Raw genomic sequence first — 121,896 nt, 5'->3', positions numbered from 1 at the left:
TTTTCATTTATTCTGGAATTACTTTTCATTATTTCTAGAATTGATAATTTTTCAATGTACTCAACCATTTTCTGAAAATGATCGGCAGGTTATGAAAAGCTTTGAGGGCCAAATGGCACAGGCTTGTAGCCAGAAATTTCATTTGGAGGGGGACCACTTGCATTTCAGGAAAAGGGAAACCAAAGTAATAAAATAAATTTGGAAAGGGGGGGGGGGTGGGACCAGACCTCCCAAGTCCCCACTCTCACAGGGTCAGGCCAATAGCAAATAAAATGCATACATATAGGCACAAAACTTAAAAAGATTAAATAACTTTATTCTAGTTCAAATGTCACAATTTCCAGAACATTCTTTGACATTTCTGAAAACTCATTTTGACAGCGAGTGAAAATATTACTGCATTTCCTCAGTGAGCACCACACAAATGTTGTGTCGTTACAGTCACTACACAGTTTGAAAACAAACAGTAACAATACAATGTGAAGGGGCAAGAGTTTTTTTTTTGAGAAATAGAGGGAGGATTGGCAAGTATACAAGGAATCCAAAAAAGTCCGGGCTATACAATTTTCAAAAGTCACAGAGCCGGTGTGGGTAGGCCGAGAGCATTGCAGAGAGCTTCTTTCTGTTGTGGATTGAGTTGCATGAGACACGCCGAGAAAACTTCATTGTTACCCTAGATATTCGGAGAAAAAGAAACAAATGCATAAAAAAGATTTAGCAGATAAAACTTACAGAAAAAAGTGTGCTAACGATTATCTGGCACATTATTGGCATTTTTTAAATACACAAGCATTAAATTATTTATGCATTAATTTCCTTATTAAATGTGGGCTTGTTAAAAGCGGGTCCAACTAAATGATATGTAATGTACTCTAACAAGCACCCAACTAGAATATTTTTTCTCTTAAATTTTTATATTTTCGTGTGTAATATTTCAATTATGTTAGTTTAGTTTTTCAAAGTCAAACCTTTGTTACATAAAGTAACAGGGCATATGACATTTTACTGTGGGCTACTTTTTACTGTACTCTTCAAATTAGTTGATCCTAGAGGCATACTTCTATTAGAAAAAGTATCCAAGTCACATGTAGTACTCAGATGTGTCATTCATGTTCCAAGGGGTTGTATAGTTATTAAGAGCCCAGAAGTTTAGGCACTAAAATGGCCAAAATAGATAAGCAAAAAGGCACTTTTAGTGCATTTATAATCAATGTAAGAAAAAATAACTAAAAATCTAGATAATAAGTGTCTAAAAACTGGCTAAAAATTAGTTGCATTTATATTCCGTCTACTGTTTTTCAATAGCTCATAACAACTCCATTTTTTAAAAAAATTAATTTCATGCAAAAATAGTGTTCGTGGTCCCTCAGGATTATGTCGATTTCATGGCCAGCATTACCAGATGCAGAGCCCATAAGAGAAAGTGATTGTGAGGCTCCTTTAATTTACGAATTATTCTCATTTATTTGTTACATTATTTGGAAAATGCATTAGCATTTTTATAGTTGAAACACAACTATCATGTTTTATTGTTATATTTTAAAACCTTTTCTTTTAATGATTAAAAAAAAAAAAAATTTTTTTTAATCATATTAATATTACAATGCACATACACTTCAAGGGCAAGGCACCATTCCTGTCACACACCCCCTGAGGACGACTTTGGTCAATTCAATAGAATACTAAATCCATAAAATAACTTATCATGGATGCTTGCAGTGCATTTGTCGTTTAAAATGGGCATCAATACAATACGGGTCCCAGGACCAGAGCCCTCTAAACTCTTGTACAGTCTGGGTAAGCCCAGACGTCGACTGATCGCCTCTGAGTACAGTGATTGGTCAGCTATACACGTAAACAATGCTATCCAATGCAGGAAGATGGATAGCATATCCATTATGTTATAAGGAGAAACTAATGTCTAATTTTTCTCAGCTTCTCTCATACATAGTTACATTCCTCTGAAAATAAACATTCATATCTAACACCATCCGAACAAAGCAAAGTTACTGCATGGCAACACACCAAGTTTTTTTTATCTTTCAGGCACTTGCACCTACTCGCATTTAATAATTAGGGAGGAAGGCTATCTGATGATTAATACTAAGAGTTAGAGATTTAAAAAGAGCAAGTCTTTTTTTGGAGTTCTTCATGCTAAAATATCAGAGTTCCACTCCAAAATTCATGAACACTTAAATCAATGTTAAAATAAAACATTTATGGTAGGAAAAATCCAAAAAAGGTGTATTTATAAAAAAAAGCTCCAAAATAGGCAAAAATGGGCATTTATGGCATTTTACCTGAACTTCCAGGCTCTAGTTATTAAAAAAAAAATTAACTTTTTATACTGTCTCTGTGCCAAAAAAGATATTTTTCTAATTGGAAGTATGCCTCTAGAATCAATGGTTCCACAGTAAAATTCCATACGTCCTGTTACTTAACAAGAGTTTGACTTTGAAAAACTAAACTAACGTAATTGAAATATTACAAATGAAAATATAAAAATTTCAGGGAAAATATACTCTAGCTGAGTCCTTGTTAGAGTACATTACATGTCATATAGTTGGACCCGCTTTTAACAAGCCCACATTTAATAAGGAAAATTAATGCACTTTGTTTGGGGTACAATATTAATTGCACTTGAATTCTGTTGCTTTTAGCAAGTACATTTTTTTATTTTTCTCAGATTTAATGAGGAAATTAGAAAGGTGGACTTTTACGAGAAAAAAATATGCAGAACATCAATTATGTTTGAATTTATTTTACTATTTTTACAATAAGGTAAAGGTTTGTAACTTTTGTATTCCAAGGATCTTTTGTGCCAATAAGATGCAGGCCATAGACCCCTTAAGAAAATATTCAGTACATTATAATGAAAAAAAAGTTGATTTTCTAATCTCATCAAATGCTCAAAGGACCACCCCCCCCCCCTCTAATGATCCCTGGTAGGGAAAAAACTGCAATAAGGCAATAAACATTTGACTAATGGTGAATATCAATTGAATGGTCTTCTACGGAAAAGCTTCTTACATCAGTTAAACACAGGATCTGGGTGAAGTTCCAGAAAAGAAGGGAGATAAGCATCAAAAAGTGAGGGAAATAAATATGCCTATCAGAACTTTATAGTCAATAAGTTTTGCAATCATTGCCAACAGGGTAGGGTCTCCAGAGCCTTTTATGGGGGTCCCTAATTCAGGATTTCTTACAGATTCCTGTTTAATAAATTTATACTAAAAACAAACAATTAAGATTTATTTATGGCTACAGCATTGCTTTTCTCCACTATGTGGGAGATGGTGGATCAGAATTCGCCATCAGAACTTCAGCAGAGAAACTCTTCATGTGAGAGGAAGTTATTTGGTACCTATACATAATTAATGACTAATTTTTTTTATTTAACTCCTTAACGTACAAGGACATGCCAGTCCTGTGTAAATTGAAGAAATAAATTTGAGCACTCTTTCCCCTTCTTTGGAGATGTTGGTAACTGTGCAAACAAAAACTTTTTCCTCTCCCCTATAATACGATTGAATAATCAACGTTTGTGTGTACCCAAAATTCCAAAAGACACAGCTTTTGGAATTTTGGGTACACGCAAACGTAGATTATTCAATCGTATTATCAAACCCAAAAGGTAATTCATTTCTCTCCCCTATAGTTTGATGAGTTAAAATATATAATATTACCTACATTGGGGAAGGGTGGCTGGGAGAGGGAGAAAGAAGGAAAACCCTACTCTTCACAAACCTTTTTTCCTTCCCTGAAATCTTTATTTCTTTTCATTTGCTATATTAACAATACCAATTTTTTAGATTTAACTCTGCTACGCAAACTGCACATCATATAATTTGTGGCCAACACACATGAATGTAAAGGGTTTAAATATAAGGGTATTATGTGATTAACAAAAAGAAAAAAAAATTCAAATAACCCCATGTCATACTATCCAACAATCATAAGCATACCAGATTATGTTATATATACATTAGAGCCTATACATACATAAATATCAAATGGAAAAATTTTGATGCAGGGCATGTCTTAGACATTATCAATGGCTTAAAACCCTGGCCAGTTAAAATTACTAAAACCACAAACTTAGTTTTTTATTAATGATACTTGTTTTTTAAACTTGAAAACACAGATTTAACTCTTTCAGACCCTGGTGCCACAAATATGTAGGTCACTTTTTCTCACTAGAATTTTTTCTTTCGACCTAAGGGTGTTAAGCCGACTTAATAATTGTGTAAGTTTTGAGTTAGAAATACGGTGGATATGAACTTTGGAGGCTTTAATCAGAGGGCAGCACTTAAAGTTGAACTTCCAGGGTTTTCTACGGTACTTCTAGGAGAAAGTGCTTCCGGGAAAAGCGTGGTTTATTACATAAAATTCAGCAATAAAATTCTGGAAAAAATCTATGTGAAGATAAATATACCCTGAATCCATCATCTACCATCATCTTGGCTGAAAAAATCTGAACAAAATAAATTATTTCTTCACAATATATATACATTGAAAAAAAAAAAAAAAGATTTGATAAAACTTTAATGCATCTGCTGACTATCAAAAATGCAAAAAAATTATGAAAGTTCCAAAAAATAAATACTCTGGTCTGAAAGGGTTAATGAGCGTTTTTGTGGAAAACAAGTTTCCTGCTGAATGCAGGTGAATTAAGCATGTGCAAATTATCTAGGAAATTACCTTTTATAAATGTGCAGTGTGTACTTAAGGAGCATGTTAGACAATCGAAAGCCTGCTTGTACTCATAAAATTGTATTTTTACTCAACAAATGTAAAATAGTACAAAAATATATCTATTTTAAATTTAGGGAGTATCAAAACAGAATACTTGAGCTAAAATCTGATATAAATCCTATTAAAGATATTATTTAGAGAGAAACACAATAAAATGTAAAGCAATTCTTCTCGTGGAAGCGATGGTGAAATGAGGCACTTGGAATGTTTGTATCAAATTTGAAGCAAAAATTCTACAAATTCAATAGGTTGGCAATGAATGAACGCCAGAACTTTGCCACTGGACTTATCCCGTTGCCGAGATCTCTTCCAGCCCAGCTTCGTGGCAGAGTCTGGAACACTTTGATCTGAAAGCAATCTAATCTAAAACAAACTAATCGCTTCTCTGCCTTTTGGCTAAGATCAAAGTGGCAGGATCAAGTGATCAGGTTGGCAGATCATCACTTTTTTTCAGTTCAAGATCATGAAATCGAAGAGGGGGGGGGGGGGGGAAACAACCAACCTAAATAATAATAATAATTGAAAAAATGTTACTTTGAGTTTTGTATGTAAATACAAAGAGCCTCAACAGATCATTAACTTACCCTGAGAGCTGATAACAAATTGATGATACGTTTACCAACTTCTTCTTCTAAGTCTATGGCTTCTTTAACAAGAGCTTCAGCAATCACCATGACGATCCTGGACAGATTGCAGTTATTTTTTCCTAACAAAGCCGAGTGATTCCTAAAATAATAAATAAAAAATATTAAATGCTTTCACACCAAAGCTAACTTAATTGTTTCTATCAAATGAATAAAACACATAAGGATTTTGATTTGAGCTCCTTTATTCAAAAACTAGTGTCTTCTGGGAAAATAAAAATTCAATGCATATATTATCAGGGGTCTGTCCAGACTTTTTGCACAGGGTCCTGTTTTTGTGAAAATGTACCTTATTTTTGTGAAAATGTACCTTATTTTTGTGAAAACGTTCAAAATAGCAGTGAAAGTAATACTAATTAAACAGCAACCTCATTTTCCTATTTCATTTCATTTTTATTATCATTTTCCTAGTTTTTGATGCACTCACAGCTTGTTTGTGTTTCTGGCTATATATATGCTTGTTGACACATCGTGTTGGTGTTGAGTGATCACCAAATCACACCCCTTGGTCAATCCAGGGTCCCTTATCAAAAAATGTAGAACATATTTTGCAAAGAAAGCCAGATGCAGAAATGCTGTAACATAGCCAACTGTGAAGCTTCTCAAAACGTGCGATGTTCAACAAATTCGGTACTTTTGGACCCATTTTTCTAGCTTCTGTAGATGAAATTTTCTTTAAATCCGGCTCTACCGATGAATTCGTAGCATCTTTCAGCGCTTCCGATAAATCAGCAATGTCTTCCACCGCTTTCGACGAATCGGTAATGTCTTTCGAAGAAACGGAATTGTCTTCCGCCACTTCCGATAAATTGGTCATCTCTTCCGCCGCTTCCGACGAATTGGCAATGTCTTCCGCCACTTCCGATAAATCGGTCATCTCTTCTGCCGCTTCCGACGAATCCGAAATGTCTTTCAGCGCTTCTGATAAATCGGTAATGTCTTTAGGCGCCTCCGATAAATCGGTAATGTATCGCGCCGTTTCCAAGGTTTCGACAGCGTGGTTCGAAACCGATGAAGGAAGCAATGTTTCAGTAATTTTTTCCGGGTTAGCACAATTGGAATTATCTGTATCTGACGTCTTTTTGGTGACGTTTTCAGATCCTCGTTTAAAAAACGATGTTATGGAGCTGAAATCCCCGAACGTCAGTTGGCCGTATTTTTTTAATGTAGTAATCACTATTCCTTGAATTTCCACCTGTTGGTGGTCGACCACGCTTCATATTTAAATTTTCAAAAATGAAAGCGCATAATCCAATTCTACAATAAGCATCAACTACACCGATTTTACGACTAACAAGAGGTTGTGATTCAAAGACCATTTGAGGAGAAGTGCAGGGCTAAAGCGTTTGTATAATGGCATAGGTTGTGCGATAAAATATCGGACGCGGTCAATCCGTGGTCAACCAGCGGGATGTCCTAACAAGAAGACTAGAAACAAGGAAAGCCCTCTCAAGGTCACGCTCTTTCTCCGATCGCCTTTTCAAGGTCATGTTTTCCGGTATCCAACCAACAACTTCTATAGATAAGATTACTCATCTATGGGAGAGTGGGTGGTGGTGTTGGGCCAACAATGCATGCTTAAAAAAAAAGATCAATGGCTTTCTATTACGACTAGGGTCATAACTGATAAGAATTTTGTCGCACAGCAGTCGCAAAAGTTCGTTTTTTACGACGTAATTTTCATGAAGGGTTCGTTTTCTGGAATTTTGTGATGGATCCGTTTATTATCCTCCAAATTTTGTGACACATCCTTTTTTTACCCCCGGAATTTTGTGAAGGGTCCGTTTTTTAGCCCCGGAATTTTGTGAAGGGTCCGTTTCTTAGCCCCGGAATTTTGTGAAGGGTCGTTTTCCGGACCCAAATTCCGGTTGGACAGACCCCTGATTATAATGCTCTGATGTTTTTTGACTGCTTCTTAAGGGCTTGATTTAGCACGCAGATCAAGCAATGTAGGCATTCCCAATTGGTTGTTCAGTAATATGTATGGTGTTGTGAAAAATTCTTGAGCTGTTGGAAGAGGAATCAGTTTTTAAATGAATACAAAGGAAAGAAAAGGAACACAAAGGAAGTTTGTGAGCCCATGAGCGGATTAGAACAGCTGCAGGGGGTTGTACATTACAAGTTTGGTGCCCTAATGTATATGCATGCGCGTTTAAGAAATTTTCTAAATGTTGTTAGTGATGTTGTGCTCTCTAGAATATGACCTTAACTTTGCTCCTATATTTATTTTATTAACTTCAAATTCCTGTGGCATTACTCAGCAGTTAAGTCACAAAGGCTCAAATGCAGGAAGATCTCCATGTTTAAAAGTCTCGCCACAGAGAGCAATAGGCCTACAATGATACAAGTTTTACACTTCACTCATAGTTAGAAAAACTAATGGTATATGGCAGAACCATAACAAGCATTACATAGATATAAACTTCATGGCAGGTTCACTACACCTCCTGTACATTCCAACATGTACCAATAGGTTAGACATTCTGCAGAGGAATGTGGACGGGGTGCACGTATGGTTTAGTCATAGTAAAGTCATTGACATTATTACAGCACACATCATAATAGTAATTTTTATGAATAATATTTTTGCTATTTTGAGAAAATATAACGATACTCTGCAAACTAAGAAAAAATATTATTGTAGAAGGCTTATAGTTATATTGAGAGGTAGTAATATTATAGTAGTAGCTACATCCATAAATTTTATACAGTGGCATGCATTGGCTGCTGTGCGGTCGTGTGGGCATCATGCTGGACTTTCGTCCTGAGGATCCAGGTTTGAACCCTGTTGATGGTACAGTGGTGGTTGGCTGAAGTTGGTTTTCTGCAGTTTTCCAGCTTCGAGATACAAATGTGTGTGAGCCGGTCTCCCATTTGAAAAAGTCTCTTCGCAGACAACACGCAGGCCTACAACACAATACTGACAAAACATGAAAATTCGAGCATTTCCATCTTTACTTCAGAAAATGTAAGCCAGATGGTAACATGAAACAAGCGCAACTTGACAACATGAATACGTTGAAGCCAAGCCAAGCATACACTCACAAAACACATTTCTGCATGTGCCTATTCGTTAGAAATTCCGTAGAATAATGTGTATGAGGTGCATGTTCAGTTAAGTAGTGGTAGTGGCATGTATTAATAATTGCACTGTTCATTGAATGGAATACTGTTGATTATGGAATTCAGAATGAATTTCATTAATCATCTCTGCTCCTGCATCAACTCATGTACATGTCAGCCTCTTGATCAAATTTCTACTATAAAATATCTTGGTGTATATATTGATCAAAATTTAAAATTTCATTCTCACTTAGAATATCTTCAAAGCTCAGTGTAGTTTCAGTTTACAAATTTTACCACATAAAACCATTTCTAAATCAGTTCTTCCTAATAACATATTACTACTCTATGGTTCACTCACACTTACTCTAAGGTTTATCACTTTAGGGAAGTGGCTACAGTATTAACACTTTGCTCTAATTTCCTTATAGAAAAAAATTGCCAGACTTATAACAAATGATTATAACACTCCTTCAAGTCCTACCACTTCGTTATCTTTACTTTTACAAATCTATCTTTTAATTATTTAAAAAATCAGTTCTCACTAATTCTTCACTTACTTCTGATTGATATAATTTCACTTACTCATTACCCACAATCCATAAAACAATACTTAAAAACATTTCATTTATCTTACCCCGAAATTTTACAATACTTTGCCAAAACAAATTTTAGATACATCCCAACATACTTATCCTTCAAGAAAAAACTCAAAACTCACTCATTTCAAATCACAGACATTGAAAAATATTTTTAATTTCAACCTCATAACCTGCATCTCTGTATGACTTAGCTAACATATATACCATATTTTTACTTTTTTTTTCTTCTTCAAATTTGTATATTTTCATCCATGCACCAAAACAACAGAAAGAAAAAAATAAAATAGGGAAAAGAGATAAAAAGATTTTTTTTTTCCAAACTGCTCCCATACCTATTCAATATACATGATAGGTTTTTCCTTCCCTGCCATTGATTATTTCTAAATTGCTTTACTTCTCTCAGCACCCTTCCCTCTCTACAGTTGCACTATAAACTTTTTTTTTTAAATTATGTATTTTTTTTTTTTGTTTCATTATTTTTTAACTTTTTGTTTTGTTTGTGTTTTTACAATGTTAGCCAACTGAAAAATAAATAGCGAACGGAAAATTCTTTTGTGATTAAATAATAGGGGAATATGTTTGTGTTTTTACAAATTTTTGTTCCTATTCACCCCACTGTTCCTACTCACTCCATTTTATGGTATATCTTTAATTAGTACTATGTGCATATAAACTTTATAAATCACTTACTGTTCTAACAATGTGCACAGGAAACTGTATACACATGGAGCTTCATCTAAATCTTCCCATACAGGCAACCACGTCAGCCAAACAGGAATAATTTCATTTACAGATAGGTAACTATTATTGTGAGCAAGAATTTTTGTGACTGCTGCAATAGCGTTTTCCGTCGCTGGGAGATTTTCTGGTGATCTAGACTCTGGATCATTGATAACTTGCACTAAAACTGGAACAGCATCTGTATGTATAAAATAAAAAAAAACTTAAATAAAGAAAAACTCTCTTCAATTTAACAGAATAAAATTCAATAACTTATTGATGACAATCATGTACAAAATAACAAACTCCCCCTTTCAAATATGAAAACAAGATATTTGTGTTGAGAGTTTCAACCATTTCGCTTGAGGAACTTTTTTCAGCATTATAGTTTGATGTTATAATACTGCATTCGATCTATCACAATCCAAAGGATGCAATTACAAATTTCTGATGATGGTATAAAGCAATGGTAGATAAATGTTTTAGGAGCAGGCAAAAAAACAAAAATAAAGGATTTTGGCAGGCCGAACATGTTTGGGCACTAACTCATAATTGGAATTTTAATGCTTAGAGGTGAAGCGCCAGAAATTCTGCCATGGGTTGGATAGAACCTCTAATCCGGCTGCAGTTGGCTATTTTTCCATCACTAGTATAAGGAATCAATATACCAAAATCAGATACATTTCTTTTTTATACCAAGTCTGACTAAAAAGTTTATCAAGATCGATTTAACAGAAACTTTGTAAATGATGCCACCTGTTTGTGATAAATGGAAATATGTACTATATTCTTCTCATTGCAGATTCCAAATGGCATCAGTTTCTGTTGAGTCCTTATAGAGGTAATGACATCTGTTGTTTACTTTTGTAATAAAGCCATATTCGTGCGATAAACTTTCACTGAAAAAAAAAAACTAGCGAAAAATGCATAACATTGATGAATGCCTGTCTAGGTTGCATGTGTTTCTGTGAGTTTGGAAATTTCAAGATAGGGATAAGAAGTTGCAGATGATGATAGAGCTAGGCATCCTAGAACTATATCAAACATCAAAGCTTCTGAGCTATATTGATGAATTCACATGGAATTCATTCTTGAAGGTCAAAAAGGAAATGCTTATTTCGACATGGGTGTAATGGGTCAGCTAATAGAACACATCAGATATGTGCAACCAGACTTGCACGTAAACGAACATTGGTTCTTGCTACATGATAATGAGCCATCTCTATTTGCAGCAGTTATTCATCAGTTTTTAGCAAAAAAAGTAAATAAGATGCACCTCCCCATGCATTTGGCGCTAGCAGATTACTTTTTTGTTTCTAAAGCTAAAATTTAAGCTGAATGCAAAGTGATCAGACGATATTAAGACGGCCAAAAATGTTAAGGGAGTTATGAGGCATTCCAGCACTCTATAGAGTAGCTCTCTAATGTATAGCTTCAAAAAGGCAACACGTAGAATGATCATTATTAAAAATTTATTTGAATGTATTTTGCTTCTTTCAAGAGCTCAGTCCTGAAACTTTTTAAGCCAGATTGTGTAGAAACAACAAACTGAACTGAATACAAGTTTTTTGTCACCCTGAGGATTAAAATGGTGCCCCATTACCAGTGAATTACTAGTCAACAATGACTGGCAATCATGAACAACAGCATTGATGCATTGAATAACTGTTATTGGAAAAAGCTACAAGAGAGCCAGTACCTTTGAAAACTGAAACCTCCCCACTGGCATTTATTCACTGTTTGCTAGTTTTAAAAATAGATGCAAGAACTTCCAGAACCAATTCCAAATTCTTTAAATACACATACACAGCTGAGCTTGTTCACTTGAAAAAACGGATCCAAAACTATTTATTAAAGACAATATGGGATAGATATCACTTTTGTTGGCACTTTGCTATGCCCCAGAGAAGTTGCAGAGGCCCCCTTCCCATAATAGCTGCAATGAACAGTTTAAGTACTGCCACCTAAATTCTTGGAGTGACACTGTCACAACTCTGATTCCTTGTGAGACAAGACCATTGTTACTCTCAGATGGAGATCAACAAAATATTATCAATCGACAGTACATCTGCACAACTGTAACTGTAAAGTATTGAAGACTGCTCCCAGAGCAATCAAACAATTGTTGTGGATTGAGATCATTCCCTACTACTCTGCAATACTTCAACAGGACTGTTGTAAAATGACACTGGGAAGCACGATATATTTTTTTCCCTCCTATATTTTTCAAACTTCTTTTGCATTTGTTTTTAAAATTCCATCCTATTTTTATTTTGGGAGCAATTTACTATTATTAATTATCAAATTACTTCATTTAATTCAATATAGGCACATCCACATTGATTGTAGCTGGTACCTGTCTAAGTTTCAACTATAGTTAATGCCTGTTTTTACAAACCTGTACGGATGTGAAAAAAATGGTTAGTAAAATCAAAAGTTTGTAAAGGAAAGATATTTAAAGAAATAGTATATTGTTTAGGACCAGAAGACTACTTTGTAAAAACATGCAGTTCGTATAAATTATAGGTTTGTAAACTCTTAACTCAGCTGTATCTGCAATTCTTTATACAGCAAAACCTGTTTAAAACAGACACTGCTCTCGAACAGAATCAAAAGATAGTCCAATCGATGATTAGTGCTTTGATGCAAACCTTTATATAAAATGGAAACCTGTCTAATGTAAAACAACTCCAGTTTCTTGATGTTCTGTTTCATATAGGTCCCACTGTACAGTTTTATAACAATGTTGCCATCACTTTATTACATCGCATACACATTTACATGAGAATATTTCCACTTGGGGAGGGGAAGAACAAACTAATAGAAAGCAAACTACCAACCTGCACAGACTTTGGCGAATGCAGGTCCACTGAACTGTCCTAAGATACCAATTCCATATGCAGCTGCTTGTCTGACCTCTGGTGCCCTGTCATTCAATGAGGTTAGCATGGGTTGCAAGAAATGTTGCTGGTAATTTGCGCAACTCTGGCAAAATATGATACAATAATTTGAGTCATTTAGCCATAAAAGTTATTAAAAATGCTGCTTGAAAAATTTGTGATAAATTGAATTTTGCTTTAAACAGACATTTTTAACCTGTTGCTCATTGGAACATGAGCGACCACTTATTGCTTGCAACAAATTTTATCCTTCCATTGATACTCTTAATTAATTGAGGTGGTTTAAAATTAACACTTAAATGACTGCATATTATTTCCCATAGGCTTACTCTTAGTTCGCTGATGTTCTCGTTTGGAAATGAAAAACAAATACATACAGGAAATTAAAAATTGAGAAATCTTGTTGCCAGTCTTTCACGTTCTTCCCAGCACGACCCAACCCACATGGGTAAAAGGCTTATATCCCGGGAGGGACAGAGCCTGGGTCGTGTCTGGTCTGACGGTCTTTTACGTCTCAGCATTGAAAAACGAGAAATCTTGTGAGCAGTCGTTTAAGCGTTAATGTTATGTAAGCCTTAGTTTAAGGATATGTCAGTGTTGCCGTATGGGTGCTCTTTTCCTGATGCCGGCATAAACACTGCTCAAACTTTGAAAAATATGGAAGACCTTTTCTTTATAAGCAAAAATTCATTCAAAAGATTCCTAAACCCACCATAGCCAATATGCAATAACACTAATTTATTTGTAAAATAATAATTTAACATAACTTTTTGAACTTTGAATTTCATAAATTACAAAACTAGATGAGTTTCAACTGAATATGTCAATATAAAAAAAAAAAAAAAAAAAAAAAAAAAAACAGTACAGTTTATATGCTGAAGATAGAATAAAACAAATTCAAAATTACCACCCAACTTTCAACAGTCGATCTTTGTTGGCAAGTGCAAACTCATTGTTCATTCTGTCATCAAAGCAGAATTTTTTTTTCAAAAAATTTGATTATGTATAAAAATGATGAAAAAAAAAAATCTATACCTGACTGGTATGCTCTATAAGATCATCAAAAATGCAAAGACCCCATTGTCTATCAGCCCATGGCCTATTTGGTTGCTAGAAAATAACAAAATACCAAGAATGAGAATGTTTGAAGTAGGTTGTAACAAATCGGTAAAATTTTTTATTTTTGACACATGACAATAATAATAAATCAACCATGATCCCTGCTATGTTCAACCATGATGGACGCTATGTTCCCACAAGATATATATATAAACCGGTTATTAAAAAGAATATGGGTCATTAAAAAAAATCTGAGGATATCCCCAGGCCCCTGCTTTCTACTCCAAAATGTGTTATTATCGGTGACTTTTGAATGTAATATATTCTGTAACAGTGTGTATGAGAGTTGGAATCGACTGGACCGCTCGTTCAGTCTCATTTAAGCTTCGTCCAGAAGATGCAAACAGTTTGCCAGGTGGACGTGAACTACAGTAGAGGAGGCCGATCAATGCTCAGACCAAGCCCCCCCCCCCCCAATCCCTTAACCTTAGCAGGCAATGCCCTCTCAAATGGCCCACAAAGATGCTGCCCTGCATTCTAGACCGGTAATCACATCAAAATTTTGAACACTGACATGGCAAGGATGGAATTTCTGGAGCATCTTTTGTATGTCCTGTTGTCCACATCAAGAACTTGTAAATCTTATACAAGAACAGATGAAGTACAGTAAGTCAACACACGACAGCATAAAGACATCATATAGAAAAACTACACTAACAGTAATGAATGGATAACAATTTCATGGAATAATTTCCTTTAAAACAAAGAAAAACTACACACACACAAATTAAAAAGCTGATACTTACCAGAAGTCTGACAAAATATTGAAGGATCATGTCAAAGTATGGTAAAAAGTCCATTTTGTGAGTAGCAAACAAAGAGTGAATGACATCTGCGATTTTGCTTAACAGGTAAACATCGTCATCATTCTGAAAATAAAAATATAAAAATTTTGAAACACAGAACATCTACAGATATTTCGAGAACCCAGTATTTGTCAAAGTTTTTGCTACGGCTCCTAGCCAATCTTTGTCAAGGGTAAGCTGGTGCCATTGACATGAGGCTCTTCAGTGCTTAGAAAAGGTTCTGCTTTGGACTATTCTAAGAAACCATGGATAAACATTACTATGGCAAGGGAGTTGTGGGTGGTAAAAGTTTGAGGAAACACTTTGCTCTAGCTCTTTCACTGCAGGATTAATAAGAACTTCAGTTTACTACAAATTTACAAAATCTTTTACACATGAAAGTTGAGATTCTTTACCTTTCATGGCCATTGTTCTCTCATTGTTCCCACAATAAGCGAATACAAAGGAGGGAGGTTCAGTAAAAAGTGTATTGTTGGCGTAGGAAGGATGGTGGTGAAAATTCTCCTCCCCTTGTTCATAAAACAAACCCCTCTGTGATTCCCCTCCCTCCTATTCAAGAAGTCTGTATCTGCTTGTGTGTAAAACAATTCCCTCCGGGGTTTGGAAAGGTTATATTTAAAAACTATTACAAATACAGCAAAAAATTTCATACCAACATATACAGAATCCCTTCAAGTTATGTATAAGGTTTACAAGTTTTCAATATGAGCATCCTTGGTGATGCAGCATACTTCAATTCGTTTAATGAGACTGCATAACACAGACACCCAGTTCATAAAACTTTTTACACAACGTATGAATTGCCTTCTTTGTTGGTGCTTGAATTTGGTATTTTGTATGAAATTCACAATGTACTGTTACAAAAGACTCTCATTTAACAAATTCTAAGAAAATTCTAACAAAATTCTGAAAAAACCAAGCAAAAATGTGTTTCACTAGTTAATGTAGCCATTTACTATCAGATTATATAGTTAATACCTTGAAGTGACTCTTTATATGGTGACATGAAAATTTGTTATATTCATAAGTTTTTTTTAGATATCTTTCCAAACCCAATGTCACACCTTGTGATTTTTAATTAATTATTTTCATTATATAATCAAGTTTAAAATTAAATTTTCTAAATCTAACATTTTCATTATGCTGATTAATCATCATTCAATCGCCACCTTTTGTGAAGATGTGGGATGCCAAACTTGATTTAGAAAATTAAAAATTGCAATCATTTAAAAGCACTTATGCCATAATTTTTTATTTTTAATATAGTTTCTATGGACATAGATAAGTCTAGGTAACACACAGAAAATTTTTTTATCTTGGGAATATATAGTAGAGCTGTACCTGTTCAAGTAGAGCTTCTTCAAGAACTTCATCGTAGTCTTCGTCTTTCCTCTTCTCCTCACGTTGATCAGCTCTCTCAAAATGCTCTTTTAGTTTAGTGTCCAGCACTTTTATTAAAGCATTCATATGTTCTTGCATTAGACAGTTTCCTCCAAGAACTTCAACACACTAGGATAAACCAAATAACAAATTTTCACGAAACTGTTGTTATAAAAATATTCTAATGCAACTAGGTTCTGTGTCACACTATTGTACTGAGTACACTATTGTTTCCTTTTCGTCACAAAGATACTATATTTTGTTACTTGTACTATACTAGACAACAATGAAATTGTGTCAAGACACCAAATATACAATTTTGCATGGATTTGACCCACTGAACACAAACACTACCATGAAAAAGTTTCATTGGCTCTTGTTTTTGAGATATTTCTCTGTTAATAGTTATAAAGTGTTTTACAAGTGTGAAGTTACATGGGAAAATTTTTTCCATGGAAAACGGGTCAACTTCAAAATGCTGGCTGATTACTGTTAGATAATTGTAAGAGATGCTAAACAGAAAGGTTTTACTATATTACAGTATAACAGTGTAAAACCTCTCTGTTGCAGACATCAGCAGGACAAAACAAGAAAAAAAATCGTCCGTAAAAAAGAGGTAACAGTTACAGTTAATCAGGGGATTTTCATTATATGAGAAATTATTTGGCCGTAAAAGAGGAAAGGCCACATATGGGGGGGGGGGGTGTCTGTTCATAGGGGTTTGTCTGTAAATTTGTACTTCTATGTATTTTTGGTATATGTATTTGTGTCTACATGTATATTAATGTTGTGCCTCTATTATATCGGTGAACAGCTTTTATACATATTTTTTTTTTCCTGTATATTTGATTTTGTTTTCGATATACTTATTTTGTGTTTCAATGTATTGTATTGTGCTATTGTATGTGTATCAAATGTACAATATCAGAGGAAACCGTAGCTAATCAAGCTTTTTTTACAGATAAATTTGTGTTCAGCACACTGAATTAATTACATAAGAAATTACTAGGGTGAACTAGGGTAAGTGTGGCACAGAAAATTGAAGTTTGACTGAGGCAATGCTGTAGGCAAACTAATAAAGATGCAAAACAATATTTTTAATTATTTTGTTCATAAAATAATTGTCCAATAATTTCAATCCGATTCGGGAAAAATGTATAATAATTTTAAGAAAAAAAGTTTTTTGAAAAGCCAGTTGGTATGCCACACTCACTCCTTGAATTAGGGCAAGTGTGGCACCAATTTTTTTCTACTTTTACTAATTCCAGAAAAGCTATATATAGAAGAGTGAGGTTATATAAGTAGATATACCTTTCTTTTCTCACCACAATAATTTTTTTGCATACCTCAAGTGATAAAGTCTTCTAAACACTGAATATAAAATATGTTAAATACAAAAATCCTGAAAAAAACTTTAAAAAATATACTACCACAAACAAACACTTTCTGAAAGCGATAAAGTTAAAAGATAAACACATTCTGAAGATGAATTAGGTGCAACAAAAAACTGCAACATCTAATGGCTGAAGCAGTCGAAAGATAGAGAAATATGAAAAAAAAGAAAGATGAAAAAATATTTGATGTCTACATACTTTTGCAAAGGAATAAAAAAACTCGCACACCACTTCATTTTCTGGCTCTGATTCTATTGCTTGTAATAATTCTGGTAAAATATAACGCCACATGTCAGTTATGTAAGGATCTCCTTTTATTTTTGCACACTCCAATAAGTATGGCAAACATTCACCTGCAGCTGATCTAACACTTAATGTAAGTTAAAGGTTGTAACATAAATTGCATTTTTAACTATGACATTACAATAATGCTTTTGCAATCGGAGAAAATTTTTCAAAACTACAAACGGCAAAGGTGAAAACAAGGTCAGCAAAGGTAAGAATTTTTGATTGAAGTGGGTTCTTGTAAGAAGTTTGTATTTAGATACAACCTTGTAGGTTATGAAAATGTAAGATGAAGGTAGGCTAATACACTGACTATGCCTTTTCATAAAATAGTCTCTCACATTAAAGGGTGAGAATAAATATTTACAGATCGCCATTCATATGCCCCATTTAAAGACATCCTGCTTACCAGATCATGGTAGTCTCAAGGAAGAGATAAGCAGGTACACACTAAAAATGACTGGACACACATCCATATGTTATAGCAAAACCAATCATATAAATGTTCTGTAAATGTCAAAACTTTCTTTAAACATATTTTTCATTCACCCCTTGCCTATTATATACAGTGAAAATCCAAGCGTGTTTCAGCTTTCATGAATAGTTGGATATAGAAACATCTTTGTTTAGAAAACATACTGCTGGCCATTCAAAATGCAACACCTTGAGCTCCTTGTGGTACAAGTTTGAACTTTTTATTAAAGAAAGTAAACATGTAGGTGGATAAATGATCACAAAATTGAAAGGAACTATATTTCATATGCAATGAATATTTGAGTTCAAAAATCAATTAAAATGATGGAAAGAACATATATTAAGGAACAAATTAGAGAAAAAATTTTTAAACATTCTTTTGCAGTTGCAGTTCATTAAAGCTCCTCTAAATTCTGAGATGCCCCTTTAAGATCAGCAGTATCTCAGTGAATATTGCACTTATGAAATATGGAATTTATTTTGTTAGACTCAGGAAAAACAAGGCAAAAATTTATCAAAGTTAAAGAACAGAGAGACTGCATAAAAATTAAATTTTTTATGTACATACATATACAGCACCTACTAAAATAAATGAAACACCTAAAATGGGCACATTATTTGAATACTTTTTCTAATTGAAAGTATGTTTCTAAAACCAATGGTTCACAAGTTGAGTTTAAACAGACTTGAGTTTCCTCCTGTATATAATATCATTTAAATGTAAGTTCTGGTATTAAAACTAAATAATTGTTATATCACTTTTCCCCCTGTACTTGCGTTATTTCATTAAACTTTCACAAAAAATTATGAAAGAAAAATCCTACAAAGTTAAGGATTTAAAGTGTGAAATACATAATATACAATTTATGAAGATTTTTATCAATGTGTAATATAAAAAGGATATCATCATGAAAGTAGAATTTTAGCATAGACACCATTAATTTGACAACTTCCTCTACATATGGCAAAAATGCTTCCTTCAGTTCCTTGGCATAGCAAACTAACATCTGACAAGCTGTAGCTTTCTCTTCAAGGCCTGAAGTTTTGATTCCAAAGTTTTGCTATTTCGAGTAACAAATTTAAAACATATTACTTCAGAAAATCATATCTTGTACAATAATTTTTTTTTTTTAAATTTCAGAAACCAAACTGAAACTAAATGAGACAGTAATTAAAATTAAAAAAAAAAAATCAGCATTTACATGTAACAATTTATGGATTTTTTTATACTTCAGAATCAGTGCAAGACATGTTATAACTCATTTTTTATATAATTTACAAGCTGACAGTTTTGTTTTTCCTATGGCAGAATGGATGGTTAGTTGCACTGCTCCTAAAACCTGTCAATCAAATCTGAGGATCAATTGCACTGGACTCCCCTTTTATCAGATGAGTTAGTTGTACGGGAAGGGGGGGGGGACTAGATAGAATTCACTGAACCTTATTTCCTTATCTATATTAGATAGTATTGGAAGAAGTATATTCTACATCCACTACTCTGTTCACAGTTGGCTTTACTTAACCAGGGGCGCTCCTGGAAAAGCATTTTGGGGAGGGGGGGGGGGGGGGGTGGAAGATGTAAAATAAAAATATAACACGATGGCTGATCATATTCCTGAAAATTGAAATGATATAAAATATTGAATTTTTTATTTCAAAAATACAAATCATACCTATCATTTTCACACTTCATTTTTTTACCTTTCGCTTGCAGTAATGTGTTGTGCGAAATTTCAATGTCCCCAATATTTACATAAACTATTTAATTTGAAGGATTTAGAAAACACACACATATGCAGAGGAGGATTGAAATTGATTGAGGCTCCGGGCGCAGAAGAAAATACTGTATTGGACCCTTAAATTAGGAAAAAGTGCAAAGTTTAAGTTTGGCATTGCCCTTTAGAAGTCATGGTCTGGCGCACACACACGGAGCATCACTGTTACATATGCCTCTATTTATATGCAGTTTTTTAATGCTTTTTAAACGTTTATTTTTTCTGCAAATTCAGAGACATTTTTTTCGAACTTACAATTATGGCTCAGATTTTTATGCCCTAAAGATGAAACGTCATTGCTGATAGGTTAAAAAACCTGAATTTACCGATCAGCAACGACGTTTCATCTTTAGCAGCATAAAAATCTGAGCCCTACTTATAATAAATGATAATTTAATAAAAAATTATTTTATTGAAACATGAGCCAGTGCACGTGTATATATATAAATGTAATTTCAAAACTCTTTTTACTTAGAACTATTTCCGTGTGACAGTTGGAATCATTTCCAAAACTAGGGAGGACAGCTTTGAAAACACTTCTACTATTAGCTACCAGTCGTTACTCATTTGCAAAATGGAGTTTTCATCACTTTTGTAAAAACAGTAATCCAAAATCGCTTGAATGTAAATGATATATAGGTAACATTTTCAAAAAAAGAATCAATTTCTCAAAATTTCATTTTTTATGAAAAAGAAACAAGTTAATCACAGAAGTCGACATGTCCAATAATTTTAATTCTGTTGCATTAATACCTACGTGCATTTATTTTTTCAATAAGTCAATTTTGCAATTTAAAGGGTAAATATTTTAAGTTTGAAATTTTAATAACAAATTATTGAATAATTAATTTAGTTAATTAAAAAATATGAATTTTCGCGCCAATGACTACATACTACTGCCTATCCTAAGCATAGATGAAATGTGAAGGAAAAATAATGTGGGGGGGGGGGGAAAGTTATCTATTAACAATCGGCATCAGCAGGAAAATGGGGTCCAGTGCAATTTGGACATAGACAACAAGAGTGAAGCAGCAAAATTCTATAGCCATGCCTACCTTCCAGTGTGAATTGACCCATCTTCAGCAGAATAAAGCACTGCATCCCCCCCCCCCACATCAACCAGCATGCCCAGAAATTTGAATCACAGATTCTGGGAAATTCTTAAATACCTTTATTATAAAAATTCATTGAATTGGCTGAATACATAGTGATTCTTATTAACACTAGAACAGCTGGATTTTAAACTAACTTAGAACCGTCGTTAGAGGTCAACTTGTAATGGTACAAACCCGCAGCGAGTGGAGAGGGACCACCTCATTTAAAATAAGTGTTTTAAAATAATTTTGTTAATTCTTTCTCACTAAAATATTACAAGTCAGGTCATTGGTGACAGTCCGCGGTTGTTGTCGATCCGGAGCAATCAGTAAACATCGCTCCAGAGGCTCTCAACAGACTGGTGAAATGACGTCATTCCTACTGTCGCTGCATCACGATTCCGCTGATCTGGGAAATCCGGAATGTATGCAAATTGGTGATGTAGTAGATGGTGATTGGTTGCCACATCAGTATAAAAGGCAGTGATAGTGTCGTCTCTACTCACTTGTATTCTCACTCCACTCACATCCAGCTGTACTTTGCCGCTTGTTGGTTAACACCACCTGGTGAGTTAGGGTGCTTCTGAACTCTTACTAAGCCGCTTCTCATCATGCAAGGCCTGCTGAGGTAAAAGAACGGACGAGTCTACTTCAACATCCAGCTACGAGATGGACTTACTCCTGGTGAATGGAGATGTGGACTGACGACTTGGTGATATTAACTTTGTCAAAATTTGTAAATATTCTGAATCAAATCCTTAAACATTCTATGTGAATTAAATCTAAATTAAAGTCTAAATTCTCGATTTTAGTTGTGTTTGCTCGTAATGTTCATTATTTTTGATCCCGGTTGTGACAACTTAAACGTCACAAACTTCACAAGCCTCCCTCAAATAAGAAATTCAAGCCATATTAAAAGTAACTTGCTTTATTGATAAATGATGTTGAAATGACAATATACAGTAAGACCGCATTATAACATCAACCACTTTTATTGTCACCCTGTCTACAATGCCAGCTTTTTGAAAGATCTGCTAGCATTATTGGCAAAAAGTTTCAGTTGTTCAGGGCTCCCACTCAAAAAAATAAGAAAAAGTAAGAAAACGCAGGACTAAAAAGTAGGATGGGGGAGGGTAACCCCCTTAGACAACATAATCATAGCATAATGGAAAAAATCCCTAAAAAAATTGTTTTTGAAAAAAAAAATTCAAATTTAAAAAAAAATTAATTTTCAATTAATATTTTTTTTCATAGCACTATTTCAGTTTCCTATAAGATTGCCTCAAGCTAAAGCAAAATGATAAATGATGGTTACATAAACCAATTTTTGGCCAAAACAGTGTACTAGCAACCACAGATAATTCTTTGCTGTCTCTCCTCATATAATTATATTACATTCTTTTTTGGAGTCTTCCGAAGTGCAGAGCTTGTCAACTCTCTTCGACAATGCACAGCAAATTTTGAAGACGTGAGTTTTTTAAGAATGACGCTCCTTCGAGACCATTTTCAAAAGCACAGTGTGCAAAATGTGCAGATTACAAGATCCGATATAAATAAGGCAAGGTCCATAATTTTTTAAATATAATATATAATTTACTATCCATAATTTTTTAAAGGGATTTGTTCGCATTTTACTGTTCAATGCCAGTGTTGACAAATGAAACACTTCCATTTCTAGCTTTTTGCTGAGCATTGTAAATATTGTTTATGCCTCTTCATGCCTTAAAAATACAGAAGACCACTGAATGCTATTGGGTAGCATCAGAATCATCAAACCTAGAATAGGCCTATGTATCCAACTTCTTTGAAATGCAAACTGTTGTTTCACCTATTTGCACCGTAATTTTGAATGATGAATGTTACTGTCCAAGACCATGAAGTAATAAATACAAAATTATTTTCCCATCCAGACAGAAGTTTTTAATGACTACTATACTCGTTGAACCCTCAAACTAAGCAAATGAAAAATTAATCAACCAAATGGTCCACATACACCTCCCCTCCCCAAATAACCTTAAAAATGATAAAATTTCTGCTTTGGCAGAATCATTAATTGCATTCTTCAACATTTGTAATATTTGGCAATATATCAATGATTTCCTGCTCAATTAAAATCAATTACACAAATTTTGTTGATAGGATTTGGTGGAAAAGTACAACAAAAACCAGAAAGTAGGACAAAAAAATGACATTTTACCAAAAATAGGAAAAGTAGGACGAGTGGGAGCCCCGGTTGTTATTAAATCGCCCCGCTTATGAAGTTATTTTTATTTGGTGTCTAGAGGTAACATTATATCAAGGTCTTACTGTATAAGATTTAACCTGTTTCACTATGTACTTTTGCATGAGTACAAATTATAAGGAGATGATACCTGAATATCTTTAAAATTTTTAGCGGAAAAAGAAATCCAGGAAAATACGCACACCATTTTTTTTTATGGAGATGGAATGGTCCATGGGGAAGGGGGGGGGGGGGTTAGAAGCTATGGTTATAACATAGGATTCTATAGGTTGCTAGAGTGGGGGAGTGGGGAATGAGAAGAAAAATATTTCTGAAGAGGGCGACAGAACAAAAAGTTAGGAGAACTGGGTTTAAAAAAATCTATCATCAAAATAATTGTAAAATAATGACAATACGTTCTGATAATTACCTGCTCTCCTAAGCTGACAAACTGCCAATCATCATCTTCCTCTACTACTTTCATATCATCGCCTTATTTACCATAAAAAAAAAAATCAAAAGTCAAGAAAACAAAAAGAGGAAAAAAAATCACATACAAATATTTTATGTTGGTATAATATTACCAAAAACAAGATACACAAGTGCAACTCTTACTTACATACGTTTTGGGGGACACATGCGTACATTCTAGCATGTATCAATTCGTTAGAATTTTTCAGAGGTATGGCATGTACTGTTTAGTAGTAGTTATAATGCTGAAGGTATTCCTGCTCTCTACGAATAACACAAAAACTGCAAGCACTAAAAAAGTTCACGCATTTGCTGACAATTTCACACTTCCGATTTGAAAGATTGGCAGAAGCAACATGTATAGTAGACAGCCATGCATATGAGACGGAATGCAACAGTTTCCAGAAAGTCCCACTATTGGTCAGAATTTTCTAAGAAGCATGCTTATCAGAGCTGCATTTGTGATTATAGTAGTAGTATTATCAAACATAATATTCAATCTGATTCAATACTTAATTCTAATACTTTGCATTATTATATTGCATTCAATTCTATAAATTTACAAATACAGTGCATATAACAAGAATTTATTATGTAATAAAATAAAGTGAAAAAGGATTTATTTTCTCAATAAGTCCAATAATTTGTAGTAAAAATTAAAAGAGTGTCTAACTTACTGTCCAACATAGCGATTTCTGGTTTCAAAGAAGCAGTTTTCATAACGGGACCCATCACAAACGGTAGGTATGGTTCAAAATCCTTGCCCAGAATTTTACAAATTCTTGCCCAAGCTGATATCATGTATGATCTCTGAAATTTATACAAAATTAGACTTCTTTCATTTTCTTTTTAATCAACCATTAAAAGATTCACTACAGACAATTGGAATATGAAAAAATCAGGTTTTTCGATTAAAATTGACTGAAATTTGAGACTGCTCATTGATTAAAACAAATCGTGTTAATCATTAAGAATGCATATTTTTGTATCACCCAACTGCTTTTTTCTCTCAATTGCTCAAATTTAATTCAGCATTAATGAATGAACTATAAACAAACTAGAAACGAAAAATATGAACACCAAAAATCTATGTTTATGTAACATGAAAAGTCGTTGGGCCCTAACTAACTTCATGGATTAATTTTTTTTTGTAGAGAAAAGTGATTTTATTCATGAAAGCCCCCCCCCCCCCCAAAGTGAAATGAGTGGTGGTAAACTCAGTATCACACATGTTGGTGCGGGTATCTCAATTCACTTGATGTACAACAAAAAGGCCATACAACATCAACTAAATAAAACAAATTCTATTGACAAGATTGTTTCTTGTGCAATTGATGGATGTGTTTCCAACTTGCATGATGTTGCTTAACAGTTTAGACATTTTTATTCTTTCACAGATTTAATGAGTTTTGGTAAAAAAAAAAACAAATAAAAAACAAGCAAACTCAAAATTTTAATACGAAAAGTAAAGTCGAAAGCCAAATGATATTTATGTTGGTACAACATCTACAATTAATTTGAATCAGCAATTAGGGCATAGAATTCAAGGAGAATTCATAGAATTCATTCAATTTTTTATACAAAAAATTATTTCTCTGGTTTTTAATCAAGAAAGCCTAACGATACATTGAAATGCATTGGAAAACAGAGCAGTTTAGCTAAGTACCAAGTTCAATTCCCTATATTTTTCTGCAATTTTTTTCCATGCACAAAATTTAAAAATAAGAGTAATTTTCTTTCTGCACCGTATCAAAGGATTAAGTTCAAGCCTATATTCACCCCAAAGATCTTCTATACTTCTTTTTAATCACAAACTTTACCATATACAGAGTTCCTACCAAAATCTGCTCGATCTTTTCCCTGATTCTCCCAAAAACGCATACACAGGGTTCCCACTCAAAAAATTAGAAAAGGTAGGATGGGGAGCGGGGGGTCCCCCCTAGACAACATATAACATTACAAAAATCCCTCGAAAATCCTCTTTTCCAAAATTTAAAATAATTTATTTTTTCACAGCACTATTTTAGTATCCTATCAGATTGGCACAAGCTAAAGCAAAATGACAGGAATGACTTGGCAACAAAAACAGTTTTTGGTCAAAACAGTGTACTAACAACCACAGATAATTCTTTTGTGTCATCATTGAAGTTATGTTTTTCAACATCATTGAAGTTATGTAAAGAAAAAACAAAATGTAAATTTTGTGATTTAAATCAATGATATTAAAAAAACTCAAGTGATTTAAATCGCCATACCCTGCAGACAATTCTTCTTAACCTTAGACAACAATAATTATTAGAGCCCGGATTATATGCACTTAAAATGTCAAAATATGCACTTAAAAATGTCAATATAAATTTAAAAATGCCAAAATATATACTATCTTTACACACATCCATATCTTTTATAAGTATCTTTTTTCTGCCACCTCATTAGGCAATTTGCCTGTTGTGGCCTTTGTGTTTGTATTTGAAAAATCTTGAAAAAAGTTAATAATTCTAAAATATGTACCAAAAATGAAAAAAAAAAAAAATGTTAAAAAAATCACTGCAAAATAAAGCCAGATATGTTTCTAAAATTCATATTTTCCATTTGTTAGTGCATATTTATTTACAAAAAAATATCCTCGCATATGCATATACTGCCAATGCAAATAACTTCTAAATATTTTTTATTTAAGAATTTTCAATTTCTAGTTAGTTGGGGCTGTTCAGTAACCAAATAACAGTGAAAAAGAATTTCAAGACTATTTTCTAAAATAATTGAATATTTTTGACTCTAACACTGAAACAGTTGATAGTTGATATTTGGGGGTGGGGGGGGGAGAGAGAGAGAGAGAGAGAGAGAGAGAAAGGAAAAAAAATCCTAACTGCAGGAAAAAACCAGATGTCATTTGAAAAACTACGAAAAAGTGATTGAGCTTCACTAAACCTTCATAAATATGCACTTATTCTGAAAATTCTTTGATTTTATGCATTTATATGCATTAATGCTGGAAAAGGCCAAAATATGGGCTCTATAATTATATTTACATTTTTTTAATGCTGCATATTATGTGACCATATTCAGAAGCATGTGGGTCATTTACAGATTATTAAATATTAATACTATGAAATCTATAACTGTGCTAGATTTTCACATGCACCCAAAAGGTCAAGATATCTAACAATGGAAAATACAATGGTTGTTTTAATTTTTTGTTGTGTATGAAAAATAGAGATAATTACAAACCTGCGGATCATCATCACTCATGAGTGAACCATCAGATTGGTTTTCCAACAGCAAATTCATAACCTCACTTGCATCACTAAGAAACTGAACAATATAAAAGTGTGTAAATGTATAACATGTTTTCTTACATTAAAATCTTATTTACATAACAATATTCAAAATATAGAAAAGCCTGTGGGTCTCTAAAATAAATTTATTTCAGTAAGTTGAACATAAATTTAATGATACTGGTAGGGGTTTTTTCATTCTAAGCTTGAATGTTAGCATTTATAAAGAATTAATTTTATTTTCTTCAAATATCAATTTCAATATCACACATATTATGAAAAAAAAGGAAAACTTTGTCAAATCAAAAGTTTTTGTCAGAATGCATTATATGAGCATATGAATTATCGGATTAAAGTGATGCCACACATACTATAAGAAATATCACAGCTTGTATGGTATCTGAATTATAGCTTGCAAGTCTAAAGAAATAATTACTTGGAACTGTGCACATTAGTGTTCATTTTTATTCATAACCAATTTTTGATTTATCTGTGTTTTGAATGTAAGAGCGTAAACATGTATATGTGTAGAAACGAATGGGATAAAAATTTTATAAAAACACACAAACCTTTTCTCTCCCCACTGCAAGACCTATGAGACTCACACACTCAATAGTTTTCCCTCGCAATAGTTTCATCTCAGGAGTGTTTCCATTTTTTATGATATATTTCAAGCAAGGCATAAACCTATTTAAAAGGAAGATAAAAAGAAAAAACACACTTTTACATTTAAAACTGTTTTGAAATATAAAGAAAATATATAAAAAATAGACTTTTAACTTCAATACAAGTAATACTCTTCAACAGTGTATAAAACATTTCCTCACACAAATTTCACGATTAAAGATAAAAATATTTATAAGATAGACCCTAATGAAATTTACATGTCATAGTAGTTGATAAATTTCTCTTCTGCAGCATCTGCAACAGCGGCAAGTGTTACCACCATCTGCTCCAGAACCAATTTTGTACCCTTTTCTATGAGCTGCAAATTAAAATGTATATCAGCTAATATAGAAGGGAAAAAATGAACATCGTGTGAATGAGCAATTAAATAGAACAGTTTTCAGAGTAGTAATAACAAAATTGTTAACACCAATGCATCAAATTTTCTAAATTGATGTATTGGTTCTCAGGGTGTACAAAGTATGCCAAATTTTGACACAGTAGCTACCTAAATTTTGATAAACTTAAAATCTTATGAGCAAAATGATTCAATTATCATTGAATCAAACCCATGCATATTCTTTCTATTAAAATCAAAAGGTCTAGAAATTCCCCCAATTGTTTCAAATACAACAGCTGGAGTATGCCAGGAAACAGTATGTACTTATAGTTATGAATAGAAGAGGTGCAGTGTAATTAACTTTGATTTATAACTACAAATTTTTTTTCCAATTTTATTAATTACCTTGAAAGTGACAAAGAAAGAGAGAAAAAAATTTACATTTCACTAATTCACTTAGAACACAGTGAATACTATCAATTTAAGTGTAAAAATAATTACAGTAGACTTGATAATCTGGCCCCATCCAGTCATCCAGCGTTTTTAGGTGGGTTTTCTTCAAACATAGAAAAGGAAAACATGTTACTGCACAGAAGTTTATATTATTTAAATGGGCTTTATCAATTAACTCACAGTACTCCTGTGATTTCTGTAATCAAGCGCACACTGGTCCAATTTCTGCTGGATTAGTGGCAGTCTACTGCACTTTAACCCAGTACATGAAAGCAAGTTCAGCTATTAAGCCAATATCTGACCTATTTGTAGATTTTATCTGAACCACAAAGAAATTTATGAAATTTTTCACTGTTTCAAAATATGATATACATCATTAAATTAAACATAGTGCTATGTGCATACAAAATTAGGTAAACCACGAACATGGATTGGCATTCATTAGGCCTGGAATCCAGCTTGGTCTAATTTTGCCCAACCCGGAAAAACCCACCAAAAACTACACTTACTCGCGAACAGTATGCTTTCTAATGGTGTTATTGCAATGTCATACTCTATCTTGAGAGAAATACATTAATTACACACAGCGTTTTTCAACCTTTTCTGACTCGCTGAGCCCATTTCAGTGTATAATTTCTATGGCAGAGCCCTTTTTAGTATATTATTTATATGGCGGTACCCTTCAGGCCTTTTTTATCAAATTGATTTATTTTATTAATCTTGAGTGGCCACGGAGCCCCTGGGAAGTGCACACGGAGCACCGGTTAAGAATCACTGCATTAACAAATCCATATATTCAACGCATGCATGATTACAGGGGTTAGAGAAAAACCCTTGTAAAAAACTCGTCATAAACCCTTTATCATAATAAGATGCGAAATAATTTGTTCCAAAATTTTCTGTAATTTTCTCTCCCCAAAATTTTTTGTAATGACCCACCACTGATATAATAATTCAATAAATAATTGCCATGCATTGCCAGGTCTGTTGTATTTATGTATGCTATAGCATATACAACTTGCTTTTCTCATGCTGCAGTATCATAAATCCAAAACCCTAAAAAAACCTGGGTTTTTGCCAACCCTGCCCGAAATACACACACTACTGAGACTGAGTAGGTATGCCACTTTCAAGCATACGCAGCCATTGAGCTTATCATTAACAACCGATGTGCTTATAATTTCACCCATTTACTCAAATGTTACCAATTTGATTATTGGTTGCATATGCTTGAAAGTGGCATACTTTTAGGTTACTTAGTAGCATGTGTATTACAGGCCTTAAGACACCTCTTGGAATAACAAGCATGTTTGTATATATTGATTCTATAAGCGTTGTTCTTTTAGATTTGTTCCACACAATAGTTTTCTCCTACTACTGCAGTATATATATATTGATATATTCAGACTCAAAAGATGAATAAACTGTTTATTCAACGCAGTGATATATATATTGCATGATTTCAAATAATGGGGGAAAAATATATGTGCATCTTTATGTGTGCTCAAACTTTTTGGCTTGTAGGCCATATTTTCCGCAGAGAGAGAGAGAGAGAGAGAGAGGAGTACTTTTTCCTATAACCTCAGAAAAGATAAAAATCCTACTCTATCCATAAAAAAAGTAATGCAGCCTGTTTTCCAATTCATGGAAAAGAAGGAGTTTGAGGGAGGGGGTACCCAATACTAAAAATTTATTAGAAAATTACACAATTATAACCAGAAAAGTAATTGCTGCATGAGAAAAGAGGAGATATAGTTGACTTTGAAAAAAGAAAACATTTTCAATAACAGTTTCTTTTGTATTTTCTGACATTTTTGCGCCACCGCAATGTTTCATCTAAAATTAAACATGCCGGCCCACAACTAGACTTCGTCCCGAGCCAAAGCCCCTCCCCCCCAGAAAATTTTCGTTTACTCACTTGGCATAATAACTCTTTCAAGCCTGCCTTGGGGAAACGAAAAAGCCCATTATAGCCCTGGAAATATGATTTCACTCACTGGGACACAGAATCCCCCAATCACATGAAAACATCAAAAATATTTATTAGAATTCAAAAAATTCATTAGAAGAATGTCAAAGTGTTGACAATCTACCGATATTCATAACTCTAAATTTGATATTCTAGTCACCTGGATATAGAATAATATTGCACTAGAATCAAGTACAATATTATTTTTTGTTGAAAATCCTTAAAATTCCAGACTCTGAATAATACAACAATAGAAAGTAATATTATAATTCAAACATTGTAAACCTTCGAAGACACTCAACCATTGGAAAAATTATAGTCTATTATTATAACTATCGTAACATTGTGAATTTCAATTTTTGGCACAAGTTCATTTAGAAAAAATTTGGTCTTAATTCAAAAAATAATAAAATGCTATGTAATTCATAAAAACATAAAAGGTTAAAAGATGGCATGTAAATTTTGGAAAAATAATTGTCTATCAAATGGATGCTAAAGGATTGAGGTACTGCTCAGTATACTGCATAATAGTTACAGGTGGCTTCAGATGTCATTTTGACATATAAGCCACTTCAGTAAAACTGCCACAGAAGCTCTCAGTGGTGTTCTACTCGTTCTCATCGCAGGAATTTTTGGCCACTGGTTCTGTGGAGTGATGCCGAACAATGAACTATCTATGATTTCTAATGTGGACCAGTTTGTGACACAGGCAGGAAAACGTCCATATTAGTGATGCAATAAAAAAAAAACACATTTTTAGAAGCAAAAGCATATAATCCTATTAATTTGCTAAAATCATACTAAATTCGATAAAATCAACAGTTGGTAGGTATGGAGTATGATTGGATAAGATATTAAGGAGGCGCCTACTCATTACATCAGCGGTTCTCAACCGGTGCTTCGCGGAACCCTTGGGGCTCCTTTTGAAAGATTTAAAAAAACTGTAAAATTTGAGAAAATATAAATATTTTTAAATAGTAAAAATGAACAGTAACTTTGATGGATAAATAAAATTGGGCCTACGGGGCTTTACACAGACTTTTTTACTAAAGAGGGCTCTGCTAGTCAAAAAAGGTTGAGAACCGCTGCATTACATACTGGAAGACAGTAAGCATGCATCATTTTTGGAACTGTGGATACAGCCCAGCTTTTGTTCATTTTAGAAGAATTAATTGCAATAAAAAATTTTAATCTTATTAATTTTATGATAGAATTAATGTATTATCGTGGATCAATTAATTAATCAAATTTCACGAATTCGTGGTTTGCAAATAGAAAATAAAGAGTGATGATAAAGTTCTTACTTCTTTGAATTTCACCGTTAGCACAGATTCAAGCCTCTTGACAATACTGTCAAGGTATGCTGATAAAATATTCTTAGGACATTCTTCAAAGAAATTCACTAATGCTGCACCTGAATGTGCTTGGACTCTTGGGCTTGATTCATCACCGAGGATATTAAGCAATCCAGGAATAACCTATACGTAAGAATTGTTAATTTTGTGCATGCATTTTTGTTTTTAATGCATGTAATTATCATTAATAAGTATGCTTGTGTACATATGTAAAATAATAACTTGGTGAATGTCACAGAACTTTCAGCACATACATTATACAATTATGCAAACAATTAGGCTCATCTGAGAAATAAAAGCAATGAAACCAAAAAGACAAAAGAATTGAGGAAAAATACAGTCATCAAAACTGAGCATATTTAGAATCTTTGAAAAAAACTATTCTGCAAATTTGTCAAGCTCAGATATCTTATGCTTGTTTCATGAATTCCAATTTTTTTTTTTTTTTAAGTAGCAATAAGTTGTTCTGTGATTAACAATTGATTACAATACCTGTTATTATTAATTATTGGTAATAATTAAAAGTGAAATTTTTGAAACAAAATTTTAGTGTGCCGTGAGATAAGAAAAGTTGAAAAGGACTGCAATAGATAAACAAGATAGATTGAGACAAATTTCCTTACTTTTTCGTGAAATTTTTTCTGAAATACAGGGCCAAAATCTGTTGCCATCTGACCAAGAGCATTGCAAGCTGCATATCTGACTCTAGGATGCTGAAAATTGAGAATGAGTGAAGACACATAAGTAAGCAGATCAAAAAATGTAAATAACTACACTAGTTACATAAAATCTAAAACAAAGCTACTGGTCATTACAGGGTCATTTAGATATGTCAAGACTCCATCTACAATCTGGGGAAGAATTGGCTCCATCTGTCTGATACAACCCTCACCAATTGCTGATATTGCCATGAGAGCAGCATGCCTCTGTTTCCAGTCAGCTGAAATACAGGGAAATCAAATCACTCTTTAAAACACAAAACATTGATGGGTGACTTTTACTGCCAATAAGAGCATTGACTGTTAAGGTAAAGAAACACCAATACAGTGAACATCGATCCATATAACGATGCTATCAATAACCATAATCATAATAATATCAATATTTTATTCAGGAGGCTGCTCCATGATGATAATACACATTAAATAAGACTATGTTTAAGGATAAATCCCTTCTTCTGCCATTTGAAAATCATAAAGTAGGGATTTCACAGTATATGGGAAAATATTAGTAAACTTTAATTAAGTGTTAACTCTTTTACAGAAGGTTTTTTCCCTCAAAATAGACTCATCCAAGTCTCCACTAAACTTTTATCTTCTTTTTACTCTTTTTCTCCTCACCCTTCTACGAGACCTAGACTTGTTTTTCAGGTTTTTGCCACTGATGAGATATTTTTCATTTTCTTCCTCATGATCTAGAAAAGGTCTTTCATAGAACCAAGTCCATAATTTCAATTTTAAGAGTAAAATGTTTTCAATCATTTCAAAGAGTTTGAAAAAAAATTCAAAACTTTTTTCCCCTTTATGTTAATGTTAATATATGAATAATTCTCATTCCCTTTTGGTGCAAAGTATAGATTAGACAAAATTATCATTATTTTTTATAAAATTTCAAAACAGAAAGGTTAAAACAATACTACTTACTACTGCTTAACATGTGTGAAACATTAGTCATCACTAATGGCAGAACTGTCTTCCCACCGAGTCCACAAGCAAGTCTATCAATTGATGATTCACCAATAACTGGATTGCTACAAAGGGAGAAAAACAAGAAAACAAATAATGTCATAAACAACCGTTTCAACATAATTAATCAAGGAAACATAACTATTTAACTATTGATGCTGATACAAACTTTGGAAAGAAAAGGTGGTCATTTTGACTGAGAATCAAACCCCAGTCTTCTTGCAACCGGGCCAGCACACAAACCAATACATACTAGAGACCAGTGTTATCCAAAAAAAAACTATTTTGAAGAGTAATTTCATTCCTCTTCAAAATTTTGAGGGGTAATTTTATGGAAAGGTTTTTTTTCTTGTTTTCATGAGTTATTTCTTTATTTTTCTTTTAAAAAAATCTAAAATTTGAAATAATACATTTTTTGAAACAAAATTTGGAGGAGTAAAACCGAATCTTGATGCGTATTGGTTTATACTGCCAGAGACATAACTTTTCTTTCCTTGTAACATGTACAGTATTGTGTTGCTTGATCTTTTCCCATTCCCGAGAGAGAGAAGAGGATGCTACCAACTTTTTTTTTCCAAAGTTCGTCTCAGCATTAATATGAAGAAAGCCTCTATCCTTGATATGTTGTGAGCTGAGAAAAAGCATCTATCTCAATTGTCACCTGGCAGTTGAGTGGTTAGAGAGCTAGCTCTGACTGTGCAGGTCTGGGTTCAAATCCTGGTTCGGGCATGGATATTTACTAACACTGACAAATTCTCTGGACAGATCGTATGGATCTCTTGGGAATATGTGAGGATCACGTTCTTATTTAAAATAAAAAAAATTATAATTCCATTGATACTTATCTAATAATTAAATATAATAATGAAAAAAAAGTTATCGCACCTGTCATTATCTTCATCTTCGTCATCATCAGCTAGGTTCCAGTTCTCATCATCATCTAAATCAACCATCATTTTCAAGACATATGGAACTAGGAAAAAAAAATTTTTAATGAGAAAAATGTATATAATATAGCAGGCCACTGTACCACAATATTTCTGGAGTAAAATTATAATACAAACAATAACTCATACATCAAATTACCAATTGAATGGGTGTCTGGAAAAACAGCATGTTAAATTTTTTTCCTGAAACTTTTTTTTTTTATAGAAAGTAAAATGTGATGTGGAAAAATCTCCTAATGGTTTCAGTGGTAACTTTTTAAAAGTTGAAAAGTGGAAGAAGTGCATATACATGATTTCCACAGCAACTGCAACCTTGAAATGAGATGCCTTTAGTTTCTGGAATTTTCTGTAAAACTTTAAGATTGTAACATATGCCATTCTTCCAGACTATAGAATTACTATACTTGAGTAAAAGAAGTTCATTCAAATGAACTCCCCAAATCAGATCATGAAGAATTTTCATAGCTCAGGGGTGCAAGTGCCCCTCATCCATTTTGGAGCAGCAAATTTCATTTTCGGAGCAGCAATTTTGAAAATGGAGCAGAACTAAACATGAACTATATCTGCGATATAAGGAGTAATTTTTCTGTGAAATGCCCATAGTTTTGCTAAAAATGGTTGAAACAAATAACTCTAAATAAATTTCCTTCACAAATTAAAATTCATTAAAATTTTTTCTGAATTATCTTATCTGTCACTAATAAAACATACATTAGTGAAATGATGAATAAAAATTATTAGACTCTTTTCAAATTAAGCAACATGCATACTGAAAACCTAGACAGCAAGAATTTCTGTAGCTTGAACACCAAAATCTTATTCATCCTGATATAGCAAAAAAAGTGCGTGCAGAATATAATAAGAGTTTCCGTGAAAAATTGGCTTCTCACAGAATTTAAAGGAATTATTAAATTTAAAAGCAAAATGCAGAAAACGAGAAAAATATAAATACCTTATTTACTTAAACAATTTCTCAACCTAAAATAGCATGTTAATAGATTACGAATCACGAGTCGTTTTGAGAAGTACAGTATCTCAATGACAATTTTTTTCCAATTTTTTATGCCCTTGAACATAAGATTTTGTATGTCTTATTCCATTAAAGCATTGGATGGACAGATTTTTCAATGTTCAAACAGACTTTCTTTATTTGTTAACAATGAACTCTCTTTCACTGTCACCATATGCTGAAGATAAAAAAGCCTTCACCAAAACTGGCAAAATTTTGAACTTTGGGCTGCTTTCAAAGTTACGAAGTTTGAATATGTCTGCCCAATATCTATCTCTCTATTCTCTGAACTGATTTCACTTCTTGTAATTATTTGCATTGTAGTGCAACCCATTCATCACACATAATCAATAGTTCTGTTGGTGATACAATATTAAGCAACATTCCAGCAATACGTGAGGGAGTAATGTACCATCCCAGCAATGCACGAGAGGGAGTGCAAATAACAAGAAAGGGTGCAAACATTTCATTCTCTCCAACAACATGTTTTGGAAAGGTAGGACATTAATATAAAAAAGGTATCTCACAGAAGTTATGTAAAATGAACACATGCTCCTAGTACAAACTCCTTTCTCTGACTATTGTTAAGAGCATGCCCCTCCCCCACCAATGAAGTGGCGGACCGTGCGGCCATATTGGGCGCCGCTCAAGCAGGGGTGCCCAATGGAGTTGAAAGGGTGGAAAAAGGTTTGTCCACCAAAAAAACGTGGTCCAAACGTGGTCCGTAACGCCAAAAAAAAGGTTCTGCATGGGTAGAAAATTTTTTCCCTCGAGCCGGCCCTGATCACCAAATCCGGTTTTTCGCGATGTGAAATTGTTACGATCGGCAACCGCCGACGATAACCACACGACCTCATAGTGGCTAGATGACAAAACTATGAATATATTAGCTGGATCCTATTTTTTCCCAAAGATCTCCGAAAAATTTCGGTAATTTAAACGAGTAAACCAATCCTCTTTTCGATGTATGCCGTCTTTGAACGCCGGTTGGCAGCAGCGAAATTACTGTTATTTTCAGTATATAACCTATAACCAGCAGGAGAAAAAACCGTCTCCGAAATCGGAAAATTTGGCATATTCATTCAAGGACTTTGATAGCCCGCCGGTTATACCAATAACAGTACAGGACTTAATACTTCAAGGTAGTATAACTACTTTCCAAGGTCACGAGATAACGTGATTGTGGTAGATGGTGGGAAGTGAAAAAAAATGAAGTTTCTCCCGCCCCCCGCATCTTTTTCCGTGTCTCGGAAAGAACGCGTCCCGTGATCAAAATGTTCATATTTCTTTTTCCTAAATTAAGGGTATTTGACGTACAACAGTGCATTAGCGGTACCTCCGCGAACCACAAACAAGAATTGGCGCAAATGCGCAGGGATTCGGCGCCATGGCGCACCGTGTAGCAAGAGAACCATTTCGGCGCAGTTTGGCGCAGCTCTTGCACCCCTGATAGCTCTTTCTCATTTACCAAAAATCAAGTACCTAATATATTGATGGTTTTCATGCCAAGTTTCCGCACCATTCCTGGGGCACTTTCTGATAGAGTGACTACAACCTCTAGTGCTAAATGACTGCATTCCTCGGGACAACTTTCATCAGATAAAACCTGTAAAGGAAATAGATATGCATTTCAATATAGAATTTTTGTGTTTAAAAGTTGCTGTAAATCACATTTTACAGACCATCATCTTACAACAGCCGACTCCTGTTTTTACAAACTGCAGTTTTTATGAACTAATCTTCCAATCCCAAAAAATAAGTTCCTTTAAATGACTTTCCCATTTACGAATTATTTTTTTCACATCTGTACGATTTGTAAACACGAGTGTTGACTGTATCAATAAATTGCTATATGATCACAATTTGTACGATTATTTATTCCAGATTATTTATTGTATATATGTATATCATTGTTATTTTCACATAAATTAATAAATTTCCGGATACACCCATCCCCCGGGAAAGCTTCGATGTCTCTCTGAGATGGGAAGCGGGGTGTGTCCGGTCCTTCAATGTTCAATGTATCAATAAATTACCAACAGTGAGCACTGATTAATGGATCCTTCTTTAATGCCTGTTCATATAGCAATAGTGCAGATTATTCCCCCCTTCCCCCCCCCCCCCATCTTTCTTTATGGACTTTCTCTCTAGAACGATATATCAATTTATATTCGAGGATAAAAAAATCCAAAAACATTTTGAAAATTCCAAAAGAAATAAATTATTGAGTCTGAAAGGGTTATTCCAGAGGTCCACGAACCTGTTGAGAGTCCTCGGCAAGATTTCAGGAAAAGTGGTTTGGGGCCTGTGAGCCTCATGATAAAATAAAATTATTTTCATATAGTTATATACCTAATATTCTGTGAAGAGATCAGCGGACTCTGGACAAAGGGTCAGGTAAACACAAAAGGTTAAAGGAACACCCTTGGCTTAATCGATTCCAAGAATTATATGGTGTTGTTTTCTGTGCAATCAGTGGGGAAATTATTACTACCACTAAGTGAAAGTAATAAGTTTCTACTTTTAAGGATATCAAAACTGTGTGTGTGGGTGGGGAACAACCAAAACTACATCCTGTCTTATTGATAAATTTTATAATTTCATTTACAAATGGCAGGTACAATGTGACAACTTAATGCAAAGTATACGCCAAAGATTTCTTACAAACTTTTGTTTTTACATTCTTATAACTTTTTTATCTTATTAACATATACACTTTGTTTAGTGACTCCAGATTATGCAGATTAAGCACAGCATCTATTTGAAGACTTCAGCATATCTGGTTATTACCCCGGAAATGACCTATCAGTTAGAAATTCTTTGGAATATGGACTGGGTCGCTGTTTCGGTTAGTAAGTAAGTAAACCTCCTTTTGAATGCCAGTTTGGGTGCTTACATTTTTAGCTAGCTGCTCAAAATCAGCTTCAAATTCAATTCCCAATTTAATTAATTTGAATGAATAAAAAACTATCACACACTGAAAGAAGATGCGGAATCTTCTAATGTTGATTGAACTTATCAAATGCATTTTCTTCAAATGAGTTTGATTATATTTTTCGATAAAAAGTCATAGTTTGTTTGTAGGAAAGATTTGATATCAAATGGAAAGGTAAAATTACAAATATTGTACCTTGAAACACAATTGGAAGAAACTGTCAAGTTGCGCTCTGAAAAAATTTGGACAAACTTCTGCCATTTCAACAATGCTTTTCATAAGATTTTCTAACTCTTCATCTTGTTTGTCAATGACCATACTTAGAATCTGAAAATTAAAAAAAAAAAATACCCCATTAAATGATGACTGTACCATTAAAAAAAAAAAAAAACCCAGTAAATACTAATTTTCAGCAAGTGTAAACTAAGAGATACAGGGGAAAAGTTTCCAATGGGAAATTCACTTTACAAAATATCAGGGATCTGCAATGCTAAAATTAAGTTTTTGGGTGTTTATATATGCCATTGGAGTTTGAACTTATTTTTGAATATTTTTAAACTAACTTGAAAAAACTAAAAAAAACACAAATAGACATTGAAATTATGATTTTCAATGAGAATCAAACTTACTATTTAAATTTAATTACAAATGATTAACATACATTTGAAAGAACCATCTTAATTTTCTCATGAATGTACACGATGTCAACAAAATAAATAACCAGTTTCAAAGAAACCATAATTTTTTTTAATACTCAGATGCCAAGCAATTTAACTGATACGTCTGAGAAAAAAACTAATGAAAGTAAACAATTTCTATTTGAAAAAAAGAACCTTAAGAAAAACGGAACTCATACAGCCTGGCTGCAAATAATCAGAATGCTAAACTTGATTTCTGAATTATGAAGGTGATTCTTGATTGATACTTACAAAACACATGTGCATAATGAAATGAAATAGTATTGAGATGTGGATCCACAATGAGCAGTTTTGAATCCCCATTAACGAAAGTTGATAAAGATTAAAATGATAAATTCATTCCGAAAAATCAATAAAATTCAATATATGAGAATTAGGTATACCTGTAAAATTGGAGGAAGGCAGTCTATAAAGTGTTTATAGACATGAAGTTCTTTTTCATTTGATACAATGAAAGATGCTAAGGCCTTGACAGCAACAAATCTGACCTGCAGAGAGAAAGGGGAAAAAAGCAAACACATACATATATCATAGCTGCCAACTTCAGAGAATGAGAATTCGGGAGGTTTCTGATCAGATCCAAATTCCATACAGAAATAAATGTAAAAGGGATCTTTTAAACAGTTTAGGGATTTTTCATTAGTAAAGGCAAATTTTAAGGATATTTTCCTGTTGCAAAAACTGTGACACCATGCAAGCCATCGCTAATCATGGCCAACCAGTAGGTTGGGTTCTCTCAAAAATAAAATCTTGCAAACCAAAACAATCTCTGTCGGGCCTGAGACGGGACATATGAATAAAGCAGATAAGTGAAATTGTGCCAATTTTAGATTTCGAAAGGCAGGATTAACACTTGCTGATCGCCGATTTTTGTGTTTTCTCCCCCAAAACAATTTTTTTTTTGATAAAATGGCAACAATTCACACAATGCTTATGAAGCAGCATTTTTTTTTATCAGGTAAATTATTGGGGAATAATTTTACCCTAAATGTAGGGATTTTTTTACAATCACAGGCAAAATTTGGGAGATAAAAGAATTTTTCGGAAGTCCAGAATAGAGTAGAAACTTGGAAGCCTCCCGAAAAATCCAGGAGACTTGGCAGCTACGATATATTATCAATAATACATATAATGTATACTATTAATGAATATTAAATATATCATATCATAAATATTAAATCATTTACTGATTGGGGGTTCTCTTCTCCAAGACACTGGAATAGCATCTGCTGGATAACGCCCATGTAACGAGGCTGCAAGTTACCAAATATTCCTGGAACTGCCCTGTATAAGTGATAGAAAATTTGTTTGAACACATATGCAAACACACATTCTGCAATGTTTCAGTACATTTACTAATGCTAATATAATTGAACACAGAATTATTGAAAATTTAATCTCAATGACATACATTAATATATAACACTGATGTTACTACCAAAAATTTGGGAAAGAATGAGTAAAAGTTCATTTTCATTTTATGAATGCACAGTATACTTTTATTCATTAAGGACCTGGCTATGACAAATTGGGTTCCAGAAACTAGGAAAGAAAATTTCACTCTATTCTGTCACAACTATGTCTTGTTTTGTGTATATATTCAAATGCAGGGCTTGATAAATCCACATCAATGCAAGCCGGAGAAAGAACATGACAAGTTCTTTCCCAACGAACCATAATAGATGGTGCCTTAATTTCAGACCCAACTATATCGGTATTAAGTTACTGAGTATGACCAGAGTTGGTGTGCAGTGAAGTAATAGTAGTAGGTTGCCACTGCTACTGGAAAATCGGTATTGTTGCCTGAAATGTTTTGTATGTGATTGCTAAATTGTAGTCTATGAATGGCACAAAATTTTGATTTCATGACTACTTCTCTTTAAATGTTAAAAGATAGAAAAAGTAAAAAATAAATTTTATTTAGGACAGTACTTCTTGAGAACAAAATTATGCTTAGCTCCTACATAACTGGTGCCTAAATCCCCTCTCCCCAAATCCATCAAACCCTGTTCACAAGGAATAAATGCACTGAAACAATCAATAATCCTATTATGATATCTTGTTTGCAGATTATACATTCCCAACCATGCTAGGCAATATTGGGAAGAGCACACTACCCACTGTGCCAGTGAGACTACTGATTATAGGAAGGAATTTTATCATTTTTTTCATGTCATTTTTCTGCACAAGCGGGATAATTAGACCGGGACCTACAATTTCTTGCAGATTCCGAATGGTGGCCTTTTTTTCTACTCACCGAGAGGTCTGTGCACTAACCCCCTTGCGGTAACAATATTTTTCTGTGGTCATGTCACCATTTCTGATGCACCCAGTGTTATGAAGGCTTCTGATGGAAATGAACCAGGTATAACATTTGCAACACCTCTAAAGAGGTTTTGATGCTTTAGGCACGTATCTTATCGACCTGGGCTACCGCGCCAATTATAGGAAGGAAATTATAGTAATTTAAGTGGGGTTCATACTGGACTTGTTCAATGGATAACAAAAGACTTTTTTCCCTGAATACTTACGCAAACATTAAAAGAGCAGCTTCTTTTAATAACACGTTTTGTGAAGTAGCGCTATCGAACAGAAATTTAAGGAACTCTGGCCAATGATTGTTGCCATCATCATCTGCAAAAGAAAAAAAAAAATTTGAGCACTTGCATCCACTTGGTAGATCATCACTTATTTATTGACTAAGGTGAAGAATTAAAAGATACAATTTTTGATTGATAGAATATTATCGTATATAGTCAAATTTATAAATCAATTTATTAACAAAAATACATGCAAGAAACTTTCAATCTGCTTATTTCTAATGTTATGCCAAGGCACTAAAAAAAGCTGTGATTACACTATAAAAGTTCTTTCATAACACTTGAAAAAATGCAACCAATAAGAGTATTGGTTATGTTTGGGCAAACGTAAACAAATACGCCTATTGGTTGTTTCAAGTTTTACAAAAGATCTTTATCAAACTTTACAGTTTAGTCTGGTTAAAAATGTTAAAATTTCTAAACCTAATTTAACCTTTTTACCAAACCCTTGTCAGGCTTACTAAAGCATTTGTTTCGTTATTTTCCCCAGAACTTTATTCCCCATATTCATTAGTTACAGACAGGAACTGCTGTCATATTTAATTGATATAAAGAGTTGACACATGGAATGGTGTTCTAAAATTATGTGAGCAAATAAAAGGGTTAACTTTTATGACTAAATTTCAAATTTAGAAATTCTGTTAAATCTTACAACAAATTTTAGCCAAAATAATAATAATAAAAGAAGAAAAAAAAAAATCACCAATGAAATTTCTGGCCAATTCAGCAATGGCATCACAAATTTTTCTTCTCAGATTTGGACTGATATCTTGCTGAACAGCAAGGATCAACTGATTACGAATCTGTTCTTTCATTTCACTGGAGAGCTTTCCAAAAGAGTTATCAAATTCACTGTAGAAAACTCGTCTGAGTAACACAGCTGCAAATGACGCAACCTTGGAAATAGGAAAAAAATTCATTATTTTTCACAAAAACTTAATGTTGCATTGGGAAACAGAAATTGAATCATGAGAGGATTAGTACAAGATGAAATCTCTCCTTTTGTTTTCGTGAATGGGTTTGATAATACATAGATCTATACATTGAGTGAAAGAGCAATACTATACCAGCCTTCCTTCATTGGTTCCAGGCATTGTTTTAAATTTGAATTAATAAAAGAAAAGTACCTATTTTTAAAAACTTAAAAATTGATTACCTTGAATTGAGAATTTTCGACTAGTACTCTTCCATTCCTCACCAATTTACTCATAGGCGTTGTTATTATAAACCTGTGGTAATTTATTTCCCTCAAAACTGTGATGAACACAAATTTTAACAGACTTTACTCACATTACGATAGAAAAAAAATTCACATTATGAGCAATGCAATGCCTATATTAGCAGGGCACGACAAATCACAAAAAAATCTAGGCACCAGAAAATTTTTTTAGGAGAGCCAAACTTCTTTTTTTCTAAATGAAAAATAGTTCCAAAAATATTTCTTTTAATTTCTCCAGGACATAGCAACCTTGTTCCATGTTAATAGACACGCTGATAGGAATTCCAAAAGTTGTGTTGAATCTCTTAAATTTAGTAACAACATAGAGAAAATTTTAGGCAAAAAAAATTTATCCAAATTTTTTAATCGCCATGGGACTTGTCAAATCCTTTATATTGGTCACAATTTTTAACAATTGATTGAGCTTGGAGTTATAGAATTTCGATTCATAGAAAATACATAGGAGTTAAATAATTCAAAAGCTACAAGAGTTTGACTGTCTTATAATAATTATGATTATAGGCTTGTTTTGCAACCCGAGAGCCACAAGATATTTAACAAACTTTAATTAAATGTCAAAACTTTCTGCCATTTTAAATTCAAAGAAAAAGATGAAAAATTACCTCATCAGTAGCTGGAGTTCCACCAAAATAATTGACAAGAAATAAAATCTTCTTCTCAGAAGGTATTTCATCATAAGCATTCTAAGGAAAAAATAATTACAAAAATTTTCTTCACATACAATGATAGTTAATGTAGATCATATCATACTTGTCTCTGAAAATTAGGAAACTTCAAATAAGAAAATCTCATGTTTATAAATTAAGACAAGCAGATTAAAACTTCAAATATGAACGGCTCCTGAAGGAGGCGTGAAGGCACATGTCCCCACTCCCCCGTAAATTTCAAGTCTATAATTTCATTTTTCCAATGGATTTGATACTAACTTAATACCATTGAATTTCTTTCTTTCCTTTGATAAATTAGAGAAGAAAAATTTTCTAAAGCAAATTAAAATAAAAAGTGTCCTGTAAAATATGAGCCATATGGTCAATGTTCAGTGACGCTTTCCATGCAGAGCTACGTATTCTTTCCTCTTTGAATGATACCCTTATATTATGAGCAGGGTTGGCAGGTTTTTGACAGTTTAAACCACGGTTTCCACTGTCACGTCAAAAACCGCAAATACTGCTTTTCAATATAAAAATTCCCGTTAAAAATACACACATCGATTGCATGTAATGTTTAAAGTTACTATATTTTACAAAGAATAAATACTTAATATGATTGTAAAAATATTTTCTGCTCTCTACAGAATTATTTTGGACAATATATGTGTATTTTTTCATGTAAAATATACAACTTGAATAGAGCATAACATAAAAGCTGAAGGAAAAACTATGGAACTATTTGATGTTTTTCAATTCAAGATCTTGACCTTCCAAAATTTCTTCAACTGCTTATACAGTATACATGTATTGATATAAATATAAATCATCTGCTGTACTCTTTTCATAACAGAGATAGATGTTTAAAAATTTTTGTTACACCATTTATGTATTGTTGATTTCTGTTATTAAATTTTCTAGATAATCTCACTGATACTTAAAACAATACCTTCATTGTGCATAACATTAGAATATAACTAGCAATAAAAATACTAAATTGGACTAAAATGTCCTTTAATTCAGCATCTCCTAGAGATAGAAGGCCTCTGTAGTCTGCTTGTGACGTCAGTAAGTAGTCCATTTTCCCTCAGAATATTCAGGGGAAATAAAATACCCTGCTCGTGCCAGTATCATCATTGTGAGGAAAAGAAATAATCGGGCTCAGGATTGGCGATTTCTATGCCCCACATCCAATCACTATGCGGTATTTGTGAGCCAATCAGGAAGATTCTACGCCAAAATAAGAAAAGAAATAGGATGCTGTCTTTCAAAATGTGGTGAACTTGCTAGGTAGTCTGAATGACGTTTATGGCAAACAGTGCTATCTTCTATCTATAGGAGGTGCTGGCTGATGGCGTATGATGCTTAAGAAAAGCTCCTAGAACTTATTCTAAGTGTAAAAGTAAGCATGACAACACTGACAACATGTTTTTGTCTGTTTTAATACTAAGTTTTTGAGGTCAAAATCCTAATCGTGTGATCTTCCACCACACATATTTTGAATAAAAAGCTCTATTTCACTTAGGAAATTGAACACAGGTGATCAACAGTTTAGATAAAATGGACCATAAACTTATATAACTGGTCTACATTCTCGCTGTCAAAAAATTAAAATTGCAAATTATAATTATCAGTTTTAATTATTGTAATAAATTAGTGTTTAAAAAATAAAACGTAATATACAAAAAAGTAAGTTCTTTATTACGTCATAAACCTATTTTGTTAAAAATAATATCAAAAAGCATTCATTTAAGTTTTTGATGGGTTTCGACAGTTTTTGATGGTGGGAGTGCCCACATGGTGCAGTGGTGTGATGCTCGTCTTCTACTATGAAGGTTGCCATCAAGGTCAATGGGTTCGAATACAGTCAAAAGAACATCAGAAAAGTCATTTTCCGCTTGAGCCTGGGGTGACCACCGATAGATGACGCCTTCATTTCCCACCCAACTCCACCAGTTAGAAATTGTCATATGGCGATATATGACTGGACTGGAGTTGGTGTGCAGTAAAGTAATAGTTTTTAACGGTTTAAACCAGTTTTTGACGCTTGTCACATCAAAAACTTCCAACCCTTATTATGAGATACCCTTAGTAAAGAAACACCAGAGAAGGAAGAAAGGGGATAGTTATAGCACAGGTTATTAAGCTCATTTTGGACGAGCTGAAATCTGCATCCCGAATACTGATGCTCTACTGGTTTTATATAGCTGAAATTATATTCAGTGAAAATGTTGGCTCAGAGAAATTGTGAAATCTAGATTAATGCGTCTATTCTGTGAGTGTTCTGGTAAAAGGGAACTCAAGTTTAACATCTGTTATTTCATTCAACACTCTACTAGACTGATGTACTCAAATTTTTAGGACCCAGTTTTGAACCCTACCAACAGCATAGCAGTGGAAGTGCTGTCTTAAGGCACGGCCCGGGGGCCTCACAAAAATGAGATCTTGTTGAAATTTTCGAGAATTTGTTTGGTAGGGCCTCTGAAAAATCAATTGGCTCGGGGGTCCATGATACTCTCAAGACGGCCCTGAGTAGTGGTTGCTCAATTTAATTTGGAAAAGTCTTTTCACAGACAGTACAAAATCACATTTACAACATTTAAAGATTTACTCGCAACACAACAAGCAAAACTTAACCTGACCTTATCTGCTTCCGAATTTTAAAGACAGATAGCAGCACTACTTAAACACATAACAAGTAATAGTCAGAGAAATTTATATTTTAGGATACCATTATTATCTACTGATTATTATTATTAAATTATTTAATGATCTTAGTAACACCAATCAAATGAAACATCAGTTGATATATATTTGCTCATGGCAACCACATCATGGAGCAAAGCCCCTAGGTTGAGATCTTTGGTGGGCCCCAAGCCAGACTTATCATGGGCCCTTCCATAGTGGATTTATAGCATGAAAGAACAAAAAAAGACGGTATTTGTCCTGAGCCCCAGCCGCCACCCTTGTGGGGGGGGGGGGGCCATGCTGGTGGCCTAACATTTCCCTCCTGTAATTCAAGTAGACTATCCATAGTTTAAACATACATTGAAAAAAAAAACCGTGTATGTATGCACCATAGGCGTACACAGAATTTTCTAGAGGGGGGGGTTCATATTTTTTTCCCCTTCTGAGGGGGGGGGGGTTTACTTTTTTTTCCAGCAAATTAACACTATAATCTTGGCTCGAGGGGGAGGGGGTTTAGAACCCCAAAACCCCCTTTGTGTACGCCAATGGTATGTGTACACATCATCATGTTATTTTAATGTAATTGACACATTGATAGCGTATCAATACAAACAATCGATCGAAATACATGTTGTTAGTTTTATGTCAACGAATTATCGAATGATCATTCAATTATTGGCAACATCACACTGATAATTAAAGCACATGGTGTTTAATAAAGTCTCATCCCTGACTGTTTCACAATGAGTCATCATCACGTTATATTTACCTCAGCTTTGCTGCGGACATCATTGTCAGTGCTGAGAAGATTCAATAACAAGCCATCGAATTGTTTGCACTCGTTTTCATTGATGTGAGCGACCATATTTTCCATAATAATAATAATAACAACAAAAAAAAGCGGCGTGTTCTGAACGAAACAATAATTTAGATACCGAAGAGCGGAGTATTAGCGCGCGCACTTTGCTGTGCGGCAAAAAAATAGAGAGAGAGAGAGGGCGAACGATGGTGATGAAGGTAATCGCCTAATTTCCACAATCGTTTTGAACCAGAAGAAAAAAAGATTTCGGTGGTTCTATCCAATCATGAACTTCTTATTTATCGACGATTACTTTCCGTCAAGAACGTCTTTTACAAGGATGACGTCACTCTCCGCTACCATACGAAGGTTTTTAACAACTAGCTGTTGCGAAGATATATTTCGGAAAGAGAGAAAATTCAACTGCCCCTGCGGGGAATCGAACCCACGTCCTTTCTCTTTCCGGGTGAACGCCCTAGACCACTAGACTACAGAGGCACCGAATGTCTCACCGACCACTAGACTACAAGCTCACGAATGAGCTTGGCCTGTCTGGTCCGGTCGTCCATGTACGGTCCCTTTCAGTGTACACGAGCTCCAAGGAAAGATTGAGAGATTCGGTGCCTCTGTAGTCTAGTGGTCTAGGGCGTTCACCCGGAAAGTGAAAGGACGTGGGTTCGATTGCCCGCAGGGGCAGTTCAGTTTTCTCTCTTTCCGAAATATATCTTCGCAACAGCCAGTTGTTAAAAACCTTCGTAAGAACGCCTTTGTGATTCGTTTATGTATCGAGATGACTGACATACTCTTGCATTTCATAGAAAGATTTTGATTTTTTTTTCAATGACTAATCCGATATTTCTGGAAATTTTGAAGCGCTTAGCTATAAGTAAAGTTTACTTAACTTTACTAAAGTTTACTTCACTTACTTTTTTCAAGGTAAAGTTTACTTATAGCTCAGTGTTTTGAAGATGCATTTTCAAGCATGCAAAATACGATTCAAGCACGATGACCATTTTCATCCTCAAACTTGGATTCCAAATACGTGAAATGAAGAACATTGTCAATTGTAGCCAAAAAAAGGTGCCAGTTTTGTGAAAAATGCAAAACTGCAACTTCATTGCTGAAAAATTGCCGATGGTGGGGGGGTTGAGAGGCATTGTTAAAACATCCATGAGATCTTTTTTGGCAAACAAGAAATTGCCAGTTACAAGAAAAATTGAAAAGAACTGGTGAAACTGCCACTTCACTGCTACAAACACAGCCAATGTGTAGGAAATCCAGCCATTGAAAGAAACTGCAGCCACTCTTTAAAGCGGCGATATCGTCTACTCGGGGACTTCCTGAAATATGAAAAAAAAAAAAAAATTCATCATGATGTCCCGGAAATCATGAATTATATGATCAGATTGAATTCAAAATCAGTAGGCTTCACATGGGCGAAAAGTCCAAGAAAGACTTGAAGGATTTCATTTCTAAGTTTCATGTTGTTTTGACTAGATGAAGTAGTCAAGTCAAGTCATGTTGTTGTGAAGATGTCTACAATATGATATAAATTAAAAAAAATTTAAGATTAATTTTAGAGAAAAAAAAATTAAATTATTCACTATTTCTTGCTCTTGACATGATTTTCACTGTCGGGTTTTTGTGCATGGTGTTATGTGTACCGCTGAATAATGTTGAATCAGGTTGTTATGGGTTAAATCAAATTGTTAAAATTTATTGCTTAAAACTTTGTTACATAGTGTATATAAAAGGGATATTAGTCCAATAATATTAATAAAAACTCACAAATTATTCTTCTAAAGTTTGCACTTGGAAATGATTTAATTGATTTTTTTTTATTGTGCACAGAACAAAACAATTACTGGGGAGGGGGGGGGGGAAAGGGAAATTTTCACATTACAATTATTTTAGGAGGATTTATCAAATTTGTATTACTATCTCAAGCATTATGTCGATTACAAATGAAGCAAGTGCACCATGCAATATTTCCAATTATATATAATATATACCCCCTGTCCTTACATGTTTCATATAAAAATTGGGTTTACAATTTTTGGAAAGTAATCCAAAGCATTCATTGTTCGCTTCACCTACAAGTATGTAACTTTCAAAATAAGTGTGAGCCGGCTTTCCTCAAACCTTTTCCCCCACAGATAGATTTTCACACTGTATGGGAACCTTTAACTTAATAGGACCAACAGCAACCATTGCTTACATCTTTCTTTTCCACCAACTTCATCGGTGAAGGGCAGGTTGGGCATTGATAATCATTGGCCATTTGGCCCGTTTCATATAGAACTTGATAATGCTTCTCAGCTCTTCCAGTTGTAGAAACATTAAATCCATGCGACCACAGCCGCAATCAGAAAAAAAATAGTATGGAAAAACAGCAGAGCATAAAAAAATGCCACAGAATAACAAAACAAAATGACAAATATAAGCTGATACAGGAAAGCAGACTCAGTGGCGCCATCTACATTTCATGATCTGGAAGGATGGTGTTGGCGTCATGGCACACTGTTTTGGCACAGCCAAAAATTTCAAAACACACTGATATACTGTGTATTGGGAATAAACCAAAAATTGATGTATATATTGTAAAATTAGCTTGCTTACTTGAGTAGAGCATAGAGTCTTGATTGGTTTTTCCATAAAACTTTTATGAGTACAAAATAATTTTCTTTTCACGAACAGTTATTTCTTAATTTAAAATATTGCTGCCGTTCATGGCATAAATGAACTGATGGACAGAACTATAAAGGGTAATAGAACTCGCTAAAACAAATAACTTTTGCCATAAAATGTGGGGGTTGGAAAGCAAGCAATGAGTCACGAGAGGGTGCCTGCATGATAACGTCAATGATAACTTAACAGTTATTAGTTACGATTAAATATAATTTTTTTGTCCTGTATTAATAAATTTATAAAGTTAGTATAAAGTTATTGAATCTCTACAACAAATGCTCAAATGAGCGACCACCAGCTGTAAAACAGATGTCACATCAGTGACGGAGTGAATCACTTGTTGGAAGATTCCTGGCGTTTCACAAATGTGTGAAGCTGTAACGTTAATAGTGACAAGGTCCTGTGTTGACATTTGTCTTTATCTGATTTATTTTTCTCTCCCCCCCCCCTGCTCGACCTGTGCCATGCTTTTGGGTGCGGAATGAGACTGCCTCCACGAGAGTAGCCAGCACAAGTGTTGAAATGTCCGATTGGGTGCCACCCTGTTTGGAAATTGCTCTTAGTAAAGTCTTACTGCTTCTACGGTGCAGTTGTTTGCTGTCCCGCAAATAAGGTGCTTACATAGCAGCCTTTTCTGCATTCAAATACTGCTGCATCTCTGCTGACGAATAGCAGCTGGAGGAGAAGTTCTGCAAAAGGAGACATTTCATCCACTCCAGAGAAAGTACCCTCTCGTTTCTCGCCGTTTGCATTCCGACCTCACATTATGTGGTGAAAGTTGTTTGTTTGACGAGTTCTATCACCCCTTATAGTTCTGACCATCAGTCTAGTTACATCCTGTACAATAGCCTACAGCAGAATAATACATGTATTGCATTTTAATGAGACTGACGGAATTGAACTAAAGTTGATGGTAGTGTAGACATGTTGTAGAATAGGGTTTTTTTAATCATTGTTGCTAAACAGTCAAAATGTTTTCCAACTGGATTCTTTATCAAAAATAACTGGAAACCAGAACTACCAGAATAAATTTTAGACATCATTTAGATGACCCCAGATGTCTCGTATTTCCCAGGACATTTCCGTATTATTTTATGCAGCTTAATAATAAACTGCTAGTACACAGAAATTTTTTTTGAAAAAAACTGGAAAAACAACTAGAGATGGGATTTTTTCCAATTAAATGAATGGCTAAAAAAATAGACCAGATCTAGTTGGAAAATAACTAAGTTGGCATCATTGTTCTTAATCCTTTTCAGCTGCAACCCAAAATCAACAAGCCAGCTTTGCGACCCATGGGGCTGTTGTTCAAAAGTGGTGAAACCAGTGACGCAATAACTGCGTGTATAACAAACTGTTAGTAGATTTGAATGAATCGTCTAGGAAGCCCCTGCAAATCAAGTTTGGGTTGTGGCCCATAGCTCGAGTCCCTGGCTGTAAGTAGATTCATGTAACCATATACCCCCTTACAAACAAAGCTATTGTTCTAGAATACTCAAGGTGCTCATGCTTTAAAAACAAATTGAGATCTTTGATATTTGAAATAGAAATTGTTTGAAGTATCAGAGATTAACTACAAAGTTAGTTTGAACTGAATCTATACCAATTTGCAATCGTGAGTGTCAAAGTATGTCTATATACAGAGGCTGTATGTTTTCCTTTAGTAACTTGCTTTAGTCTTACTCACTTTGATTCGTATTCCCAGTTATTTTGTGTTCCTTCTGTTCTTTCAACCTCCCCACAAACCCTGTTCTGACCATACCCTTTGCTGTATAAAATCAAAGAGATGCAATAGAAGCTCCTTTGATGAATCCATTATGGAGTGGGGGGGGGGGGAAGGGGCCTCCCAAGTTGACATTTGTCTAGTGCACCATGCTTGCCTTGCAATGAATATTGCATTAGAGTCATTCATATACATAGGAAATGTCAGCAAATCACTCTAGGACAACACATGGTGCTCGCATATGCCTGAATGTGAATAGACGTACCTATATGTGAATAGGCTTCAAAAGAGAGAGAGGTTGACAGGTTATGATTTATTAGAGAAGCATTCAAACACTCTTTTATTCACAAGGTTCCAATTTTGGTTGTTGCATCAAAGAGATTTGCGTCTTATCTTCAGGAATGAAGTTGTGACTGATTTGTACAGGGGTGTAGTATAAAGAGAAAAGCAAAAGTCACAGGCATGTTTATTTGTTCTTTTGAAAATTTAAATTGTATAAAAAAGTTTAGAGACTCTTTACTGCAGCGTTTTTTCAAAGTTACGGGCAATATTGTCTCTTGTGGGATGCTGAGACAGAGCAAGGTGGCAAAAGCTACTAGTGAGGCATGGGATCCTATTGGTTAGTTTGGGATGTGGAACTTTGTAGAAGATAAGTTTAGATGACTTTGTTAAAGATAAGTTTGGATGACTTTGTTAAAGATAAGTTTAGATGACTTTGTTAAAGATAAGTTTAGATGACTTTGTTAAAGATAAGTTTAGATGACTTTGTTAAAGATAAGTTTAGATGACTTTGTTAAAGATAAGTTTAGATGACTTTGTTAAAGATAAGTTTAGATGACTTTGTTAAAGATAAGTTTAGATGACTTTGTTAAAGATAAGTTTAGATGACTTTGTTAAAGATAAGTTTAGATGGCTTTATGCTATTCATAGGTGGATACAGGGTAAAGAAGGCGGTCGCACACTCTTTCTGTTCCTTAAAAATTCTCTTATTACTAGCATAAGTGAGAGGGTAGAGGTGAAAAATCCACCTATACATTCCTCCTCCACGTTCAAAGAGCTTGTATCCGCTTATGGTGCTATTACACATATTTATGTCTATGAAAATGTTTTATAACTAGGTTTTTCATTTTTCAGAGTATATCCAAACGCAAATACTAGAAGCAAGACAGCTTTATCCATTTAGGGCATACAAAGATGTCCAGCTATTTCATTACACAGTCCCGCCTCAGGTATCACAGGCTTCATTTGAGTTTAAGGCAAATGGAAGCACACACTGCCATCCAAAGCCAATAGCTGTGTGAGTTAATTTATATCAGCATTAGTTTGTTTAACCCTTAGGCTGCGGGAATAGTCGGAGAAAAGCTGCTCTGAAAATGGCTGCATAAAAAATTACCCTTTTTCAATTGTGTTTTCTGAAAAATAGATGGCACTTGAACTCAGACGTTGCAAATACAGTGATACCTCAGTTAATGAAGATAATTCGTCCTGGAATAACGTTTGCTAACCAAGGTATCACTGTGCAGTGAAACCTATCTGACAAGGAAAGGGTCAAAGGTCTCACTATCAAACAGTTTAGAAAAAATTATCACAGATTCTACTCGTTTAAATATGCACAAAAATATAAAATATCTGGTGGAATTATTATGGGTCACTCAAAAACAAAAAAAAAATTCAAATATTAATATTTTGAATACCAATAGCGGCTAAGAATTAAAGTAAAACCCTGCAACCCTAAAGTCTTGAAGAGACGCCATCCAAAAAACACAAAGTACAGCATAAACAGAGAAAGGGAGGGGAAGAAAAACTAGAGTTACTGGGAAAAAAGGGTGGAGAAAAGAGGAAAAATAAGTTTTTATAAGTATCGCCAAAAGTGCCAGAGATGATGAGTAGCCAACTGTTGCTATTTTAAATAATTTGTTTGTAGTTTTAATAATTGCATTATGCCACTAAGTTTTTTGTTTTTGGGTGTGATGAATATATCTTCCTATACTTATATTTTTTCATAATCACACCTTTGGATCCTTTCCTTGTAAGATGGGCACTGAATGAAACAGAAACTTGTCTTTGACAGGATAAAAAAAAATAGCCCTTTATATCCTGATGGTACTTTAAAGTACCAGGTTAGATAATTTATTTCATGAACTAATTGTTTCGAAACATTGTTTTTTTTTCTTTAATTAGAACTAAAATGACAACAAATAATTTACATGATAAATATTTATTATTACCCTTACATTTATACTTCTATTTTAGCTTATAATTTTCTTCTTATTCTACTTTTTACAATGTCGGATATAAAGGGTTAATGCTTTTATGTGCACCTTTATAAAATGAAAACCTGTTTAAAATAGAATATTTTTTCAGTCTCTTGATGTTTTATTTTTTTTACAGGTTTCATCATATAATAAAATCGAAAAAAAAGTCTCGGTACAAACATAGAATCTGGGTTAAGCGATACATAAATTTATAACTTCTATTATTTGTTGCTGGTTGTTAGAAAATTATATAACTGGTGTATACCACATTTATACATGGATAACTTGATTTTTTACTTTAAAAATGTTTTTCATTATGTATCCTCTATACGAGAATCGTGTGTAATTTTTATTACGTGTAAGATCATTCTGTATCTTTCCACATTTTTTTCTTTGGTCAACCTGTAATACAATCATAATTGAATAAAAAAATGTTTTAGAACTGCACAATATTTTCTGATGTTATGCTCTTTTATCTTCGCCAGGTATCTGCAGTATGCCAGTTATCCAGTCATGAGTCCCTTGAAAGCATCTTTTCCAGAGTCATTTGTTATAAAACGATTATTTCTTCACAACATAACGCTTCAGACTGATTCTATTCCTGTGACACTAAATGTTTCAAACCCATTGCCTGGCAGCTGGTATGCAGCGGCATTTCTTGTTGACAACTCTGAAAGAATAGCTCAGAAAGTATGTGAATTCAACTGCAATGTCTAATTTGTTGCATTATTAGTATTAAAACAATAATTACAATGCAATAACAGATGTATGTTGATTATACAGGGTAATTAATTAATTCCCCTTGTCATATTTTTACTGGTGAAACATTGATCCTAGAGGCATACTTCCAACTAAAAAAATTATCCAAACAACGTGTAGAACTCAGATACATCATTAACGTTGCAAGGGGTTATGTAGTTACTAAAATAAAAAAATAAACTTTTTATAAATTTTATACGAACATCCTGCCCTAAAAAACCCAATTAGAAAGTTGTTGCCCCGTCTCTCCTGGGGCCAATGAAAAAATTCTATTTCAAGTGCAATATTTTCAGAAATATTTGAATTCAAAAATCGGAGGAAAGTTGGAAAGAGCTGCATAAATAAAGGCCCGTTTACACGACGCAAGCGCTTTAGTTGGTAACTTAATTTTTAGTTGCCAAGTACGATACAATGTATGCAGACGATAAGGGCCGTTTACACGGCTTTAGTTGACAAGTGCGCAAGTGCAGAAGTGATTTAGTTGGTAAGTCAGATAAGAACGGTTCTATTTTTTCCGGTTAAGTAGACCTATGCGCATGCGCCAGTGGGCGTGACCTGCCGCTCTGGAGGGGTCTTTTTGCTCTCTCACGGAGGGGTTTATTTTGATCTCAAGCGTGAACCTGTTCATACTCCGTCGTCTCCTGAAGTTTCGCTAGAATTCCGCCGAAATATTGGATGGTGAGGTGGCCAGAGGACACAATCTTCAAGTTTATTGAAAAATATCTTCGCCATGAATGTTTGTTGAACTATAGAAATGGAAATTACCTTGTTCAAACAAGCTAAAATTATTCGATGCTGGGAAAAGCTATGGAATATTCTGTCGACGTGATGTCAGGAGTTACATATTTTTGAACCTTCAATTTTTTTTATCTGGTGGGGAGGATTTATATATTAAAAACTGGATGGGGGGGTTTCGAATATTTCTCTCGTCCAGAACGAATTTGCTGCCATCTGTTGTAAAAATACATGATCAAATATTCAACATAAAGATGTCATCTCTATAGATCAAATTAAAAAATAATGATTTTGAAAATGTGGAAATAATTTTTGTTTAATGAATTTTTATTACTTAATTTTTAACCCTTAGAATTTCTTATGAATGCCAAGAATTTTCTCCCGTATTTTCGGCTTACATAATTACAAATACAAATACAAATACAAATACAACGCCACAACAGGCAAAATGCCCAACGAGGTGGCTGATAAAAAGATGCCCATAAAAATATGGTTGTCATATGTTTCAAAAATACAGCAACCCAATTAAAAATGCAATTAACACAAATTACAAACAATATATACACATGATAAAATATTATACAATGCCCATAAAGAATACTTATGGTTGTCTTATTCTAAGAATGGATAGCTTCTCGATTTACCCCAACATGTTTATCGTATTTCTTTTTAAACGTGTCAATTGTGTTACAATTTACTACCTCCGGGGGTAAGCTATTCCATTTATTAACAACCCTATTGGAGAAAAATTCCCTGCGACACCATAACCTTGCATTGTCCCTCACCAATCGATACTGGTGTCCCCTTGTAAAAGCAGTCGATTGGCGGTGTACTAAAAGTTCATGGTCCATCCTATCCATCCCATTGAAAATTTTGAACACTTCGATCATATCTCCTCGACACCTGCGTTCATCCAATGTAAACATATTCAAAAAATGAAGTCTTTCTTCATAACTCAAGCCCTGTGTGCCAATAAGGACACGCATAGCTCTTCTCTGCACCCCTTCAACCAAGTCTATGTCCCTCTGTAGGTATGGTCTCCAAAACCTTACAGCATACTCCAGTCCAGGACGAACTAAGCCTCGAAAAAGCGGAAGAATGACTTTAGGAGAACGCGAAGAGACCTTTTTGAAAATGAGACCAAGCATTCTATTCGATTTTTTGACAACCGCTGAACAATGTTCAGAAAACTTAAGTCGCTCGTCAATGAGAATTCCCAAATCGGTGACTCTAGTTGCATCCAGGATAGTGACACCATTCAACTCGTAAGAGAACCGTGGGTTGTTCGAACCAAAATGAGCGACCATGCACTTATCTACGCTAAACGTCATGCTCCATTCATTTGCCCATGCTGCAATCTTGTTTAAGTTGGTCTGGAGCAACTCCCTATCGCTTTCATTCCCGATTACCCCCATTAGCTTCACATCATCTGCGAATTTGCTAGTAATTCCATCGATACCCTGATCGAGTTTATCGATAAAAAGTGAAAAAAGTATGGGGCCAAGGACACTTCCCTGAGGAACTCCACTTGTGACGTCTGTCCAACCAGAGAATTCCCCGTTCACCATAACTCGTTGCGACCTATCTCTTAACCACGATTCTATCCAATTCAGCAAGTTGCCCCCTATTCCAATCTCGTGTAAACGCTTCAAGAGTTTGCCATGTTGGACCCGATCGAATGCCTTCTGGAAATCAAGGTAAACAACGTCGACATTTTTGCTCTTACCCAAAGCCTTAGTCACGTAATCATAGAAGCAAAGGAGGTTAGTTACACATGACTTCCCCTTCCTGAACCCATGCTGATTATCCGACAATACATCATTCTCGTCTATCCACTTCACAAACTGCCTTTTGATGATAATTTCCAAAATTTTCGAGAGGGAGCTCGTCAAACTCACTGGACGATAATTAGACACCACTTCTCTACTACCCTTCTTAAATATCGGAACAACGTTAGCCAGTTTCCAATCTCTCGGGACGATACCCTCAGCAACACTACTCCTGTATATCTGTGCGACTGGCCCCAACAATTCATTAGCACCTTCCCTGAGAACCCTGGGATAGATATCATCTGGTCCTGGTGCTTTGCTTGCACATACATTTCTTAGAAGATTTAGGACCTCCACGTCTTCCACTTGAATATCGTTGAGCGTTTTATTACCCCATGCAACACCCGTATATCGAATATCATTATCTCCATTAAAAACCGACGCGAAAAAGTCATTGAAAGCACTACACATGCCTACATTGCTCTCTACTTTTGAGCCTCCTATCGAGAGGGGGCCAACTGTCCCCTTACATCCATTATTGACGTATCGAAAAAATGATTTTGGGTCAGAGCCAATGTTATCTGCCAACCTAGATTCAACTTGCTTTTTACTATCCCTTATCGCTTTCTTCAACAGTCTTCTTTTATCAGTAAACAATGATAGGTCACCTCGTCTACTTTTATACTCTCTGAATGCTCTTTTCTTTTCAAGATAAAGGTTCCGCACGCTATCCGTGAACCATAGAGGGTGTGATGTACAAACACGCTTTTTTCGAACAAAGGGTATGACGTCGTGCGAAACAGAGGACAGCTTCGTACTAAATTCTTCCCATTGACTTACCACCCCTACTGATTCCAACCGGTCTTTGAAAACTTCCGCTAACCTTCTTCGCAAAACATCAAAGTTAGTTCTCCGAAAACAAGGAACCAGTCTTTTGTTATCAACCTTACCCGAGGAAAAGTTACAGAGAAATCTGACGATACGATGATCACTGGAAGAAAACTCTTCCCCCACCGAAACATGTTCAACTAGATCCTCAGAACTAGTAAGAACTAAATCCAAAATAGCAGTACCCCTAGTGGCTTCTGATACATGCTGATACAAAAAATTTTCGAGCACCAACTTAAGAAAGTCTCTTTCATACTGATTTCCAGATGAAAGGTTCTCCCAATCAATACCCGGGTAATTGAAATCCCCTAGTATGAGAACCCTCTTTCGCTTACACATGTAGGAAATTTCATCATGCATTTTGGCGATATAGTTTTGATCCCTATTCGGTGGATTGTAACAAACCCCAACAATAAGCTTACAAACCCCAACAATAAGCTTAACAAACCCCAACAATAAGCTTAATAATTATCTCCTCTTTAACATCGATTAAAATATCATATAATCGGTATTTACAACTTAGAGGAGAAATAGAGAAATCTTATATTTCTTCTTGATGACTTACTTAAGTTTATAATATGTTGTGTGTTCTTTTTTCCCCTGTGGCGTCATCTCTCGCCCCCTTGCGTGGGTGGCAGAGGCGAAAAAAGGGGACAAGCGAACTGTTTCCCTTGCGTGACCTACTTCTTGCTCAGTGTGTTGCTCTCGCGCAAGTGAGAAAAGAGTTTCTCCTTTTTTATTATTTGGAATTAATATTGTTAACCTATGTAAATAGTTTTTTAAAATTAAATGAACTTAAATATTATCAACCGTTTCTTCAATTGTAGTCAGAATATACATCGTCCTCAATGTGTATCATATAACTATACCCCCCTTGAGTAAGTGAAAATGAATAAATTTATATTCTTTAAAAAAAATATCATAAAATGTGGCTCTGATCACAGTATTCTTAAGTTCTACCTGATCATCTTGATCCATCGTTACGAAAGCTATGAGCTTTAAAAAAGGCACCTCTCTGAATGCCAGATAAATAAAAAATTATTACTATTATTCTCCCGCGCGTTGTGCGTCTGTCTCTCTCCGTGGATTTGAGTAGACTGAAGCGTGCATGCGCTAACTGCGCTCACCTCCGTAAAAATTATCCAATGAGCGCCTACTTACCACTTATCGTGTGGACAGTTTCAAGAAGAATCGGTAAGTTGAAATTAAGTTACCAACTAAAGCGCTTGCCTCGTGTAAACGGGCCTTAAGGGTAAGAAACATTGGCCATTAGTTTTTCTTTTCCTTTTCAATTTTTAATTCAAATATCCCAGCGAATATTGCACTTACGAATGTGTGGTTTTTTTTATTTTGGATAAAGAAGGAGATTTCACTGTGTTTACATGTACCCTTATTTTTCCATTCATCTTATTTTTTCCAGTCAAAATTAGCATTGAAATTTAATTTTATTGTAAAGGGTCTTTTTACTCCATGTTCTGGATGGCTGACTACTTTTGTCAAGCTGAATATCTCAAGTAGTGTGGTGACATTGCTGTCTCAAGCTATTGAAGAGCAAGAAATTTTGGGTAATCAACTATATAGGTAAATGAAAATAACATTATGTTATGGTGATTTTTTTTGAAGAATGCTGACCATTATGGCTTTGGCCTAAACAATTTTAAACTTAATTGGTTCTTTTGCTTGTCCAGCTACAGATTCTGAAAAAAATCTTTAAAACCTAGTATTTGTTATAAAAAATCTAAATCTCTTAACTTATTCAAAAAAGGGTATTAGATTGAGAATTTATTTAAAATTTTTCTCAACCTCTTTGCTGTACAAAAAGTCCATATTTTAGTTTTATTGTATGTATTTCAATCCTTAAAGGGAGAAAGAACTGCTACTGGGACATATGTGTCCCATAAAAAACCCCAATGGGACACATGTCCCTCTGATCTCTCCTTTCCTGGCGATATAAAAAAAATTCAGCATGTTATCAAAATTTGTATTCAATTTGATTTATTAAAGTACTTATTTTATTTTTCTCTCAGAAAAAAAGGTAGTAAAAAGGGTTAAAGACATTTATTGAGCAATCATTATCTCAAAGAGAGTTGCAGTACACAATTTTCTTGGGAGTCATATTGATTTACAACACTGCATTGATCGTTCATTAACGATTTAGCAGTGCATAGGTTAAGGAAATCCGATTGGTACACTGTAATGATAAAGTTAATTGATACTGTAAAACTTAAATTCAGCATTTACTCTGCATATTTTGTTCATAGGTTGTTTGATTTAAAGAGAGAAATTTATGTCATTTATTCATTATATCAGCAAATATTTCTTTGCATTAAATATTATAGGGGTTGTGTATTTGATGTCAACCAGTTGCACTCACAAAACAAAATCAAAAACATGTCATTGCTTTAAAAAAATTTTTAAATGTGTTTAGTAAGTAGGTGGTGATTTAATGTGATCTATGTTTGTTGACAAAAAAGTAAGTGATGAAAATAAAGAAACTTTCCTGTATTATATTTGTGAATGTTTACTGGAAATAATATCAACAGACAGTACAAATGCTTCAGGAAGAATATGAGAAAATACATTTCCCAATGACTGGGCAGATGTGGTAATTAGGCAGAAGAATTGATCCATTGTCAAAATTAGAGCAGTATAAGTTTAGCATGTCATCAGATCTCAAAAGCTCTAAAAGAGGAGAGAATGACTCCACTTTAGTTTTGGGTAAAAAACTTTGAGGGTAGATAAGGAACATGAGTACGAACAAGATTCACATGGAAGGAAGACATGACCAAAAACATCACCCAAAGGTAATAGGATAAACCGGCAATCCAAGTGGGTAATCAGTACCTTGGTTTTAAATTTTAAAGCACAACACCCCCCCCCCCCCATCACCTCCTTGTGCTATGAAAACACAGCTTTTGAAATGACCCTCATGGTAAGAATCACCATTATCACTGCTAATATCCACAAAACATTCTCAGAAAGGAACAGCAATCATTGTGCTATTAATGGTATCTCTATTGATGGTGTTGACTATTGTTGTTGTGGGTGTTTTGTATTCTAATGGCTTTAAAGTTCTAGATAAAAAAATAAAGCCCAATCACTCATTTTGAGTATTTAGTCAATAACAGTTTTTATCACCTTTAGGTGACATTTCTGGATATTTTCCTGTGTGAATTCCTTACATTTTTTTTCCACCATCTCTCCTCCAAGTTTTTATTTTGTAAGTTTTGAAATGCCGTTCAAGTGTTACTTATCACATCTTTCTAATATAAATTTTCATTTCCATTTGTAGATTTTTTGCCTTAAATGGTTCTTGGTCCAGTGAAGTCAAGTTAAAAGACTGCCATTCTGATGAATATGATGATCATTGTCCAGTGGTAATGAGATCACGTCCCAGAGGATTACCGTCTTCCATTAATGTTGATGATTCAACAGTAGTGAATTGTTCGTCTGTAGATGAATGCACAATGAAGTTTGTGCCAGCAAACAATGATTGGAATTATATTTCAGTTGAAAGTTTGGTTGAAGATCCATTGAGTTTTCATTTCAGCCTTAAAACTGAAGGTATCTGTTTTAAGCTGTTTGTTTCTGCTCATTTACTATATATTATACCAGTGGTTCTCAAACTTCTGTCACCTGTGGCTCTCGTACCCAATTCATGATTCATCTGCAGCTCCCCAGAATATATATATAGTAGATATATTTTCACTTATAAACTAACCATTTCAAAGCATAAATAGGCATGCAAATCAATATCTTCTGCTTACTGTGATGCCCCTAGGAGCTGTGATGAACACTTTGAAAAACACTATGTGTTGTCTATTAGTTTTTTTTATTTATTTTATTACTTGCATGATTTTTCTATGGTAGATATCTGAATTGTTCTTTAGAAATTAAAACTATAAGCACAATTTTTCTAGTTAAAAATTTCACCCACCAGATAGTATTTAATCATGAAACAGGAAGTAGCACAATTTTGATTAGTCAATCTAATTTTTCTGATCCAATAATTTATATTTTCCTAGCATTTATGATAGATTCATTTTTAGATTCCAACTATGCTGATTTTATTTGTTTAAATAAATTATTTCCCTTAAATTGCTTGAACCTTTGGTTGGGCGCATCTAGTCTTTGAGATGAAGCACTCATTTTTATTTGTTCCAAAGAGTGGATGCTTACCAAGAGAACTTGAAGTTTTGTTCAAATTTTGTTACTAGAAATTGTGAGCAAATATAAAAGGAATTACTTAAAATGCAAACATAACCTTAGTTGAGAGAAAAGTTTAGTTTGTGATAAGCTTTCCCTCTTAAGCCTCAGCAACAATTTAATTTTTAATCTCACAGATGAGTTGCACCCGGACATGCTAGGATTTGTATTGCACTAGACCGAAGGTTAAAAAATCCTATTTTTGATGTTGTATTATGTTACTATACGTAGGCAAACTCAGTAATTTTTTGTATGCAAGTCCCTATTAATATAGGGTAAATTAAGCAAATAAATAAAAAAATAGGGATTTTGTTTAATTTAAGTGTCCAGTATTTAAATAGTATTCATGCATTGTAATACTTTTCTATGATCTAATCCATTGAATACACACACGCATATAATGATACAGGTACAATGAATAAAGGAACACCAGAACTCTGCCATCAGTCTTATCCCGTTTCCAAGATCTCTTCCAACCCAGGGTACAATCACAATTGGTTTTGCACTGGCTTTAATCTCTTTTGCTCAACCAGACTTTCTTCAAATTGTCTGATCCTTGGTCTGATTTAGAGAAAGTTAAGGTTGGATTAGAGAGGCTATACAGTATTGTATTACCAATTTATCCTAAAGATTTCAAGAGAAGAATTTTCTCAAAAAAAGTGACAGATCATCAATGATTAATTTGAGTTCTTATTTCATTTTACTTTGTTTCTCATTTCATAGCATTAATTTCTATTCAAATAAATAAATTGCCTTAATTACTTTGTACAATGTCTTAATGATATAGAAGTATCATATAACATTTTTGAATTATTTCCATGAACTCGTGAATGAAAAATATTTTTTACCATTGCTAACAATCATCAAGGTACATATATGATACTGCCAAAGCCCAAATTGGCCAAGAGTTTTGTTCAAAGTTCAATTTTCAGAAATAATTTAGGCTTTGGCTGGCTAATTTGCAATTTGGCCAGAGATCCCTGATCAAAGTTTGTTGAGCTCTGATGTTAGATGTTCCAGTAGGGGCCAAATATATATATTTTTTCATTGCCAACGTGTGATACATGGCTATATATAATAGCTGCACAGGATTAGTTCCATGTGATGAGAGAGAAAGAGAAACTTGAGAGAAAAACCTATAAAAATAATAATATAGATGTATAGTTTTTCTGTGAAATTTTGCAAAAAAAACAAATATTTTTGCATTGTGACTGCGGTTTTGATGAATTTCCATAGTTAAAGTGGTCATAATTATCATTGAAAAATATGCCTACTTGGTTATAACCTCGAATCATTTCTTTTGTTATCAGACTTTGGTCAGGGGTCTCCAGCCACTTCACAAATTGGCCAATTTCGGGCTTTGATAATAATATATATATATTTTGACTGGTTTTATTATTTCTTTTAGGTTGTGAAAATGGTAGATTTCTCATTGATTACCTACATCCTCAAAACTCTTCATCATCATTTGATTTTGATTACATAAATGAAACATCCACTACAGATTTTTTAAATGACACAAGTAACAGCGATCTGTTGGTGAATCTTTTAGAGAAGGTCTACAGTGATTCATATTTTTCTAGTTGCTGGCCAACAATACCTCTAGTCAGATTGTCAATGTCCAGTAATTTGGCTTTTGAGTACAACTTTCCACCAGTTGATGACGATTCGTTCCCATTTATACTTAACATATCAAACTGTTGTCCGACTTATGCAAATTTTGAAGTTTTGCCAGCTGTGGATATAGGAGGAACCATGGTCTTAGAACTTGGAATTTCTCCAACTATGGTTAGTATAGTGTTTGATCTTTTCATTTTTCACTTCAAGATAGAAATGTGTGTTAATTTTTTTAAAATAAATTTTGATTTCATATATAATAATTTGATGTTTCTCTAATGTAGTCAAAAATGCTTATTATTTTCTCAAAAAGCTCATTCCAAAAGTTGTAGACCTATGCATATTAAGTTCATCACAATTAATACTTGTGAGTAATTTGAAACAACATAATTAAGCACCACAATAAAACAACAATATTGAAATTAAATAAATTTCATTAGCTTCATTACATTAAGTTAAGCATTTCAACACCAAAATTTGAGAAATTTATGTGATGTTGATTCAAATGCATTTAATTTATTAGTTGTGTCGTTGTTACAGTGAAATATATTAATTTATTGAATGAGTATATAAAGTACTTAATTATTTTTCTAAATTTTTATGATAAAACTGAATGCTTAGCTTAACTGATAAATCTTGATATGAATAATTGGTTTTTAATTTTATTTCATTTTTTTAACAGAATGTCTCGTTGAATGAGATATCTGTATCTGGCTGTTTGACGTATGGTGTGAGACCAGGAAATGTTCAAGAAGCTTTGTGTGAATCTGGTGTGCTTTTGACTGTTAACACAAGTTCTCACTCCAATCATATGACAACTACACTTATACCATATCCAGAAGCTGGCATATGGTATTTCACATTGTTGCCCAAATGCTACTTAGGAGGAAATAACGAGAGCAGTAGGTCGGTTTGATTTTTTATGTTTTTCTCGAATACTTTTTATTTCTATTTTATCACTATCATCACTTCTTATGAACATAATATAGTAAAATCTATCTTGACTCTGCTACAGCTTCTTCCCCCATATTGTGTGTCAACGTGCCCCCCCCCCTTCCCCTGCGTTGCTGATATCATTTTGGACCCACAGGGCTCTGTGATATTTTAAATGCATGTAGTTTAATTTTTATCTTATTTTCTGTTACTTTTTAGTATTTTTTCTTTTCTCTTGTTCCTTTGATTAACTGGCCAGACTACCGACTGAAGTTTTTTCCTGGTATGACTGCACCCCCCCCCCCCTGGGGGACATTGAGCTTACATCGCTATTGCGACAGAGAGCCTGGTCATGCTTGGTTTGTTTGGTTCAGGCAAACCTCTATAAATAGGTACTATTAGAACAAAACAAAAAAAATATTGTCTACTCATGCAAAATATAGGGACAACATTTATTAAATTTGTTTGCTCTACTACTAAACTGTACATGCATCTCCTACATATTCCTCTGCGGAATTTTGTTTGCTCATCTACAATATCATGCAAAATAGATTTTTATATATAAATTTCTAATGTAAATACACTTTCACATGTATTGTGCAAAAAGTTGATCAAGGAAATTAATGGAAAATATTCAGTACCTACTTGATATTTACATTACATTTGAAGATTGTGGGCTGAAGAATAAGCATCCAGTGAAGTGGTTTCAAGTGTATTCCCTTATCTGATTTTTCTTACATTAATTCATGGAAACAGGTGAGATCAGAAATAGTTGATTGCTTAACTTGTTTATCTTCTTATCTGTTATCCACTCACTGCAGTCTGACCATATACTTATTAATTTTCATTATGCTGATAACCCTTTGAGCTCTGTCATTTATAGTTATTTGTCCTATTTTACTAGTGCGGTAACCATTCCATGTGAAAGCAGTATCACATCCATTTTCTTGAGAATAAGGTCTGCACCATGTATTTTGGGCCATTGTGGTGACTATGGGACATGCTATCAGTACGTCAGTGGAGGTTTCATTTTCAGCACATGTAACTGTATTGCAGGTGAGTAAAAATATCTTTTTTTGTGCTGAAAATATATGGTAGAAATTTTTTAATTTTTATTTGGTAGCGAACTACTACAGTTGAATCCCGTTATAACAAACTCCAAGAGACCGGAGAAATCCCTTCACTGTAAAGGAATATTCTATATTTTTGCATTGTTTTTATGTAAATCTATCTGGAGGATTCAGAAAAGCGTTCGTTAAAACGAGATTTTCGCTATAACGGTATTAATTAAAACGGGATTCGACTATAAATGTTTTATGAATTTCAGGCATTCTTTATGTTACACATTTTTCTTATTCATTGTTTATTGTGCAGAAGAATAGACCCTATTTGGAGTAGCTGTAACGTTACCCTCAGATACGATAGTATAAACTCTAGAAATAAATTGTGGTTTGATTGGTTGTAATATTTTGAGTTTTTTTAAAATATACTTTAATATGAGTACTTATTTTAACAATGACGTGGTATTTTGCTTAGAAAATGGATTTAATCTCATTTTTCTTCCATTAAATCAATATTGTCAATGAGGGGTTTATAGGCCTTGATTCTTTGAATGATGAGAACTATGACAGAAAAAAATATAGGTACTTGTAGTACCTGGTACTTCAAAGCAATACGCTCATAGTGACCCTAATAAGGTCTCACTTATATTATTGGGTAATTGCATATGCAAATTATGTTCAATTCTTATAATAAAATTTTTTTTTGACAGTTTTAATATGCATATTTTTCAATGCAAATAAGAAATAGGTAGAAGAACACACACATTTATGCTACTCTTTTAGAAAAAAAATGTATGTATTTTTTGACTATTTATTTGGTTTATATAATATTCGTGCAGGTATCTCTTGCTTTATGCAGTTTTGCTGTAAAGTGATTTTTAAAAGTTGATTTCAGGAATTCCAACCCGCAAAATTTGGCTGGGTTTAACTTTAATCCTGGAAATGGGCTTGAAAATTGAAGATATATGTATAACATAGCTAAATCCTTTGACGAAGAAATATGTTAGATTTGTTGATGTGGCTGTGACAAATATCAGAGAAATTCTCAGCTACAGCTCCCCAGATCTCACTGATGAATATTGCTTGGTAATACATTGACAGTGTCATGAGAAATTTCATGACACTGATATTTCAAAGGTGAAAGTAGGTTCCAGTGAAATTAGAATTTTCATCTTTGCAAGAAATATGCTGAATTCTCTATCTGCTAAAGTGTTTATAAAGAGACGAGAAATGCTGCTTGTCAGCCGAATCTCGACTGTTTCATTAAAAAGAGTTATCAGCCTATCATACCAGACCCTTCAGGAAAGAAAACACCCACACTTACTATAAAAATCAATCAGAAGTAGTGAACATATGGAAATGTTATATGTCAAATATTGCACCAATTAATCGTCAAAGCAAGGGACGCTTGTATTTATTCGGTTTTTAATTGTTTGGTTTATATAATAACAACAGAAAAAAAAAAATTTCCACAGCCATCTTAAAGTTTAGGAACTATTTATATTCCTGGTTATGGGCATAAATGTTTTAATTGGATGATGTTATTCTTCATTTAGGATGGAGAGGTTGGGGTTGCACAGACGGTACAATAGCTCACACAGATGTAGAACTGCTGTTGGATGTTCTTTTGTTAACAGCAAGCAACATTCTGTTTGTACCTGCTATCATTGTTGGTTGCTTTAGGAGATATTTCACTGAGGCATTCGTGTATTTCATGACTATGGTCTTTTCAGCAGTAAGTAGCGAATTAGAATATTACATTTTTATTAGATGAAATCTTCTGATATTTAATGTATAAAATTTAGGTACTATCATCTGTATTAAAAGAGTTTCTTTTTTTTACTCTTATAATTTTTTAACATATTGATTTACAAAATCCATGTATTAGATGGAAATTTTTATTAATGCCTGATAAATATTCTTTATGCAAGGGGACTTCAAATGTAACTTTACTTTCAAAGATTAACACAAAATTTAACTTTCTGATTGAACCACATCTCATTGATTGTCGCAAAAGAATAATACTGTCATTCAAAAAACATCTTTTATCTAGGATTTATTAATAAGATTTTTTTTTTTTTGTTAGATTGCTGTCATTATCAATCTTAAACTCTTTAAAAATCAAAATGATAGCTTACAACTGAGTGGTTGTTAAACCTTTTTGTTAAAAGTCTAGGTTTAAACTCCACTCCTGGTCTTATTAATTACCCTGTGTGTTCATAAAATTATTGTATAGTAATGAAATGAACATATATGTTGTGCCCTTGAAATTTATGGTGGGAATTTTTCTTCTATATTTAGGTTAAAATAATACATTAGATACATTATTTTTTGCATTTGTTTTAACAAAAAATTTGTCTTCTACATTTAATTTTTCTCTACATATTCACTACAAGTGTTATTTCTCTTTTGTAGTTTTATCATGCTTGTGATGCAGAAGTGTATACCTACTGCATCATACGCCTGAATGTGCTGCAGTTTTGTGACTTTTACTCTGCAATTCTGTCCATTTGGGTTACTCTGGTTGCAATGGCAGACTTGCCATCCACTGCACAGTCTCTCATTCATATGGCAGGTGCCATCGGTGTTGCCCTGGGTGTCGAATATGATAGAACCGGATTGTGGGTGATTGTTTTGCCTGCTGGAGTTGGATTGGTTATACTATTCAGCTCATGGGTAATATAAAACTGTTTCTTATGCATGACTTTATATAATATTAACCCTCTGTGGTCCAGTGCATATTTGAATATACATGACAAATAATCTATTATACCAATTTCTTTTCTCGAATTTTTTTGGAATTTTCGAAAGTATTTTTTATTGTAATTTCAATGAAAAATATGGCTCTATAAGTACGATACTTTTTTTTAACTAGAAAGAGGTGATCCCTTGTGGGTTTCATTTTTTGAAGCTGTTAAGCTTTATGTGTTCAAATATTTATAAAATCACACAAAAATTTAGGGAATTGAAAATAAAATTCAAGGTTGAAACTCAAATTCAACTTTGCTTAGCAAAATTTTATCTGCTTATAGATAACAGTAAAATAAAGAATAACTATATTTTACCCTTAATTAACCATTTTAGCTAATTAAAAAAATACACTCTAGTTAAATTGCTGTTCTGATACATTGTTGGAATTAAAAATATGCTAATAGCACCCATTTACATCCATAAAAAAAAATTCAATGTGTTTTTATGGGAGTCAACCATAGAGGGTTAATAGTTTTGGTAATACCATTCATGTTGATAAATAGTTTTTCATATTTGTGTGAGGGTTAATAGTTTTTCATATATTGTCTTTTTACTGTTCCCAGATCTTTCGCTGCTACAAAAGACGAGTTTGCTACCCAAGGAAATCTGTATGGCTTACTTGCCTTCTTCCAGGAACCCTTTTGGCTGTTTGTGGTCTGATAATTTATGCTTTTTTTGAGACCAAGTCCAACTACCCGTATGTCCACAGCGCTTGGCATGCCACTATAGCTCTCTCTGTGTTGTTTCTGCTTCCAAAGAAAGAGACCAAAGAGGACCAAAATGACGATGATGACGATGGAAAACAAGGTACCAGTGAGCCATTGAGTGTTTCAAGTTATGTTCGTGTTGATGCAGCTAATGCTTCTGAACCGCCTACAAACAGCGCATGCGAGCATTTATTGTCTTCTACTACTTAACTTTTGGTGTGTATTATATGCATATATATAGCTTATAAACCTTGCTCATTCACTCCTTTTCATTTACCCATGTGGTTCATCCTTTTCTATCAATGTATGGCACTTTCTGCTAATTGCATTCAAGGCATTCTTATGAATATGTATATCCAACTTCGAGAATCATTATCTGAATTCATTTTATCTTTGCAAGCTTGTGTTTTTCTTCTTTTAGTTCAAAATTTATAAAAATGGTTTTGCTTTTAGATTTGTTCTTAAAACCAAGTTCTCGTGCTTTTTTGTGTTGTGTTTGGTAAATGTGTAAAGTTGTGTGAAGGTGGTCAAAGATCTTGCAGATACAGTAATATCTTGATGTTGCGCAATAGGTGGGACCAGCAATAACCATGTAAGTCGAATTTGTGTAAGTCTGAGGTATAATTTTACATACAAACCTTAGTTGATTGGGGCCAAAATTTAGAAAAAATATCAATTTTTTGGTGAAAATTATAATTAAAAAATGCAATTATTAATGCCTAATGTACTAAATGAAAATTGAATAAAATGTGTTATTTTTTTATGATGACGACTTTTTAAAATTTAAACTACCTCGTGGTTGGGTTCTTAAAAAATCCATATGCCCTGAAATTTTCACAATTGAGCGTCATGTTTAATACACTCTAAATGTTTTAATAAAACTTTGATTTCAAAGGCAAAAAAAAAGTTCACTCATGGGTTGAATTTAAGTAAGAATTGCAGACACAGTAAATTATTACCAATGAGCATTGCATCAAACAATTTTTTTTCAAGTCTGGCAGTATTGCTGGATTACAGGTGCTTATGAAATTGTGACCAGTTTGCAGAAATGGCAGATGCCCAACCAAGTCTTGGAATAACATGTCTAAAAATCACTGTGAAGTTCTCTTCTTTAACAACTTCCTCAGCGCATACTGTAGCCTCTCTAAAGTCAGAGTTGTTCAGCACATATAATGTTCTGATCGACCAAACAATTCTTACCCAATTATAATAGAATAATTTGCTACTAATTCAGCAATTATTCTGTGGTTATGCATGAATTTGAAAAGTGTGTAATTTCTACAAAAAATTGTATAACTCTGAGTTCACGTAAAACAAGGTAGCGTAAGTCAGGGTATTACTGTATATAGAGTTGAACTTCAATTATATTTTTACTGCATTATTGCTTTGAGATATCAAAAATTCAAATTATAAAAGTTTGACTTATCAAAGTATGTCACATTAATTAGTTTATAGACTAAGTTTTAACTGAAATATTTTGAATTTCTGAATAATGCCAATGAATATCTTTAATGCATTTTTTCGCATAGTCAGCAACAAAAGTCCAGACTTTTTTTTGCAGAGTCCTATTGTTGTGGAAAATTTCCCTTATTTTTGTGAAAAGGGTCATTAATTTAGTGAAAAATAAGTAATTTTGTGGGAAGCAAAATAATCTAGTTAATTAATCCTAAAAAAATGAAATGCCAAATTTATGATTGCATTAATTTCTATTTTGCGAAGGGTCTGTTTTTCAGAACCAAAATTTTGTGAAGGCTGCGTTTTTCCAGATCTGGAATCTTGTGAAGCGTCTGGAAAATGGACCCAAATTTTGACTGAACAGACCCTTGATAGTCATCAGTCTTAATTTTTGCTAATTGGTAATTAGCACACCAACCTCAATTTGAATAATAAGAGTTAAATGAAATTAGCGTTTTAGAATTGGTTTTAAACTGTAAGCTATTGTCTGATTAAAATTCATGTGCATGACTGGTGTAACAAAAATGATCAAATATTTTTCATTCATTCTGAAATGGTTTATCACGTGAATAATAAATCACAGTATACTACAAATTGTCAATGATTTGTTTTTTATTTATTTTTTTGGCAGAAGAAACAAGGATTAATTTCATATAAAGAATTAAAAAAAAACAACTCAAAAACAGGTTAGCATGAATCATAAAAATTTGCAGTCTTTTCATTCATTTATGCATCTAGATTTTATGAAAGAGATTAACTTAGCACACAGAAATCATGTGAAGGTTCATTAATGTTAATGCTCAAAACTTCAATTGTGAGCCTCTGTGTCTTTTTTCTAAAAGACTTTTTAGTGTGAATTGAAACTACAGTTTCCAATTATTGATTCCATTGCATTTCCTATAAACTAATTATTGTGAGAGCTATAAAAATTAAAAATTGTCAAACACTGCTGTTCAGAATAATCTGTGAAATGCATGTCTCAGTCTAGTTAGCCCTTTTGTGTAATTATTGTGGTGAGAAAAGTGATCAAATGATCAAGCTTATTGTAGCCACTGGGGGAGGAAGGAAATAAAACTTTAAGAAGCAATTATAACTTGTGAAAAATTTGCAAAAAATTAACGAATATATATGAAAATCATTTAATCAGATAGGTTTGTACTTTTTCTCTCCTTTAAACAAGCTCTTTAAATGAATCTCAAGGGGCTCCATGAGGTAAGCTAATTAGATGTAAAAATAATTATGATCTGAGCCCTGTATGATAATGTGCTCCTGGGATACCGATAGCCTTAGTTGTCCTGTATAAGTTTGTGTTTACTGATTGTATTGAATTTTTCATATGTTTCAGGTGCGGAAGAAGCATTAATTGAATGACAACAAGAAGACTGAATATTATGATGATCAGGAGTATTCCACCATACAAAAAAGAAAGCTAGTCATATTAATTTTGTACTTTTTTTAGTCTATTTGTTTCATTTTTCTGTTTTACAAGTGGTTTTTTTTATTCACTTGACAAAATACATAGCATTTAGTTTATAACACTTCAATTAAATTATTTTATGTCCCTTTGAATCATAAACTGTCAATTATATTTAGATGAGTAATGCTTAGACTTTTTTTTTCATTACCTAACAATTCATTTTAATTTCATCTTTTTTTTAATATTTTTGATAGATAATTTATTTTTAGTATCATGCTATTAAAAATGTACTGGTCAGTATATTTATCTTCATATGTTAACTAGCTAGTTTTTTTAAGTGAAATAATCATGAAATATGAACGATTTTAACAGTTTTGTTAATTGTTGTACAGCAAAGTTATGATGAAAAGAATATTTTGTGGGTTTTACATTTTTCACAAGAATACATGTTATTTGTTTTGATTTTTTTATATAAAGGAAAATCAAACTTTTCAGAATTGAAATTATTCTGAATGACCATTATTTTATGATAATTTGTTTTTATTATTCAGTTCAGTTTTGTATATAATCACTGAATGCACTGAATTTAATTTAAGATTTTTTTAATAGCCTTCAATAGAAAATTGTTTTTATTTTCATTAAATGTTACTTTGTAATAAAAAATAATATTTTCCTATTTATCAATAATCAGATGATTCTCAGTTTTTACTTGAATCAAAAGTTTTTAATATTTTGTTTGTGTAGAAGATTTTATGTATAGTAATTATGATGACAATGTTTTCCCCAAAAAGAAGAAAATGTACAAAATTTTTGTTCGAGTATGCTTTGGGAAATGAAGTTTTATTGAATTATTTATTCCCACTCATGAAAATCATTTAAATTCTGTGTATCCTTATATGCATATATGGTTTTGCTTAAGGCTTTGTGGGTACAGGTTTTTACCTGTACGGTTATATTGGATGGTATAAAAGTACAAGTTGTGTGTCCAGTTAGGTGATAAAATGCTATTTCAAGATCCATGTTTTCAATTTTGTTTGTAATTAAGTCACAGAAATGCCAATTCTAGTAATTAAAGAAGTTGGTGAACTATATACAGGGTGTATAGTTAACACTTCACACTGCAAATGACTGGCGAACCATTGATCCTAGAGGCATAATTCGGGTTTGGAAAAATATCCAAATTACATGTGGATTTAAGATACATCATTCATACTGCAGGGGGGTTATATATTTATTGAAATAAAAAAAACGAAAACAACTTTTTATGCAGACACCCAAAACCCAATTAAAAAGTTGTTGCCCTGTCTCTATTGTGTGGGGGGGGGGGGGGCAATAGTTGCTGAAATATTTAAATTCAAAAATCGAGGAAAAGTTGGGGAAAAAACAGCATAAACTAATGGAAAATGCTTTTCCTCTTATTTGTGCTTTTTTCCCCCAACTCTTCTCCGATATTTGAATTCAAATATTTCAGGGAATATCGCACTTACAAATGTGGAATTTTTTTTTGATCTCAGGAAAGATCTCAGACCTCAACCTTCTGATTGGGTTTTAGCACAGGGTGTCCATATAAAAAGTTAATATGAATGACCTATCTGAGGTTCACATGTTATTTGGATATTTTTCCTAATTGGAAGTATGCGTCTAGGATCAATGGTTCACCAGTAATTTCTGGTACAAGGTGTTAGCTATGCACTCTTCTTATACATATACAATGAGCCATCACATTATAGCTATCTATCAAATACAATGGTCTGTGCCGTACAGTGAAATCGTTTGATAACAGACATCATGGAACCAAAATTTTTGTCTGCTAATGGAGTAATAATAATTTGTGAGAGGAGTGTTGATTATGTGTTGTTACCACCAACTAATAACTCGACACCATAACAGTTTCTTTGTTTCCTTATTTGTACACTTTTGAGAGGTTCTCTAAGTGGTGATGCATGAACAGGACCATCTAGGTGCACCATTTCTGAAATGGATGCACTGGAACATCACAATTCATTATTTATCAATGTCTGCCAAATGAATTGATTTATCTATGATGCAACTGAAAATCACATTCGTAGAAAGCTGGTTTCCTAATGGTATACATGTACAGCAGCGGTTCTCAACCTTTTTTGTCTCGTGGAGCCCTATCCAGTATATAATTTCTATGGCGGAGCCCTGTTTGACTCGAGGAACCCTTTCTTCTACATAATTTTTATGGCAGAACCTTGTAGGCCTCTTTTATTAATTTATCTATCAAATTTACTGAGATGTATTATTTTGCTCGAGCCCCTGGGAGGTGCACACAGAGCACCGGTTGAGAACCCCTGATGTACAGTAATTAGAGCTAGTCCTGTGGATGGAATAAGAGTGCAGGTGCATCATTGTTGTTAACAAAGCTTAGTCATAATGTAATGGCTCATTGATATCACGATACTAGTTTTAATTTTGTATCAATAAAATAAGTGAGGTGAATGCAGTATGTGGTGCAGCCTCGATACACTAAAAAGTCAGTCCCGCATTAGAGGTAGAGTGAATTTTTTTTATATCAAGTGTATTTTTTTCCAAAGTTATTTGACATTCTCTACATGTGGTATTCTAGGAATTACACAAATCGTCCAGCATGAGCTCTCACTGAAACATTATTAAATTATAGATTTGAGTCTAATTTGAATTAGATTAGGCTTCTGAAATACCTTATTTCTTCTGCTATGGTTATTTCTAGCTGGAATTTCACCTTTTCTGAACTGCACATACTTTTACAACACTCACGTCCTGCTTAGAAATTCATCACCTAAACATTTAATTATGTCTGACTTGCAGTGTTGTGCATATTATACAAGCTAGTCTCCCATTTGAAAATTTTTTTCCATAGAGAGCAGGTAGACCTTCAACTCAATTCGTACATAACATGAAAATTCAGGCATTTGCTCATTCATTTCAAAATATAGGAGACAGCAGCACCAGTATAACACGAAGCGAGCATAACTCTGACAACATAAATATGATAAGGCCATGCGCACGCACACACACACACACACACACCCACTCCCTCCCTTCCTTCCTGCATGTACCAATTTGTTAGAAATCCAAATCCCCTAGAGTAATGTTTATGAGGTGCATGTACGGTTGAATAATTAGTAGAAGTGTTGATTATTACACAATACATTATGTAAAATCTTCACTACTTCCTCATTTCTGCAATACAACCAGAACAACTAGCATGAATGATTGAGAAAGAAAGGCAGTTTGCTATGTATTATATCCAAATTGTCTTGAAAACTCTGATTCATAACTCGAGACTGATTGAATGTGTTTCATTCATATATTAGGATTTAAGATATTATAAAAACCCTCCAGTCTTTGAAAATGATGTATGCTAATGTCACCAAATTTTTTATTTATTTATTTATTTTTTGAGAGAGAGACCTACTTCTTAAATTCAGTGTGTTGTGTGTCTACTGAGACTCAAAATAAATCATACTTTACTAATGGATCCTTCAACCCAGGACTGACTCATACTCAGGAGGAAGAGGGTGTTTAGATAATGAATTTGTGTTAGAGAAGCCTTCCTTACATATAGTTAAGGATGTTAATTCAGTGTCATAATAAATTATGCTTAAAAATGGTACTGAATTTGAGGCCATTTAAATTATATGGGCCCTGAGCAAATGCCCTTGCTTACACAGAAATCAGGCCCAGCTTTAGTCATCAAGAATATTTGATTTATATGGTCCAGTGATTTTAAAGGTTTTTTTTTTTAAATTTATGTCGTGATTGTTATTTATTTAACTATTAACTATTTTTGTTCCATTGATGTGCCAATTTTTTTTCTATTTTTTGCGTGTGTTACATGTTTTGCAATCGCATACACTTGTGTTGATGAATATAAATGTTTACTATATTTTTTGCTACATATAGACGGGACTGAACAAATCGATTGCCTGACATGCCAGGGGCATGTAAAAATTTTAACTGGGCATGCATTTTTTACAGCCACATGCTAGACGCCAGTATATAAAATGTTTTAATTTGGCATGTATTTCATTAATTTTAGGAGATTTTCCCAGCCCTGCTACATAAGTATGATTGTATTAAAAATGCTGGATTAAGCATGATTCAGATTTCTCTTTTGGAAATTATGAGTTTTTTGTAGTTGTGAAAAAGTTCAATGCCAAAATATTGTTTTATAATGACTAAAATGGTTAGTATATTACAAATCCTTAATTAAAAAAAACTGTGTACCTGTTCTCAAATATTTATAATTTTTTTCTGTTTTTAATACCAAATATTTTTTCTCTTATAGAAGAAAAATAATTCTTAACTAAAAGGGATTATCCAGAGGGTTTGTAGGGGAAAAAAAGTTAGTTATATATGCAAATGAAAAAGGTGCCATTTGAATGGTGGAGTAACCATTTAAAATATTATTTATTTTTGTTAAAAAAAATTGCTTATTTGTGAATGGGGTTTTTTTTGTTGATTCATTGAAAAATTTTAAATTGAAATTCTAAATTTTGGTCACACAATGATCTGAAAATCAGAATTTCTAGCCTTAATTTTTTTAAATCGTGATTTTAATTTTCTGTCATAGCTTTAAATGTGAAAAGCAAATTCATTCAATTCAAAAAATATTTGGGATATATTGTTTTATATATTATAGCAAGTAAACCAAAAGAAATTTATTGTGTGCGAGTTTTCGGTGAATGAAAGGGTGGAAAAAATCTTTACAGCAGCGAAAACAGTCGATCCTGCGTAATTGGGCAACAGATAAACAGATACCACGCTTATTTGAACAAAATCCTCTGCAACCAAAATTTCTCCCATACAGACAATGTTAACCATTCCTGCTTAATCGAATATTACAATTTATGCGTCAACTGTTAATATCAACCATTGATATATCCATTTAAGCAAGTTCGACTGTATATTTCAAGAAATTTAAAGTTTTTTATTTAAAAAAATATTTACTCCAAAAAAAAAAATTAATTTATCATGGAAAAATTGATTAAATATTGTAAGGTAATTACTAAATTAATTGACAGAAAAATCAACACCATATATATCATCCCCTTCATGCCAGAAGCATAAATGTGCAATATCCTTGGGAAAAAATGAACGTGGGAAATGATGTTTGAAGGTTACTATCCATGCTACTCTATGGAAGTTATTTTCCTTAAATATGTTTTATAACATGTTTTTCAAAATAGGGATATACATTCACGTTTCAGGCAAAAGTTATATAGCAAGATAAGGTACCCAACCAGCTGAAAAAAAGGGAAATTTTTGCACATTCAAGCTTCTGGCACACGAGGGACCATATGATATAGTGGATCTGTATTACCTTGATACATTATTTTTTATAATTTAAATCTAACAGAGGCATTGCACTCAAGTCATTTTGTTTTTTTTTATAAAATTTGGATTATCTTTTTTTTTCTTCCGTTTGTTTCATAAATTGAGATATAGACAGATGGGTCTATCACAAATTCTTTCTGATTCATACGCTTTATTTGTTCGTTATGTATTTATGATTGCATTTACCATTTTATTTTTTGTTGAGCTGTACATTGAATTTTGAGTTTAAATTGATTAAATATATGTTTTGTGCATTCTAGTGGATTTCATAATATAATATGTTTGTATACATATGATTTTTTTGAAACAAAAGTACTTTATTTGCTTCTGTGATTGAGCTTTTTGTTCCTGTGATAAATGTTAGGAAAAGGCTGAATAAACGTTTGTGTTAAATTTTATTTATTTCTTTCTGGCATTTATTATTTCAGTCTTTCACATCCATAATCACAAACTTTGCATATGAAACACATTTAGAATCAAAATAAGACAATGAAAAGTTTATTAATTAATGTTAACTTTTTCATTTAATAGCAGTCCATAGCAACGGATTGAAGCTGTTTACACAGTATAAGTTTGTGGAAAAATAATTGTGGACATGGCATTTAGTTTTCTGTTGCTTCAAGTCATAATAAATAGGTTATGTGAAGTCAGTATATAGAAGTAGATCTCAGATGATAGTCATATTTTAAGCATTTTTGAGCAATCGTCTTATTTTAGGAATTTTTAAGCAAGTGGCCATTTTTTTGGTCAGTTATCACCAAAACTTTTAGTCTGTGTGTAGGCATTTTCTTCTAGGATACTCTAATTATAAGGCATAGCAATTATATATAATAAGACATTTGAGAGCAGCGGTTTTGAAATCTCTTTAAAACCTGCTAAATGCAGATGAAATATTGAGAAAATTGCAGCTGTGTGTGCATGTACCTAAACAATATAATAAGCAGCTTCAAACTACTGTATTTGATCTGGTTTTTGCACCAGGCTATTTGAGGAGGACAAAATAGAAATATTCATGAGGTCATCTTTCCATAAGAAGGATGAAATTTTCAAACTATATAGAATCAAATGTTCTAAGGCAGGGTCTCTTAACATATGGGTAGCTGGAGCTTCCGAGAGGGTCGTTCAAATATACTTGCAGCGAGGGACTTCAGAGCTGTGGGTCATGGCCCAAACCTGATTCGCAGCAGCTTCCAAAATGAATCTTACAACTCCACTAATAGCCAAGGGTTATTTCTTAATCTATGAGTAAGGACAGGATTCGCGACGGCTTCCTATAAATGAGTCGTACAAATCCACTTACAGTCCCAGTTTCGTTATAAATGCACTAATTTCGTATAAAGTCCCATGGGTCACGATGTTGATTTTGGATCGCAGTTGAAAAACGTTAAGAACTCCCCCGTTCTAAGGACTTGAAATTGAAAGGAAGCTCTCGAAATTCGCTCATCCTATCATTCTATACACTTTGACGTGTAGGTTTATCAATAGCTGGCTGTCGTAAGAATATACTGTACTCAAGGTAATTTCACATAGAATTGGGGGGAAGGGGTAATTCAGGAAGCAATTTTCGCCAATCAATAAGTGAAGGGTAATAAAGGTAGCAATTCTAGTAGTGTTTGCGCAATTCCTTCAGTCAAAAAGAAAGTGTCAATTGTTTATGTCAACTTTTATTTTTTATCCCACAAAAGAGAAAGCTTAAAAATCCGAACAATAGCGATTTGCAGTTCAGACGCAAATCCCATTCTCTTCGAGTCACCTTATCGTCATCAAAAAAACTAACTTTGATTGACAACTGATTGATATGAAATGAATGAACTTGACAGAATCAGAGACGTTATATCTATTTTTCTTTTTTTCATTTTCGAACATATCAATTATCATTTGATATTATCACGACATGTTGTCGCACACAGCACTCCATTTAGTAATGATAGAGACGAAAATAAGGTCCGAGTAAATAAGTTCAAGAATTTGTTTTGAAACAAAAACTGAGTGCTTCCATATCGGACCACGTTAGAAGGTAGGCATTGATTCTTGTAGGGAAAGATCAACGTGTGTAGATCCAAAATTGCAAAAAGGAACCACGGCTAAACGCGTTTCGGAACTATATGAAGTTCCTTCTTTAGTAGCAAAGAATCTTTCTATACTACTGATGAAGAAACTTTATATAGTTCCGAAACTCGCCGTGGTTTCTTTTTGCAATTTTGGGTCTACACACGTTGATCTTTCCCTAGTATTGTCTCACCCAAAAGGTAATTCATTTCTATTGATTTTTGTTCTTATTGATATAACTGCTCGTTATCAAAGAATAAATTCTTTTATTGGACGAAAGGAAAAAAATGCAGCTGAGATTTTATACAACAAAGTTCTTGTACGAAAAGAAATTTTTATCGGGACTCCTCTTCACGGCTGATGTTTTCCATTTGGAAACATGTTTTATTAATTAAAGGAAAAACATTGTTTTTTTTCAAGGAAATTAGTTAGTTTTGTTCAAGTTGTGGGATTTCAAACCTAATTTCGAAAATAAAAATTAAAAAAATTTCGTTCCTACCGGTGCTTTTATTTCATAAATTCATTTTTTTTTAAATCACTCATTTTCCTAGGAAAAAAATAATGTATTTTTTAATGTAGTTTCTATGTGCACAGTCGAGTCTAGGAAAAAACATAGGAAATTGTTTTTTTTTTCATAAATTTCTGGGTTGATATCTCTAAACTTAAAAATAGAGAGGGAAAATAAAATGAAGAAAAAATAATGAATATATATATATATATATATATATATATATATATATATCCAAATCTCTGATTTCTCTGCCTGTAATAGTTTAATTTACAATTATTTCTCTATATTGATTTTTTTTTTTTGATGAAACGGAGCAACTTCGTTGTGTAAAGCCTTGATTTTATAAACTCGAAATTTTCGTAACTGAAAGAAAAACAAAACCTTATCGATTGATATTCTTGCATATTTTACATATTTTTTAGGTTATTATCAGATGATTAGACCGAAACCTAAATTGTTTGTATCGATATTACACGAATAGCAATAAAAGGCATCAATAAAAAAATAATGAAGGCATTCACACTTCTATTGAACTTTTTTTTGTTTGCTGCAAGTTTCTAGGTATAAACGTAAAAAATGAACGTCTAATAATTTATTAGACGTTAGGTGTTTTGCCCCACATGATCACCGAAAGTGTAGATAAAGTTGTTTGTATTTCTACTTTCTCTGTAAGGCACAAAAGCACAATACAGTAAACTTCTTTACAGGGGCAATACATCTGAATGCATTACATTAATCAACTAATTAACTACATTTTCCCGCGACGAATAAATACTTTAAAGCACATTTTCTGATGGTACTATCACCGCAGATTTACAAAAGATGCCAACAACAGTATAAATTTGGTGGTACGTGTTGACTTTCCATATAACGCGATAATCCCCATACAACGATATTTTTTCTTGGTACAGAATATCATTATATTGAGGCTTTACTGTATATATGTTAAGCTCAAAGCCCGAAGTCTGGCCAGTTTACGAATATCCAGCCCGTTTCACGTATTGGCCGAGAGGTGTATCCAACGATCTCGGGACAAAATTCGATATGCTGATGTACGGTGATCCTCGACCGTCTTGACGGCATATTGGTTGATCCTGGTTTGATGGTGGCGTCAGAAAAAGTGCCAAAATTTGACGATAATATTCCGTTGATGATAGATAAATAATAAATAAACTTAATATCGTGCTTCTTTACTTCCGACTATGGCTGATCACTTCATGTCATTTTGTGAACTGGCTGGCCAGAGGCCGAAATCAAGAAAAGATCAGACTGGCTGGTCAATTCACTGCGAAATTTACAAATGCACGGTCAATTCGCAAACTGGTCTGTTTCGGGCTTTGGCCGTAATATATGTACAAAATTTGGCTGAGATAGGTCCAAAATTGTATATTTGCATTGAGAAAACACATACGCTTTAAGCGAACGCTTGCAAACGGAGCTATGCAAATTAGATAACTGTATTGTTAATTGACTACGTATGATCATACGCGGCTATCATATACCGTAATAGGCAAATTCAGAGGCTACCAAATTTAACAAAACTATAGAAGGAAAATATATTTCAATTTTAAGCTGTAGCGAATTGTCAAAATATGAGGAATTGGAATCGATAAAACACCACACAGAAACGTATCATAATAACCTACCAAGTCATGGGAATGAATGTTTACAGAGATATTTTTTAACCAAACCAAAAAAATTTTACAAGTGATTTGCTGACATACTTACTAAGTAAAACAATCAGCTTCACGTTGTTTTATCGATATGATTGTTTTACGTTGTATATCAACAAATCACTTGTAAATCTTTGTGTTGATTAAATGTTTCTGTAATCATTCATTTTCTATGAGCTGGTTATTATAATGTGTATCTCTGCTTCTTGGTGTCATATTGAGAATATTCTACGTCGGGGGGGGGGGGAAGGAGTGGCTATTATGCAGCACACGTGCCACAGAGTGGTACGTGAGAGTATATGAAGAAAAAGATGTACTCTTCACTTGCTAATACAGTACAAGATGTGCTGAAAACTGGCTGTTTATGTAGAGGTACTTGATTTTCGGAAAAATTTCATCTCAATGGCAGAGATGAAATTTTTCCAAAAAATCAATACCTCTACATAAACAGCCAGTTTTATCTTGCCGGTATATCTTGTATGTGAGAGTTTATCACAAAGATTTTTAAAATGGTGGAAAATATTTTAAGTTGGAGAATTTTTCGTGTTCTGCTGCATTGCTCTGTGAGAAAAAGATTGCTGGTTATAAATATAGACTTTTCTTCTGATGTCGATCCGATACATTGCAGCCTACAACCTACACTACTATTGACGAGTTTCAATCCTATGCTATGTATCAGTGACGATGTTCAAATTATCGAAAAATCGAGTACATAAAAATAATTTTCAAACGAAAGAAATAAAAAGCTCACATGCAGTGACATACCGATATAACGATATTTTGCCATCCAAGAAAAATATCGTTGTAAAGGTATTATCCTTATATCGAGAGCAACATGATCATCACTTGACACAACATTCATGCTGCTGTAAACATCTAAATCGGTGTTGTTAGTACCACTAGAAAATGCACTCAAAAGTGTTTGTTCGCTGCAGAAAATTGAAATTTATCAGTTTGTTAATAAAATTCCATATGATTTTGTAACACCGGCTACCTCATTAACTCTTTCGGTGATCAGATGATGCAAAATCACGATGTTAATGCTGTAGATGCCCTTGAAAAGAACAAAAGCAAGTGTCAAGTTCAAAAATATTTTGAAGAAGATTCTGAGCAAGATACATGTATAGAAAAGTATTGTTGTAGCAGTTTCAAAATCTCTCCAAAAATTTCATTATACAGAATGTGTATACAATTTCATTATATCAATATGAAGAATATCTTGAAGTTGAGAGTAGTTTAACATTAGACTACAATAAATTCCAAGCCAAATTTGAAATAAAAATCGTTGTATCGAGTATCATTATAGTGAGGTTTCACTGTATTTCAAATTAACTTTTTCAAGTCACTTTTGAGACTTTTCATTTTTTAAATTACGGAACAATGTACAGTGTATATGAACGTCTGACAGTCCTAAATGATAGAAATGATATACGTAAATTGAAAAAGGTAAATTCAATGAAACTTGACAAAAGAAAAGCCAAATATACATATTCACGAACATTATTGCATTTAAGAGATGGTATTTTTCGGCCTGAAATATACTGAAAAATTGAATTTTCTGGATGTTATGACAAAACTAATATTTGGGAAGAAACATTATTTGTCTCCTGCGGGAATCGAAGAAGGGTCCCCTTGTATACCGGGCAAGTGCGCTAACTAATACATCAGAGACACACTTTTCAATTCCTTATAACACGCATTAGCAGCGTGAAGCGCTGAGGGAGTCAGCAGCCACTACAGCAGTTTTCGCCCCAAAGTGAGTTTTCGCCCCACTCAGCGCTTCACGCTACTAATGTGTGTTATAAGGAATTGAAAAGTGTGTCTCGGTGTATTAGTTATCGCATTTGCCCGGTATGAAAGGGAACCCAGGTTCTATTCCCAGAGGAGACAAATCACTTTCCTTTCCAAATATCAGTTTCGGCATACATCCAGAAAATTCAATTTCTCATTATTGCATTAATTTATGCGGTTAATATTAACAATAAGATGAGTTATTCGATAACTTATTTATCTCGATTTATCAAATTATTAATTTCTCGCACTAAGTATCAATTTATTGAGTTGCATTTCAAATATTTGGAAATTACAATCCTGAACATTTAGCAAGTGTTATGTGTGAAATATAAGGAAACACGCGAGTAAAAGGTGGAAGTTGAATACTATCTTTAAAAATTGAATGGCAGGGAATATGCCAATGCTGGTTCAGCGTTGAACTGACAAATATTTATGAATGTTTTAACAACAATGTGTTGCCTATTCAAAGAAAGACGTTTTTTGCTGGCAGAAATATGGCCATAATGAATTAATTGCTGTATTTTATAATAATTCCAACAGGAGCTGCAATTTCTCTCAAGTAATAGTCTACAGAACTTTCTCCCGAGGGTATGCTGTCCTTAACAGAAGCAAGAAAAGCGTAAGTTTGTTCCGATTAGTTAGATCCACAATTCATGGTTAAAGAATAATTGATTGAAAACTTGTTAAATATGTTGATTGTTTCTGAGTATGGATTACCTTAGATTGTTTTACTGCGTAACTGAGGGAGAAATCTTGTAGACTACTTCACCGAACACCTAAAGAGGGACATAGACTGGGTTGAAGGGGTTCAGAGAAGAGCTATGCGTGTCCTTTTTGGCACACGAGGCTTCATTTTTTTTAAGATGTTTACATTGGAAGAACGCAGGTGTCTGGGGATATGATCGAAGTGTTCAAAATTTTCAACGGCATATATAGGATGGATCGACACCCGTATCGATTGGTTAGCTCGAGTGGCGCAGTGTGGTAAGATGCTCGTCTTCCACTATGAAGGTTACCGTAAAGGTTCACGGGTTCGAATCCAGGCACAGAAGCAAGTTCTTTACCTACCGAGCCTGGGACGACCACCGATGGATGGAGCCTTCATTTTCCACTAGCTGGAAATTGCCGTATATGACCGGAGTTGGTGTGCGGTAAAGTAGTATCAAAATTGGTAAGGGACAATTCTAGGTTGTGGTCTCGCAGGGAATTTTTCTTTAGTAGGGTTGTTAATAAATGGAATAGCTTATACCCCGGGAGTAGAGTAAATTCAAACACAATTGACAGGTTTAAAAATAAATACCATAAACATATTGGGGTAAATCGAGAAGGTATAAATACTCAGAATAAGACAAACCATAAATATTTTTAAGGGCATCGTATTATATTTCACCATGTTTCCAGAATTGCATTTTTAATTGGGTTGCTGTACTTTAGATTTAGAAATATATGACATCCATATTTGTTATGGGCATCTTTTTCTCAGCCACCTCGGGGGGGAATTTTGCTTGTTGTGACCTTATATTTGTATTTTCGAAAGAAATATGGACTAAACACATTTTAGGAAGTTTTTAGAAATGTGTTTGCTTTCTCGGGATGAATTAAATACTGGGGAAGGGTTTTTAAAAAAAGAAGTATAGAGAGTAATTTTGGAGAATCAGAACTCTAGTTAGAAAATTATTTATGATACTACATATTTACTGTATAAAACGCATTCTTCTATGTTTGTGTAATGGGTATCATTAGTCAACGTGAATTTTAATTCGTTTATCGATGAATACTGCTAATTCATGATTTGTTCTGAAAAAAAAACTCTTCCTGCAGCTTCAAAAGTAGATCTCTACTAGAGAAGTCTTTAATGACAGTCGTATTTTTACTGACCGTGGTACTCATCGCCCTGATTGCTACAAATTCAACCCCACGCAAGCAAGGTAAGTTTTATTCAGATTTGGGAAGAAAACCACAAATAAATCACATGTATAACGCCATATATGTTAACAAGTGCGAGCATTTTCAATCACAATTTGGTGATTAATCGGTATAAAATTATCAATTTTTTAAGTTTAATTAGAAAAAAGTCTTTGATGCAATGAACGTAAGTTTCTATTAAATTAATTCGGCAATTTGCATATGCCTTTGTCAATCTGAGATATTTTGGTGTTATAAAGCTTTTATTAGTAAATGGAAAAAATAACTTTTGGTTTTTATGATTTTTTGCGCATATCTCGTAAATCGATATATGGATGATTTTAACATGGATTATCATACGCATAGATTTAAGAGATATTTTAGAGGCTAAAATCATCAAAAACCCAGATATTTTTGCGCGAAAAAATTTCTTGTATGATGATAATTCATATTGAAATTATACCGGGTTCGTCACGTGATGTGATGATAAACACTAATTTTTATTTTTTTAAATCATGTATAACATATATGTTGATAGTTTTCTCTTCCTTTTTTTTTTCCCAGATAGTTCGCAAAATAAGAGTATACAGACTTGCCTCGCTGAAGGCTGTAAAAAACTTGGTAAGACTTTTCAATGAGATTACGAAAACTTTTTATACATAGCGTGAATACTGTAAAAGCTCCTATTAAGACCACTTTCGAACAACGGCCACATTTTCGTGGAACGGCACGCATCCCATTGGGTTAACATCGAGGTTTACCTCTGGATAAGGATTTCCAAATAACGGCCACTTTTAGGCATGCAAACAAAAGAAAAATGATGCATATCTTAAGGAAAAACAACTCAAAACAGGGCCGTAACTAGGCAAGTGCAACAGATGCAACTGCACAGTGCTCATTTGGAAGGAGGGGGGAGGGCAGAATGGGCCTAAATGGGCCAGAAGGGGCCTTAATTCAAACTCTTGCACAGGGCACAGGAATGGCTAGCTACGGCCGTAACTCAGCAGAAAAGGACCTAGCAGAAATTATAATATAAAAAAGCGCTTACGGTATAGCCCAGGTGGTCCTTTATTCCTTTGTGGTTTGACTAAAGGGTCCTCGGAGTAATTGAAAACACTGCCGTACGTAGCAACAAATAGCTGGGTGCAGGTTACCGACGACACCGGTCGACACCGTTATAATAGTCTACTATAGCCGGTGTTGGCAGGGCCGCCCTTACTAGAAGTGGGGTCTGGTGCGAAAATGATAAGGGGTCATTCAAGTATTACGTAAGCAGATTTTCAGCCATTTTTGACCCCCCGCCCCACCTGTCAGCAAAAGTCAGCAAAACACTGACCCCCCTCCCTGTCAGCAAAATTTCGTCAGCAGCTTAGAATATTTCATATCTTGAAAAAGGGGTGGTTGATGACGTAGCAACTTTCAAACCCCCTCCTCTTGTCATCAAAAGTCAGCAAATCCGAAACCCCCTCCCCCCCCTCGATGTTGACGTAATACTTGAATGACCCCTAACGGGGCCAGAGGCGTCCTAATAATTTCGGGTCTCTTTTCCCCGATTTTATGTATTCTGCGGGAGAGGGGAATCGGCATTCGAAAATTCAAATATTATTACAAAATATACAGGAATGCTGAAAATGTTCATATAAAAATTTTAGACACAAATGTAAAATAACAAAAAAAAAATAAATAAAAAAATACACTCATGTCCATAAATTAAGGATAATGCTAGCTCCGGCAAATAAAGGTTCAGAAACAAAACAAACGTTACTTATTCATAAAGCCCATTTATTAAACAAAAGATAAAGAACAAAAACGATGGTGTATGTATGATACCATTCATAAACACTAAGATTTTTTGATCCCTGGAGCAATTGTAAAAAATACCTCCTTTACAAAAACTTACTATTACATGGTTGGTATGATGGTTAATACATTGTATGTCTCCCATGCAATGAAATACAGTCCGTACAACGCCTAGGCATGCTGAGTATCAAATTATCGATCTGATCTTGGGGAAGATCACTCCACTCAGCAAGCAATGCTCTCCGAAGTTCCGGTACACATGTAGGATGTGGTTGACGGGCTGCAACTCGTCGGCCAAGCATGTTCCACACATGCTCTATCGGATTCAAGTCAAGTGAGAATGCTGGCCATTCCATACGGGTTATATCCTCAGATTCAAGGCATTCGTTTACGATGTTTGCTCGGTGAGGACGGGCGTTGTCATCCATAAACACAAATTCTGCGCCCATGGCACCCCTAAACAAACGTACATGTTGTTCCAGAATGATGTCCCGATAAATTTGGGCTTTCATGGTTCTGGTTTGAACATGCAGATCTGTTCTGGAACCCAGTATAATTCCACCCCAAACGAGCAATGCTGCACCACCGTAACGGTGTCGTTCAATGATGTTGTCTTGGTGGTAACGGGTACCTGGCGTTCTCCATATGAAAGTCCGACGTGAATCAGACTGCAAGCTAAACCTGGACTCGTCGGAAAACATCACACAAGCCCACTGTGACGATGTCCACGTTGCATGTTCTCCACTCCAGGCTAATCGCTGCCGAAAGTGAGTTGCCGTGAGCGGAACACATCTGACAGGCCTGCGAGCATATAGACCAATATCTCCCAAATGTCTGTACACGGTTTGCCTTGAAACTGTGGTACCCGTGGCTGCAGATAGCTGACGAGACGGGTCGGATGCTGTGCTCCGTCTGCTTCTTTTGGCAGTTACTGCCAAATACCGGTCTTCATTCGGCGTTGTAACTCGGGGGCGACCTGTACTGTAACGTCTACTGACATTTTCGTTATCTTGGAATCGTTGCCAAAGCCTAGAGATGACACTTTGGGCAATTCCAAGTTCCTCGGATACTTCCATCTGAGTACGCCCACATTCCAGGCGCGGCCGATAATTCTACCACGTAAAAAATCATCCACATGCGTCCTCTGTGTCATAACTATTCGCTTATGGCACTGAGCGCCTTACAGAACTCTTGTGAACAATTTTACTTCTTTGCCACCATTCCTTATACACCCCCCCCCCTTACACTCTCGTCATTGTGACGTACTATCGACATCATCTGGTGGCTTCCTGAAATTTGCTTATCATTCTTGCAGATGTGTGTGATAATTCTACAGGTGAAATTTTACTTTAGATTTCGATTTCCGTGTGATTCTGAATTATCCTTAATTTATGGACATGAGTGTAAATAAATAAAAATAAAATAAATAAATAAATAAAATAAAAAATTCGAATGTGGAGAAAATTTTAAATTGATGAAAGAAATAATTACGAAAAACCAATTAAATTTATAACCTAATGAAAGAAATTGTCTGAAAACCATTAAAAATTCAGAATCTATGAATGGAAAATAAGAATAATAATTGACAAAGAGATAATTACATTACTGACGCATGAAAATTCAGAATAAATTAAAGAAATAATTCCAGCTCCCATGAAAATCTAGAAAAACTATAAGAAGTACTTTTGGAATATTGATAAAAATTCAGAGAACAAATGAAAAAAAAAAAATGCTTGCAGAATTTTGATGAAAATTTAGATTTCCAAAATGGATGAAAATTCAGAATTTATAACAAAAAGAAATAATTCCATAATTGATGAAAGGGATAATTTCAGAATTGGTGGAAGAAATAATTCTATAATTGATGAAAGAAATAATCCCCCCCCCCCCCCATGATTGTTGAAAAGAATAATTCCATAAATAAAAAAATAAAAAATAAAAAATTTCGTTTCTATATATATATATGTGCAATATTGGCTGAGTTATTTGAATTCAAAATCAGAGAAAAGTTGGGAATGAGAAGTATCTACTAACGCGCCGCGCGGACAATGTTCCTTTCCTCTCCTTCATGACGGTCTTTCCCGACTTTTACGACGAACTGTTGATGAGACAAAGGCCACATGCGGATACAGGACACCCTGCATAAGATGCGGCTTTATTACAGGAAATAACGGTACATCGATATTAACATATACCATTTGCCATTAACCATATCATCAATATTTAACTGGATAAATAACAATTTTACAGAACAATCATTTATTAAAATATTTGATAACTTTTCTCAAAAAAAAGAAGAGAAAAAAAAAAGCGTAGTGGTTTGATAATTACGTTTTTTGACATAAATACTCGTTTTAGGAGCTTCTATTCTTATGTCGCTGAATTTTTCTGCCGACCCATGCGTAGACTTTTACGAATATTGCTGTGGAAACTGGGCTAGCATCGAAGAATCGGAAAACGACGTAGATGTGTATGGTTGGCTGGAAATTCTGCGGAGCGACACGTACAAGAAAGTCAAAGGCAAGGTGTTCTTGATTGTTTGAATTTCCTGTCAAAACAAAAATGTAGCTATGCACAGTACTATAAGCAAAAAAGGACAACTTGTGATCGTAGATTTGTATTCATGCAAGTAAACTGGGTCACACCAAGTTATTGTATGAAATGAAATCTCATGAGAATGTGAAAAGCGTAAAAAAATATTCTCTGTCATTTATGAAACCTCTCAATCTCAGCGCGAGACTCAGTTAACATCGTAATAATTCCTGAAGTAGATTTTTGCTGTTTTCCAACTTCAAGGCGTGAGTGCGAGTTGGTCTCCCATTTCAGAAAAGCCTCTCCTCAGAGAGAGCAGGCAAACCTTCAACACGATTCTTACATAACATGAAAATTTAGGCGTTTGGCATTTTCACTTCAAAATATGAAAGAGAGATGGCAGGACCAGTAGAACACGAAACACTCTCATAACTCTGACAAACACATACACTCAGAACACACGAAACGTATCGATTCGTTAGAAATTCCCCGGAGGAATGTTGACGAGGTACGTGTGTGGTTGAGCAGTACTAGTCTAATGTTAAATGCGATGTTTGTTTCTTAGAGAAGTGCGTGTTATGTGTTTAAGAAGTGCTTAAACACATAACAACTTTTAAACACATCTGTCTTCTGAATTCGGAAGAATTCCGCTTCCAGCCTACAGTTTAGGGCAGGTTCCGAATGCCTGAACACAGACACAGAGACTCAGAGAAGTTATTTAGAATTTTTCCAAAAATTTTTTCCTTGTCGAAAAGACACAGCTAATTTGATTAAAAAAAACCAAACAAACAAAATTGAAATGCAGTAATTTGTTTTTACTTCTTAGTGTAATGTATAACGTATACGGGATCCCTCAAAGCGCGGGACCTGCTGTGGCCGCTTTTAACGGCGGCTCTGGTCTCAGCTATGCTTCGACTCCAGTTCTGTGAAACTGACCTGCCGCCTTTTCACGGTTAGGTGCCCATTTTTGTTATTTATTTATTTAGTTAGATCAAACACAAGCTGCTAGGCCGTGATTATCTGATATCTGATAGTTCTTTAATACCTCTGATAGTAATATCTGTTATTCGAAAGCAAAAATTTTGACTGATTACAGAGCAGTCAAGTGTCATTAACTCTTTAAACGGGTTTTAAAATTTCTCCTAGCCATATAACTGCCATAATAGAAATCACTAAACCTTCTAGAAATCATCACCTGTTTACACGAAGAATATTTTCTTTTCGATCTCGTGAGCTGATAAATGCTTTCCTCCTCCAATACAAACTACTACTAATAATAAAATAAGGAAGATAAATATTCTATTTCTTTTCTATCGTTATTCTGTATGCATATTTCTATACAACTTTGAAAAGATGAGGGGAAAAACACTGTCTCTCTCTTGCTAACTAACTTTTTCAAAGTTAGTTAGCAAGAGAGAGACAGTGTTTTTGACACAGAGAGTGAGAAACAGGAGAGCTGACTCCGCCCACTCGCAGTTAATTGACAGGACGCGGGGTGGGGGTACATGTTATCAGGCAAAGCTCCCTGTACAGAGCTAGCTGAACTCGTCATTGCCGAAATGAGAGGGTTTTAAGGAGAGATGAGATATTTCTCTCTCTCTCTCATGATTACCGCTGTAAGGATTAAGAAGAATCTTCTACTTTCGAATCTTAGCAAAATATTTTCTTTTGTTTAGCTGTTGATAATTAGTTTAAACTTATGGGCCGTGGAAGCAATAGAGCTGCTCATGGTTTGAAAGTATGGCATCTGCGATTATTTCATGTATGAAAGCTTTTTCTCTGTCACGTATTTTAAAATTTATATATTTTTGCACAGATCTTCTGACAAGTGGAAATCACTCTAGCTCCAGCAAAGCAGTGCGAAATGCTTACCTCTTCTATAAATCCTGTACAGAGACAGGTGATTTTCATACAATATAATTTTTTTTAGTTTGTATTTCCTTGTATATTCATATAAGATCTTGTCGTGTTTGTATCACAACTTCCTTTCAAGCAGTTTCTGAGAGATAAATTGCGATGATGTTTCATTAGATTAAATCAATGTACATATTATATCCTTGAGTAGATTTCATGCAATAAAGCAATTTTTTTAACATATTTGATGACCCATCCCTTTCATGCTTAGCTAAATTGATAAATTATTTCTTTTAATTCATTCGTCATCTCTCAATATGTCATTGAATGCATGAGTGCATAGCCTGCATGCCTCTATGGGCATGTGTTGCACTATTTACTTCTTTGATTCAAATGATCAAAGCAATTAGGTAAGTTTTGTTAATATTAAGTTCTTGGTCGTATGTAAACGTCAACTCTGAAAATAAGTACTTCGACTTGAATTTATGATTCATCTTCCTAACTGTCTGCATGACAACATAAAGGTTAGAAAATTTATTGTTATCCATGTCAGTCATTATGAGATTGAGGAAGATGTAAATACAACATTGTTGTCATCACATATTTTAGTCAAAATTCTTTAATCTTTACCAGTGATACGATCAATAGTTATAATGAGATAAAACTTATTTTTACCGCATTTCTCTCAATAAAATGCATTTGAATGAACTACATTTTTGATGGAAATGGAGCATCAATTTTTTTTCCACACTGGAAAGTTGATTGCACTTTCAGTGTCAAGAATTTTTGTCTTCTGAACGTTTTTTAATCATGTCACAAATATTAATTATGCTTATTTATATTATCAATTTAGAAACTATTGAAAATTATGGTATAGACCCTTTCCTGAGCTTCATGGTAGATATTGGACACTGGCCTGTTATACAAAAGGACTGGAACTCATCAAAATATGATGCAATTTATGCCAATGCACAGGTTCAGCTGCATACTGGATATGGTTTCATCTTATCATTAATGATTGGAGTTGATCCTGAGAACTCATTGCGTAATATTTTAACTGTGAGTTTTGAATGTGTCCCTTTTAGTACAATTGTTCAATGCTGCAGTGCTAATGTCAGTAATGTATTTAGTGCAAATAGTCAATTAACATCACCAATAATTAGCCAAGTTTGTACTTCTTTGTATCCCTTTCACTTTCAGACTCTGCTGTCACATATTTGTGGGTCGCTTTTTCTCACTGTAGAGTTTTTTCTTTTGATCTTAGGGAGTTAAGCTCTGACTTAAAGAATTGTGTAAGTTTAAAATAATAAATATGGTGAATATGAACTATGGGTGCTTTCATCAGAGGGCAGATTAAGGGTCGAACTTCAAGATGGCTTCCACGAGAAAGTGCCTCCGGGAAAAGTGGAATTTAGGACATAAAATTAAGCAATAAAATTCTTAAAGAAATTGTATGGGAAGATGAATATGTCCTGCATCATCTTATTTTAAAGAAATTGAACGAAATGAATTATTTCTTCACAAAAAATAAGAAAAAATGAAGATTTGATGAAAATATGAATGTCATAAAATCTTTATTTTTTCTTATTTTTTGTGAAGAAATAATTCATTTCGTATTTCATTTTGAGTACCAAAAATATAAGAACATTTTGAAAATTCCGAAAAAATGAATGCCCGGGTCTGAAAGGGATATATATATATATATATATATATATATATATATATATATATAGTACTTTTTCTTAATATTCATATTAACTTTCTAAAAGTCTTCAATGACACACTAAGGCTGTCGCACACACTTAATTGAATGAAAAGAGATGTTTTTATAATATAATTCAATTTTTGTATTATTCCCTATTTTGTTCAATTAAGTAGTTTAGTGTAATTTAATTCCATAAACAAACTATTAATAAGCGCATATTCCCTTTTAGTTTTAAATTAACCATTTCAATCAGTACAACTCAGTCTTATACATGAGAACTTTTAGAGAACATATTTCATAACTTGAAACCTGATAAAAGTAGAGAGAGAGATACGTACATATATACACACATCTTTTCCAAGAGTTTATTTAATCATGGTTGACTGCTTTCACTGAAAATCGTATGAAATTTGATATTGTGAAAATAATCTCGAGTCTTTCAATTGAAATATTCGTATATAAAGTTTTGTTTTCAGTTTTAAATAGCAATTGAAACAGCTATATTTACATGATTTTAGCTCCATCGGCCTTACCTTCTCCTCTCTAAAGATGTCCTTTTTAACCAAGATTCAGATTATAGTAAAAAAGAATTGGAAAATTATATGAAATTCTTCATTGAAATTGTCAAACTTTTTGGAGTTTCTGATGATGCACCTTATTTGACAGCAGAGTTCCAGAACATCGTAGATTTTGAGACTACATTACTAAAGGTACAGCTATTTTTTCATTAGATAGTTGGTAGATTATATTTTAATTTAAAAAGTGCTTTTACGTAGATAGCTTTTATAAAAAGCTGTAAAAAAATCGTATATTTGAAATAGTAGATATTGAGCAGCTCATTTTATTTGATAATTGATTGCACTGTAATTTAAGGAAAGAATAGTAGTGAGATGGAGAGAAAAAATGGAGTACGTAAAGTTCATTTTTTTTTACTTGATATTATTGTTTCTTTAGATATTTCATTGATACCTGTAGGGAGTTCTGTATAAATTGGGAACCTGTTTTGCTGAGTCTTTGCGTTTAACACTGTAGGAATGTTGTTTTTATTGAGCTGATTTTCTGTTTTTATTATAATATTTTTCGTTTTCCTTGAAAGTGTTGCTTGAATATCGTGGCATAAAGACAATGGGAAGAGTAACATTTCTGTTGTTTTTTCAAAAAAAATTATTAAATTGATTATTAATTTTTACTGTTTGTTTTTGTATACTTGGATGTGCCCATGAATCTTGTAAGTTACTCTTTATGATTCTTTATGACCCATAGAAGGATCATCCCTTTGGGTCAAATGGTATTTGTTTTTGTAATTGTCTTCTCGTCTTGTTTGGGGGGTTTTGTGTTGTCTAAATAAAAATGCCTCAAGTTCCTGATTGAAAAAAAGTCGATTAGTTATCAAATGGAAATGTTAGTTTTGTTCTCAATGGCAATATTTTCACTCTTTTGTTTTAAATTAACTCCAAAGTCAGTTCTTGACAGCTCTTGGTCGCCATGGGGACTACAACATTGGCATTAGCGCATATAATTTTTTTGTATGTGGTTACTAAATTAGAGTCTATAGCATATTGGAGTATGACATAAAATTTTTTGCTTTCATGACATTTTTATCATACATATATATGATACGTCTTTTAACATAGGAAAAGTATATAGAAGCCCCAGAAAAGTCGAAAAAAACAACATTATTTAGGATAGTTTTTTTAGATTAAAATCATTCTTGGCTCATAAGAAATTTGGCTGGTGCCTAAATTTTTTTTGTTATTAAACTTGTCAAGTCCTGGTATAAGTATTGAAAAATATATTTGTTATTTGTAAATATTAGACAAAATGGCTAGTATAATCTGCGATAATTCTTCATTCTTCTCAATAACCTTCTTTAAGATTAAATGTTTATACAAAATAAATGTAATAGTCTTCAAAAGCTGTACTGTGCTATGAACATTATAGCATAGTCCTATTTACTGAAAACTGCCTAATGAAGCTTTTTAATGAAGACTAAAAAGACTCATTTTAGAAAGATAATAATACTGATAGTTGTATATAGGAACAATAATTTACAAACTCTCAGGTACAAATGCCATTAAAATATTTGGACGAACAAACCACACAGGTCAATTAGAGTTTATGTAACTTGCAACTTTCGATAAAGAAATTTCCTTGCAACTGAAATTTATTTCATATTTACCGATGTTTTCACTAACATATTCATTCATGCGGTATTTTTTTATCCCACGCTCAAAATTTTAGGCAATGACTTTTGAAGTAGACGATGAAGAAACCTCGCATTCTGAAAAATACAATAGAATGACTGTAAAAGAGCTTGGAGATAAGATACCAAAGGTTGCTGTTACCAAATATTATTGCTGATTCGCATTCGTTTTATTCACAAATTATTACTTTTTTTTGTGAAAATAAGTAATATACTTCATGGAAGCATTATCAGAAAACAAAAACTATTGCTATTCATGCTATTTTATTGATGGTTTTCATAAATATAGTTTACAAAAATGATAACTAATTAAGTAATTGCATACCGATTATCATGTTTCTACCCATTGAAAAATGAAACTATTTTTGATGTATCACAGAACAGTGGTTTTTCAGGTTATGTTTTCATTTGCATTTCAAAATCATTCACAACTTTTCTTAACAAAATTGTACGAAGTTTAACTTATTTAGAAATACTTTCAATTTGGTGATTCCCAAAGTTAAAGATGATGTATTGATAATTTTTTACTGATGTCAAATCCGTATATTTTTAGTTTTAATCATATGGCGTCCATATATTGTATGATATAATTTATACAAAATCATTGAGAAACTGAGAATTTAACTAGTGTTAGTTAGTTTTCTCTACTAAGTTACTTTGATTACATTACTTCTAATACATATCGCACAATCACTTTTGAATACATTTTTCTCATGTGCGGAATATTCATCGCTAATAATTCACGACTGGAAAATTCACCGCCATGACAATTCATCAACATGGCAATTCACCGGTATGATAATTTACTGCCACGCAATTACTGTAATCGACAAAGTGATATAGTGAGTCAGTGTATGAGCAGGAGAGTAAGTGAGCAGACGAGCAAATGAAAGGATAGGTGAGCAAGTGAGTGAGCTACTCATACGATCACTCAGTAACTCACCCACTCGCTCGGTTATTTATACTATCATTTACTCGTCGCTCACCCATTCACCTCATACACTAACTCAATCGCTCATTTATTCACTCACTTGGTCACTCATATGGTAAGTCACTCAATCACTCACTCAGTTGGTAACTCACCCACTCACACGATCACTGATACTAATTAATTCTGTTACTCACTCCCCTCACTTACTTGGTCACTCGTGATTATTCACTCACTAACTTTTTCTCTCGCTCATTCACCAACTCATTCGGTCACTCACTCACTTGCTTAATTGCTCGATCATTCACTTACTGGTGACGGACTGTTGTCGATGAATTTTCGTAGCGAAAAAAAACAGGGTCGTCTTAACCCTCTATCCGAGGGAGAGACGAATATCGCGTTTCACACGTATCCTATAAAATTTCGCGGGGTACGCTATCATCGCGTTTTATATACAGGGTGTTTTGTAAGTGCTAATGCGGCCTTTATCTCATCAACCATCCGACGTAGAGATATGATCCCAGTTTAAAAAATGCTCAAAAGGTGTTCAAAAATCACCCTGTACCAGTTTTAAGAGTGGGAAATACAGTTTCACAAATAAAAATCTAAATTTTTGTACGGCTAAGGTTGAAAGCACAATGAGCCCTGGGTGAAGTAATTTTTTTGAGGCCCCAATGTGGTTGGGCCCATGCATCAAGGCCATGGCTCCCCAGAAGGAAAGGGGGCCGACTGGGCTCCAGCCCTCGGGCCCTGCACAATTACCATCGCCTTTTGTTTTTTCATGCTATAAATTCACTATGGAAGGACCTGTGCAAAGTCTGCTTTGGGACCCCGCCAAAAATCTCAGACTAGGGAGGATGCTGTTCCTGAATGTCGGGGGCCCATGATCAAGGCGTCACTGGCGGTGAATTTTCCTATCGGTGAATTGCATGGTGTGGAGAATTTTTTCGTACAACTCCATTCTTCTAAAACCTTTTGATTAGTTTTCAATTATTTATTACCTCATACCAGCTGATTGTTATAAATTTTTTATGTGCAGTTTGATTGGTTGTGGTACCTGCAGAGCGTGACAAATTCTACGCTAACTGGAATGTACAGGGAAGCCACCATCAACGATGACGACGTGATTCTGATTCAAGATATTTCTTACTTACAGAAAATTAGTGAAATTCTCGTTGATAGGAAATATTCAAGGTATGATGCAGTATTAGTTTATATCATATATGCTCAATTCATGGCCCGCTGGCCAAATGTATTCCTAGGACGTATTTGATGTAGCCCGCTACCTCAAACCAAATTTTGTAAAAATGAACTAAGTGGGACATTTTTACAGATCATTTAAATGACCCGTCCCACAGTTCCAGAGCACTTAAACGGCCAGTGGCACGTTTACAGATCCCTTAAGTGACCCGTGGCACTTTTACAGAGTAATTAAGTGGACCATAGCATAGTTCGTTATTACTTAAGTGATCCGCGACATATTTACGGATTACTTGAGTGACGCCCGGCACAGTTCCAGAGCACTTAAGCGGCCCGCTACATATTTCCATACCACTTCTGTGATCTGCGGCAGATTAACAGATCAGTTAAATATTCCGTGGCTCAGTTCCACATCGCTCAAGGGATTCGCAACATAGTTACATATCACTTGAGTGACGTCCGGCACAGTTACAGAGCACTTGAGTGGCCCGCGACGCATTTCCAGATCACTTTTCTATTCCGCGGTACATCTACAGATCGGTTAAATGGCTGTGGTACAGTTCCACATTACTCAAATGGCTCGCGGCACATCGAGATATAACTTAAGTTACCCTGCGGCACATTTACAAATCACTCAAGTGATTCCGCGATACATTTACAGATCATTTAAGTGACGTGTGACACTGTTCCAGAGCACTTAAGCCCGTGGCTCAGTTTAACATTAAGATCGCTCAAGTGGCATACGGCACATTTCCTGATCACTCCATTGACCCGCGGCATATTTACAGACCACATCAGTGACCCGCGGCACAGTTTCAGAGCATTTAAGCGGCTCGCGACACATTTCTAGATCACTTAAGTCTTAAATGAACTGCGCCACATTTACAGATCATTTAGGTGGCCCACTACAGATTTCCAAATCAGTGAAGTGGCCCTCACTTTCTTAAAGGTTGTGCGAGCACCATTTATTTAAACTATAGTTATTTTGAGTTTTCAATGTTCGCATCTAGATTTCGAAATGTTTGTTGGTAAACTGATGCGCTACAGGGAAATGAAAGTTTTACATTTATTTGCATATTTAATTACAACCTTTGTTCAAAGACAGGTTGCTAACTATTTGGGATGGCGTGTTGTCATATCGCAGCTGGTTTATCTACCATCAAAATTTTACGAAGCTCTTGAGGATTACTCAAAAAACTCTGGATATGATTTGAAACGTGTTCAACGATGGCTAATCTGCACAACTGCGGCGGTCAATAGTTTCAGCGATCCATTATCATTACTATACATTCAAAAGTACTTTCCAGAGGATGTAAAAATTGACGTGAGTGAAAATTTACTGCATACAATTTTACTGTTTTTTTTAGATATGTCTGATTTTCCAATTTTTTAAAATAAATTGTGGATTGAAACACATTTTATTCTAAAATTAGTTTCTCCTATTGAAATTAAAAAAAAGCGAAAAGTTTCAATAGTCATATATGATAGTAACTTTGTGTTGTTGATAGATTAGATTAACATAAAGAACATTTTTTTTTCCAATAATTAATTTATCCATAAACGATTGAATTTTTAATTCGAAAAAGTGAAATAATTTTTCTATAAAAATAATTAATGTTTTTTTGTAATCAAAACATACATTTTTATGAATGCTAATACAGGCGTCCCAAATTGTTTGCACAGCAGATATCTCTGCAACCGTTGACTTTAGAAACCCACTTTCAATCAAGTTTCTAACGCGTGCAATTACATAACAACTGCACATCAACTTTAACTTTTTATTGAGTCCCCGTGCGCTACAACTTTTAATCGTTGAAATGTAAATCCGCTTTGGGAAGTCATTTTGCAGAAGATTTTTTTTATTCAATAGTTATCGAGATATTAAATACAGGGTAGGCAAAAAGTCCTTAGAAACTTTAAAAATTCATAAAAACCGGAAAAATAACCGAAATAAAAAACGGTTTGCAGGGTTAGCATCGCTCGGTCACGAGAATTTTTTTGACAGAAAAAAAAAACACACGATAGGTGGCTCTGGTACTAGTGATTTCGGTGGAAATATGCAAATGAGACGCTTACAAGAACCTGCGCTCCTAATCCACAATCAGTTCACCGTTGTAAACAGCGTATGTGGACTTGCTGCACTCTGCCGTTGCTGTATTTGTGACTCGCCTGCAATGTGTTATTCCCTGTGATGGTGGTCAATAACTGCTGTAATAAACGATTCGGAGGCATTCTGTTCTTTATTTGCGTATCTTTTCTTTCACTTGTGTACGTTAGCACAACCTACCGGGTGTTTTTGTGAGTTATTTTTTTTATCTGTCTTAAAAAATTCCCGCGACTTAGTGAGGCTAACCCTGCAAACCGTTTTTTATTTCGGTTATTTTTCCGTATTTTATGAATTTTTAAAATTTATACGGGCTTTTCGCTCACCCTGTGTATAAAATCATTATGTTTTGGCAATTTAACATTGTATTGGCAAGTTTTCATTGGTTTAGCACAGTGTTTCCCAAAGTGGGCAATATCGCCCCCTGGTGGGCGATGGAATGTTCCAAGGGGACGATAGAACCTACTGATTTAACGTTGGATCCAGTGGGTTTACTTGAGTTGGGGGGCGATGAGAGGAAAAAATTTCTGATGAAGGGGACGAGATGGAACAAAAAGTTTGGGAGACTATGGTTTAGCATTACGTTTGGCAATATGTGAATAAAACCTTCAATCATTGGCGATAAATATGCTGAAAACTTAAATATGCTGAAAAATAAGGTAAAATATCACCGTTCAAATATTTCATTTAAAAATATGCAATTTGTTTTGTAAATGTCTCCAGAGCCACATTTACGTTTCACTGATTGGAAGTGTTAGCTTACAGGGTGCCTAAAAAGTTGGTTTTTCTAATTTTTCTATGTATACGTCCTCTGGGGAAATTTTAAGACATTTTGAGTTACCTCACGTCATTTGAGAGCTTATTTTGTAATTGAAAGTATGTTTCTAAAGTCGATGGATGCAAAGATGTTTGCTGCGCAAACAATTTGGGACATCCTGTACTCCTATAATAAATTCATTCAGCAATTTTTGGTTCCTTTTTTTCATTTTGGAAATGTACCATCAGGTCATGAAGTTTGTATATGACATCAAGTATCAGTTCGAGACCACTCTTAAAAGAAATCGATGGATGAATTTGTCAACAAAATTGTCTGCTATAGCAAAGGTACACTTCAACATCACTGATTGCTATTACGTATTGCTCATGCGACTCTTTGTTCATACCTTGGTACTCTTATTTTTTATGATATTGGTAATGTTTTTATTAATCAGCGAAAAAGTTATTAATGTAAACCAATAGGCATAAAAAAAGTGCTATTTACGCTAAAATACTTATCATATGGCGTAAAGTTTCTTTTTAAATAATTATAAATTAAAAATAATTCAAAATCTCACTCACAGATGGCGTTGTATAATAAAAAACCTCGACTATGAACCTGCAATTACTCCCGTTAACATGCGCAGAAGGTGTACTACTTGAAACGTGCAGGGTGGATGTGTATTTCTAGATATGCGTGCCCCATTGAAATGTGCCAGTGTATTGCGTATCCCTAGAAATCCATAGAATGCATGGGAATCCTTTAAAGTCCACGAAAGGCCATTCCATATCGCTAGGAAAAACTCGCCATTTCGTTTCAATATATGAAAGGCTTTCTTATCTCTACAAATGCATCAAGACTTTTCCCACTCCTACAATTGCGTAGAAGGCTAGTGGCAGCCCTGTCTTAAGATTGCGTGCCCCCCCCCAGTGCCATTTGAACGCACATCCTATGGCACTGCAGTGCCTCGATTGTAAAAGGGGACCATGACAATAAGTTCTGCTTACACTTTAGAAAAATAATTTTGTGGATGTTGGTGGGCAAATACTTCTAACAGATTACCCCCAAAAAAATCACTTTTCGTTTGACACTATAATACGATTAACCCTTTACGCAGCATTGACGAGATATCTCGCTTCCTTAAGGGCCTCCCCCTTCCTGGTTTTGCATTGACCAGCACTGTTGAATTTTCAATGAAACACGAAACATCTTTCCCCATACCCCCTACTTTTCACTTGCCGAAAATCAGAAGAAAGCTTACTGAATTAAACACGATATTTAGTGATGTCTGTTATGGCATTTAAAGGGTTAAGACAGTCCTTCCCACCCTTCCTCCCTCGTATAAAGTGCATAATTGTTGTTATTATACTTTTTAAAATTATTCAAATCATTTCTTTTGTCCATTATTTTCCGCATACCCGTGATCGACCTGGGAGGGGGGATATATATCCCCCCTCCCAGGGATCCGCGTACCACGCAAACCAACCACAATGTGTGAATTTCATTTTATAAGCCCGTAGGAAAGACTTTTCATTCATACCAAATGATCCTGCCTAAGCTCTATATTTTTTCAAAGGAAACGAACCTCCACCCCTCATCAGTGGTATCGGAGCCGGGGGTCAAGTTGGTACTCGTCTTTGACAATGAATGTTACCGTCAATGTTCCGTTAATGAATGTTAAGATTCCGAATCCGGGGAAGGAACATCGGGAACCAGTTCTTTACCTGCCGAGCCACTGCCACTGGATGGAAATTGCCGTATGGCGATGTGAGTTGGTGTGCGGTAAAGTAGTGTGTACTCGAGCACCTACAGTATTTTGTAGCACTTGGCCTGAGTAACCCCCCCCCAGAATTAATTCAGAAATTAAAATCTCCTATATGAAGATAAAGTCGAGCACCCACACGCAGGTCTAAAACACTTCCGACGCACCCCCCCTCCTCCCGGGCGGGGTTCTATTTCGCAATCTCCCCAGATGAAAAGCTAGGCGTTTCTCTTTTTCAAATCCAGTATTTTATTTCAAAGTAATCAGGCAAACAGTGTGCGTGACAAAGTAGAGGGGGAAAAAAATACTCTCTAATACACACGCATTCAAAATAACAAAACACGGTAGCTTCAAATAAAAATACAAATTCGTTCCTTGGTATAGACTGTAGTCTATAAGTGGTTCTGTCTGAACTTAATACACAGACAAGAGATGGGAGTATAAACACATACACATACGCGAAAATACAGGGGCCAGTACGACTGACGTCACCAGAACTCATTCAAGATCCGAAGTGTTCCTTATGGTCAGCAAGCACCTTCTTCAAATACTCCATCGCGGTGATCTCCTCGTCGACCTTGAAAGGCTCGGGGACCGCCGAAGACCTGATCTTGACGTAACGCTCCAGGCACTCCAAGTTGTTGAAGATGTTCGTGATGACGTCCTTTATGTGGTGCGAACTTGAAACGTTACCGCCGTCCCGGACTCCGACATGCGGACGGTCGGCAGCTGGAGGCAAGGCAGCTTCGGACAATAGAGGGTCCTTACCCAGGTAGAGATACCTGTCGTGCCCTCCTCTTCCGTTGAGCACCGGCTCGTTGTCGCTTGTCAGAACGGCAGGGCCGTTCATTCCGAAATCCTCACCGATCAGGACGTTCTGCTCCTTGAGGGAACGTCCACCGTCAGGGCTGCTGATGTGCGCGGCATCGCACAGAGACGATAGCACGTTGACGTACGTGGACTCGGGCGATGTGGGACCGTCACACTCGGGCACTTTCCACTTCTTCGGAGCCTCGACGGATAGCTTGGGATGAGACGCGATTTTCATCAGCGGTTCGACCGGTGGCATTTCGCCTGGTATCATGCCGTAGTCCGGCCTGGTAAACGGCCACACGCATCCGGGTGGCATTGGATAGGGAAACAGCCCACATCCAGAGGCAGCACTCGTGAGGCAGCATTCACTCTTCTTGATGGATTGCTTATCGGACAGCCGCGGGCGTCCTCTCATGCTCTTTCTCGGGCCGATCATGGCTACCCTCAATGGCTAGAAGGAGTTAGAAAGCAAACAGTGTGTTAGTTTATTGAATGCAGAAGAATAGCAAATTAGATTCGACTACGTCATTACACAGTCAAATGATCTCTTATGAACACTAATTACACACTCGTAGTCAACTTTAGAGAGAAAGAGAGCAGTGGCTCTTAACCATTCTTCGTTCCCGCACCCCTAGCACAATGTAACTTACCTTCTTGCACCTCCTTGGAAAATACGCATTTCATCTATTTAAATTTTTTTTTTTTTTTTTGAGATTTGGAAAAACAGATTCATTGAATAGTAGTTATTAACTTATTGATTTCGGCAGCAACCACTATAACATACCGTTTCTTTGACATATAACTAAATTTTTTTATTTTTTTTTCTGAGTCATGTGTTCATGACATTATCAGATGTAGGCACAACATGCTAATAACATGAGGCAACTATGTAAACAAACCACAAAATAGTTTAGGTGAATATAATAAAACCCCTCTTAGCGGAACCCCTCAGATGCGGTTTCCCCCCGGCCAAATAATTATTCCCCCCCGAATTTGCCCATTTCAAACCCCTGATTAACGGTCTCTCCCTCTTTTACAGACGAATTTTTTTGTCCCCGCCGGTGTCCGCAAAAGAGAGGGAAGTTTTATTGTAATGCTATTTTTTTTCTCTCACCGAAATGGAAAACAAGTACGATCGCCAATCGAAAAAGAAACTTTTACAACGCAAATTTCGCGTGACATATTTCTGCAAGCGAAAGCTAAGAGATGAGGTGTCAAAATATTGGTACGATACATATTGTTACGATCTATAGATAATAGATGGTGCGATTTGTTCGATGGTTCTCAAACATATCGAATTCTGTTGGCAACAGAAATACCGGTTTCGGTTTAGCACAAAGACGTGCAATTGGTGGAGGGATGGCAACGAACATTCCAGAGGGATCCGCCTCTCCAGACAGTGACGATGGTTGGATGTAGGTACATTCTCAACTCCAGTTTATTATAAGGGAAGAAATGAGTGCGCACGATGTAACAGCAGTTACCTACAGACAGGCGTGGATTCAGGGCAATGTGGATCTTTGGACCTTACCGTCCCTTGGGACTACATAGTGCATATAATATATGTGTGTAATTTCTGTCGTTGTCTTTGTGTAATTTATGTTTGTAAATATATTACATTTCGTATTTGTGTCTTGAAATTTGTTGTTTGATTTAAAAACAAATATGTACCCGAAGAGTGAATGATTGTGTAAGTACCAGTCTGAACTGTACCCTGCAGGCACGACCATCGACTCAACATTTCAGGTGGTTTTCCTTTCCCCAGTTGAATGTTTGTTGTCGGTAATCCTGTGGCATCTCTAACTACACGGTGTTCAATTCCATTCGCTACTGTGACTACATCGTCATTTCACCAACACTGCGGATACCTCTAGTTCAACTGTCTGTTAATGTACGTGCCTGAACCTAATCGAGTTCGGATTTGTTTGAGCTAGAGGAGAACCAAAGCCACTGCATCGCAGGATTAGTGACTCACTATCTGCGGGCAGAGAGACGGACGCAAGCTTGGCTACCCTTTCTGGAATGAGGTGCGACGGTAGAATTTCAGGTTAGCTACAGATATTTTTCTGAGACGATGGGACAATAAGGACCATATGAGCACAACAATCCCCCCCCCCCACATGGTGTTCATACCATTTATGGGAACGAGCCATTTGGTCGAGTTCTTTGGCAGGCGATATATAAAGTCTATCTTCGGGGTCGCAAGATAGATCCTTGTCAGAGCCTTCGTGTTGAGGGCCGTGGCGAGACATGCCTGTGCCTTCCCACCTAATTGCGATATCGACGATGGCCGATCCTCAGCTGATCCTTGCATATATACACACTGTGAGTTCACATATTCATCGACATCCTTGGTACATGTCACACAGCTTACAGGGCAAGGGTACCCGGGCTCGTCCCAAGGGCCTTAAGACGGCTCTGACCATTTACAGACCGAGGACGCGATGCGCTCATTTTTCTCTCAGGATAACATACGTTAGGATCGTCTAAATTTTATCGTTACTAAAAATCGACTTAGTCATGCTGCATCCCAAGCTAGAAGGGAGAAGGGATAGGAAGCTCGTCACACAACCCCAAACATAAAAACCCAAACACTATACATTACAATTAATGACGAAAGATTTATTGTGGGAGCTCACCTGTGGGCTCATCCCGGCCAGAATCCTCTTGATGCTGGAGTTATCCGGCTTCCTCGTGACCCATTGCAGCAGTTCGGGCTTCTCCTTGATAAAGTATATATGGCGGAATTCGTGCAGGTCCGCGATGCCGGTGCAGAGCAGTTGCCTCAGCTCGCCGTGGCTGACCTTCTTGAAACCGTAGAGGTTCAGCTGGCGTATGAAGCTGGTTATGTTCTTGGTCTTGAAGAAAGTATGTCCGGAATTGAGGTATTCGTCCTGGAAGCGCTTGTAGTGGACTATCACGGATTTCCCGCTGGGACTCCAACGTATGGCACCGGTCTTACACTCGTTGGCCATCATCCACAATTTCTGGGGGAATTTCGGTGACTGCATTTATCGTAATAAGTGTGTGTCACACGCGCGTCGGCTGTACCATCGACGTTCGACTACAAAATACTGAGCGCGATGCGTTCCGAAATGAAATTTTTCTTAAGATTGCGCGTGATCCAGCGGAATTCCAAACAACGTCACGTGATCAGGGCATAGAAACACATATATATTCGCGATTTATCTCATCTCCCGAGCAACGAATTCGATGCTTTGTAACGAACAAATAAAAAAAAAAATTCTTAAAACTTTGAAAAAAAAAAAACCGAAATTTTTTTAGTTTTTGGAATTTGAAACTGTTGTTGCGCGAGACCAATCCATGCTTCAAGTTTGGCGGTTCCACAGCGATGCGAACACTTTCTTTAGCAGGCATTTTCTAGCTTCCCCACCCCCACGACTAGAATCTAAGATGCTCACCAAATCGTCATTGAATATGTAACTTTAGCTGCTGTGAACGAATGCCCCACTCGTAGAAATCAGGCCAGAGATTATACGAAAATGCGATGTGTAATACTTCAACTAGATTAGAAAAAATTCCTAAATATTTTCCCTTAACTCTTCAACTTCCATCAAACCAGGCACAGGGCCTACATGGGGGCCCAACCGGAGGCCTCAATTGCAGAAATGGCTCCATAAAAATGGGATACGGTAGAAATTCTTGAGAATAAGAATGTGAACTGATAGTCAGGCATTTCTAACCAGGCATAGGACCTCAGAAAAATCACTTTGCCTGAGGGCTCTCGTTATGTTCTAAAGACAGCCCTGCTAGGGGCTTCATGATAATGAGATTTCATAACATGATTTTCGAGAGTGAATTCATAGACAGGTACTTCTCTCCAGCACGGTAGAGATCCTAGAACATCACTTTGCTCCAGAGCCGCCCTAGGGGTATGCGACAGTTACGGTCGCATTGGGGCACGTGCTTTGCGGGATAGGGGAGGGGGGTGCACTCACAGTAATAGAAGGGGAAAAATACATATATATACCGTTGAAAATCGGCAATCGGATATTGCCAAGTGTTAACAATTTTTCTTCCAAAATCATAGCGGGATCGCAAAATATAAACTACTCTAGGTGACTAAGTGCATTTTTGTTTTTAGTTGCAGTCTAAAGGGATACAGTGCCCCGAATCAAGCGAGGGACCCTTTATATTATTGAACGTTTTCATCAATTCTGGAATTATCGCTTTCATTATTTCTGAATTTACATGGATTCTGGGACTATTTCTTAATTATGAATTTTCATCAATTCTGCGATTTCCCTCCCCCCAAAATATGTAACAACGGGGATACAAAAGACGCATACATTATTACGCCCGAAATTGTCAAGAATTGGTAGAAAATCGAATAGTCGAAACTTGATGACAGAAATCATTTCAGAACTGATGAAATTTGAAATTGATGAAAATTCAAAATTAAAACGAGAGAAATAATTCCAAACCTAACACGCCACAGCTGGTGAAAGGATCTCCACTATTATTTTCGCACGAGAGCCCACGTCTCGTGAGAGCGGCCAAGAATCTCATCACCGGAAAAATTTTGTTGATAATTCTGCTGTGATGCATTATAAGTGTATTGTCAGTATATATTGTGATACTTTGAGAGTGTTGTCTTTGAATTTTTCCATATATTCAGGCTTCTAATAATTCAAAGATGAGATTGAAAATTTTTTCTTTCTCACAATAGTTTTGATCTGTGAACTTTTCTACTTCACTAAATTCAAAATGCATAGTGCTTTAATAGTGGGGATAATATAATATTATTATTACATCTTGCTTTTGTAGTTGAATGCTATGAAAGTAAATATTGGCCATCCTGATTGGTTATTCAGTGAAGAAGCGATGGAGGAAAACTATGAAAACGTGAGAATTTCTTTCCATATTACCGAACTATTACAGACAGGCCAAATATTCAATCATTCCACTTTACTTACTTCACTATTGAAATATACAGGTTGTTTCAAAAAGAATCACCCGATTTGAAATGCGTATATTACGAAAAATATTGAACACATAGACACTTAAGATTAATTTTATATTACATGGCTAATAATGAATTTTTTTTACAAACCTAATTAAAAGTGCTCAATATGTCCACCTAGGCATGCACAGCATATGTCTATGCGGTAGTCAAATTCGTCCCAAACTTTTGCTAGCATGTTTGCACCCACTGCGAGTGGATTTCTGTGGACTACTTGCAAAACTCTGTCGGATGCGCTCCACATTTTCGTCTGACATGGGGGGACGGCCAGGGGATTTCCCTTTACACTGACAACCCGTGTCTCTGAATTGTTTATACCATCGCCTAATGCTCTGAGCGGTAGGAAGTTCAACACCAGGATCTTGTCAACGAAAAGTACGATGAACAGTTGAAGCGGACTCACGCTAAGCTTAGAACACAAACGATTTCTGTTCTGCAGTCACCATATTGAGAAACACTGAAGTGGCGGCCGAAGGAAGAGAATTAGCGCTACCTGTCGGCAACTTTGTGAAACTCGAGATTTCCCTCTTTCTACCTACACATTATTCGATCAAAACGGATTAAAAGCTGAATAGTTATGTTTTTTTTAAACCGGATGATTCTTTTTGAAACGCCCTGTAGATTGCAGCACTAAAAAATCAGACAAAACACTATATACGCACTCAGACTGTTGGGCACACACACTCACACTTCCGGTATAACTCACTCGGTAGTAAATTGCCTATGGCGATAGACCGGAGTATTGCTCGGTTTGAAAGAAAGCAACCATTTTGTAATTAGTTTTGACTAGTCGAAGCATTTGAAAGACTGCGTAACAATATGTCATGATCCATCATATCGATTCTCTTGAAAATCTTAAATACTTCAACGGTATTTCCACGACACCTACGTTGTTCCAAAGAAAACATTCAACGACTCAAGTCTTTTTTCATACCTTTCGACTTGCGTACCCGCTCTAGTGGCTCTTCTTTTCGCATCCCTTCAACTAAGTTTATATCCTTCTGAAGATAGTCTCCAAAACTGTACGACGTACTCTAGGCCAGGACGAACTAAGTCTAGAAAAAGCGGAAGGTTGGCTCTGGGAGAACGCGAGGGGACCTTTTTTTAAGAATCAAACCCCTCCGAGCAATGTTCGTTTTGAAAATAAGTTTCTCATTTGATTTTGTTCTCATATTAAACCACTACATTAATTTTTTTCTCGCAAAAATTATTATATATATATATTTTGCTTTGTTGCTATTTTGTTCACTAATATATGTACTTTCTTTCTTTCTTTCACCATTTCTATCGCCATGGGCAATTTAACTAATACGTACTTATGTTCATTGTTATTCATTCATGAATTTGCAATGTGTTAAACAGTATGGGTCTCTAGAATCCTTGGTTGATTTTTTTTTTCCTAATCTTGAATTTATGTAACAAATGAAATCGATATGAACTGAAATTTCTTTTTTTCAGAAAAACATGCCTGATATGTCTGATATATATTTTGACAATCAATTAGCCCTGAACACACACGAGACAATGCAGCAAATAATGAAACTGAGAAAGAATAATACCAATGATATGTATGTTAAAAGTGTTTAATACTATTTTTATTTAACACTTACTCATTTATGACCGCTTATGTTCGTTATTAATCATTTATGATTAGAAAGCAAATAAAACACTGTTACAGCAATTAGTAAAAATCCACTGTATACAGGCTGCTCCATATTAAATGTACAGCAGGTATCTCTGCAACTGTTGACTTTAGGAACATACTTTTAATTAAAAAATGTGTTTCCAAATGACATGCAGTTTCTTGAGCAATGCAATTTTTTGAGAAGTCGTTCGTATTCATAAAAAAAAAGAAAGAAAGAAATTAATTTTTTACACACACACACACACACACACAGTCCCTGTGTGTTAAACTTCCAATTCTTGAAATGTAGATTCCTCTCTGAAAAGTCGTTTGCTAAAAAATTTCATACTTTTAAATGCAATATTTATCGAGATATTGAATACATGTGTAAAATCACTATGTTTTGGCAAGCTCTCATTGGTTCAAAAGTTGTCATTTTTTATCCCCCCACTTTACACAAATACAGTAGAATGAAACTCAGCCATTTTATTTTTCTTTAATCACAATAAATAACTTGTATTTTTTGACAATTATTTTGACAATATATAAGAATTTTCACCACTTTGAATTGGTGAGCCTCATTGAGCCTCATTTATATTCCACCAATCGGAAGTTTTGGAAACACAAAATTTCTACATGAAATGTTAACTTTTATATTTTTATGTACACAACCCTTGGAAAATTTAAGAAATTTTGAGTAGCCTCACGCCATTTGAAAACTTTTTGTAACTGATACTATTTTTCTAAAGTCAAAGAGGTTGCTGAGGTATCCGCTGTGCAAACAATTTGGGACAGCCTTGTATAGATCTATATTTGTCATAACAATGTTGTGATTTGGTTTCTGTTCATTTTGGGTAGAAAAGTTGTTTTTGTGTGATTTTAAATATGTATGATCATAGTATTTTTTGGTAGCGGAGCTGATCTAGTTGATGATTTTGGGTAGCGGCTCAGAAAGGTTAAGAATCCCCTGCACTAGAGACAAGAATGCAATATATGTATTAAAGAATTATATATGTATAAAGAATTTAATGTATTAAAGAATCGTTAAATTCAGAATATAATTACTTATATGCTCTCATTTTAAAAGAGTGTCAAATCTGATCCAGCATGATGTTTTTTGACAGTTTTTTGAAGTAGATGGTTATTGAATAGCATAGATATATTTATGATAAATTAACTGAATTTTTTGTTTGTAGGTGGATGATATTACCCATAACTGTTAATGCTGGATACAACCAAGACATTAATGGAATAGGTACGCGTGTGTCCACTGCATATTCAATTTTTTTGTTTATAATTTAATGAATGAATTAGTAGTAACAAAAATAAGCAGTTAAATAATTTAATGACTTAATTTATTCCCAGCATTTCCTGCTGCATTCCTTCAGGAACCCCTGTATGACCCAGAAGTACCGAAGTGAGTATATTTAATGTTTTTCCATGCTTCGGAATATTTTTTGCTACTTTCAATCACATGCATTGGTGCACTTTTACTTTGATCCACACACCTATTATTAGTATAATAATCATATTTTTTATGCAAGTGTATGAGCTATATTATTCTTTTGTATTATATGAATTATATTTATATATGAATATATTATTCTTTTGGACAATTGTTTTTCCCAACGTCAGTTTTCACAAACTTGAAACTCAGATAATTTTGTTTTAAGTCGTTAAAAATATCAAAATCAAGTACATCAAATTTAAGTTTTTAAAAAAAATTAAAATCATCCACAAATAAATTCTTTTATAAAAGTGTTCGGATTTGCTATTAACAACAGAAATCATATGCTCAAGCGAAGTTCAGTACATTACGTCAACGAAATGTTCGCAAAAACATGTTTAAAATAAGTTTTGTTTAAAATTAAAATCTTTTAATTCATGAAAGAATTTTTGAATAAAAATTTTGGAAATATAAAGATTATATGAAAACCATAAAAAAAATCTTTTTTATTTTCAAAAATCATTGAAAGTAATTGACTAATCGCTGATTGCCTTAACTTTGAGCTCTAATTCTTTTCAGGTTTTATAACTATGCTGCAGTAGGTTCCATTATTGGCCATGAAATCACCCATGGATTTGACAATGAAGGTAAGTAACGATACAGTGTCATATACAGCTAATACACACGGTGCAACCTGTATCTGAAAAAGAAGCAAGATTGATAACATTAATAAAAATCATTGAAAGGATGAAGTTTTCACTATCTTTTGCTAAAAATTCACCTAAATGCATGTATGAAGTACCATTTGGCCTTTTGCAATAATTCTCTGCAGTTTTCTTAAACAGGTAGGAAACGCAATGCAAAAGGCGAGATGGAAAACTGGTGGAGTTCAGAATCTGAGAAAAATTTTGTGAACAAGTCAGAATGTTTTGTTCATCAATACAATAGCTATGGTGTAAGTTGTTCGTAACAGATTATTATATATCTCATAATTTAAAACGGGTTCATAGAACTAATTTCATAAAATACGAGTCATTTTTATATCTGTTAATAAATGTGGCAATTTTAAATTCTTAGAGTTGGAGAACATGCTCCTAACTATAATTTTATGAAACTATACTAGAAATTCAAAAATAACTTGAGCATTATCTTGAACAAACATACTAAAAATTATGAAATATGAAAATTGAAGATATGAAATTCTTACAGATAAGTGCGAACTTGGACTTATTTTAAAAAAAGCACTTCATTGATTGTGAAGTTTTTACTTTTCACTCGAATACTTGATGTATTTTTTTTTTATCAAAAGTGAGTTACTAAAACTTTCCGACAGTTTCTAATTGCAGTGAAACCTCACTACAACGATACTCGATACAACAACAAATCCATCTATAACGATATTTTTCACACAAATCCTATTTGGAACTACCTATAGTCTAATGCTCAACTCCTCTCAATACAACGATATCCTTTACTATGATAAATCCCTCTTATAACGATATTTTTAGAGAAGATTTCGAAACTGCTACAATGGTATTTTCTATATTTGGCCCAAAGTAACCTTCAATATATTTTTGAATTCCTCACCAGTTTTTGTTCTATATAGGCTGTTTAACCTTTTACCGGCCGGATTAAGATTTCAATCGATTTTCTCGATTTTTTTCTGTGTTTTCCCTTCTGATACTTTAGTTTAGACACATTAGCCATAAAATAAATAGTCATGAAAAATCATTGCCCATGTCCATAGAAACAACATTAAAATTAAAATATATATATATTCTTCCTTCAAATAAGGTGATTAAAAAAATTAAATTTATTTCATAGGTTCTTAAATGAATGAAATTTTTGCTTTGTGAATTAAGTTTATTTATCTCACACGTTCAGGGGAAAAAATCAAGTGCTTTTATGTAAGAAAGATATTTCTTTCCTAATTAATAAAACTAATGTTTCAAATTGGGAACATTGGCCATTAAAAAGTTAATAGCATCGGTATTTTGCATTACCTACTCTTCGAAAGTGTTAATGAAGTTACCGTGAAGATACTTTCTGTGTAGTACACAGTAGTGTTGTGCTGTAAACTACTCTTTACAGGTTGCTGACAACTTACAACTTGCTGAAATTTATTCAAAATTCAACCACACCAATCTCTTAGAATGTTTTGTTGCAAATAAATACTAATAAATGCCAGTTCAAAACAGATGTCAAAAACAACATAAATTTGCCTGATGATAATGTACCTCCCAATGTAACGATAACCTCTCTTATAACAACTCCCTCCTATAACAACAACAACAACAACATGTGAAAATCACCACATTCTTGTATGAAACCGTGGTTTCAACTAATATTTGTATGTACATTGTTTATTTCATTTCAGGTCGATGGTGCGCAGACATTGGCAGAGAACATTGCTGACAATGGGGGTTTACAGCAAGCATATAAGGTAGCTTTTACAAATACTGTACAAAACGTGAATTCACAACAAAATTGCCTAACAATGTGAAAGACAAACCCAACAAAAACATAAACTCAATGCCCAAATAGAGTGAAACAAGAAAAAAAAAAGAAGACATTTTATACTAAGTTGTAGTTTAATTCCATTTATTCAATACCATGCGTGATCATTGTACGTCTAATTCATGATTCACATCTCATCAAAGTAGAAGAGAAGTTAAAGATGATGTGTTACAGTAAATCCATATTTTATTAAAATTTCGCCGTTATGATTTCAAGTCAGTCAAGCAATCATGATGATTTTCAGTTTATTGAGACTTTAATTTTCGTCAATAGCATTATACTTTTGATGGAAAAGAAAAATTGTGTTAATACTTAATTGTTTTTCACAGGCACCGTTCAGATGTCTGCTAGAGGAAATGCTAATCAGTTTCAAGTCTTTGTGAAACATACTTGAGGCTATTATATGATACCAAAACTTACTATTTGTGCTAAAAGATTTTTATGAAATGAAACTGCAAAATAAATTTCAAAAATAAAAAGTCCATGAGAATTTTTTGCCGGTCCCCGAAGCATTTCGACCAATTAATGTAGCCGCTACGTAATTTCGTACTACTTAACATTAGACTATCTCTACATTGATTTTTATTTCTGTCTTAGCCGTCAGCAGGTCTGCGAATTACATTTAGTTATTTCAAGATATACAGAAGACTGGATGTTGTGAAGATATTTATTATTTTAGATGTTAATTTTTTAAGGAAGGAAAAAACTCATCTCTGCCTCTACCGGGAGTCGAACCCGGGTCCTTCGATGTCCCCCGGGTCTCCTGAGCTATTAGCTGATCGGTTTCACCGTCCATTGCACGGTTCGGCATATATACACTCTAGCGAAGGAAAATATCTCCTCTGTAGCTTAGTGGTCAGAGCACTCGTCCGCAATCGAGGGATCCGGGTTCGACTCCCGGTAGAGGCAGAGATGAGTTTTTTCCTTCCTTAAAAAATTAACATCTAAAATAATAAATATCTTCACAACATCCAGTCTTCCGTATATCTTGTATTAACAAGTGGAGAGCGACATTCATGTCATATTTAATTATTTTTTGTTGTTCTTCAAATCATTTGTCCCATCCCATTTTTTTATTCTTTTCCGGTCTGTAAATTATTTCTCCTATTTATATATTATTTTTTTTTATTACTTTATTATTTCTCCAACTCATTCATTCTTTGCCGATCCTCAAATTATTTTTTTATTCATGTATTTTTTGCCAGTCCACAAATTTTCTCATATTTTTCCGGTGGTCCGCAAAATTTTTCAATTACTTTGACCAGTCCGCAGCTGTAAAAAATGTTGAAAAGAACACTGACATAAATGCAACATCATCGCTGAAGATTCTTTAAAACAATAATAAATTTTACTTTATAAAACTTGTTTTTTTTTACACCAAATCTTATGTTATGCACTCCCTTTCCTCAGGCATTCAAGCAATGGCAAAAAGATCAGAGAGATATTTCAAGTTTGCCTGGATTGGAGATGTTCACCATCGATCAACAATTCTTCTTGGCTCATGGATCAGTGAGCACAACATTCTTCATTTCGAATCCAAAATCAAGCATTTTTTTTCCCTGAAAACGCAAAAAATAAGTTTCATCATAAAAAAATCATAAAAAATGTGGTATTTTAGGGTTAGACATGCATCAGAAATTGAAATAGGAATTGAAAAATTATTATCGAAATTTAAGAATATCATATTTTGATTTCTTTTTCACAGATTGATCTCATTTTAATTTTTTCTTGATTTTGTTGTTTTTGTACATTAATAACAGATATGGTGCACCAAGTACAAGTACGGCTATAAAAATAGTACATCTAAGTATGATCTTCATGCTCCCTCACCTTTCAGGTAGTTATTCATGTATCTCAATCTTTAGCAATACATCCATAAAATTATTAATATGATATAGTTACCATATGCTAGACATAGAAATTTAATTTAGAATTTCTAATATTTTTTATCTACCTGCCATTTGATGATATTAATTATGAAAAGAATCTCTCCCCCCCTCTCTCAATTAAACGTTACGAATGCAATCTTTAAAATTTCAATCTGTGATTTCCAATGGAAAGAAATTTCATGAAAAGCACGAAAGTGAATTGAATATGCAGTAATTGAACAATTTTGAGTTACCTCATTCTCAAAATATTGCATATTTTTTACATGAATAATAAACAATGGGAATGCATATAATCTTTCGAAAATTTGAAAAAATAAAGTTTTGTTGACATTTATGTTTTTAATGCATTTTTTTAGTATTAAAAATGCAAAACATTTTGAAAATTCCAAAAGTTTAATGCTTTGGTCTGAAAGGGATAAAGATAAGTGTTTCGAATAATTGGAGAAAAAGGAAACATTGGTGATGTTAAAAAAAATTATAGAGTATTATAATCTGTAAGGAATTATTAAATCTACAGAAATTGTTATGACTAAAGTTATCATTAATTTTAAAAATGTATTTTACAGACTTAGAGGTCCCATTGCGAATTTGCCAGAGTTCTTCTCAGCGTTTTCGTGTGCAGAGAAATCATCAGGAAGAAATTCTGAAGAATGCATGATTTGGTGAACCATGTTTGAATATACACGTTTTCCATCTGTACTTCAAATTCTTTTATTTGTCCAATAAATGAAAAACTTTAACATTAGTTATAATCAACTAACTGTCATGTTTTTGGTCTTTGTACTGATTTAAGGTATCCGACTGCGTTGGAAACGTCATTTTGGAAGAAAATATTGATTTTTATTTCTTTATGAAAGCCCTGTTTGTTGTGATTCCAAAATAGACCTTGTTTCGTTTGTGTCACTTAGAATAGAAGTTACGTTCACTTTAGTATTGCGTTTTTACATAGAAGTAATCCGTGTATAAAAAATTTAAACGTTTTTTGCGAAGAATGCTATTTTTAACATTTTATTTGACTTTGAAACATGATTTCTAAAAATATATTCATTGTATCAATATGGAATGTTAATATGATATTCAGCTATATATTGTCGAAGTTATATGAACTAAAATCTCAGGACTATCACATATATTTGCCTAAATAGAGAGTTTTATGTCTATAAAACTCTCGATATGTAGAATGAAATTTCAAAAAATTCACACATTTATTAACAGATTTGAGTGTAACATCTCTCTTTTTTTCAAACCGAACACGATCCAAGCTCTATTGCCGTCGGGCAATTTTAGCATATAACCTCTGGACTGGACGTGGTGGACTTTATTATACAAAAATAATAATATAATACATAAAATAGGAAATAAAATAAAACAATGTACAGATACAACAATTATATACAAGTGGAACGTACCAATGCATGATGCGATGGCACCAAGTAAACACAAAAAAAATAAAATTATAACAATATGTACAAATGGGTGAGGGGCTCATTGCATAATGGGTGCGCACTCGTAAGAAGCACATAAGAACAGACATTACGCCGAATCACGAGTGGGAGTAAATCCTGGGTCGCCTGACCTTTGTAGATCTTCTGACCATTTGTCGGGCGGGTTCTACGTGGTCTGCGTTTCTGGTCTTATCGTGAACAATATTGCGGATTCACTTGCAGGTAGCGTACGAGGTCAGTAAATTGTCTCTCAGAGCTATCCCTCTGTAGTATGCTGCTCAGCCATCGTGTGTGCATTATTTCAGCCGGCCGGGGAAGTGGAACTGCCTGATATTATGGCAAGCTGTCGCATAGTGAGTGTAACTTGTGAGCATATTACACAATCTTTTAAATTTTAGTTCATAACTTGCACTACTATTATCTAAATGCACTGGGAAAATAATAAAACATATTATTCATAAAAATGTTTACAATCATGTTTCGAATATTACATGAACTTTGCATGAAATTTGACATATATATATAAATGACTTTTTCATAGATAATGACATAATTAGTTCAAAATTTATTTTTTGAGACTATATTGGGACACTTTCTATTAAAAAAATTTATTCATGTTCACTCCAGTACCATTTTATAGGAAAGTGCTCTCGAACGCAGTCGGATACCTTTAATAAAAAATCCTGGTGGGAGTGAATTTCGTGACCCAAGGTCATTATTTCTCATCTCAAATTTATCTATAAAGAGATATTTCAATCCCATCTCAATCAGACTATTATACAGTGAGAAACAGTGTTGAGCTGAAACATTGAACGAAAAATACGGAAAAAATCGTTCTGAAATTTCGGGCATACAGTATATACCCTGTGTTAATATTCACCATGTCCAGGGAAAATTTAGTCATGAGTGCATTTAGGTAACCGACGAAAAACTAAATTCGAAAAATTCTTTTTGATCAAACCTGTAACCGAAAAAGCTGAAAATGACTTGCAACTTTAACAAAAAATTCTATTAACTTTGTGCAATAATTCTGTGAATATTCGTGAGAACAGCACATATACATATTCACGAAAATATAGGTGTTTCCTAAAACAATTCCAATTTTCATCGTATGATTTTTGGCTATAACATGCGGAGTTTTGAGCCAATTTTTAAGAAGTTTATATGAAAACATGACGCTATGCATGAGACATACTGTACCGAAATTTAATATGTGACAAATTATTACTCAATGAGATATGAATATTTTTTAGCAAATGATCTTTAATTGCGCCTGCGCGAGAAATATAAATTTCATTTTTCATAATTTGATTACCAGGTGTATAGTATATGAAAAATCCAGCTGAATATCATGAAATTGAGAAAGATATCGGTGATACAGTGAGCAGTAATTTCGAGGTTTTGCTGAAAGTAACTGAATGATGAGGGATTTTCCACAAATTGGTATACGATTATTTTCTGTTACTTGATTATTTTGAGAATAAGCTTTTGATCATTATGCGAATGAGCGAAAACGCGTGTTTGACGCTATTGTAATTTTTATGAAATGAGAGAGATGTGTGTTAGCATAACACGCGTGTATGATGTCAAAATAAGCAGACTGAAGTCAATAATGAAATAATAGAAAATAACCGAAAAATATAAGAATTCGTTTAAAACCTTTATCATTCATTCAGTTACTTTCAGCAAGTTTCGAAATTGCTGCTCAGTGTATAACCGATATTTTTCTGAATTTTCACGACATTCAGCTGGAATTTTCGTTTTTGTTGTACTAAATATATACGTACCTGGCAATCAAATTATAAAAAAAAATACAATTTATATTTCTTGCGCATATTTGCAATTAATAATCATTTATTAAAAATATTCATATCTCATTAAGTAATACTGTGTCATATATTAAATTTCTATACAGTGTGTCTCATGTATCTCATGTATAGCGTCATGTTTTCTGTAAATTTCATAAAAAATGGTACAAAACTCCACATGTTGCAGGCAAAGAAACCCATGTGATGAAAATTGGAATCTTAATAGAAAAAAAAATTTATATTTTCGTGAATATACACGATATTCTCACGAAAATGCACAGAAGAATTGTAAGTACAATATTTACACAGTGAGTATAATATTTTGTTAATGCTACAAGTCATTTGCACCTTTTTCTGATGCAGAGTTGACAAAAACTTTTTTTTTCGAACTTAATTTTTTGTTAATCCCCTGAGAATGCACTCTTCACTAAATTTTTACTGGAAATGGTGAGTGTCAACATATATATATGATCGAAATTTCAGAGCTATTCGTTAAGTATTTTTTTAGAAATTCAAGAAAATAAGAAAATGTGTAAACTTTTAAGTGGACACAGACTTTTAATTACATAGTGTATATCAGATATCTCTTGCCTTGCTTCGTTTAAATGTCCAATTTCTCTAATTTAATACAAGAATTGAAGATTCTCCTCATCTTCATTTTACTTGTCCTAATAATCATTTTCATTTGGATGTTACTGTAACGAAATTCTTCTCTTCACAAACTAGCAATTCTCTTGGGTGTCTTTCCACGTGTTGGATTTTCCACCATACTTTGAACGGACTGTTCCTATTTAAGAGAGAGAGAGAGAGAGAGAGAGAGAATAAAGTAATAAAGAACCGATTAATTTAAGAAAATTATTCCAGGGTGTTAAACATCCACAAATAACACATAGTTAATTGTAATTTTCCTTAACTTACCAATTAACGGATTCCCGGCTACTTCATGGTACATTAGTTTTTTCCCTTCCCTAATTTAAATGGAATCTTTCTGGTTTGCAATCATTTTATCGGTTTTTGTGTTTTTTGTAACGCGATAGAGGCTGTATTAAAGCTATCGATGCATAATTACGTGAATTTTCCATTAATAACTGTTTTTTAATTGAAAAATAACCATTAATAGTACGCATGCAACCATTAATAGTATGCAAATAACCGTAAATAGATCAGCGTTTCTCAACCTATGGCCCGCACACCCAAAGTCGTCCACGAAGATGAGACAGGTGGTCCGCAGGAAGACTTGGTAATTTAATTTGAATTTATTGAAGGATTATTCGGTTGTATATGAACTGATAAGTAGTAATATCCTTATGGGTTCGAACAAAAAAATTAGGACCCTCATAATTAGAATGACTATATTTGATAGAGGAAAAAGAAAGCAAAAAATTACGCGCGATTTTAAATACAGAATATTACTAATTGTCATCAAAAACGTAATTTTCAAACAAAATTATAATTACTGCAAATCCCAGTGAAGAAAAATGTATTTCTCGAGAGAGAGAGAGAGAAGAAATAAATCAACGATAATCCTGAATAGCGTGATTATATTTTATTAAGAAAAATGCGGGAAAATACTACTACTGAACCACACATGCACTTCGTCCATATTTCTCAGCGGAACGTCTAACGACCTGGTACATGTTGGAATGTGTGTGCACTTGAGCGAACAAGACGTGAAGTTTGTTTCTGTGTAATGCTTGTGGTGTGCAGTGCTTCCATCTGCCATCAATTTCACAAAAGTTCTTGGTAATAAAAGTTCTCAAATATTGCAAAATACGAGAAATCTCAAAAAATTGCTTTGAGGCGGAAGGATCAATAATTATTGTTAAAACTGCTAAAATGCATCAACGGGTGAGGGAAAAAAATTCCATAGGAAATTGCGGTGAATTGCAATACAGGCCGTGGAGAAAATGTTGAACATGACAAATATGTGAGGTGATTAATTATAGCCACAATTATCATGATATCTATGTATATAAAATTGATTTTCTGTATGTCTGTGTGTCTGTCTGTGTGTGTATGTTCTCTATACAAATCTACAATTTTAGATCGATCGTCGCCAAATTTTGCATATACCAAATGGTACCCGACTTGAACGATAGGCTACTTTTAAATTTTCTCAGAGCAGGGCAAATGCCCCAAATGGGCAAAAATTGTCGGGCAACAATTGTTTTTGGGCCTCAACAATCACTTTCCGAACGTTTACTTTGGTTACCGTGGTTCCGTAGCAATGCGTTTCAGACGTGTATATGCCTTTACAATGGTTTGTCACTTCTCTAATCCTGTTACTATATGTATAATAGTTTATCCTTTGTAATGGTTTGCCACTTTTTCAATCCTCCCAGTAATGAGAGCTTTTTGAATAGACGTCATAATCATCATCAGCATCGCTCTGAGGGTCAGGAAAAAGGTGATCTTCATAGAAATCAGTGTTAAAATGGCCGATTTTAATGTAGAAATGCGGGTGTAAAATTTGGTGGGGTTTTCTGTCACATCAATAATTTTAAAAATTGTATTGAATTCTCAATTTTTGAAATATTGAGTTCGCTTAGAGATATACGAAGCCCAGGAGATTAAATATGAAGTGATTAGACGGACCTACTTTTTAGTTGGATATTCATGCAATAACATTGATTTCAACTTTTTATTTATATCTTCTCAACCATGTAAATTAATGTCTCCGTATTGCCTTTTGATATCCAACTGCATAAATTCATACAGTTTAGATTGTTTTAAAATTAATTATGGGCCCGTAAAAAGTACATCGAAAAAATTCCACAGCATTTTATTTAAGCATTTTTGAAAGCTGAAACAGGCAGATGGATAACTTGATGTTCTCAAGGGGGGGGGGGGGGATCGAAATACTTAGCCCCCCTCCTTAAAAAAGGAAGAAAGATATATATATATATATATCCATTTCTACGTTTCTTTAAATCTAGATTTGTTTATTTCATGAGTTGCGCAGGAAGTCGCCATATTGGTTAACTTAGACATGGTTTGCATGTCCCTCAAACAAAAAGTGAGATATCCACGTGATCCAAAAAGCCGCATTAAAAAAAAACCCGGGCAGCGCCGGGTATTACAGCTAGTAATGTATAAATTGTGAAAATCATGTTTATTCAAGGTTTTAGTAGAGATCACAAATTGAAACAAGCTTTTTTTTAAAGAACTGGGAAATTTTATGAAAAAGTCGATAAGACCAAAACTACAGAAATGACCCGTAAAATACGGGCCGTATGACCACTCTATTTAGGCTGTAAGTAAATGGTCCGTCGA

The 121,896-nt window shown here is 34.3% G+C and overlaps 3 protein-coding genes across 6 annotated transcripts; 2 read left to right on the top strand and 1 right to left on the bottom strand.

Moving 5' to 3' along the window:
• Positions 1-295: 295 nt before the first annotated feature.
• Karybeta3 (karyopherin beta 3) lies at positions 296-47,208 on the bottom strand. The gene is made up of 27 exons (XM_089231191.1): positions 46,983-47,208; positions 43,481-43,561; positions 42,342-42,534; positions 41,570-41,672; positions 40,226-40,322; positions 39,422-39,526; positions 38,536-38,667; positions 36,888-37,011; positions 34,335-34,422; positions 33,408-33,514; positions 32,580-32,704; positions 32,388-32,477; positions 31,714-31,887; positions 27,866-27,966; positions 27,551-27,668; positions 26,935-27,018; positions 24,381-24,513; positions 23,663-23,724; positions 19,047-19,203; positions 17,582-17,754; positions 15,951-16,118; positions 14,550-14,672; positions 13,720-13,794; positions 12,625-12,769; positions 9,755-9,983; positions 5,340-5,481; positions 296-673 (listed from the first exon to the last, which is right to left on the bottom strand). The coding sequence occupies exons 1-27, from the start codon at positions 47,085-47,087 to the stop codon at positions 575-577; spliced, it is 3,333 nt and encodes a 1,110-aa protein (XP_089087317.1). The 5' UTR covers positions 47,088-47,208; the 3' UTR covers positions 296-574.
• A 1,291-nt stretch (positions 47,209-48,499) lies between these two features.
• LOC149089943 (transmembrane protein 8B-like) lies at positions 48,500-72,761 on the top strand. Of its 2 annotated transcripts, none has more exons than XM_089231179.1 (12): positions 48,500-48,697; positions 52,558-52,720; positions 54,164-54,368; positions 59,286-59,410; positions 61,122-61,393; positions 63,444-63,823; positions 64,335-64,558; positions 65,490-65,641; positions 67,203-67,381; positions 68,062-68,322; positions 68,961-69,204; positions 71,905-72,761. In XM_089231179.1, exons 1-12 carry the CDS (start codon positions 48,634-48,636, stop codon positions 71,928-71,930), a joined length of 2,295 nt encoding a protein of 764 aa, XP_089087305.1. In that variant the 5' UTR covers positions 48,500-48,633; the 3' UTR covers positions 71,931-72,761. The 2 variants fall into 2 exon arrangements, with proteins under 2 accessions (XP_089087305.1, XP_089087297.1); XM_089231171.1 differs by having other exon boundaries at positions 48,504-48,697; positions 68,961-69,320; positions 71,905-71,992.
• Positions 72,762-79,178: 6,417 nt separating this feature from the next.
• Positions 79,179-116,115, top strand: LOC149089942 (membrane metallo-endopeptidase-like 1). Of its 3 annotated transcripts, none has more exons than XM_089231149.1 (22): positions 79,179-79,336; positions 83,887-83,965; positions 85,168-85,274; positions 85,816-85,872; positions 89,410-89,571; positions 91,400-91,483; positions 92,291-92,496; positions 93,661-93,852; positions 95,384-95,476; positions 97,313-97,467; positions 98,575-98,797; positions 100,583-100,681; positions 107,698-107,775; positions 109,352-109,461; positions 110,714-110,772; positions 110,883-110,934; positions 111,544-111,611; positions 111,810-111,919; positions 113,342-113,407; positions 114,892-114,990; positions 115,242-115,318; positions 115,937-116,115. In XM_089231149.1, the coding sequence occupies exons 2-22, from the start codon at positions 83,937-83,939 to the stop codon at positions 116,034-116,036; spliced, it is 2,226 nt and encodes a 741-aa protein (XP_089087275.1). In that variant the 5' UTR covers positions 79,179-79,336; positions 83,887-83,936; the 3' UTR covers positions 116,037-116,115. The 3 variants fall into 3 exon arrangements, 2 of the variants coding, with proteins under 2 accessions (XP_089087275.1, XP_089087283.1); XM_089231157.1 differs by lacking the exon at positions 79,179-79,336 and adding an exon at positions 79,474-79,568; XR_016192519.1 differs by lacking the exons at positions 114,892-114,990; positions 115,242-115,318; positions 115,937-116,115 and having other exon boundaries at positions 79,249-79,336; positions 111,797-111,919; positions 113,342-113,356.
• The last annotated feature ends 5,781 nt before the right edge of the window (positions 116,116-121,896 follow it).

Source organism: Pholcus phalangioides, unplaced genomic scaffold (genome assembly GCF_987345545.1).
Source record: "Pholcus phalangioides strain wild (caught in Gottingen) unplaced genomic scaffold, Ppha-v1.0 ptg000001l_1, whole genome shotgun sequence".
In the NCBI taxonomy this organism is placed as follows: Eukaryota; Metazoa; Arthropoda; class Arachnida; order Araneae; family Pholcidae; genus Pholcus; species Pholcus phalangioides.
This window is presented reverse-complemented; position numbering and strand designations above follow the sequence as displayed.

What these genes read in the sequence shown, in the direction of transcription:
- Karybeta3 (XM_089231191.1), bottom strand. Translation starts at nt 47,087, where the DNA reads ATGGAAAATATGGTCGCTCACATCAATGAAAACGAGTGCAAACAATTC. An exon ending in TGAGTGATGATGATCCGCAG is followed by an intron (nt 24,514 to 26,934) that starts GTTTGTAATTAT and finishes TATAAATTTCAG; the next exon opens with AGATCATACATGATATCAGC. An exon ending in AAAATTCTACTTTCATGATG is followed by an intron (nt 17,755 to 19,046) that starts ATATCCTTTTTA and finishes AACTTACATTAA; the next exon opens with GTGTTAGATCAGCTGCAGGT.
- LOC149089943 (XM_089231171.1), top strand. Translation starts at nt 48,634, where the DNA reads ATGATTTTCACTGTCGGGTTTTTGTGCATGGTGTTATGTGTACCGCTG. An exon ending in CATCCAAAGCCAATAGCTGT is followed by an intron (nt 52,721 to 54,163) that starts GTGAGTTAATTT and finishes TATCTTCGCCAG; the next exon opens with GTATCTGCAGTATGCCAGTT. An exon ending in TGACTATGGTCTTTTCAGCA is followed by an intron (nt 67,382 to 68,061) that starts GTAAGTAGCGAA and finishes TCTCTTTTGTAG; the next exon opens with TTTTATCATGCTTGTGATGC.
- LOC149089942 (XM_089231149.1), top strand. Translation starts at nt 83,937, where the DNA reads ATGCTGTCCTTAACAGAAGCAAGAAAAGC. An exon ending in CACGTACAAGAAAGTCAAAG is followed by an intron (nt 89,572 to 91,399) that starts GCAAGGTGTTCT and finishes ATTTTTGCACAG; the next exon opens with ATCTTCTGACAAGTGGAAAT. An exon ending in CCATGGATTTGACAATGAAG is followed by an intron (nt 111,612 to 111,809) that starts GTAAGTAACGAT and finishes TTTCTTAAACAG; the next exon opens with GTAGGAAACGCAATGCAAAA.